This window comes from Phascolarctos cinereus, unplaced genomic scaffold (assembly GCF_003287225.1).
Source record: "Phascolarctos cinereus isolate Bilbo 61053 unplaced genomic scaffold, phaCin_HiC Scaffold_2;HRSCAF=192, whole genome shotgun sequence".
Lineage (NCBI taxonomy): Eukaryota > Metazoa > Chordata > Mammalia > Diprotodontia > Phascolarctidae > Phascolarctos > Phascolarctos cinereus.
In genome coordinates this window covers 201806654-201950832 of record NW_027555625.1, presented here as the reverse complement: position 1 = coordinate 201950832, position 144179 = coordinate 201806654, and the positions used below count along the sequence as shown (strand labels likewise).

Below are 144179 nucleotides of genomic sequence, written 5' to 3'. Positions count from 1 at the left end.
TAGTGGCCTTTTGTCAGTCCTCATCCTTCTTGACTTTGTGATCCCCCTCCTCTCCTGGATACCCTCTTCTCTCTAGGTTTTCATGATACTACCCTCTCTTGGTTCTCCTCCTATCTGACTGCTCCTTCCCAGCCTCTTCTGCTGGACTTTCATCCAGCAAAACCTCACTTTCTATGATCTCACTTGGTGATTTCATCAGTTCTCATGGATTTAATTATCATCTCTATGCTGATGATTCTCTGATATCCTAACCCAGGGGTGAGGAACCTGCAGCTGCTAGGCCACATGTGGCCTTCTAGGTCCTTGTGTGCGAGGACTGAATCCAAATTGTACAGGGGAAGTTTTTATTAACTTTATTAACTGTAAAGTTTGGATTCAGTCAAAGGACCACACTTGAGGACCTAGAGAGCCACATGTAGCGCCGCCCCCCCCCCAATCTCTCAGTTGATCTCTGGTCTTTTCCCTTCAAATGCCTATTAGACTTTTACCTAACTAGATAATTCAGTCTTAAATTCAACATGTCCAAAACTTAATTCTTTCTCTTCCTCTAGTCTCTCTCCACTTCCAAACTTTCCTTTTACTGTCAAAGGCACTACTTTACACCCAGTTACCCAGGTTCACAACCTTGGTGTCCTTGTCTCCTCACTGTCTTGAGCTGTCCTTCCCCTTCCCACCCCACCCCCCACCCCCAGGTCAATCTGTTGCCAAGTCTTATCAATTTTACCTTTGTCATATATATCCCCTTCTTTCCTCTGACCCTGCCACTACCCTGGTACAGGACCTTTTCCCCTTCCCCCTGGACTATTACAATAGCCTGCTTATTGATCTGTGTGCTACAAGTCTCTTTCCACTCCAGGCCACCCCCTACTCAGCTGTCAAATGACTTCCTAAAGCACAAATCTGACCATGTCACCTTGTATTCGACAAACTCCAGTGGCTCCCTATTACTTCTAATATCAAACATAAAATAGAGAATTGAAAACCCTTTATAACATACTCTACCTCCCTCCTCTCCAGTCTTCATTTTACCCTCCACACCCCACCAAGACCTCTTTGATACAGTCACACCGACCTTCTTGCTCCTCCTCAAATAAAGCATTGCATCTTAACTCTGGGCATTTTCCCTGGCTGTCCCTCCTACCTAGAATTCTCTCTCTCCTCATCTTCTCCTCCTAGCTTCTCTGGTTCCTTCAATTGCTAGCTAAAATCCTATCTTCTAAAAGAAGCCTTTCCCAATCCCTCCTAATTCTAGTACTTTCCCTCTGTTGATTATTTCTCATTTATCCTATATACAGATTGTATGTTATTATTTCCATGCAGCTTTCCCCGTTAGACAGTGAGCTCCCTGTGAACAGGGACTGTCTTTTACCTCTCTTTTTATCTCCACTGCCCAGCATAGTTCCTGGCACGTAGTGGGCACTTAATAAATATTTATTTATTGCCTAACTGGCTTCCTTTGTCCAGTGTAAACAGCGGTGAAATATAACAGAAAGAGTCTTGGACTTATTTGGTGGCCACAACTCACCATGGTTTGAATTTTGGCTCTTGTATACTGCCTGTGTGACCTTGGGGAAATCACTTAACCTGGGCCTCAGTTTTCTCATCAATAAAATGGATTAAATGATCTTTGAGGTGCCTTACAGAGATGAGTTCTGGGTTTTGGTGGTGCTTTTGCATCCTTTTTTTATGCACAAATTACCCTTAGTTCAACTATGGAGACTTGGACAGTCATGGAGATCATAAGACAAACTTCAAATCTCAAACCTGAAAAAATGACTGGGAACAAAGAAATCCTTTTTAAACCATGACAAGGCAACCATTTTCTTAAGAATAGACCAATGCAGAACAGTCACAAATGCCTAGTAAAAATAAACCTGACATGGGAGAAATTTTAACTTAACAAAGTTGTTGGAAAGGATGCCTCATTCACAGTGATAGTCCCACACCTGGAATTTCAGTGTGTTGGAATTGTAGTTGGAAGCCATTCAAATTCCTAAGCTTTACTGGGTTCCCACCCCCTCACTTACTAAGTGCCTGGAATTGTATCTGTAGCTAGGCAGCACCACCCAGATTTGCAAGATGTGGGCCCCTGCCCTTCAAAGGGCCCATTGTCTTCTTGTCCTGAGTGGTTCTCTAAAGGTATGTTTTCAGGGGCTGAAAATCTGCTATCTCCAATCTTCCCTTATGGGCATGTGATGTCTTGACTGAAAGCTTACTCACTGGACCTGCAGTCCTAGGACTATAGATCTTATTCAAACAAAGTCTTTTTTTTTGTTTTGTTTTGTTTTGGGCAATTGGGGTTAAGTGACTTGCCCAGGGTCACATAGCTAGTAAATGTCAAATGTTTGGTCTGAGGCCGGATTTGAACTCAGGTCCTCCTGACTTTAGGGCCGGTGTTCTATCCACTGCGCCATCTAGCTACCCCTTGATGATAGATCTTAAAAGCAACTTCAGAGGCCATCTGAGTCTGCCCTTCATTTTACAGAGGAGGAAACTGAGGCTTGTAGATGTTAAATGATTCTCCTGAGGCCACCCAGGTGGTAATTGTCAAAGGTAGGATTTGAACCCAGATCCCCTGACTCCAGAGTCAACATTGTTTCCTCATACTGATACTTCTGAGGAATTCTGTCACTTAAACTCTCTGGGCCTCAGTTTTCTCATCTTGAAAATGGGGGTGATTGTAATACCTACATCACTGGGATCTTCTGAGAATGAAATGAGTTAATGGACTTGAAAAGGGCTTGAAAGTTGGAAAGCATTATCAAGTTATTAAATACTTAAATACTGCAATGAATCTGTGACCTCATCTATGCAGATACACTCCCTGCAGTGATGTAGATTGCAATGCAGAGATGCCTGCTCATCCTGTGCTAGTCTTATTTATGACCTATAGAAGATCCCCATCAGGGATCCAGCCAAAGTTGTGCTGCCTTATTTCCCCACCTTCCCTTTTCTATTTCTTGCTCAGTATTACCAATCAAACCAGTACTAACCAATGTTCCTGGAAAGGACCTGCCAATTGAAAGCCCTATGGATCAACTTCCCTTCCATGTGATTCTGCAGACACTCCCTTCCTGAGTCACCATTCCCATATCGATGTTATTTCTCTCTTCTCTGTTACAGTGTAATCTCCTGTAGGGCAAGAATTAATTGGATTTTTTATATTTTTATCCTCAGAACTCAGCACTGTGCCTGGAATACAGTCTGTGTTTAGTCAATGCTTTTTTGTTCATTCATGCATTCTTGACATTACAAGAACACTAGTGGAGTACCCAGGCTATCTAGTGGTTATCCTTAGATCTTGTCACACGATCAGCCCATTTTCAGTGTTCACACATTTCTTTGATGACATCTTTTATTCTGTTTTTCCTTCATCATTTCCCCATATAAATTATCGTTATTGTTATTAGAGAGGTGTATACTATTCGTCTTGGTAGGAAGGGTCCTCAAAAGGGATCTCAGGAGTACAAGCTCTGGGAGATCCTGGAGAACTGGCCCCGGGGTCAGGAGGACCTGAGTTCAAATCTGGCCTCAGACACATGATACTCCCTAGCTGTGTGACTCTGGGCAAGTCACTTAACCCCATTGCTAGCCAAAAAAAAAAAAAAAAAGAAACACGTTCAGGCACATGTTTAGTGACTAGCTGTGTGTCTATCTATTAGCCAGGGACTACACTGAGTAAGTATAGAGACATCAAAAACTGGCCACCAGATGGTTGGTTTTTGTTTGTTTGTTTTCATGGCCACTCTGTCTCATCTCACAAAGACTGAGTAATCTAATGCTGCATTACGAGTGTTCAGTGCCCTCTCCCCAGACTCTTGGCTTCACCAGGGCCTAGGACTGTGGTCCAAAAGCTATCCCGGATGCAAAGCCTAGTAAAAAGCAAGGCCAAGGTTAATTGGTAAACGCACGTCTGCTGTTCTCTAGGACAGTGTTACTATCTACCAATCACCTGATGTAGGAATTTAAGATTGTAGGAGCTTGTTCAAGGAATTCCCTAATTAATTAGATGAGGTTACGGGGATGTTTTATGAATCTATTGCAGGAGGGGCCTAGCTGAGGCCAGTTCCCTGGCTGTTGTTTAGTTGTGGCAGTCGTGTTCTGACTCTTCATGACCCTATTTGGGGTTTTCTTGGAAAAGATACTGGAGTAGTTTGCCATTTCCTTCTCCAGATCATTTTATAGATGAGGAAACTGAAGCAAATTGGGTGAAGTGACTTGCCTAGGGTCACACAGCTAGTAAGTATCTGAAGCCAGTTTTGAACTCATGAAGGTGAGTCTTCCTGACTTTAGACCAGGTGCTCTGTCTACCGCACAACCTGTTCCAAGGGCAATATCCTTACCACTACCCCATGTTACTTCACATAGCTATAATATTACTTGAAAAATATTATGGGCAGACATGGGCTTCAGGGTTTAATAGAGGAGGTGACAGAAATTTTTGTCAGCCAGAAGTACCTGGTCTTTGAATGACTCTCACTTGCAATGAGCCTGAAGTCTATGGCCTGTGGTCCTATAGCTTCATTCTTGCCTTATTTCTCCTGGACAAGGCCTCCCAAGAGAAGCCACAGCACTTGTGAGAGAAGGAGCTGGCAGCATTTTGCCAGTGAGGACTGCTCCCATACCTCTGGCCCAACCTTGACCAGCTTGGTCCACCAACCAGCCTCCACCTCTTTGCTGTCATCTTCAACTTCTCACATGCCTTGCATATGCAATCAGTTGCCAAACCTTGTTATTTCTAGCTCTCTACTATCTTTCACAGTGTCTACCTCTTCCCACTTACACAACTAACCACCAAGATTGAAGACCTCATTAGTTCTTGCCTTCACTGTTACAGTAGTCTCCTAATTGGTCTCCTTGCCTCAAGCCCCTCTCTACTCCAATCCATTTTCCACATAGCTATGAAAGTGATTTTCCTAAATGTAGGTCTCACCATGTCACTCTACTATCCAATTTACTCTAATATCTCTTATTATTCAGTTGTGTCCAACTCCTTGTTACCCCGTTTGAGGTTTTCTTGGCAAAGAGTGGTTTGCCATTTCCATCTCCAGCTCACTTTACAGATGAGGAAACTGAGGCAAATAGAGTTAAGTGACCTGCCACGGGTCACACAGCTAGTAAGTGTCTGAGGCCAGATTTGAACTCAAGAAGATGAGTTTTCCTGATTCCAGGCCTGGTGCTCTCTCCACTGTGCCACCTAGCTACTTCTAGGATCAAGCAAAAACTCTAGTTTTTCACAACCTGACTCAGCCTACCTTTCCAGTCTTATCACACACTACTCCCCTTCATGCACAGTCAAATTAGCCTTCATAACGCTCTTCATCATGCTTCATCTTCCATCTCTGTGTCGTTGCACCAGCTATCCCTTGCCTCGTTCTTCACCTCTACCTCTTAGGACTGCTAATTTCTTTCAAGGGTCAGCTCAATCACCCCTTTCTAAATGAAACCTTTCCCATTTCCCAGGCTATTAGCCTTTTCCCTCAGATTATAATTGATAACAATAGCTAACATTTATATGCCAGTCACTGTACTAAATGTTTTGCAATTAATATCTCACAACAACCCTAGGAAGTAAGTGCTATTATTATCTCAATTTTATAGATGAGGAAACCGAGGCAGACCTAGGTTAAATAATTTGCCCAGGGTCACACATCTAATAGGTGTCTGAAGCCAAATTTGAACTCAGGTCTTCCTGACTCCAGACCCAGCATTCTATCTATTGACACCTAGATTACCTTATATTTGTTTATTAGCTATGGGTAATTATTAGATATTAGTTGTAGGCAGCTACCACCTACTCCCAGGGTTGTTGTAAGGATCATATGAGATAGTATTTGTAAAAATTGCTTAGTCCAATGCCTGGCACGTAGTAGGTGCTTAATAAATGCCAGTTTCCTTCCATCTTATGTACTCTCTCTCCCTGTTGGGTTGTAAGTTCCTTCAGGTTAGGGACTATTTCACCTTTGCATTTGTGTCTCCAGCACCTAAGTACCTGGCACCTAATAGACTGATGAGAACTTAATAAGTATTTGTGGATTGATTGTCTTTTACCCACTTGCCCAGCAGTGGGACATCCGGATCGAAAGGTTTGACCAGTTTAGTGATTTTTCTCATAGAATTCCAAATTGTTTTTCAGAATGGTTGAGTTGATTCACCAGTCCGTCACATTGTGCTATGTTAGGGTGCCTCTCTTTCTGTCATCCCTCCAACTCTGACTATTTCTTTCTTTCGTTGTCTTTCCAATTTGCTGAGTGTAAGGTGAAAGTTATAAGACTTATTTTAGTTTGGATTTCTCCTATTATTAGTGATTTGGAGCAGTCTTTGAAATGGTTGTTGATAGTTCATAATTCTTTTGTAAAATGGACAGGTTCCTTTTCTATTTAATCTGTTATCTATTTTCCATTTCTTCCTTTATCATATATATTTTGTGTTAATAATTCAATTTAACAAACATTTAATTAGTGTAGGGAGGAGGGCAAGTCACTTAACGTCCTTGGGGCTCGTTTTTGTCTTCCATGAAGTGAATGTGTTAAGACTGAATAATCTCTAAGGTCCTTGGGGTTCTAAATCCAAGTATAACCCAGTAGAATGCAAGCTCTCTGGGGGCAACATTACATAATGTTTGACACACAGTAGCTACTAATAAGGACTTCTTTATTGGTTGTTGATTAACCATGTGACCATGGTCCAATTATTTCATTTCTCTGAGCCTTACAGGGCTGTTGTGAAAATAGCACTTTGGGAACCTCAAATAACTATGCAACTCAAAAAGACAAGTTCAGGGGACCCCTTAACAGCTCTTAGCACTACCAATAATAGCAGCAGCAGCAGCACCTAGCATCTATATAGTGTTTTAAGGTTTTCAAAGTGCATTGTAAATATTTTTTTAAATAATTTATTTATTTTTGGTTTTCAACATTCACTTCCATAAGATTTTGAGTTTTAAGTTTTCTCTCCCTCCCTCTCCTCCCATGCATTGTAAATATTAATCCAAACATTTGGAAGTTGTTTGGTTATTATTAAATTTACATTATACATTTTTATGTTTGGAAATTATTATTATCATTATTGTTATTAAGAACATTTTGAAGAAAATGGGTACAGTGGTGAAACCTGAGTCAGCAACTGTGTCAGTAAAGATGAGACATGTTGATTGGACACCACAGGATTCACTCTCTTCAGCTCTCTGAATGGCCTCAGGACTGAGGCTGAGAAAGGACTGCTTGCCATTCTGGTAATCTCTCCTTCCTTGGCCTTTATGACAGTTTTCTCTCTGTTCTCCCTCTACCTCCTCTAGACATTCTTCACCTTTTCAATGACCTTCTTAAATTGTGATGCCCAAACTCCAGTTAAGATCTGACAAAGTCAGAGAGATTCTGATATTCTGTAATTGCTGGTTTGGGAGCCTGAGGGTATGGAAGGTGTCCAGGATAAAGGAGGAAGTGAGAGAAATCTTGAGGAAAAAAAAATTAAGTCAATTTCCATCTTGGGAAAATCACTGCATATTTTTGATATTACACAATTTCACCTGCATTGTTGCTGTCATTGAAACTTTCTCCCAGAATCCCTAGTTCACAGTGTGGAATACTGTTTAGGGAATACTACTCCTTGAAATGAAAGAATTGTCTTAGCTCTAAAAGGCTAAAGAGGGTGGAAGACTGCTGGCCCAAATGGAGAAGGATCCAGGATCATGATGCTAAAAATTAAACTCCCATTCCTGTAGAACTCCCACATTCACAAAGCACTTTCCCCATAACAACTCCATGATACAGTTAGCTAATTATTATCTCTGTTTTACAGATACAGAAACAGAGGAACATTTCCCAAACTGGGTCTAGACCAGTCTACATGCCTATAACGTTAGAAGAGTGAGATGCCCTGCCTATACTTACACCCTGGTTCTGCACATTCCCTTCAACTGGCCACACAGTGTCCCTGAACACAGAGGTTTTTGGAGCGTGCCTCTTCCTGTGCCATATGTATTCTTATGTATGCCTTGCTCCACTGATGGTGTGTATTCTCAGGGGTAACCTTTGGGTATACTTCTGGGAAAGTGTACCCCAAGTGAGGGCAGGAGGAAGTTCTCCTTTCCTTGTATTATTTGATTAAATGTCTTTTCTTTTGGACTAATATATCCTCTATCTCATAAAAGCAAACATGTTAGCATTTACTAGTGAGTCTTGAGGCTGAGTGTTGACCCACAGTGTGCCTCAAACCTGAGGTAGCTTTTCTGGAGGCTCACATATGAAAGGGGGGGATCCCAATGGCTACAACAAGAAGGTGGAGAGCTGAAGTAACCATCTGGGACAGAAGCTGTGGGGATTTAATGGTAGAAGCAGTTCCCTCCCTCCTAGAAATACTTCTTCAACAAGACATTTTTTAGATGTTGTTACTAATCATTGATTTTTAGAAAGTTAGAGCTGGGAAAGACCTTAGAAATTATATGGGCCAACTCACTGCATTTGGCAGATGAGGAAACTGAGGCCTAAAGTGTGGGAGTGACTTTTCTAGAATCACACATTAACACACAGTGGGAAGGCTAGGATTCAGACTCAGATCTCCTGACATCTGGACCAGCACTCTTTACTTTTTGTTAATTGATTGATGTAAGTGCAAAGAGTACTGAGCTTAGGGTCAGAAGATCTGAATTTGAGTCTTGTTCTGATATTGATTAGCTGTAAGACTTTGAAAGAGTTCCTCCCCTCTTTGAGCCTCAATTTTCCCATCTGTAAAATGAGAATAATAATACCTTTATTGCCTACTTCCAGTGGCCATAGTGAGAATCAAAGTCATGAGTATGTGAAGTGCTTTATAATCATTAGGATCTGAAAGAAGTCAGCCTGAATCTAAAGAAAATTTAGTAGCAGGGAAAAGAATTTTACTGAAATGCGAAGCTCTACTTCCACTTCAGTCATCCCTTGATGCCTCATGGTGGCACGGAGGTGACCTTGAGTTTTCAGATGTAATGCCAGTGGAGCACAAGGGCTGGCAGGGCCTGTCAAGCTGAATCACCTTTGAGTAAAAGCCCAGAGGTGATTTGTGATTCTGACCTAGCTAAGTAGGGAGAGGCTCAGCATTGTTGGGTTGGCCACTGGAGATGAATGCTTTGTAGCACAGCAACTCACAAAGACTGTGAAGTAAGGCCTGGAAGAGGTTATTACCTGAGGGAGTCCCCACACTGGTGGAATCATAGTCCCCAGTGAGCATTTTGTGTAAATTTGTATGTAGGGATTGTTTTTACCAGTGCCTGACAGTAGTCAGCAAGAGTGAGCAGATGTCATCTAATCCAGCACTGATTCCCCACATGCCATGACTACCATCTAACAGTAGAGGGTGCTCTGGGGTAACAAGTGAGCTCTCTTTGGCTCTCAGGAAGCTGACTGTCTCTTCCCCTTTAGTCACCTTCAATACTTTCCTTCTGTGTCATTTCTTCCATTCCTCCTATTACAGTAAATCTTAGAATACAAAGTTGGCAAATGAAGCTAGGAGAGAATGTCAACACACTGGCGTATGTCTGTTACAGACAGAATGTGATTTCTGGCTTTGTTATAAACCCGGAGGGACAAAATGTTCAATATGCATGTGTTAGCACGGGACGTGAACAATCCCATTAATAATGAGTTTCCTACAGAGAAAGAAAGAAAGAAATACCCAGATTATTCCAAGGTTCCTGCTGTTACCTAGTCTGAGGCATTCTCACAAGGGGACAATGCTGATCACTGAGCAAAAAGAGAGCTTCCATGTCTGTTTTGGCTTTCAAGGCCACTACTACACCACAGGTAGCAGTCTGTGGCCTCTTAGTTTAACTTTTAAGGAAAATACTTATGATTGTTGACACCATAGCCTGGGATCTTAACAATGAATGACATTCACAACCGTTTCATGTTTTTAGTGGAAGGAAAACAGGATGACTCGTCAGAGGGCCGGGTTTGAATCATAGGTTAGTTTCTTGTTACCCCAAGACTTTGGACCAGTCACTTAACTTCTCCTGCATTTAGCTTCTTCATTTGTAAAATAAGGAGTATAGAGTGCTTCCAGAATGAACAGAAGATTTAGAGCCTAGTTCTTAACCTAGGGTTTATGAACATGTATTTTTTTCTTTTTAATAATATTTTATTTTTTCCCCCAATTACATGTCTGTTTTTTGTTTGTTTGTTTGGCTAGGCAGTGGGGTTAAGTGACTTGCCCAAGTCACACAGCTAGTAAGTGTTATATGTCTGAGGCTGGCTTTGAACTCAGGTCCTCCTGAATCCAGGGCCAGTGCTCTATCCACTGCATCACCTAGCTGTCACCTAGCTGCCCCCCCCATTACATGTCAAGACAATTTTTAGCATTCAGTTTTACAAGATTTTGACTTCCAAATTTTTCTCCCTCGCTCTCTCCCTTCCCCTCTTCTGAAAATGGCAGGCAATTTGATATAGGTTATACATGTGTTATCACAGTTATGGTTATTATATATTTCCCTCCATCCTATTTTTCCTCCTGTTTGTTCTCTCCTTTCACCCTTTCCTTCCTCAACAGTGTTTTGCTTCTGTCTACCATCTCCCCCATCTCCCCTGGTCCGCCCCCCATTCACTCTCCCCCCTTTACTTAATCTCCTCCTCTCCTACTTCCCTGTTGGATAAGATAGATTTCTATATTCAACTGATTGTGTATATTATTCCCTCTTTGAGCCAATACTGATGAGAGTAAGGTTCAAGCAATACCCATCCCCCATCCTCCCATCTTCCCCTCCACTATAATACGTGTTTCAAATCTCTTCATGTGAAATAATTTACCTCATTCTACAGCTCCCTTCCTTCTGCACCCAGGGGTATTCCTCTTTCTCATCACTTAATTATTTTTTTATGTCATTCCTTCAAATTCACCTTATACCTGTACTGTCTGTCTGTGTATATTCCTTCTAGCTGTACAATTAGTGGTACATTTTTTAAGAATTACAAGCATCTTCCCATGTAGGAATGTAAACAGTTCAGCTCCATTGAATCCCTTATGTTTTCTTTCCTTTTTTTAACTTTTTAGGCTTCTCTTGGATCTTGATATTAGAGATCAAATTTTTTGCTCACTTCTGGGCTTCTTATGAAAAGCTTGAAATCCTTCTATTTCATTAATAACTATTTTTCCCCTTGAAGCATTATGTTTTCCAGGTCAATTGTTTTTCCAATGAAGTATTTTACATTTTCTTATGTTTTTTCATTCTTTTAAATTTATTTAATTGATTCTTGATGAGTCATAGAGTCATTAGCTTCCACTTGCCCAATTCTAACTTTAACGTTGTTTTAGCTCAGCTTCTGTACTTCCTTTTCCATTTGGCCAATTGTACTTTTTAGGGTGTTGTTTTCTTCAGTGGGTTTTTGTATCTCCTTTTCCATTTGGCCAATTCTAACCTTTTTTTTTTAATTTTGGTGAGGCAATTGGGGTTAAGTGATTTGCCCAGAGTCACATAGCTAGTGAGTGTTATATGTCTGAGTCCAAATTTGAACTCAGGTCCTCCTGACTCCAGGGCTGGTACTCTATCCATTACACCACCTAGCTGCCCCCCAATTCTACTTTTTAAGCAGTTGTTTTCTTTTTCCAACCTGTTGACTCTTTTTTCATAATTCTCTTACATCACTTTCATTTCTTTTCCAAATTTTTCTTCTACTTCTCTCATATGATTTTTTTAAAAAATTTTTTTAATTTAAATTTTTTTTTTGTGAGGCAATCAGGGTTGCATAGCTAGTAAGTGTCAAGTGTGTGAGGCAAGATTTGAACTCAGGTCCTCCTGACTCCAGGGCCAGTGCTCTGTGCACTGTGCAATCTAGCTACTCTTTCTTATATGATTTTTAAGTTCCTTTTTGAGCTCTTCCAAGAGTTCTTTCTGGTCTTGGGACCACTTCCCATTTTTCTTTGGGGTTTTGCCCATAGGTGTTTTGATATTGATGTCCTTTTCTGAGTTTGTGTCTTGCTCTTCTCTGTCACCATAGTAACTTTCTATGGTCATATTCTTTTCTGGTTGTTTGTTTGGTTTTTTTTGCTCATCCTTTTTTGGCCTTTATCCTTTCTTTTAAATTGGAGCTCTGCTCCCAGGGTGGAAGGGACACTGTCTCAGGCTCTGTGTGCCAGGGGCTGCAGGCCCTGGCTGTTTACCTGGTGCTGCACTGATGTTACCCTAAGGCCTACAGGGGACCTTCATACCTGGTGCTATGCGGGGTGTGGTGGGGAGTGGCTGGTACTCCTGGAGGCCATAGGGGTCAGGCAGCTTACCTAGTGCTGATGTCTGGCATGTGGTGGGATATTTCTGCATTTCACTGGGGCTATGCTGAGGCATGCGCTGGGGCCCAGTGCTGGTGGCTACCTGTTTGCCTAGGGCTGTGCTGAAGCACTTGGAGGTCTGGCCTCTGGAGGATGCCTGTTTGCTCGGGGCTAGACTAAAGTATGAGGTGGTTCTCGGAGCTGGAATCTGCTGGTTCCCCTGGCTATGCTGAGGCACGTGAGGGGTCCTGGTGTTGGCTTTTGCCTGTTCCACTGTACTGGGGCTCAGGATCTCATGCTAGTTTGCTGAGGTGAGGTTTCCTGCTGGCTTGCTAGGACACGTTCTGTCCTGAACTGCCCTCCCCTTTTGCCTGAGCGAAACAGACGTTTCTTGCCGATCTTCCAAATTTCTTGGGCTAAAAGATTGTTTCACCCCATTTTTTTGCTGGTTCTGCTGTTCCAGGATTTGTTTTAGGGTGCTATTTTATGGTTGTTTGGAGGTGAATATGGGAGAGTTATGGTGATTTACCGCTTACTCTGCCATCTTGGCTCCCTTTTTAAAAAATATATATTTTGATAACTGTATTTCAATATAATTTCTTTTGTGACTATCTGCATTTTATCTTATGCACTTAAAATATTCTTCTGAGAATGAGTCCATAGGCTTCACAAGAAGATCAAGGTAGTCCATAACTCAAAAAAAGGTTTAAGACTCCTTATTCTGAGGTTGTAAGAAAGCCTATCTGTTCCATATTACCTTTAAAAACAATAGAAACACAAAAAGAAGACAAAGGAGGACTATGAGAAACTGTGGAAGGATAATTTTTTTTTCAGAAGAGGAGCGATTAAGCAAGCAAAATAAGTTCTTACATTATGAAGAAACATTATGGATTAAAATAAACTGAAGCCAAAATATCGGAACTGAAGCAATACATGAATTAACACCAATGGTAGCACTAGAAACAACCCTGGAATTATTAGAGGGTGATTAGAGATTAGTAAACAAATTCTAGCCAAAAAGGGCATTTTGTTAATTGTATTTTTGCAGGTGCAGTGGTAGGTTCGATAGATTATAGAGTCAGAGAACATGAATTTGAGTTCTGTCTCTGCTGTTTATTTCCCGTCTAAGCTCTCGTGGGCTCATTTTCCTCATTTTAAAAATCAGTAAATAAATTAATAAACCTTTATTAAGCCTCTGCCTGGCAGCTGAGCTGGTGTAACAGATGGAACTTTGGGCCTGGAGTCAGGAAGACCTGAGTTCATATTCATCCCCAAACACTTACCAACTGTGTGATCCTGGGCTACTTATTTAACCTCTGTTTGCCTCAGTTTCAGCTGTAAAGTGGGGATAAACAAGGATTGTTTTGAGAATCAAATGAGAATTTTTTTTTTAGTTTTTAGGCAATTGGGGGTAAGTGACTTGCCCAGGGTCACACAGCTAGTAAGTGTCAAGTGTTTGGTCTGAGGCTGGGTTTGAACTCAGGTCTTCCTGACTTTCAGGGCCAATGCTCTATCCACTGCACCACCTAGCTGCCCCTGAGATAATATTTTTTTTTAAAAAAACACTTAGCTCAGCGTCTATGATGATGTAGGTGCTATATACATATTTTATCCTTTCCCCTATGATGTGCCAGGCTCCATGCTAAGTATTGAAGGTACCATCAGAGGCTTGCATTAAATGATTTCTAAGGTCCCTTCCAGTATAAATCCTATGATTTTGTGAATGGAGAGGGGATTTAAAAATTGAGATATTAAAAATAAATACATGTCATGTCAGATAGAGAAGCTCTTCACAGACCATTTATTTAGATCAACCCAGTTTTACAAATTTCCTAGAAAAGACCCACCCTCAGAAAAATCAGCTCCTTTTTGTTGAAAAGAAGCCACAGTGAACAGGCAAGCTAATGTTGTGCCAAACTGCAAACACAGAGGAGTGTTTTCTATAAAGACATCTTCAGAAATGCCCCTGTGGGCCCAAAATAAACAATGAGATTTCACAGGCCTATATGCAGTCTCCAGGAAAAGATAGAATTAAATAAAACCTGGAGAAAGAGAACCACTGGTTGAGAGTGATGTAGTCAGCCAGATCTGCCTCCTGAGTAGACCTTATTCCCTTCAAATATGGTCTATTGCTTGGTGCTAGAAGGAACTCAATGAGGATTATTCCAGCATCATAGATTTATTGCTGGAAAGGACCATACAGTTCAACATGCCCAGCCCCCTCATTTTAGAGTCCCATAGGTACTAAATGATTTGCCAAAGTCATTTACTACTCAGGTAGGAAGTGGCCAAGTTGGAATTCAAACCCACACCCTCTGACTCCAGATCTACTTGTGCTATGCTGCCTTGCCCCCATGTAAGGTGACCCCCAATTAGCATTTCACATTAACATCAGGGATAGCCATCATAGAGGGTGATAAGTCCCTTCTGCCTTCCTTTCTCTCATTACGGTGACTACATGGAGTTATTTTTGTTCAGTTGTGCCCTTCATGACCCCATTTGGGATTTTCTTGGCAAAGATACTGGAGTGGTTTGTGCTTTCTTTCTCCAGCTCATTTTACAGATGAGGAAACTGAGACAAACAGGGTTAAATGGCTTGCCCAGTGTCCCTTGGCTAGTAAATATCTGAGGTCAGATTTGAACTCAAGAAGATGTCGTCCTTACTCTTGGCCCAGCATTCTATCCACTGTGTCACCTGGCTGCCCTAACTGGTTGGAGTACATGGTATTTTTTTCCCCTAAGAGTTTGCATGGGAGAGGTCAGAACTAGTGACCCATAAGGACAGGTCTGGAAAAAAAAAAGAGGCAAAGAGTCTTGGAGATCAGGAGTCTTGGCACTTCAGAAAGGCAGTAACAAGAGGGGACTTGGCTACCCTTGGTGATTTTAAGCCCCCTCCCAGCCTAAATGGACTCTATCCTAGGCTGCTGGGTACTTTAAGAATGAGTAAATTTGCAAATGGTGGAATAACTCCACTGTAACTTCAAAGGTGGTCTCCTGTGAAAGGTCTCAGGCATCTTTCTGTCTAAGGTCCTGGGCTATTCTGCTCTCTCTGGCTAAGCAGAACTCCCATTTCCTTTGAAAACTTGAAGACAGGTATTACTCCCTCCTAAATTTTCTTTTTCTCAGTTCCTCCAACTAATCTTCATACAGCATCTTCAGGTCATGGCTTCAACTAGATGAACTTCCTTCTGTAATTCTGAGCTAAATAACCCATGACTTTGGCTAAGGCAGCTAACCAGTCTGGCCCTATTTTTCCTTCTCTATAAAATAAGTACAATAATACTTACATAACTTATCTTGAAGGATGATTGTTGGGAAACTTATTCCAGCAAGAGAAAGAGTGTTGGGTTTGGAATCAGATCTAAGTTCAAATGGAAGCTCTGCAAGTTCCTACATGTGTGACTTCCTAGGCCTGCTTAGAAACCTTTGAGCTCCTTCCAGTTTGAAGAATATGATCTTATGATTTCCAGGACCTATCAGTCATCAGTATGGGATTTTTTCCACTGACTGCAGTCACAATCCTTCTGTACCTCAGTAGGCTATATTAGGATTATCTGTAAAATGAAGGGGTTAGATTAATAACCTCTAAAGTCCTTTCTCACTCTGAGATTCCATAGTCCTAATGCTATGATTCCATGATTCCAAAATTGTAGAATTGTGCTGTTTTATGATTTTAAGGTCATAGACTCACAAACAGAGACAGAGGCCATTCTGAGCCACAACCTGAGGAATTGGGAAAAGGAACTGATGAGGATAGGAGCTAGATCCCAAAAAAGGAAAAACCCTGGACTTTCCCACATGGCCAAATCTCTGGCTTTAGCCTGAGGCTACCGTCCCATCAACTGGCTATACCCAATCTCCTACCCTTAACCTAGCCTAGACCTCTCTATGTCCCCAGGCCACTTCCCACCCTTAACCCTATCTAGGCTCCATTCTCCCTTGGCCACCCCTGGAGTTCTATTACCTCATAGACTACTTGGCCACTCCTAGATCCCTCCCATAGTTTTTCTGTATATAAGGTCCATTTTGTCTCCATTGAGATGTTGGAATTCTTATAATCTAGCCACTGCTCAGATTCCTGAAATCTAGCCACTGCTCAGATTTTCACAATCTAGCCCACAGATGCTCAGACTCCTTAAGAGTCTATCTAATATGGCGAATCTTCAATAAACCTTGTTTTTGGCTGAAAGGAGGCTTGGGTTGAATTCTTTCACACAGGACCCGCATGTCGTGATTTTGGTATTCCAGGACCCCAAACCTCTAGACCTCATCAGAACCAACACCAAGCTGCTGAGCACAGTACAAAACTAGCTAGCTAAACAGAATGATAGGGAAGACATTTTTTCTCCTACAGTGAGATTTACCAGAGCCCCTAACTGGAGGTAAATACTATTTCTCCCTATTCCCCAGCCCTCTCTCCATCCAAGGAAATGTCAACCTGGAGACTAAGCTAACCAATGTGACAATGGAACAAAAACAGGAGGGAAGAGAACATGAAACAAAGTACAACACATGCAAAAATCGTGTCTGGCTGTACCACCCCAGCTCACAGTGAAGCACAGGTGGGGTGCCATAGTTCTGCTATCCCTGTGATTTGAGGGTGCTGTAGACAAAGTTTCACCATCACATTAGGCTCTCAACAATCCACCCTTTTATTATGGACCGCATCAATAGCCTGTTTGCTCTCTCTTAGAAGTGATGATTTATCTCCCATTTCCATGCCTTTGCATGAAGGAATCCTGGGGGAATGCACTTCCTCATCACTTCCACCTCCAAAAATCCCAAACTTCACTCAGAGTGGCACCTCACGTCTCCCCAGAGCATACTCTGAATTTTCTCTACTCCGCGCAGAAACCCCTTCATCCTGGAAGCTCAAGCCAGACCTGGAATTCACACAGGGGAAGTACCCTCTGTCCCTGTGGCTTCTCTGGATGACTTCTCACAGAACCCATTCCTCTCCAGGCCATACTCCAGATGTAAGTCTCCGTTGTGTTCCTGCGGGAGGTGCCTTCATTCCCTGTTCTCCTCCTTTGACAGCTCCCTTTTATGTGTTGTTTTCCTCTGTTAGAATGTAAGCTCCACAGGCAGATTTCAGAAAAACCTGGAAAGATTACAAAGATGCGGAGTGAAGTGAGCAGAACCAGGTGAACACGTACACAGTAACAGCCACATTGTACAATGATTAACTATGATAGACTTAGCTCTTCTCAGCAATGCAATGATCCAAGGCAATTCTAAGACTCATGATGGAAATGCTAACCACACCCAGAGAAAGAACTATGGAGTCTGAATGCAGAGTAAAGCATATTATTTTCATTTGCTTTTTTGTTTTTTCTTTCTCATGGTTTTCCCTTTTGTTCTGATTCTTTTGTCACAACATAACTAATGTGGAAATATTTTAACATGATTGTACTTGTATAACCTACATCAGATTGCTTGCTGTCTTGGGGAAGGGGGAGGGAAGACAGGGAGGGAGAAAAATTTGGAATTCAAAATTTTACAAAAATAAATTTTGAAAACTATCTTTACATGTAATTGGGGGGAAAAATAAAGGACTACTGAGATTTTTAAAAAAGAATGCAAGCTCCTTGAGGGCAGGGATTGTCTCTTCACTTGTATTTGTAGTCCTAGGGTTTAGCACAGTGCTTGGCACATAGTAAGTGCTTAATAATTGACTTAACCTCTTGGGTATTTCCAGATTCCCTTAGCTGCTAGTTCCTCCTAAAATTACCTTGTATTTATTTTGCATATACTTAATCAGGTACATATTGTCTCCTTCAATAGAATATAAGAAGCTTGCATTTTATTAAGATCATTACTTTCTTGTGAGATTATTTCATCTTCTGTTTTGTTTCCCTAGCTGGCAATGATCTTAATGTAAAAAACAAGACACTAATAAAGTGTAAATTAAAAAATAAGTATAGATTGGGAGAGGTGTGGCTAGACCACTCCTACAGATCTTCTTAGATCCATCTCTTGCTTTATGTTTGAGGACATCTAGTAAGATCACTTACAGGGGTCACATGATATGGGGAACATGCATTGTAAACCCCAAAGTGCTATAGGATCAAATCAAAGGGATTCTGAGTCATGGTATCCCTTAGAGATCTTCTAGTCCAACCCCATCCATTACCAGAAGAGAAACGGAGGCACAAAGTGGCTTGTTCAAGGTAATTTGGTACCAAGTGGCATGCTAGGATGGAAACTATGGCTCTTTCCACTATTCCACATGAGCTCTTATCAGCACGATTCCCCAGTGCCAGGGCTCCCCCTCACCACTGCTTTTTCTCTCCCTTCCCCCGTTTTGACCAACCTCCACCATGCAAATTCTCCCCAGTCACTCAAATTAAAAAAGGGGGGGGGTGAAGTAAGCAAGAGCCCACCATCGGCTCAGAGGGTCAGAGCTGGAAGGAACCTTAGAGTTCACTGCAGCTGCAGTGCTAACACTCGGGAGTGTGAGATCTGGGACAAGGTCCCAAGTCTGGTCCTTCTGGCTCTCTCTTTTGAGAATTCTTTTCTCTCTAGCTGACCTCTGATGAGCATTTGTCTTTCTTCACCATGTCTTCGGTACATCAGGAGCCTCTATGACCTTCCTCAATTTGGAAGCAGATTGCTTATTGCCAAGGGTGTCGGGAGGTTCAAATGAGATAATGGATGTGAAATCTTTTGCAAATCTTAAAGTGCTATGTAAATATTTATTGTTGTTATTATTATTTTTGTGGTGGTGGTGGTGGCTGTCATTAGCCTACCCCAGATCCAGGGTGGCTACATTTCCAGGGGTAACCTCAAAGGGTTGGAAGGTCTTTATCTAAGGCCATCAGTTCTAGCCCCCATTCTGGGTGTGTCTGTGGTACTGGGGGTAAATGCCTGTGTTCCTTAATTCTATTTAACTATTTAATATTAATTACTTTAACAAAAGGATATTTACTTTGAAGATATAGTAAGAATAGTAATACAGGCATTTGCCCCCAATACCACTGGGGCACACTTTTCCCTGTCCCACCCTGGTCTCTGGGGAGAGTATTCAGACTTAACACTATTTCTACAAAGCATTGGTTCTACCAAGTTCATATTCAAATGCAGAATCACCGAGGATGAGTCCTATTTCAGCTGCCCCTGGGCTGAGTCCAAAATGCTCCTAGGGCATTCGTGCTGAGCTGGCTGCAAAATCTGACATGGACTTGGCTCCCAGGGTCCCAGACTAGCAGACTCCCAGACCCATGGATTCTGGTGTCTCATACTCCGGACCTTTTGAAACCGCCAAGATTGCAGCCCCTAGCATCCTTCACCCAAACAAAAAAGAACAAACACTAAGACAGTCAAAGAATTGAAGCCCATCTTCATGGGTCTGTCATCAGCCTCAGAGGGAGGAGGCCCAAGGCCTCACTTCTTATCATATCGTCTCTTACCAGATTCTGTCAACGAAGGAGTCAAACCAATAGAGAGAGGTCCAACCAAGAAGAGTCAGACATGACTGAAATGGCTCAACAACAATAACAATAAAAGAAGTGATAGGGGGCCAACTGAGTTTATTGAGTAGTAGAGTAACATGGTCAGACCTGCCCTATAGGAGGATCACTTTGGCAGCTTAGTGAAAGGTGGAGTGGAGGAAGGGGGAGATTTGTGGGAGGCAGACTAATCAGCAGGCTTTCTCAATAATCCAGGTATGACGTGATGAGGGCCAATATCTAGGTGGTGGCAGTGTCAGAGGAGAAAAGAGGGCACATGTGAGACATGTAAAAATCAACAGGCTTTGGCAACAGATTGGATATGGGGGAAGGTGGAGAGATGGAGGCGTCAGTGATGACAGGTAGGTTTTAAGTCTGATTGGCTGAGATGGTAGTGCCCCTCAACAGTAATAGGTAAGTTAGGAGGAGGGGAGGGTTAAAAAAGGATCACCAATACCCTCTTCCAAATCCTGGTCATAGCTTAGTGGTGACAATGGGTCCTCAAAGGCTAGGCCAGTGGAATACAAGCTCTGGAAGGTCCTACCAAGGTTTTAAGTACCAGTCCAGCAATGGACTGTTTTATGGATCAGCCTTGCTAAGGACAGAAGCATTTATGACTGGGATCCATCCACTGGGTGATGCATTTTTCTGGCCAGAGCAATTTATGAAGACTTTCTGCTAAGATGTGGAGAGCTGCTATTTGCATTGATGGAATATAGAGCTACATTAATGAAAGCGTAGATCTTTTGAAATATTCATTGAGGAATGAATGGATGAATGAATGAGTAGAGTAAATGAATGTTTTCATCTCCTGATCATATGTAGCAGTGTGCTAATAATGGGACCCCAGAATTCATTATATGTGAAATAAAACTGAACGAGGAGAAGACTAGTCCCTCCATCTCTTTTTACCAACATCATTATTTTAAAAAAATTTTTTATTTATTTTAAACCTAAAAACAAAATGAGAAATAAAAAAAACCCATGGCTGTGTACACAGCAGAACATAAGATAGGATTCAATATAAAACAATACATTTCCATTTCAAGAAAGTCTATATAATAAATACTACACATTGTTTTCAAAGCTGCCCAGCTTCTTTTTGCCTCCTTGTAGGTTTTCTTTTGCTCTCTGCTGTGTACTTTTTACTGTTTTTCTTTTCTCCCCCATTATATTTGAATTTGTTTTAAACTTAAGTACAAAATAAGAAAAGAAAAAAAAAACCATTGCCATGTACACAGCAGAACATAAGAGAAGATTCACTATAAAACAATAAATTTCCATTTCAAGAAAACCTATATAATTAATATTACATACTATTTTCAAAGCTGTCTGTCTTTGCTTCCTTGTATGTTTTCTTTTGTCCTCTGCTGTATCCTTCTTTATTTTTTTTCCCCTTCTTCCCCTGTCCCCCCCCCCCGGCTACAATTAAACTTGGATATACACACATACACACATATACATGTATACATACCTATATATAGATATCCATAAATAAACACACATATATATATATACACATACGCTCAAATGCATACACATAAGACCACATTATGCTTATTTCCACTTATCTGTTTCTCTGTAGATGGTTAGCATCTTCCTTTATAAGTCCAAGACTTTCCATATTTTTCTAAATTTTTACTACTTTTTTCCCCTCCTTCCCCCAACCCTTGCCCTAAAGTACACACACACACATATAGACATATACATATACGTAGATATCTATACATATACATAGATATATGTACACGTATACACTTATATGTAAGATCATACTATTCTTATTTCCACTTGTCATCTGTTTCTTTGAAGGTGGATAGCATCTTCTTTCATAAGTCCAAGTCTTTCCATGTTTTTCTAAATCAACCAGCTCATCATTTCCTACACTACAGCAATATTCCAACCCAATCACATCCTATCTGAGAGATTATCTATGAAAGTTCCCCCCACCAATTTTCCGTAATTCCTTCTATTCTTGGCTACATAGGTTTTATTTATACAATTTTAATTTAAAATAATCAAAATTATCCATTTTACACTTCAATAATGCTCTCACCTTATAATATAACTTAAGGTCTAATACTGCTGAATCTGCTTCCTTTATATCTTTTTTTTCCCCCGGCTTCTTTAAAGTTCTTGACCTTTTGTTCTTCCAAATGAATTTTGTTATTTTTTTCTAACTCAATAAAACAATGTTTTAGTAATTTAATTGGGATTGAATTAAATAAATTAGTTGGGTAAAATTGTCATTTTTTTTCATTATGTTGGCTTTACCTACCTATGAAGAATAAATATTACTTCAGTTATTTATATCTGACTTTATTTGTATAGAAAGTGTTTTATGTTTATGTTCATATAGTTCCTGTGTCTGTTTTGGCAGGTATGCTTTCAGTTATTTATATTGTCTAGTTATTTTAGATGGGCTAAAACTGTATTGAATAATATTGCTGAAACAGCATAGTTTCCCTATTTTTCTCTTTTGATTAAATCTATTTTAGCTTTAACCTTGTCTGAGATCATGATTACTACCCCTGCTTTTTTACATAATAAATTCTACTCCTGACATTTATTTTCTGTTTGTGTGTATCTCTCATTTTTATGTTTCCTCAAATCAACATATTGTTGAATTCAAAATTTTGATCTGCTATCAGTTTCCATTTTATGGGTAAATTCATCCATTCACATTCTAAGCTATAATTACTTGTTGTATATTTTCCTCCTTCCTAATTTTCCTTGCTATTCTTGTGACCCTATTCTTATTCCTTCTTACTCCTCTGCTTTACTTTTACCTGCTTTTTACTTGCTTTTTACTCTGCTTTTACCTGCTACTTGCCCTCCTATTCCTTAACCTACCCACCCCTTCAAGAGTCCCTCCCTTTTCTTCTCCCTCTGCCCTATCCCCTTGCCCTCTTATTTCTTTCTGAATTTAGAAGACTTTTATATCCTACTAGATATATAGGTTGTTCCCTGTATAACTCATTCCCAATGAGAGTAAGTTTCCAGCATTACCAGTGCTCTCCCCTACTAGCTTCTTCTGTATCAGTTTTTCCTTTTTTGCCTCATTTGTATAAGATAATTGCTCCTTTTCATTTCTCCTTACATAGTTTTATTTTTTAAGAATCATCCCATCATACTCAGCTCTGCCCAAGTTTTTCTTTCAAACTACCCCAAAATGATGACAAGTCATAAGAGTACTGATAATATTTTCACATATAAGAAGTAAACAATTTGACCTTGTTGAGTTCCTTATAATTGGTCTTTAAAGTTTACCTTATATTTCTCCTGGATGTTATATGTCGAATTTTCCCTGAAGTTCTGCTGTTTTTGTCACAAATACCTGAAAGTCTTTCAGTTCATTACATATCCATTTTTTTTCATTCAGTATTATACTTAACTTTGCTGGATAAGTTATGGTTGGTCATAACCCCAGCTTTTTTTTCTCTATGAAATATAATATTCCAAGACCTACGGTCCTTCAGTGTAGTAGCTTCTAGGTCTTATGTAATCCTTATTGTAGTTCCGTGATATTTAAATTTTTTTCTTATTACTTGCAATATTTTCTCCTTAAGTCTTACCAAATTCTTTTTATGATACAAATATGGTATTAATACCTAAACCAGGAAGAGTCAAAATAGAGAAAGAAAATTATAGAACAATTTCTCTAATGAATATAGATGCAAAAATTTTAAACAAAATACTAGCAAGTAGATTGCAGCAACTTATCACAAGAATACACTATGACCAGGTAGGATTTATACCAGGAATGCAGGGTTGGTTCAATATTAGGAAAACTATCAGCATCATTGAGCATATCAACAACAAAACCAACAGAAACCACATGATCATCTCAATAGATGCAGAAAAAGTTTTTGATAAAATACAACACCCATTCCTATTAAAAACACTAGAAAGCATAGGTATAAATGGAGTCTTCCTTAAAATAATAATAGCATTTATCTAAAACCTTCAGCAAGCATTATATGTAATGGGGACAGGCTAGAAGCATTTCCAATAAGATCGGGGGTGACACAAGGATGTCCATTATCACCACTGTATTCAATATTGTACTGGAAACCTTAGCTTTAGCAATAAGAGAAGAAAAAGAAATTGAAGGCATTAGAATAGGCAAAGAAGAAACAAAGCTATCACTCTTTGCAGATGACATGATGATATACTTAGAGAATCCTAGAGAATCAAGTAAAAAACTACTTGAAATAATAAACAACTTTAGCAAAGTTGCAGGCTATAAAATAAACCCACACAAATCATCAGCATTTCTATATATTACCAACAAAGCCCAACAGCAAGAGACAGAAAGAGAAATCCCATTTAAACTTACTGTAGACATTATAAAATATTTAGGAGTCTACCTCCCAAAACAAACCCAGGAATTCTATGAACACAATTACAAAACACTTTTCACACAAATAAAATCAGATCTAAATAATTGGAAAAACGTCAGTTGCTCATGGGTAGCTAATATAATAAAAATGACAGTCCTACCTAAGCTGATTTACTTATTCAGTGCCATACCAATCAAACTACCAAGAAATTATTTTATAGAGTTAGAAAAAATAATAACAAGATTCATTTGGAAGAACAAAAGGTCCAGAATATCAAAGGAACTAATGAAAAGAAATGCAGGAGAAGGTGGCCTAGCAATTCCAGATCTTAAATTGTATTATAAAGCAGCAGTCATCAAAACTGCTTGGTACTGGCTAAGAAATAGGGAGGTGGATCAGTGGAATGGGTTAAATGTGCAAGACACAGTAGTCAATGACTATAGTAATCTATTATTTGATAAACCCAAAGACCCCAGCTTCTGGGATAAGAACCTACTCTTTGAAAAAAAACTGCTGGGAAAACTGGAAAAGAGTATGGCAGAAACTAGGCATAGACCCAAATCTCACACCATATACCAAAATAAAGTCAAAATGGGTTTATGACTTAGATATAAAGGCTGATACCATAAGTAAACTGGGAGAACAAGGAATACTTTACCTATCAGATCTATGGAGAACAGGAGAATTCATGACCAAACAGGAGACAGAGAACATTATGAAAAGCAAAATGAAAAAAAAATATTTTCTCCTTAACCTGGGAGCTTTGAAACTTAGCTATGATGTTTTTATAAGTTTTCCTTATGGGATTTCTTTCAGGTGGTAATTAGTGAGGTTTTTTTTTTTTGGGGGGGGTTGTTGTTGTTTTTTTCCCTTCTTGTTCTAGAACTTTGGGGCATTTTCCTTGATAATTTCATATAATATTGTATCAAAATTCTTTTTTTTTTAAATCAGAATTTTCAGGTAGTCCAAGTATTCTTATATTATTTCTCCTTGATCTGTTTTCCAGATCAGTTGTTTTTCTGATGAGATGGTTCACTTTCTCTTTTTTTTTATTCTTTTGATTTTGTTTTACTATTTCTTGGTATCTTAGAACATCATTAGCTTCCCCTTGCCCAATTCTAGTTTTTAAGAAATTATTTTCTTCCTTAAGTTTTTGATTCTGTATTTCGAGTTGGTTGACTTTCTTTTCCCAGTTTTCTTGGTTTGCTCTTATTTTTTTTTCCTAACCTTGCTCTCTCTTATTTGATTTTTAGAGTTCTTTTTAAGTTCTCCCAAGAACTCTTTTTGTGTCTGGGACCATTTGACATTTTTCGTTGAAAAAGGAGTGGCTTTTTTAGTGCTATTATCTTCCTGTGAATATGACCCTAGATCTTCTCCATCCCCATAGTAGCTATCTATGGTTAGGTTCTTTCTCCTTTGTTTACTCATTCTTATTTTTATTTTTTATTTATTTTTTATTTTTAGCAGCTATTAGTGTGATCTAGTCTTGAGGTATGGGAAATGATGCCCCAAGCCTCAGGTCATTCTTACTGTTATTTTCTGAGGATTTTCCTGGGGCTCAACCTTCGGCTCTCCTCTCCACTCTTTTTAAAAAAAAATTTTTTATGTTAATGCAATTGGGGTTAAGTGACTTGCCCAGGGTCACACAGCTAGTACACGTCAAGTGTTTGGTCTGAGGCCAGATTTGAACTCAGGTCCTCCTGACTTTAGGGCCAGTACTCCATCCACTGTGCCACCTAGCTGCCCCTCTCCTCTCTGCTCTTAAGCCATGGCTGGGACCCCTAGCCACACTGTCCTGCAAATGATCTTGTTCCCTGTGGCTCTCTGGTGTGTGTAGACTAGTGTCTTCTCTGCCCAGGAACTGAAACCAGGGACTCTGCTCTCCTGCAAGTGCCCGCAGCCAGCAGGGTCCCCTCCCCCCTGCTATTGCACCCACCAGGTGTGTGCTAGCTCCTTGTCCCTCACAATGGTAGCCCAGCGCAGGACAAGTCTGGTCAGCACAGCTGTGTTTGGCCTCCCTCAACAGTGGAAGGTCCTTCAGTCTTCTCCTATTCAAACGTCAGACCCCCACACTCTCTTCGAGACGAACATTTCTAAGGCTGAGCCTGCTTCCCAACCCCAGCTGCCTCCACGGCTTGCTGTTTGTTGATTCCACACAGTCAGCCTAGGGGTGCTTCAACTTCACCCAGGCTGAACCTCTGCCCCTGGAGGTTGGGTCTTTCCTGGGGATCTTCTCAAGTTGTCTTAGGAGAACAACTGCTTTACCTTGACTTTTATTTCCGCTGCTCTTTATTCCCTCCGAGGTGATGTTCTGTCTTTTCTTGTGGAGAACATTTAGAGAGCTGAAAGTTTTCTGACCTACTCCACCATCTTCCCAGAATCTTCTCTACCAACATCATTAGCTGGTATAACTGTCAGTTACCACCAGGCCAGCTAGTGACAACTAAAAATATTTATTATAGGAGCAGCTAGGTGGCACAGTGGATAGAGCATTGACCCTGGACTCAGGAGGACCTGAGTTCAAATGTGACCTCAGACACAAAACACTCACTAGCTATGTGACCTTGGACAAGTCACTTAACCCCATTGCCTAGCCCCCCAAAATATTTATTATACCAATCCAGCTAGATAGATTCTGATTAACAATTGAGGCAGTCACAGGGGACACAAAAATATTGAAAGACACTGGCTGAATCTTTCTGGTATTGCTTCGATGCAAGAAGGAACTATACCATCATCTGATTATGCAAAGTGCCTTCTGTTGCTCTGAAAATGAATAAATAAAAAAGAAGCACTATAGAACCTCTGATGTTTATGCCTTCCTTCCTCTCTACCTCTTAACTGGCCTCTTAGATATGGTCTGCCTCTTCTGATTCCCTATGCTTAATTTAGTGGTCATAAGATTATAGGATTAGTACAGAAGAGGACTTTGGACATTATCTAATCATATATACATATACACACATACATATATACATATATGGATTTTATTGTTATCGAGTTGTGGCATATTCTTCATGACCCCATTTGGGATTTTTTTGACAAAGATACTACAGTGGTTTACCATTTCCTTTCTGGACCCATTTTACAGATGAGGAAACTGAGGCAAACAGAATTAAATGACCTGTCCATGGTCGCACAGCTAGTAAGTGTCTGAGGCCAGATTTGAGCAATGATTACAGACCTGGCACTCTTTCTGCTGTGACACCTAACAGCCCTAAATAACATGTGCAGAAATGTATATTCAAAATATATGTAAAATACCTATAAGGTAAGGCAATAAGAGAAAGGGACTAGTAGAATGGGATGGTCTTTTAAGGGTCAGTGGTAAGGAGGGAGTACATTCCAGGCACATGGAAAAATATATGCAAAAGTACAGAGACAGGGGTTAGGGGGAAGTGTGGAATGTCATGTGTGAGGGGGACAGTAAGGGGGCCTTTTTGATCATAGATTTCTCTTAGTCCATCTCTCCATCAGGTGACCTCTTGGTGATGGGTGTACAAATATCTTCTGATATTTCAGAATACTGGTCAATAGGTAGCTGAGGGTTCCCACTGAAACCCTAACATGGATGTGGTAAATACTGTGGTGAAATAAATCCCAGAAAAGCCTTATTCTGATATAATTCTTCAGACCGGTGACCCCAGCAGGCCGCAGAGCCCTCTGGCCATAGACGTCCTAGGCCTCAGGAATGCTTCTAGCACATGAATGTGAAGTCCCCGTTCTCACCTTTTTGACCCTGAATGGAATGGATGTCACCCAAGGGACAGCAGCAACGACTCCGACCACCAACCCAACAACAACACCCACAACAACAACAACAACAACAACAACTTTGTTTCTATAGTATTTTAAAATTTGAAGATAAAAAATCGGTCTCATTCATCTTCCAGAAACTCCCCGGAGTGGCATAGCCCACACTGCAGCAGGAAGCAAGGGGGGAAAACCATAGCCTGGCTGGCTTTGGAGTTAGCCCCATCAAGTTAGCCCGGGGACAGGAGGCCACACTCTCTTCCTCCTCAGAAAAAATCTGGTGTTGGAACGGTGAGGATGCTGAGGCGCCAGAGGGGATGGCAGCTTACAAAAGCACTGTTTTGCTAAGGGCCCTTCCGCCAGATCAGGACTTGGCTTGAAAACTAAGCCTGTTAAATTTGCAAAAAGTATTGAACCTGGGCACCAGGGCTTGAGAATGAGAAGAAAAAGCTGCCCTGCCCTGCAGTCAAGGTGTCATTTCAACCCTAGCCAAGGAAAGCATGGAAATTAAAAAGAAAAAAAAGAGAAAAAGCTTTCCAGTTAATTACAATACTATTGTTATTACCAATAAAAATAGCTCCTAGTCTCTATGGTTTCTCTCTCCTAGACTATGATGATAATAATAGCTGTCAGTTCTATTGCACTTAAAAATTTACAAATTATTTTCCTTACCACAATCGTATATAATGATCCAAGGACTGTTATACCTCAACTTTTTTTTTTTAACACCTTGGAGTAGCCCTCAACTCATAGAGTGGGTCCTCCAGACAAGGCTGCCCAGATTCCAGGTACCCTGTGGATCCACATGTACTGAAAACCATAGCTCACAAGCCCTTGCTAACATGTTTATCTTTAATAACCAGAGAACATAATCTGTTCAGAGCAAAGGCACTTAATAAAATAACATTTCAATAAAAATAGCAATTCAGCACTTCCTCTACATACATGGGGCATGCTTTTCCACCAAATACACATACCATCAGTGAGAAGAATGGCACGTAGAGAAGCAACAATGTAAAGATAACTGTGGCCTGAGCACACGCAGGGTACAGGCACAGAAAGGCAATCCAAGCCTCCAGTGCTGCAGGGCCCCTGATGCTTCCTGCTTATTTCTACTCTGCTGGACACCTAGTGACCACCGGGCAGCTGTCCGCTGGTCATGTGGCATTTGCTAAATGCCGCTCCAGCGGATGTAGTGTCTCTGCAGACCAGTCTCAGGCCAAATAGTCTTAATAATAATGAGCATTTATAAAGTGCTTTAAGGTTTGCAGAGAGTTTTACAGATTCTATCTCATTTGATCACCATAACACCCTTGGATGGTAGGGGGCTAGTCTTATTATTATCCCCATTTTACAGATGAGGAAACTGAGGCAGAAGGGAGTTAAGTGCCATGCCCAGGGTCACATGGCTAGTAAGCATCTGAGGCCAGATTTTAATTCATGTCTTCCTGACTCCAGGTTCAAGACTATTTACTGCCCCTCCTAGCATGGGCACGTGGTTGTGGAAATTCGGCCTTTCTTTTGCTTTCAGCCTCAGTTAGATTCTTTGGCTCCCTCTTCTTCATAAGAAGTGTGGACACTGCTGTGCCTTTTAAATCGAGAGCTCTGAGGCTTTCTCTAGCTCTTTCAGAGCCACATGCCTGAACACTGCAATCATCTGACTAAATCTAGTAAGGAAAAATCTGCCTTTCTGTGTTGTTTTTTTTTTCCTTTTCCTCAGATTGCTGCACCTGTCTTTTTTCTATAAGAATCTCATAGTTTTATCTACATTCACTATTTTCATCCATTCTTTGGGTATTGGGTGGAATAAGATAGCTTAGGTTGGAAGGATAAAGCTTATAGTTATATGAATGGGTCAATGAGAGTCAATGCTAATTCTGTTTCTCTGCTCCTCTGCACCCTAGAATCGTGACCCAGAACTGTGTATGGGCCATAGACTTGCCAATCAGCATCAGCTGTACCCAGTTCCAGCAAAGGGTTCCCTACAATCTCTTTCTGACCAGTTCTCTGATCCACTTCCCATCTCTGGGCTGAGAACTCCAGAACCTGCTGGGGCCACCACTGTTGCAACCAAGTCCAAGCCCCCTACCTGCCCCCCCCCTTACCCCCGCTGGTGCTGCTGCCCCATGTGCTCCAGGCCAGCCTCCCACCCTGTGTCACTGATCTCTCCTGCTGACCTCCTAAGTTGTCTTAGTCTGGAAAAACATCTCACCCTGACCTTTTGTAGGCTCTGCCACTTTACAGTTCAATTTGAGGTGTTATTTTAAATTTGTGTGGAAGAGAACATTGAGAGAGATTGTCTGGGTTGCTGCCTGTAATCCACCATCTTGGCTTCTGGTCTCCAGATGAGAGAATATTAGTAAAGCACTTAGCACAGTGCCTGGCACAGAGCATATGCTGAATAAATGCTTCTCCCTTCCTGCCTACTCTATACAGAGAAAAGGTCACGTGTTCCCTCTGATAGAAAAGTTCAACCTCAGTCGGAGCTATTTTAGTATTTGAATGTCAGAGGATTTATAGCATACAAAAATCAGCAGAAGATAATGTTAATGTAGATGAACTCCTGCTGTTGCCTGAAGGTCACTGGCTACTTGGGCCAAAGGAAGAAAAATATGATGGTTACTTTTCTTTTGAGCTGTCAGAAATAGTTTGAGATTATGCTGGGAACTGAGGCTCAGGCAGCCCTTCTACTGTTACAATAGTAATAGTGACAATAAAAACACATACAAGGGAAGCAATGAATAGAGCGTTGGGCTTGGAGTCAATTAGACCTGAGTTCTGATGCAGCCTCAGATACGTAATGTCTGCGTGACCCTGGGCAGGTCACTTAACTTTGTTTACCTCAGTTTTTTCATCTGTAAAATGGGCTGGAGAAGGAAATGGCAAACCACTCCTGTATCTTTGCCAAGAAAACCCCAAATGGGGTCATGGAGAGTTGAACATGCTGAACAACAACAGAACAATAAGAATACTATTTTCATGCATTTCCATAGGCATTTTGTCTTGTGCCTTGCAATAGTTCTGTGATAGTTCTGCAATAGTTCTATTGCAAACATTTATTTTCTTTATCTTGTAAGTGAGGGAACTGAGGTTCAGAGCAGTTAAGTGACATCCATGGTCATGCAGCTAGGAAGTGGCAGAGCTGGGACTAGAACCTGGTCTGCTTTTCCCTCTACAGGGATTTCCAACCTACGGTACCCGTATTCTCAGGGAGTACGAGAAGGTGGTCAAAGGGGTTCAGAAATATTTGGTAAACTATTACATTATCATATTGAAATATATCCAAAACAATAGTGTTAGTGGGAAAAATAATGTATTAATTATTGAGAGAACAATGAGGAAGTAGATGAAATGGAAAAAAGAGGAAATGTTATAGAACATTTGCATAATTTAAAAAAGACAGTTAAAAGAACAATTCCTAATGAACAAAACCAAATCAATGACATTTAAATATGCAACTCTTTTCATATTCAACTAAAAAGAATATCAGAAACAACAACCTAGTGAAAAATGAGCCCATTGATCTCTGCAATAACCAGAAATTCCTTTTGGGTTTTTTTTTCCTCCTGGTAAACTTTGTTTTTAAGATTCATTAATTTATTTTTAGTTTTCAACATTCACTTCCACAAGATTTTGAGTTCCAGATTTTCTCCCCATCCCATCCCTCCCCCAATTCCAAGACAGCATATTTCTTCCCCTTCTCTTATCCCCTTTCCCTTCCATTTTCCTGTAGGGCAGGATAGATTTCTATACCCCATTGCGTGTATATCTTATTTCCCAGAATAACCAAAAATTCTTTTTTTTTTTAAGGAGGCAATCAGGGTTAAGTGACTTGCCCAGAGTCACACAGCTAGGAAGTATTACGTGTCTGATGCCAGATTTGAACTCAGATCCGCCTGACTGCACCACCTAGCTGCCCCTAATAACCAAAAATTCTAAATGGATTTCTGATCAATGGGGCTATAAAACTTTTGGTGTCCCCTTGGAGAAGTCTATTCCATCCTTTCTAAATGTGTTCACACAGCTTTAATTTGGTTTATAACAACTTATCTCTGTGAATCAGGATTCTCAGTTCTCTTTTCAATTAAACTGAGAGTGACAGGGGGGCATCTCTCCCAAAAACTGTGCTGAGAATAAAACTGCTGGTTGACAAGAAACAGAATCAAGGAGCTCACTAATTAATTTGCCTGTATTCTAGTAAACATTTTACAAACTCTGTGATACTAAAAATGTGGTGGATCAAACGAAGTTTTCCTTATGAAAATTAGTCTGTTTTGTTTCTTCTGTGCGTGTGAATTTTTTGTTGTTCAGTTGTGTCTGGCCCTTGGCAGATCCAATATCTTAGCAAAGATCCTGGAGTGTTTTGCCATTTTCTTCTCCAGAAGAGGAAACCGAAGCAAACAGGGTTGGTTAAGTGACTTACCTAGGATCACACAGCTCCTAATGTCTGAGGCCAGATTTGGACTCACGTCTTCTTGACTCTAGGCCTGGCACACCATCCACTGTACCACCTATCTGCCCCCTTCATATAAATGGTGAACTCTAAAACTTATTTCCTTTCCTAGCCAAGGGATCCATGGAAGGAAAAAGTTTGGGAACTCTTGTTCTACACTAGGCTGTTTTCCCCACCTGGGATCCTTGTGTAAGACTCTTAGAATGAAAAAGTCAACATATCTTTCATATGCAAGCAGCCAGGGGCACTGGGAGATGTTCTTTTTAGTAGACTTTGGCAGCTGAAAGGTGCCAAATTCAGGATTAGCTGTGGATGTCATCTGCAGTACAAATTCCATATATGCTTCACTAGACATATATTTATATTAAATAAGTCTTTTACAAATCTCACAACCTCAATGGACAATTGTGTCTTCATAAATGCACAGTTTCAAACAAATAAATGTTGCCCTGTTGTTTCATTAATGATATAATAATACAGTATAACTAAATCCCACCTTAAGGCCACAAAGTCCTTGCTTACCTGATCACCCATTTATAACATTATTTCCAGGAACTGCTTATCCTGTGTAATGTTGTTTCCCTTAATGTGGTATTTTCCTAGAATTCTTTAACAATGCTATGAAGGGTGTGCTTACATTTAAACTATTCTTCCCTTCATTAACTATGAAAAACAGTATCTACTATGTAGATAATCATTTGATGAATAAATGAGGATCAATAAAATAATAACTAAAATATTTGTAGTATTTTCCTAGAAGTATCTAACAATGCTATGAAGGGTGTCCTTATATTTAAGCTTTTTGCTCTCCATTAACCATGAAAAAAGTTTATATATATATATGTATATATGTATGTATGTGTATATATATGTGTATATATATGTATATATATATATATATATATATATATACACTACACTACAGATAACCATTTATTGAATAACTGAGGACCAATAAAATTATAACTCACATAGGTATAGCACTTTAAGGTTTAAAAAACACTTTTAACTATATATATTTGTATAGCAGCTATGCAAATTAATTTGAATCCACATGCCCAGCTGGAAAGAAATTAGGACTAACCTAAAAGAAATCAGGTAGAGGACAGGCAGGCAAGCCTTTAATAAGAACAGAAAATTACAGCTAATAGCCCAGAAAGGGTATATTTGGTATTCACTTCCCTCAATAACAGTTCTGTCTTACATGACTGGAAGTGAAGCTATAATCTCTTTCTTTGAAAATAGGAGGTTGGATTGAGTAATTTCATAGGTGTGCTTCTGTCAGGGAACTCATAAGTACAACCTTCATGACTCTATTTTCCTAGGTGATCAGGAAGCACAAGTCATCAGCAGAAATCAGGTAAATTGCAAATTCTTCAATCAGCTATCTGAGAAGTACCTTGAAGAGTGATGAGCAGTATTGCAGTGTCCTTAAGTTTTAGAACCGGATGTGGCTTTGATTTGCATTTTAAAAGAGATGCATCTAATGGAAGAGACCTTAGAACATCAAACGTAAAATGTCAGAACTGCAAATGACCTTAGAAAAAATGACGTTGAGCATTAGAGTTGGAAGGGATCTTAAAGACCATTTTGTTCAACTGCCTCATTTTACAGATGAGGAAACTGAGGCCCAGAGAAGGGAACAAAACTGCCCAAGGTGTAGAGAGTGAGTGGCAAAATCAGGATTCAAATCCAGGTTCCATAATATGGCTGAAGCCTTGTCTGGCTCATTGACCTGCTTAAAAAAATAATCTGCTTGGACAGAACTTGCAGCCAAAACTGGGATCTAGTGAACTGCACTCACAACTCCAGTCCACAGTCTCCAGACTTTTCCACCTTCTTACTAAAAGCTTCCATACTGGAGATACCGCTGACATTCATCCTGCTCTTCTGATTGGTGAGTCCTTGGCCAGGGACACCATTTCATTAGATGCTCAGGCCATGCTTGCATCACTCTCGGGTCAATTATTTAATCTTTGCATCTCCTCCAGAGCCTCACCTTCCCCCTTACCATATCCCTCTTTTGTGTTGTCTTACCCTATTTAAGCTCTTCGAGGGTAGCAACTGTCATTAATTACTATAATTTTATCTCTAGCATTTGTGTCTGGTTCATAGTAAGCACTTAGTGAATGGCTCTGTCTCTGTGTCTCTGTCTCTCTCTCTCTTTCCCCCTTCCTATATATCATCTATCCTGATTACCAGTCTGATGCACTAATCATTACACCTCCCTGACTATTTTCATGACATTTTAGAGACCCAACGCTGAATAAGGCCTGTAACTGCTGATTCATTTATTCCAAGCAAAATTTGTTTTTTAAAAAATGCCTCCTGTGTATAGGTCATTAGAGTAGACACTAAGTTTATATATGACAATTTTTCCTCTCATGGAGTTTACAGTTAGTAGGGGATTGAAGACAGAAGTGGAGAAGCCCCACCTCTGACACATACTGGCTGTGTCACCTCACCAGGGTAAGTCACTTAAACCATTCAGGAGCCAAGTGACCACAAATTGCCAAAGAGTTGCTTAATCTGCATTGACAGAGGGAGCTTCCTCCCAATGTAGCTTCTCTACACCAATGAAGTCACAGATCCAGAACGACAACAAAAAAGACTGAAATCTAGACAATATACAACGTTACAACCATAAGCATATTAAAGAAGTGTACAGTAGTGCTAGGGGAGCTCTAAAGGCAGTTTCCTCTCGTGGAGGTGGGTGGAGAATCAGGGATGACAAAAAGAGATGCAAGTGACTTGGGCTTTAAAGGATGGTTAGGAATTTAAAGGGCAAACTGGAAGGGAGGACATTCTTGGAAGTAGACAAGAGATGACAGGGGAAAGGCACAGGGACAGGGAAATCTAAGCCATGTTCTGAAGACAGTTATTTAGTTCAGCTGATTCAGACCAAGAGGTCACAGTAACAGGAAAAATGAAGTACACAAGATTATACCAAAAACAGCAATGAAATGTGCAGCAATCTATGGCAAACAAGAGCCCAGGATCTGTCCAGCCCTGCGTTACCCCATAAGAGTCCTTCTAATGGTGGGAATTTCAGGCACTATAGTAAGGGGAACTTGGAGGTGGGGAAAGTGGGGAGATGGTTAGCTTTCAGATCCCCTGAAGTCACAGGCAGATGCCCACTTCATTTCCTACCATTGTCACACCAGGCCCTTGTCCCAAAGAACTGGGCTCCGAAGGCCTAGAACAACTTGGCTCTGTCAGGGCAGCTCTGCTATCTACCTACCTCGGAGTTAAACAGAAACATGACATGAGAAACGTGGGATACCCAGGCTGGAAATCACAAAGAAAAGGATGAAAGGCCAACCCACCAGAAACATGTGATTCTTGTAAACTTCTGTGATGATAAATCAGTCTGGGCCTGGAGTTGGAAACTGGGGAAAAGGTCAATGGAAACAGCAAACACAGCAGCAGTTAGGGACCCAGTGTGGCCTGTCTCAGCGCAGGCTGGAGTGGGGGCTACCCAGTTTCCTCATTCCAGAGAGTGCTACATTCTATGAGCCTGGGGAGGTATCAGCTGCTCAGAAATGTGCTTATTGAGGCAATCTCTGTGTTCCTTTGAATGGGGGGCCAAACACTTTCTGACCCAGAGAAATGAGTGGGAAGGGGAGGGGGCAGAATCTGGGTGTGGATGCTCTGCTGTCAGAGATTTCTGAGCTGGCTGGGAAAACTCAAGCTGTTGACAGCTATCTTTTGACTTTTTTTTTTTTCCTTCCAAGACCAGATCTGAACACAGGTTTTTCATTTCACATGTGTTTGTGTGTGTGAGTGAGTAAGTGTTGACAAGGCTCCACTGAGGGGTTGTAGCCAATTAGTGATGGCATTGCAGAGGTGCCCAACCCCTGGCAGAGGAGGTGGGAGCTGGGCCCGTGTTGCCAGCCTGCACCAGGAGGCAGATGTGCCCATTCCGTGTTGGGAGAGGTACCCCTTCCATCTCATTGCTCCACTGGAAGTTTGCAGGTCCCTATACAGCACCCTGCAAGGTATTTGGGAGAGGCATCTTTTCATTCTGTCCTCACCTTAAGCAGGGATGGTTTTGCCATATCCATTGTGAAGAGGAGCAAGGGTGGCTGATTCCCTGCTTCCAAACCATATTCCACTCAATTCAATTCAGCAGGCATCAGTTAAGCACCTTTGTTCAGTGCCTCTACTAAAGCCCTAGTGCCAAATGCCTCTTCTTGGTGGGGAAGTGATTCCCATTTATCAGAAGCATTGCCAGGACAGCATAAGATCTGGTAACATCAACCTGGAAAGGCTTTGAATATCAGCCGAGGGATAAACTGTCTCTCTTGTTGGAAGACCAGAGAAGCTATGTTTAGAAAGGCTTCTCACCAGCAGGTTGTCCATTCACTGGGGAAGAAGGGGAGGGAAGGGTGAATTTTTTTCAACCGACAACCCACAGAATTGTACATCAGGCATGTCAATAATTGTTTGTAAAAATTTTTATGATTTTAAAAATAATATTTAATGTTACTGTAATTTCTCCTATATAAATGTTCCTTACCTAAAAATAATTATAAGCAAATATTGTTATGTTCATTCAAAATAAAGATATTTATCTTACTAGGTCTAGTATGTGAAAATGCAGAGCAGCCTGGTTCTTTGAGGGATTCTTAAATCCTGTCTGTAAGTTGTAGAAAGGTTTGAATCAGCATCAATAGAGGGAGTATCCATGCTGATAAAATCACAAAATCTTGGAGAATTGGTATGTAAGTATTCAGAGCACCAAGATCAGAACTGGAAGGATATGCTTAGTTTATATAATACGTGGTCTCTGCCATCATGGAAATTGTAGTGTGGTAACCTGGAACGGAGGGTTTCTTCCCCACTTCTTTTAAACTCTAGGGCAAATAATGATGGTGTTTGGGAAACCAAGTATGATCATTAGTTTCCTTCCCTACTAGAACCTTGTCTCTTTCCCATATGGACGCAAACAGCTGGGGAGGAGGCTGCTTTGCTCTCCGTCTCCAGGCAACCAGGGAAAGCCAGCTTGACACAAGCTGAAACACGTGCTTTGCTGAAGATCTTTTTTTGAGACGTGTGCATTCATTCTCCAGGCAGTTTATTCCCTCATAATTTGGAGTGAGGTAAAATCTGTCAAGAGCTATGACACTAAGTGTCCCACATTGATAATAACAGCTAGCATTTATATAATGTGTTAAGGTCTGCAAAGCGCTTTACAAGTATTATTTCATTTAATCACCACAACAACCCCAAAAGGTGAGTGCTGTTATGTTCCTTATTTTACACATGAGGAAATTGAGAGAGACAAATTAAGTTACTTGCCCAGAGTCACACAGCCAGTAAGTGTCTGTGGTAGGATGTGAATTCAGGTGGTCTTCTTAGTCTTCTAAATAAAAGGCTAATTTCTGTGTATTTTCATGCTTTTGTTTAATAATATTTTATTTTTTCCAATTACATGTAAAGATAATTTTTAACATTCATTTAAAAAAATTTTTGAGTTCCAAATTTTCTCCCTCCCTCCCCTTCCCCTCCCTAAGACAGTGAGCAATTTAATGTTGGTTACCCCAAATGGAGAAATTTTTAATACTGTGAATAAGTTCACTTACCTTGGCAGTATACTTTCCGGAGATGTATACATAGATGATGAGGTTGACACATGCATTGCCAGAGCTAGCTCAGTGTTTGGGAAGCTCCAAAGGAAAGTGTGGGAAAGAAGTATGAGGTTGCCTACCAAACTGAAGGTCTACACTGCCATTATGCTGACTTTGTTGTATGCCTTTGAAACTTGGACAGTCTGCCAGCACTATGTCAGGAAACTGCACACTTCCATTTGAATTGTCTTAGGAAGAGTCTGAAAATCATCTGGCAGGCTGAGATAACCAGATACTTGAGGTCCTTTCTTGAGCTAAACTGTCAAGCATTCCAACTTTGCTACAGAGAGTGCAACTCAGATGGGCTGCCCACATTGTTTGAATGCCAAATGTACGTTTGCCTAAAAGACTATTTTACAGAGAACTCATGCAAGGCAGGTACTCACGTGGTGGTCAGAGAAGTGATACAAGGACACTCAAGGTTTCTCTGAAGAACTTTGGAATTGATTGTGAGACATGGTAGACACTGGCAAAGGACTGCCCAGCATGGCGTGCCCACATCAAAGAAGGCACTGTGCTCTATGAGCGAAGCAGAATTGCAGTAGCTTAAAAGAAACTTGAGATGTGCAAATTTAGAGACATCTGCATTCCAGATATTCATACGAACTATTTGTGCCTGAGCTGTGGTAGAGCCTTCTGAGCTCATATTGGTCTGATCAGCCACAGTCAGACGCACTGTAACTTAACTGTAACATACTGATGTCATTTTGGTCATCTTCAATAACGAAGGGCAACAAGTAACCAAGAAATTTGACATAGGTTATATATGTGTGATCATGTAAAACATATTTCCATGTTAGTCATGTTGTGAGAGAAGAAACAGATCAAGAGGGAAACACATACACACACACACACAAGTGACAATAGTATGCTTCAATCTGCATTCAGAATACATCAGTTCTTTCTCTGGATGCAAATACTATTTTCTCTCATGAGTCCTTTGGAATTGTCTTGGATTTTCATATTGCTGAGAAGAGCTAAGTCGTTCATATAGTTAATCATCTCACAATGTTGCTATTGCTGTGTACAGTGTTATCCTGGCTCTGCTCATTTCGCTTTCCATCAGTTCATGTAAGTCTTCCTCAACTCAGGTGTTCTTGACTCCAGGTCCATGGCTCTATTCACTATATAACTTAGCTTCCTTTTAAGAAAAGCTAGAGGCTAGAGGAAGGAGTCCAGTTACCCAAATTCAAACCTTGTCTCTTTTCTCCACCCTTTATATTCAATCAATTGCCAAATCCTGCCAAATCTTCCTCCACAACAGCTTTTATATGTCTCCTTCTTGCCATTCTCTCTGCCACTACGCATAGTTCAGGTCCTCATCAGTTTTTGCTGAGATTACTGCTATGGACTCCTAAATCTCCAGGCCATCCTTCACACGGATGCTAAAATCATCTTCCCAAGAGATGGATCTGAGTGTATTACTCCCCTAATCGATAGCCTTCAGTGGCATTTAGACACCTCAGACTAAACATTCAAAACCTTCCACAATTGAGCTATAGTTTCCCTTTCCAGGCTGATTTCACATTCACTCTGCCAAACTGAACTTCGAGCTGTTTCCTGACTTGATCATGTCATCTTTCATCAAATTACATTCCCACGAATCATCCCTCATGTAGATTTCTCTTCTCCCTCTGTAGCTCTCAGAATCTTTATCTTCCCTGAGGGCTTACTTAGATCGAGTTCCAGTTTCTGCATGAAGCGTTCCCTTATCCTGCTGCTTCCATCCCCAACACCTATCCGGTTAGTAGGGTACTTTTCCTCATCAACTTATTGTATTATACTTATGTGTACATGTGTTACGTTCTCCTAAATTCAGAGTTCTTACCCTTTTTGTCTCCTGGATCCCTTTGGCAGTCTGGCAAAGCCTCTGGACCCCCTCTTGGGACAATTTTTTAAAAATTTATAAAATATATAGGATTGTAAAGGAAACCAATTATATTGAAACACGGTTCATCAAAATGCTTTTGTAAACAATTTCATGGATCCCAATTTAAGAATCCTCGCCCTAGAAGAATATAAACTCTTTAGGGATAGAAACTGTTTTGTATAGCATAGTGCCTTGCACATAGTAGGTGTTTGATGAATTGAATCGACACTTCAGAGGCAGCTGGGGTTTAGTAGTCAGAGCATTGACTACTAAATCAGAATCAGAAGACCAGGGTTCAAATTCCAGTTCTGCCATTGCTAGGTGGCAGAGTGGAATTAGAGTCAAAAAGCCTTGAGTTCAAATTTGGCCTCAGAAACTTACTAATGATCCTGGGAAAGTCACTTAACTTCTCTGTGCCTTAGTTTCCTCATCTATAAAACTGAGTGTAATAATAGCACCTACTTGCTAGGGTTACCGTGAGGATAAAATGATATAGTATTTGTAAAGCACTTGGCAAACCTTAGAGGATTATATACATGCTAGCTATTACTAATATTAATATTTGGTTGTGTGATGGTAGGCAAGGCACTTGGCCTGCTGATCTGCAGTTTCCCAATCTGTAAAAAGTATTGTTCTCCCTTACCTCACAAGGTCATTATAAGGGAAATGCTTTGTAAATCTGAAAGTCTTATAAAAATTTATCATCATGATCACCATCATCAATCATATGAGGACAAAGGTTGGAAAGTGCTTTGGTAAGCTATACGCACTATGGAGATGTGAGTCATTGGGTTTGGGGTGCTTTGGTCTGGATCTGTAATTTTATCAGTGTAGGGAACAGATAAGTTGAGGAGACCTGGAAGGAATTTATGTGCTAGGTGATTAAATAGACACATATATACTACACTAAGTTGTATATATGTGTGCATGTGTGTGTGTACATATACACACATATATACATGTATATTATACTAGGTGTTCCTTACATATACCCATATACACATATACACCCATGTGCCTATATATTCCATGTGTATACATACATACATGTATATATGCATGCATATACTCTGTATATATATGTGACATACTTAGCTGTGATTTATTATAAGTAAATATGTGAACATCACATATTTACATATATACACATATATTTGTATGCACATATGTATACATCTGTATTGTGCACACACATGTAAATTCTTTATTAATACCAGCCAGAAGAGGGAATAGTGACACTTTCCTCTTACCTCTTCCTCTCTCTTCTTGGCAATAATAGGGCAGACCTCAGGACTATTTGAGAACTATAAGAAGAAATACACCCTAGGGATGAGCCCCCAGCCCAAGCTCCAGTGCTTTCAGCATAAGAAACTTCCTGAGAGAAAGGAAGATGATTGTTAATATGCCACTTTTCCTCAGATAAAATGACCCCAAATGATGCTTCTCATACTACCTTACACTTAGCCTTCTCAGGGACTAGGAAACCTTTGAGAGCTGGGATCTCTTTGTGGAAGGGAATGGGAAAGGCATAGACCAATGAGTGAAGATGGGAGAAACTAGAATCCAGCTCTGCTGCTTTCTGTTTGCCTTTGGTTAAATCACTTGATCTCTCTGGACCTCAGTTTCCTCATCTGTAGAATGAAGGGGTTAGACTAGAGGATCTGTAAGGTCCCTTTCCTTTTTTTTTTAATTTTATTTTTTAATTTATTTTTTTTAAATTTTTTTTCCATATGCTTTTGAGTTGAAAATTTTTTCTCCTTTTCTCTCCCCCCCCCCAACCTCCCCAAGACGGCGCACAATCTGACATAGGCTTTACATTTACATACCCATTAAACATATTTTCACATTAGTGAAGTTGTAAATAAAAATTAAAACCAATAGGAGGAACCATCAGAAAGATGAAACAAAATTCAACTTAAGGTAAAAATAAGTGAAAGCGATTCGACTTCCATAGTTCTTTCTTTGGATGTGGACAGCATTTTCCATCCCGAGGCCTCTGGAGATGTCTTAGATCCTCGTAATGCTGAGAAGGGTTCAGTTTAACATTCTTAGTCATTGCATAATGTGGCTGCTATTGTATACAAAGTCCTCTGGGTTCTGCTTACTTCACTCAGCATCAGACCATATATGTAAGGTCCCTTTCCACTCTGATGTTCTGGCATTCTATGCTTCTTCTCCAGCCGAAGTTTTCTCTCAGTCTGTTGGTGTGTGGCTTCTTCTCCACATTCCATAGAGTTGTACGCTATTGAGAATACTTCCTGAGAAACAGAAGAAGGCAAAACATTGGCAAATCTGCTTTTTCCAAGCCCCAAAAGGGGAGGGTAGAGCTATGGTGGAAATCATTACATTGAAAATAATCAAGACAAGAACTCAAACCAATCCATGAGCTATAATCTCTGGGGCAGTAGGGGTCCTACATCCCACAGAACCATCATCATCACAGGTCACATTGTTATTGCACTGTAAGGTTCCCAAAGTACTTCAGTCATAACAAAGCTGTGAGGTAAGTGGTGTAAATGTGATTATGTTCTTTAGACAGGCAAGGAAACTGAAACCCTGACTCATCTACTGTCACACAACTAGCAGATACTGGAGCCAGGTCTTGAAACCAGGCCTCCTAACTTCAGGTCCAATGCTATTTTACATTTCTGGTAATCACATGAGAAAAAGACTGTACAAACAGAGAGGAAGAGTCTCATTTTCATTTAAACCAGGCAGATGAAATACACACTTACATATGTACAGAGAAACATTAAACTCAGCAAGGAAACAGGAAATAACAAGGAAAGCAGAAGGTCATTTTAAGAGGGAAGATTAAATGAGGGATTCATTGTAAGCAAAACAAATTTCAGTTTTGGACAGTGGATTGTAAAGTGAGAATAAAAAGAAAGAAAAATCAAGTAAAATCATGTGATTGGGATCTGGGCAAGAAGGTTATTGAATACTGTCTTGCTACCTTTTTCTTTGTAAAGGTGGATAGTTAGAGTTAAATATCACATGATTATTGAATGAGACTAGAAAGAAATGCATGTATTCTAAATCGTGTATGACAACTTTACAAAAATTGACCATGTATTAGTATATAAAAGACTCACAAACAAATCCAGAAAAAAGAAATAATAATATCCTTAACTGACTATGATGCAATAAAATTATATCCAACAAAGCCTTTGAAGAATGAATTAAAAATTAATTGGAGACAATTTAATTCTGAAGAATTGATAGGGTCAAAGGATAAATAAAAACAATAGACAATTTTATAAAAGAAAATAACAATCATACAACATATTAAAACTTTTGAGATAAACCTATGGCAGTCCTTAGGGAAAATTCTAATAATAAAATCTTTAATCAATAATAGAGAGAAAGAACAGATGAATTAATTGGGTATATTCAACTAAAAACAAACCTAGAAAAAGCAACACATCAAAAAGCCAAGCAAAACACTAAAAAAAGTCAAAGAAGGGCTTAACCAACTTGAAAGACATAATATCATTGAACTGATAAAGAAAACTAGGAACTATTTTTAAAAAACTAATAAAATACAGAAACAATTAAGCAAATTGATTTTAAAAACAGAAAGAAAAACCAAACTGCCAGAATAAAAACAAAAATGAGAATTTACAAGTGAAGGTAAAATAAAGGAAATTATCAGAAATTATTTTGTCCTGTTATATTGTCAGCAAAATGGATAACTTAGATGAATACCTTAAAAAAATTATCTAGATTAAGAGAACAAGAAGCAGAGAATTTAAGTAATAAGTAAACCAATTTCAGAAAAAAGAATTGAACAAACCATAAATGAACTCTGAAAGAAAATGCCACAAGACTAGACATTTTCACAAGTGAATTCTAACAAACATTCATAGAACAAAAATACTAAACACCTTACTTACTGATCATAAATATTATGTCTAATGAAAGGTTCTTAAAGAAAGCGTTAAAAAGTAATTGGAGGCTAAATAACAATTTTAAAGAACTGGTGGTTCATAGAACAAATTAAAGAAACAATAGAACGTTTTATCAAAGAAAATGAAAATAATGAGACAACATACCAAAATTATGGCATGCAGCTAAGGCAGTTCTGAGGGAAAATTTTTATTTCTACATTTTTTTCATTAACAAAAGAGAGAAAGAAGTCAATGAATTAGACATACAATTTAAAAAAGAAAAAAATTTAAAAACTCATCAAACAAGTAGAAATTATGAAAATTAAAGGAAAGATTGATAAATTGAAAGTAAGAAGTTGAATTGATAATTAAAATAGAAAAAATAGAAATAGAAAAAATAGCTAATCTGATTTTTTTAAAGAGAGAGAAAAATCAAACTGTTCATATCAAAAATTTGAAAAGAGAACCTAAAATAATTGAAGGGGAAATAATTGAAAAATATTGGAAACTATTTTGCCCAGTTATATGCTAACAAAATTAACATACATAAATAAAATAAAATAAAAATGCATAAAGACTTACAAAAACATAAAGAACCCAGATTAATAAAAGAAGAAATACATTACATATATTTAAATAACCCAGAAGAACTCCCAAAGAAAAATATTCCAAGATCAGATAGATTCACAAGTGAATTCTCTCACACATTTAAAGAATGATTAATTCTAATACCACATAAACTGTTTGCAATAAGAAAAGAAGGTGCCCTTTCTATCTTTCTACCATAAAAATGTGGTCTTGATACCTAAACCAAGGAGAGACAAAGCCAAGAAAGAAAGCTATAGACCACTCTCCCAAATGACCATGAACACAGAAGTTTTAAATAAAATATTATCAAGTGGGTTGCAACAGTATATTAAAAAACTAAGTTCAGTTTATACCAAGAAATCAAAGTTGGTTCAATATATTGAAGACTATAAATATAATATATCATGTTAACAATATAAATTATAAAACCATATGATTATATCAATAAATACTGAAAAGGATTTGGACAAAATCCAATACTCATTTCTAAAAAAGAAATTCTAGAAATAATAGGGATAAATGAATCTTTTTAAAAAAAATACAGCAAATAATATCTATCTTAAATCCAAGAGCAAACATTATATGTAATGGAGAAAAGTTAGAGTCTTTTCCAATAAGATGAGGGATAAATCAAGGATTCCTACTATTCAAAGTTTTGCCAGAAAATTTTAGTGATATCTAGAAGACAAGAAATTGAAGGAATAAGCATAGGCAAAGAGAAAATAAAAATTTCAAATTTTTCAGATGGTATGATGGTGTATTTCTAGAACCCTGGGAGTCAACTAAAAATTATTTAAAATAATAACTTTAGCAGAGTTGCAGGATATTGGATAAATAATCATAAATCATCACCATTCTCATATATAACTAACAAAACCCAGCAAGAAGAGCTAGAAAAGGAAATTTAGTTCAAAATAATTATAGAAGCTATGAAATATTTGGGAGAGTATCTACCAAGATTTACTGAGGCATTATATAAATCTAATTATACAACACTTTGTGGGGGGAATATGGAGAAACAGTAATTGTTTGTGGGTAGGTTAAACCAACAGAATAAAAATGGCAATACCCCCTAAATTAATTTATCTATTCAGTGCTATACTAACCTCTCCAAAGAATTTTCTTGAGTTAGAAAAATAACAAAATTCATCTGGAGGAACAAAAGATAAGAAATTTCTAGGGTAATAATGAAGAAAAAAAGTGGTAAGAAAGGGGTCTATCTGGACCAGATCTTGAACTGTACTACTAAGCCATAATGATCAAAACAATGTTACTAGTTAAAAAAAAAAAGTAAACTAATGGAATAGATTTGGAATGTAAAATACAGAAGCAAATAAACGTAAGTAGCATAGTGTTTGATAAAACCAAAGACTACAATTACTGAGTAATGGACTCACTATCTGACAAAAACTGCTAGGAAAACTAGACAACAAACTGGCAGAAATTAGGTTTAAACCAACACTTCACATCATGTAGAAAGATAAACTCAAAATGGACACATGACCTATAAATAAAAAGTCACATCATAAATAAGTTAGAAAAGCAAGGAAGAAATTACATTTTGGATGTATGGATAGGGGAAAAGTTCATGTTTGAATGTAGAATCATACAAGATAAAAAGGACAATTTTGATTATATAAAATTAAGTTTTTTGTATAAATAAATATGACTTAGGAAAAATTAGAAGGTTAACAGATAACTGAGAAAAAATCTTTTCAACAAGTTTCTTTGATAAAAGTCTCATTTCCAAAATATATAAAGAAGAGATTCAAATTTACAACTGAGAACCATGTCCCAGTATATAAGTGGTAAAAGTATATGAACAGGCAATTTCCAAAGGATGAAATCCTAGCCATCAATAATCATATTTTTAAAATGCTCTAAATTACTAATTATTAGAAAATGCAAGTTAAGGCAACTTTAAGGTTTCATCTCATGCTTGTTAAGACTGCAAAGATGACAAAAGAAAATGATAAATGTTGGAGAGGCTATAGGAAAACAGGTACAGTTGTGCACTCTTGGTCCAGCCATTCTCAAAAAGTGATTTGGTAGTATGCCCAGAAAGTTACCAAACTGTGCATTCTGTTTAACCCAGCTACAATACTACTTGGCCTATACCCCAAAAGAAATTAAAGAAAGAGTAAAAGGATCTATATGTACAAAAATATTTATAGCAGCTCTTTCTGTGTCAGCCCAAAATGGGAAACTAAGGAGATGTCCTATTTATTATGTATCCTTGTTTTGTATATGTTTGTATATTGTCTCCTGCATTAGATTGTAAGCTCCTTGAGGGCAGGGTCTGTCTTACCTCTCTTTGTATCCCCAGCACTTGGCATAGTGCCTGGCACATAGTAGATACTTCATAAATGTTTATTGATTGATATTTTCCTACTGGTAAATGGCTAAATTTATTTAAGGTATATGATTATAATAGAATATTATTGTGCCACTAGAAATAATGAAATGGACAATGTCAGAGGAAAATGGAAAGATCTTTATGAACTGTTACAGGACAAAGTGACCAGAACAATTTATATAATAATAGCAACATAACAAGAAAAAAACAACTTTGAAAGACGTGAGAATTCTGATAAGCACAGTGATAAACCATGAGAATGAAGATGAAATGCACCACTCACCTGACAGAGGTGGTGATCTTGCAGTGTAGAAGGAGATATATTTTCAGACATAACTAATGTGGGAATTTATTTTTCCAGACTATGTATTGATGGATGTTTTTTTTCAAGTTTCTTTTTTAAGTTTTCTCAGCAGGTAGTGGTGGGGAATAGGGGGAGGAACAATTAATTTAAAAGACTTATTATTTTAAAAATAATAAATTATTTTTAAAAGATTATATGTACACTACAATGAAATTGGAGATATACCACAAATTCAAAGTTGTTACAATTTGAGGAAATTATAAACATAACAGATTGTATAATATAACATAATAGATTATATAACGTTTATGATAACAACAATAAAATCATATGAACATATCAATTGATGCTAAAAAAGCTTATGACAAAATTTAAAAACACTAAAAGGTATAGAAATAAATCCATCTTTCCTTATTATGGTAATTAGTAGGTGGGCCATTTTCTAGAGGTTTGTGAGGCCTCAGCAAATGATCATGTGTGCTCTTCTCCCACCTCAATCCCATCAGCTGCATTCAAATGTTGTCAGGTTACAGTGATTACTAAGGAAAGCTTGAAAATGGAAAAGAAGTCACAAAAAAGTGATGTGGGGCAGGGCAGTGTGATATAGAGGAGGATTGGATTTTAAGTTCAGAGAACATGGTTTTGTAACCTACTTATGCAACTTATTACCTGTGTAACCTTGGGGGCATATATCTTCCCCTCTGAGGCTCCCCCCCCACAGGGCCTCAGTTTCCTCCTCTGTAAAATGAAATTGATGTCTAAGGGCCCACCCAGCTCTAAATTCTAAGAATGAATGTCTGTGGTAAAGTGGGGGTAGAGAGGAAGAGATAAGGGAAATCCCTCCCGTTTGCCATCAATATTAATGAGGGTTATAAAACTGTATCAGCTACTTCCATGTGTGATTAACCTCATTAGGCTGATCTTTAGGAAGCAGGCACAATAAGTTACTTGGATTATATTGAAAGTCTTTCTAACTTGATAAGATCTGTTAGAGCTTATGTTCTTCAGTGATAAAAACAGATTCTATCTAAAATAAAAGGCCAATATTGTAAATAAAGGGATATTACATTATGTGTCATGGAGAAATGCTAAAAGCCTTTCCAATAAGAAGAGTAAAGCAAGGATGTCCATTAGCACTAATATTATTTAACATAGTGCTAGAAGATGGGCAGCTAGGTGGTACATGGGCAGCAAGGTGGCAAAGTGGATGGAGTGTTGGGCTTGGGGTCAGAAGACTCATCTTCCTGAGTTCAAATCCAGCCTCAGACACTTCTGAGCTGTGTGACCCTGGGCAAGACACTTAACCCTGTTTGCCTCAGTTTCTTCATCTATAAAACAAGCTGGATAAGGAAAAGGCAAACCACTTCAGTATCTTTGCCAAGAAAACCCCAGATGGGGTCAAGAAGAGTCAGACATGACTGAATAACAACAACAAAAAATTCCTTGAAATAATAACTTTAGCAGAGTTGCAGGATATTGGATAAATACTCATAAATCATCACCATTCCTATATATAACTAACAAAACTCAGCAAGAACTAGAAAAAGAAATTTAGTTCAAAATAATTATAGAAGCTACAAAATATTTGGGAGAGTATCTACCAAGGTTTATTGAGGGATTATATAAATCTAACTATACAAAACTTTGTGGAGGGTATATGGAGAAACAGTAATGTATCTATTCAGTGCTATACTAAACTCTCCAAAGAATTTTCTTGAGTTAGAAAAATAATAACACAATTCATCTGTAGGAACAAAAGATAAGAAATTTCTAGGGTAATAATGAAGAAAAAAAGTGGGAAGAAAGGGCTCTATCTGTACCAGATCTTGAACCGTACTACTGAACTACAATGATCAAAACAATTTGTTACTAGTAAAAAAAAAAGACCAATGGAATAGATCTGGAATGTAAAATACAGAAGCAAATAAACATAAGTAGCATAGTGTTTGATGAAACCAAAGACTACCATTGGCATTAAAATAAGAAAAAGCAGTTGAGGGAATAAACATAGGCAAACAAGAAACAAAACCACCCCAGTTCCCCAAGAACCATCATCAGCTCTTCTTTCGATGTGCCTCCTTTGGGTTAGAGCATTGCACAGCTCCAGCTTTCACAGGTTGCATTCTCTCAGGAGCCTCTCTATTCCTGGCTACAGGAAAAAAAGAAGACATGGAAATACCGAGAAAAGGATCTAGCATCCCTGCTCCTGGAAGCATGGACAGAGGAATAGAATGGCAGGCTGGGAGTCTTTCTCCAGGTAAGACTAACTCAGGTGTCCAGACATAGTATCTTACCTTGCCTTCCAACCTCTAGCAAGGCTGCAATCCCCTTCTCAAGCTCAAAGTGGTTGTAAACCCTGTTAGATATGAAATCTTGTCACACACTCCTCCCTCCATTCAATACACTCCCGTGGTTCCCTATCACTTCCAGGACCAAACATAAATTCCTCTGTCTTAGTAGATTGGTGGAGTAGAAGTTGTAGCAGATCTGCTGGCTTGGCAGCAATACTGTAAAAACAAACACTGAAAGACTTAGAAACTTTGATCGATGTAATGAGCAAGCGCAACTCTGAAGGACTCGAGATGGGGAAGAAGGAATGGTCATTTAGAACCGCACAGAGAAAATAAAGTCATGTTAGGCTTCCTGTGTTTCTCCTACGCAGAGTCAAAACAGCCAAGATGGTGGTGGCTGGAGGAAGAAAGGGCCCCCTGTTTATGAAACTCACCTGAGGCTCTTAGGTATCTATTCTTTAAAACAAATATATGTTTAACAGGAACAGTATTTGGGAAAGGCATGAGGGGAAGGGTAAGAAGGGAAGGATTTCTCAGAATACAACATAGAGGGAACTTGGGGGGACACACCAGAATTAACTCACCCTTGAAATAACCATACCAACACCTGGGAATAACTCAGAAATTTGGGTTGATAACAGTTTTTCTTTTCTTTTTTCTTTTGAACACCAAAAGAGAGCTCTCTTTTCATGTGATTTTAGATCTGAGTGAGCAACAGTGACTACATCAGGTTCAGGAGTAGATAACAGGGTGGATTCATTCAAATTTTTCTGGAGCCTTTATCTCAATATGCAAAAGTGTATGTGTGTGTGTGTGTGTGTGTGTGTGTGTGTGTAGAAAATGGCTTTGTACATTTTCCATTAATTAAATAACTTCTTGCCTTATCCTTCATAATCTGTTGACTAAAATTACTTCCATGTCAGATAAGTGTAAACTTATGTCAGCATTCTTTTAAAAAAGATTTCTGGCTTTGCCTTTTCGAACTGCAGGGCCAAGAGAGACAGTTGCCTTTTTCATTCCTCCATTATTTGGAATGAGTTAATTTCCAAATGCTTAGTTTCTTAGGCTTCTCTCTCCTTAATAGGTTATCACTCTTGTTCCTCTGCTCTCCCATATTTGATAATACCTCAGGCTGATTTGTAGATGGAGCTGATTTTATTTGGATTTAAAGTCCCCGTCTTGTAGCTCCTTCCCAGATGAAGATTGAGCCTTATCATTAAATTTTAAGGGAAGACTCTTTTTTCTTTTGGTCTATACTAATAGGAAAGATAACATGTATCATTTTCTTTTCTACTTTCCCCTTCAAGGCACCTTGTACATCTCTGTTTTATAGGATTCCCTTGATGATAAATTCCTGGAAACATAAAAAATGCTTTCGTTTTTAAGAAAGGAAAGCACTATAGTAATTCCTGAGCCATAAGCATGAGCATGAGTGGAAGATTCAAGCAAATCCTATCCTAGAATTCACCAGTTTGGTAAAATACTTTTGAATTTGACTTTGGAGATTTCTGAAGGAGGAAGATCATCTTGCACTACAGAGGAAGTGCTGGTAGGGTGGAGTCTGATTTCTAGACCTCCGGATCTCCCACATCTGTCCCTCCAGCTCGTTAGCCACAACACAGTATGATTCTTGGAACTAATCTGCTTATTGCTTCTAGCCCACCTTGCTTCCTGCTCCGTTAAAGGAGGAAGAGACAGAAGGAGAAATAGAGATCTGACCTTGTTAACCAAAGTGGTCAGTGCTTGTTTATACTATTTAACTCCTGATTGTGTCCTTTCTCACCCTCCTCTTTCTCCCCTCCCCCATTGTAATATATGCCCTTTGATTATAAGCAAAGTAGATTCAGATCCAAATCCTTTTCTGGTATGGTCAATGATGGCAGTAAGTAGAGATTCCAGAAGAGGGGTTTTTTTTAAGTTTTTATTGGTGTCTATTTTTTTACATCACATAGTTTCCCTTAGTATCTCTCACCCCTTCCTTTGAAAGTGCCACCCTATACATATAACAAATAGCATTTTTAAAGAAAAAAAAGGAAAAAGGGAGGAAAAAATCAGCATAACTGATTAATATATTGAAAAAGTCTGAAAATATGCCCAACGTGCAACAGTTGGGGACCTCTCACCTGTGCAAAGAGGTAAGTTGGTAGTATTTTCTCATAACGTCTTCTTTTGAACCACTTGTTCTTTACAATTTTGCAACATTCACTTTTTATTTTTTCTGTTTGGTCATTCTTTTCATTTACATTGTTATAATCATTGTGTATTGTTACCTTGGCTCTGCTTCCTTCATTCTGCATCAGTTCATATACATCTTTCTATGCTTCTCTGTATTTATCATATTCACAATTTCTTACAGCACAGTAATGTTCCATTATATTCATGTATCACAATTTATTTATCCATTCCCAAATGATAGACATATTTTTTATTTCCAATTCTTTGTTATCACAAAAATGTTGCCATAAATATTTTGGTATATATCTTACCAATGCCCTCCTTGGGGTATAAGCTCACTAATCGAATATATGAGTAAAGGGGCATGTACATTTTAGTTACTTTATTTGTGAAATTCCACATTAGTTTCCAAAATAGTTGCACCAATTCACAGCCCCATCAAAAATGCATCAATGTACCTATCGTATCACAACCCCTCCAACATTGACTATTGCCATCTTTTTTCATCTTTGGCAATTTGCAAGCTGTAAGGTGAAACCTTAGAGCTGGTTGTTTTGATTTGCATTTCTATTATTATTAGTGATTAGAAGCATTTTTTTAAAAATGCGGTTGTTAATACTATGCCATTCATCTTTTGAGAACTGTTTGTTCATATACTTTGACCATTTATGTATTGGGGAATGGCTATTAGTTTATATGCACATATACACACATATTTATCTCCATGTAAATATGTATCCATGTATACATATATGCTAATTTTAATATTTCTCAGATGCTAAAACCTTATCAGAGAAAATTGATACCAATATTCTTTTCCCATTCAACCACTTCTCTTCTTATCCTGGGTGCATTAATTTTGTCTGTGTCTTTGTCTTTCAGGTTTCATGTATTCAAAGTTATCTGTTTCATCTTTTGTAATTGGCTCTGTCCCTTTTGTTGGTTAAAAATATATCTACTAGGGGCAGCTCAGTGGCGCAGTAGATAGAGCTCCAACCCTGGAGTCAGGAGGGCTTCAGTTCAAATTCAGCCTCAGACACTTGACACTTACTAGCTGTGTGACCCTGGGCAAGTCACTTAACCCCAACTGCCTCACCAAAAAGCAAAGCAAAAAAATTATATATATATATATATATATATATATATATATATATTTATTATTTATACACACACGCACACACACATATGTATGTGTGCCTGTGTGTGTATATATTACCCATAGCTGTGAGAGGTATATGATCTGCTTCTCTTCTAATTTTTTATAGTATGAGCTTTAATGTTAAGGTCACATATCCATGTAGCATATGGTAGAAGGTGTTGGTCTAAGCCTAATTTCTGCCAGACTACTTTCCAGTTATCCCATTAGTTCTTATCAAATAGGAAGTTATTTCCTAAATAATTTTTCCCCAGTTCATTGAATACTGGGTTATTGAATTCTTTGTTTTCAATTTTCCCTTGTCTAGTCTGTTCCAATGATCTATTTTAAAAAAAAAAACTGGTACTACATGGTTTTGATAACTGCTATTTTATAATGAAGTTTGAAGTATGAAAGTGCTACTGTCCCCTTTGTCCCTATATTTTATAATCATTTCCCTTGATATTCTAGATCTTTTGCTTTTCCAAATGAATTTTATCATTTTACCAACTTCTATAAAGCCTAAATTAACTTTGGTAAAATATTGTCATTTTTATTGTATTGACATGACCTAACCATGAGCACTAGATAGCCTTCAAGCTATTTAAGTTGTTCTGTCTTTCTTTAAGTAGCAATTTGTAATTAAATCTATCCAAGTCTTTTGTGTGCATTGGTAGATTGACCCCTAGATATGTTATGTTTTGTAGTTACTTGAATGATATCCCTTTTCTACTATTGCCTCTTAGATTTTGTTATTTATCATATAGAAATGTAGCTGATTTTTGAGAGTTTATTTTGTTACCTGTAATTTTGTTGAAGCTATTGCCTCAATAACTATTTTTATTGATTCCTAGGATTTTCTAAGTATATCATCATATCATCAGCAAATAAAGATAAGCTTTATCTCTATTTTCCCTATGCTTATACCTTTAATTCCTTTCTCTTATCTTATTGCTGTTGCTAGCATTTATAAAATATCAAATAATATGGGGATAATGGACATTTGTGCTTACTCTTGTATTTATTGGGAAACCACCTTCTAGTGTATCCCCATGTGATATTTGCTTTTGGTTTTTTACTTATTTATTTTTGGTGAGGCAATCAAGGTTGAGTAACTTGCCCAGGGTCACACAGCTAGTAAGTGTCAAGTGTCCGAGGCCGGATTGGAACTCAGGTCCTCCTGACTCCAAGGCTGGAGCTCTACCTACTGCGCCACCTAGCTGCCCCTTGCTTTTGGTTTTAAAAATGTTTTATGATATTAAAAGAAAGGTTCATTTATGCGTATACTTTGTAGGGTTTTTTTTAGCACAAATGAATGTTGTACTTTGTCAAAAGTTATTTTTGTATCTACTGAGATAATCAAATGATTTTGTTTTTAATGTGATTATTTGATTGTTTTCCTAATATTGAATCATCTTTACATCACTGGTATAAATCCATCTTGGAAATTAATAATTTCAAGGAGAAATCACCGTACTTTTTACTAGGATTTTACTTAAAATTTTTGAATCAATATTCAAGGTCTATGCTTCTTCCAGGATCTCTCCTTCCCTTGTTTAGAGTAATGGTGGGCTACATTTTTCTTTTAAGAGGATTCTGGTGCTTTCTTTCTCAATTTTTGAGAATAATTTTGTGCAGTATGGGTACTAATTGTTCTTTAGAAGTTTAATAGAATTCTTCTGTGAATCCATCAGGACTAAGTTTTTTTATTTTTTTCTCATTGGTAGATCCTTTTCTGAGACTGGGTTATTTAAGACCTCTATTTGATCTTTTGTCAGTTTGGAAATTTAAAATTTTGAAGGTATTCTTTTATTTCTGCATTCACAGTTTTGCTAGCATGTAATTATATAATAAGTTGTTATTCTTTTTATTTCTTCTGATTTTATTGTGATTTTCCTTGCTCATTTGCTATTTTTAAAATTCGTTTTCTGTTTTCTTCTTTTAAATCAGACTGGCTAAAGATTTATCAATTAGTCTTTTCAAAGAATATACTTTTAGTTTTATTTATTATTTCTATTTTTGTTTCTAGTTTATTTCTCTAATTGTTTAATATCTCTTCTTTTTTATTTTAGGTTTGCTTATTTGTTGGCTTTCTAATTTTTAAATAGCATATTTAGTTAATTAATCCTCTCTTTTTCTATTTTGTTCATGTATATTTGTGGAATATGATTCTTCCCCGTTGAGGATTGCTTTAGGGGAATCCCAGAAATTTAGGTATTTTGCTTCATCATTATAATTTTCTTTTATGTATTTATTCTTTTCTGATTTCTTCTTTGGCTCAGTCATTATTTAGGATTTCATTGTTAAGCCCTTATTTTGGCCCATGTCTTTTATTTATGGTCCCTAAATTGATTACTATTCTTATTTTATTATGGTCTATATAGGGTGTATTTACTATTTCTACTTTTTTTTTTTGGCCAGGCAGTTGGGGTTAAGTGACTTGCCCAGGGTCAGACAGCTAGTAAGTGTTATGTGTCTGAGGCCGGATTTGAACTAAGGTCCTCCTGACTCCAGGGCCAGTGCTCTATCCACTCTGCCACCTATCTGCCCCCATTTCTACTTTTTACATTTCTTTGCAATATGTCTGTGCCCTAATAATGTAGGGCAAATTTTTATAAAAGTTCCATGTAATGCTGAGAAATATGTATATTTTTTAGGAGTCCTCTTAGAAGATACCGTAAATTTTTTGGCTCTAGTTTCTTTAGAAGTTTACTCATTTCAGGGGCAGCTAGGTGGTGCAGTAGACAGAGCACTGGCCCTGGACCCAGGAAACCTGAGTTCAAATTCAGCCTCAGACCAGACATTTGACACTTACTAGCTGTGTGACCCTGGGTAAGTCATTTAACCCCTATTGCCTTAAAAAAAAAAGAAATTTGTTCATTTCTATAGTTTCCCATTTGTTTATCTATTCTATCAGATTTATCCAAAATTCAGAAAGGGACATTGAAATCTCCTGTCACAATTGTGTTGTGTGTGTATGTATAGATATGTATGTGTATGTATATATATATATATATATATATATATATATATATATATATATTTCTTTTTGGTGAAGCAATCCAGGTTAAGTGAATTGCCTAGGGTTATACAGCTAGTAAGTGTTATGTGTGTCTCAGGCCAGATTTGAACTCAGGTCCTCCTGACTCCAGGGCTGGTGCTCTATCCACTGTGCAACCTAGCTGCCCCTATCTATATATTTTTTGCAGCTCAGTTAATGTTTCCTTTTTGAATTTAGATGTTAAGGCACTTAGAGCCTATGAGTTGAATATTGATACTGGTTCATTGTCTAGCCTTCCTTTCAGCATAATGTAGTTTCCTTGTTTATCCCTTTTAATTTTTTTTCTTAATGTTTGTGTTTGCTTTGTCAGATAGCACAATTACAATTTCTGGGATTTTGGATTTACTTGGTGCAGTCAATTTTTTCCAGAATCTAGTGTTTATGTACATACACGTATATGAAATAATCTATATTGTTATATGTAACTCTTACAATAAACAATATATAATAAAACTATATTTATCTATTTATTATTTTTTGGGCTAGGCAATGGGTTAAGTGACTTGCCCAGGGTCACACAGCTAGTAAGCGTTATGTGTCTATGGTCAGATTTGAACTCAGGCCCTCCTGACTCCAGGGCCAGTGCTCTATCCACTGTGCCACCTAGCTGCCCCATATCTTTGCTTTTTAAAACGTGTTTCTTGTAAGCAACAGATTGTGAAGTTTCATGTTCTTATCCAATATGGCACTTTTTCATTTTACTGGATTGTTTAATCAATTCATCTTTAAAGTTATGAGTTAGATTTATATTTTCCTCCATTTGTCTCTAATAATTTTTCCCCAAATTATGATTTTTTCCCCTCTTCTACTGTAAACACTATGCACTATGTCTATTTAATTTGTTTAGCTTATTCTATTTTAAAAGTGGTTCTCTTTCAGGAAGAGGCTTTGATCCCTTTAGAGAGTAGGGAGAAATATCTCTGCTTCAATACTGGCTGGGAGAAAGAATGTACATTCTCACAAGCAAGGGAGGCATACTGTGTTTATATCCTTAGGCACACACAAGTTTTCAATAAACAGAGAACCTGTAAGTAGAGAGCCATACTTTTACATATATAGCCCTGGATATCAGATAAGCTTTGGAGGAAGATAGGAGTCAAGTCTGGGCCATACTTTCTTCCAGTTGGTGGCAAAATTTGTCATCAAAAATGTTACATTTAATCAGTATGTGTCTTGGAGTTTGAAGAACAGGAGCTTTTTATTTTTGTTTTGTTTGTTTTTTTTCCCTATAGACTGACTGTATTCTTTCAATTAGTGCTTTGTTTTCTATATTCAGAAATTCTGGGCAGTTTTAGCGCTTTATTTCTTGCATTATAGTCTTTAGGTATGGTGTTCAGGTTTTTGGTTTTTAAAAAAATTTTCATGTTCTTCTAGATCAATGTGCTTTGCTTGATAAAAATCATGTTTTAATGTTATTGTTTTTTTGCTTCTCTTCTAGGTTGTCTCTCATTTCAATATATTTGTATTCCCAGTCTTTTCTTTCTGATTCCTTGGAGAGACTTGCTACCCTGGGATTCAAGTTTTTCTATTCTAATTGTTTCTGCTTAAAAAAAGGCCATAAATCTCTCCATTTGTCCACGTCTAAATTCTCTCTTAAAGCTCTAATTTATTTCATGAACCATTCTGGAATATCCTGCTATATTGCCCATGCTCTTTTTAGAACCTATAAGGTACTGTGTTTCAATTAGGGTTTTAAAATTTACTTTGGCAATATATATTTAGAGATATTTTCAATCTTTCTCCTATCACTCTCTTTTTTTCTAAATATATTTAATATTTTATTTTTCCCCAACTATATGTAAAATTTAACATATGTTTTAAAAAATTTGAGTTCCAGATTCTCTCCTCCCTCCCTCCCCTTCCCCCCCTTCTTGAGAAGGCAAACAATTTGCCTCAATCTCTGCCTTAAGTAAATGTAGAGGAGGAAAGGAGGAGTGGCCCTAATTGGTCCTTCTGGACCTGTGCAATTCTGATTGCTGGCACCCTATTCCTGGATCATTCAGTGATTTAGTAATTTGGCTCAGTAGGGCTACCCCAGGCTAAGTGTGGTCCTGCCCTCCTATGCCTCCTCCTCCTCCTTAGTAAGTGGCTGGGCAGAATCGAGGTTCATTGACAGGACAGTGTGTGCTGGCAGACTGCAGCAGGAGCTCATTGTAAGGGTGGTGAAAGAAGAGTTTGCCTAACACTTATGATCTATAAGTGACACGATCTGTTTCTGCTCCATTACTTTCTTCTCCTCTGCTTGTCACATCTCTGATCACAGATTTTTACTTTCTTCCTTTCAACCTCTCATTCCCCATTTCAACTTTGAAATGTTTTGCATGTTTTTACCACTCCTCTCATTCCCTCCCTCAAATCTCTCTCTCCTTTGACCCTCTTCCTACCTACTTCCCTATTGTTTAATGTATTTCTACGTGTCACTGTGTGTGAGTGTGTTCAACCTTCCTTTGTCTAGTTCAGAGAAAAGTGAGGTTCAAAGGATGCTTGTTCCTTCCCACCTCTTCTTCCACATTTACTCATCTAATGCACCTCAATTATATGAGATATTGAGTTTCCTCCACAGTGCTGTTCCCTTTCCCTGATCTCCTTCTCCTAATATCAAAACAGACCAAAACCTGTTCTGAAGAAGGCAATGCTAGCCTTATTAATTTTTTCTCTTATTTTTCTTGTATTTCCATTTCAAGGGGTGTATTCAGTGCTGGCCTTATCAACAGGAATGCTTGAAAATCATCTCTTGCATTAAAGATCCACCTTTTTCCCATGTAGAAATATATTCAGTTTTGCCAGATAGGTTATTCTTGATTGTAAGCCTTAATCTTTTGCTTTTTGGCATATATTTCAAGTTCTATTCTTTTTTTATAGTGGCAACTGCCAAGTCTTCTATAGTCCTTATTTTTATTTTTATCTTTGACCTGGAAACTCTGAATTTTGGCTATGATTATTCCTAGTTTTCATTTTGGGGGTTTCTTTTAGAAGGAAATCTGATGTATAGCTTTACAAAAACATCAGCCTACCTGGCCCAACCTCTTTAGAGAGTTCCTTCATTTCTTGCATCAGACTGGACAAAGAGTATATAAGGAATTGTGACCAAAAAATGACACAATTAGTAAAGTTTTTTACATCTGGAAAAATGAAACTGGACACCCAAAGCAACTATGGTAACATCTTGAATTTTCACCAATTGCTACTTTTCAATTTCCCCTTTCTGTGGTCCCACTCCCATGAGCCCTATTCATATCCTGTTGTTATTTTATCATTCCATCCTTAAGAAATATCACACTACCATGTCACTCTACCAAATGTGTCCTTGCTAGGTGCCCACATGTCGAGACAGCAGCCAAGCCATTGAAAGCCTTGGACTATAAGAAGGGAATCTTGCACATCAGCAATACTTTGCCATTTGTTGGTCTGGCCAAGACCCTCATCCAAAAGCATTTTGGCTATATGAAGCCAAAAGGCAGCAGGGATATTTTTAGCCCTGAGTGACTGAAGAATTGGAGCCAGGCTAGAAGATGTCCTAGGTGACCTCGGCAAACAATTTCAATTCTCTTTCCTGCATTTACTCTGTAAAATGAGGGGGTTGGAATTGGATAATTTTTAAGGTCCTTACAGCCTTAGAAATTATGCTATAAACTATGTTCTATAGGTAAAGGTTCCTTTTAAGTAAAAGATATTAAAAAGAGAGATGGGTAGACTAGGAATCTATATATACCAGAGGCAATATAGACAACAGTTTACTTAATTGAACAAACATTTGTTGAATACTCACTATGTGGCAAATATCAATTTATTTGCATAATCTCAGAGCAGCTTTTGGTTTCAACAAAATTGTAAGCTCAAGCACAATTCTGAGCTAGAATTCCTTTTCACCTAAGCTATAAAAAAGAAAAGAAAGGGAAGGAGATTAGAAATTTAGATCTGAAGGGTATTTAATGGCCACATTTTGTTAATATTTCAGCCAAAAGTATAATTGATTTCTGTCCCAATTTTGTGACATTTATGTATGTATGGGGAAGGGGAGAGGAAGCAAGCATTTAGTAAATCTCTACCTATGGGCCAGTCATCATGCTAAGTGCTTTATGGATAATCTCATTTGATTCTCACAATAACCCTATTAAGTAGTTGCCATTAAGATCCCCATTATACATTGAAGAAACTGAGGCAGACAGAGTTTAAATGATTTACCTAGGGATACACAGTTAGTAAGTGTCTGAGGCTAGATTTGAACTCATATTTTCCTGACCCCAGGCCCAGTACTCTATCCATTGCACCTATCTAGCTCTGACAAGAAAGTAGGAATTAGGAAGACAACATCCTTTTCTGGCTCATGCCAAGACAAAGTCAAATTAGGAGACCACATAAGAGAAAGTGATATTAAGAAATAGACATATAAAATTTAATCCCTTTGGCTTAAAATACATCTTCAATGATACAATTAAAAACAGCACACAAGGCAAAAATCAGTTTCATAAAACAAAATATAAAACATTGTTATATGACCCGTGTCCCATAGTATCTTATATTAGAAAACAAATCATCAAATTAGTCCACATACTTCATTAAAATATTTGAAACACAAAAATATTATCAATCCTACTTGTACAAAGGGCCTATGCTATATCCCTGAACCGAAGAAATACCCATGATTGTATTCATGTTATAAATTTACACTTTTCAGTAGTTGGATATATTTATATGTATACAAAATTTCCCCTGCTATAGTAACTTAGTCATAAATTCATGAACGTTTCCCAAAATTGTAATAGAAAAGAATCAAAGCCTGAGGCTTCTAAACAGTTTAAAGTAAAACGTCTCTCATCTTCAAGGCAGTAGATTAAGAGGCACTCCAGTTTGAGTTTAAAAAGTTTTATCATTTAGTGCATATTAACTATAGCCTATTCATTCATTTTTTGGTTCACTTAATAGAGGTATGTTTGTCTGCCACAAACACAACATATTTGAGTATAGGAGTGTTTTGTTTTTAAATTTCACTTATTAATGTAGTGCAGATACCTGGACATAGCCACTTCATGTAGAATACTAGAAGGTATTACTATGCTATGGAATAAATATACGTGTTTGGGAAAACATTATCAAAAGAACATTTCAATGCTGTATTTGATCATTTTGGTATATAAGCCATCAAAAATAATTTTACCTTGGTTTATGGAATTTCTTTGAGATAGCTTTCATTGCATTTCATCATTATATGTACATGGATACCATATTTATATATTATATATTTATGTGACATATATATACACACATTTACAGAACCTTCAAAAATATATTGCACTTATATACAATACAGCTTTATCTAAAATGATTTTTATAGTATAACCTATTTCAGTTCTTCATAAGGCCATTATCATATGTCCAAGAAAGTTACAAAGAAGGATTTCAGTATCATACCTATTTAGTAAACACTTACAGAGGGTAAGAGGTTATAGAATAATGGTCTTCCAGTCTAACTCTCACAAGCATGATACAATCTCACCAGACATTCAAGACAGTTGAGAGTAAGAAAAGCTTAAACTCAAAACTATTGCTCTTTGTTTAAATTTCCTTAAGTAAGTAGGTGGAACAGATAAGAAACTGTTAAATGGCAGTCTACTGGTTCACTAAGTGTCTCATAGTATCTTATATTAGTACTAAATTTAGATGTGGTATGGTCCAATGGGAAGGGCAGTAGACTTAAAGTACAGGTTTAGATGTTGGTTTTCCCACCTACTGCATGATTTGGGGTAAATGACTTTCTCTGAATTTTAGTTTTCTTGTCTATAAAACTGGGATAATAGTACTTGCTGTTATCTGCCTCACAGAGTTATCAGGAGGCCCAAATGGAACAATGTGTATAAAGTACTTTGTAGCTATCACACTCTCTATAAATGTAAACTATTAGAAATTTCACATATTGATTCTATGTCATCTGAAGACCAATGCAAAATATATCAATGTTATCATTTTCAATCCAAATGCTCTTCTGTCCCCTTCAAGAACTCAAATGAATCACTTCCAATGATGTCCCTCTTTGGGAAGTGGCTCATTGTTGTACCTGCAGTTTGACAAAAAGGTCCATTTAACACCTTCATTTAGCCCATGCAGAGTTCTGGTTTGGTTGCCTTTAGATCTCGGTAAGAGTAAGTTTGTATGATCCCCCTGCCTCTTCAATCTGCAGCTGGAAGGTGTCTTCATTAGAATAGTGCTTCACTATGTTATCATCCATGTTCACCAGGATTCTAAATGTGGAGGAAAGGTCAAGGTTATTTACTACTGCATTAGACACTTAATTTTAAGAACCAACAGAATAAGATGTTATAATTTAGATTACATGAAATTGAAAAGCTTTTGCATGAACAAAATGAATGCAAGTAGGATATGAAAGTAATTGCCTGGAGGAAAAAAAATCTTTGTATCAAAAATCTCTGATAAGAACCTGATATAAAGATATATGACAACTAATAGAAAATTATAAGACTTAAAAGACATTCCCAAGTGGATAAGTGTTGAAATAATTTGAACAAAATATTTCACAAGAACTACAAATTATTAACCACCATATGAAAGGATTCTCTAAGTCATTAAGAAATATGCAAATCAAAACATCTTTAAGGTTACACCTCACAACCAGCAAATTGGCAAAGATGGAAAAAAGATAAAATAGCCAATGTTGGACAGGTTGTGGAAAGACAGCAATACAAATGAACTCTTGGTGGAACTGTAAATTAGTCCAACTATTCTGGAAAGTAATTTGGAATCATGTGAAGAAAATGACTAAAATGTCTACACCCTTTGATCCACAGATACCACATATTATAGAGCTAGACATATACTCAGAGGACAAAAAGAAAGGCCCCATATACACCAAAATATTTATAGCAGCACTTTTAGTAGTAGCCAAGAATTAGGAACAAAGTAGATACCCATTGACTGGGGAATGACTGTACAGGTTGAAGTACATGAATGTAATGGAATATTACTGTGCTACAAGAAATGATGAATATAGGAAGACATATGAACTCATTCAAAGCGAAGCAGACAGAATCAGGAAACAATATACATGACTACAACAATGTAAATAAAAAGAATAAGAACAACAAAACAAATGGAACTGAATGATATGAAATTATAATGACAACGCTCGGCGTCACAGAAGAGAGATGAAAAGGCTCCTACCCACCTTCTCTGGGGAGGTCAAGGTCTATGGATATGGAACACTGTATATGATGACAGACATTTTCTATGTGTTGGTTAGTTTTGCTGAACTGATTTTTTCCCCCTCTTTTCAACTCTTTGTTATAAGAGATGGCTCTTTGCAAGGGGAAGGAAAAAGGGGCACATTGGGAAATATAGGTGATATAAAAGAAAATATCAAAATTTTGTTACTAAAACACTCCTGTTACTCTGGAGTTAGAAAATGTTTAATAAGAATAGCTTTCTCTTCTCCAGATCTATAGCAGCTAGACATTCTTAACAATCATCCCTAGAAGTGTATTAAGTTGCACTTATCAAAGTTTTTAGAGCTAGAAGTAACCTTAAAGATCATCTAGTCTAACTTCTTTATTTCCAAGATGAAGCTTAGAAAGAGGATATAATGTACTTAAGGTCAAAGAACCGGGACCTTTGACCTAGGTCTTCAGATTTAAAATTGAATGTTCTAAAATCTAATTTGAACCTTTTCATTAGAAGCATTTAGAAAAATATAATTATTGTTTGTTCTTTAAAACTGAAGTACACTGTATATTTTAGAGGTGATTTAGTATATACATGCCAAAAACATAGTTGCATAAAATCCTGAAATATTATAGAACCAAAGGGTAATAAGTTCTAGGCAATTCACATTGAGATAAACTAAAAATAATACCTAGATTCCTGACACTTTAAAATATAATCAAGCATTGGAATTTAGTTTGCCTTAAATAAAGTGTGGAAATGGCTAATAATAACAAATTAAAATTTATCTTATTTTTGTCTTATCCATTACTTTAAAAAATCATCGATGCCTTTGTCTTCAGCATTGTAGTTATTTGCCAATATGTACCCTTCAACCCCTTTTAACAAAGAAATAAGTTATGCAAAACCAACTGATAAAATAAACATGTCTGACAGAGTGTATAACATTTTGTTCCAATAGTCAACCACTAGGTAGTCACTTATGTAGAAGAAGGGAGTATTTTTCATTGATCATTGAAATTGATCTAGATTCAGCAGCTTAGTATTGTCTTAATTTATATTATTTTAGTCATTGTGTAGTCTGTTCTGTTGATTCTACTTACTTTGTTCTGTATCAGTTCAAACAATTTGATTCATTGTCTCTCAGAATTTCTCTTATTTATTTTTCTTCTGAGAGCACAACAGAATTCTGTTACACTCACCAGTTTGTTCAGCCATTCTTCAGTTAATAAGCATGTTTCCCCCCACCATTTTTTTTGCTACCCAAAAGAATGCTATGAACATTTTGGCATATAAGGAGTCTTTTATCTTCTCTTTTACCATCTTTGCTGGTAAAATAAATCCAAATAGTCAGATTGTTGGATCAAAGGGCATGACATGAACACTTTAGTGACTTTCCTAGAAGTCCAAAATGCTTTTCAGAATGGTTGGACCAATTCATACTTCTACCCACAGTATACAGTAGGACAGTTGCCTCAACACGATCATCTTTGTTAACCTGATGAATGTGAGGTGAATCCCAGAGTCGTTTTAATTTGCATTCCTTTTATTACTAGTAATCTGAAACACTTTTTCAAATATTTGTTTATAACTTACATTTCTTCTTTCGAAAAACTCTGTATCCTTAGGCCCACTCATTTATTAGGGAATGGCGCTTGCTTTTGTATATGTCAATCCCCTATATCCAGACTTAGAATAGTGGTGTTTGATGTAAGTTTTTTTTTCCCATATTAGACAGTATCTCCCCTTACTCTAGTGATATCGATTCACGTAAAAACTTTTTAATTTTACATAATGAAAACTGTTCATTTTATCTTTTATAATCATTACATTTATTAAAAAATTCTCCTCCTCACCACAGATCTAAGTGTAGCTCCTTATGTTCTCCTCTAATTTTTAAAACTAATGTGACTGTTTATATTTAGGTCACATACCATTTGGAGTTTGTGGTATGTAATATAAAGTGCTTGTCTAAACTTATTTTCTGCTTTCCAGTTACCCCAGTAGTTATTGTGGATTAGGGAGTCTCACACCGAGTGGTTTCTGTTATTGGATTTGTCCTACCCTGGGCTACTGTTTTTGACTGTTTCCAGGTCATGTTTATCTAGGCTGTTCCACTGCTCTACTTTTCTATTTTTTAACCAGAATCAAATAGTTTTGATTACTAGTCGTTTCCTACTACTTTTTATTATTTCCTTTTTGTTCTTCCAAATGAATTTTGGTTTTTTTGTGTCTAGTTCTAGAAAGTAATTTCCTGGTAGTTTGATTATTCTAGCACTAGGTCTATAAATTAATTTAGGTAATAACATCATTTTTATTATATCAGTGTGGCCCAACTATGAACACCGAATCTCTCTTCATTTATTTAAGTCTTCTTTAATTCCTAAAAAAGATTTTGTAGTTGTAGTTATATAAACTTTGAGTGTGTTCTTAGCAGGTTCCACTTGATTACTGTATGTATTTTGTAGTTATCATGAATGAAATTTCTATGTTTTTATTGTGACTTTTGGTTAGTACTGTATAGAAATCTGATTTCTCTGTATTTGCAATCCTGCTACTTTGCTGAAGCTATTAACCATTTTTATTCATTTCTATGTTATCTGTGATTTTCTAAATCGACTATCATGTCACCTACAAACAGGTCTAGCTTTGTATCTTCTTTGCTGAAGTTTGTGCCTTTACTTTCTCTCCCATGTTATCTCTAGCATTTCTAGAACTATAACAAATATTGAGAAGAGTACTACATTACTCTTATACTTATTAGGAAGGCTTCCAGTGTTTTTGTACTGCAAAAACAGTTCTTGACTTGTCCACTCTTTAGTCATATTAAAGAAGGGCCTTCCCCTGTATGATTCTGCTTTTTATGATTTTTAACACTGTCATTAATTATCATTACAGCTGACATTTACATAACAGGCTTACTATTTAAGGTTTGGAAATAGCTTTACATGCATTATTTCACTTGAATAAAAATCAATGCTGCATGTAATTTTTTTCTACATGTCATGGTATAGTGTTTATATATATATATATATATATATATATATATATACATATATGTGTGTATATATATATATATGTGGGGTTTTTTTGGTTAGGAAATGGGGTTAAGTGACTTGCTCAGGGTCACACAGCTAGTAAGTGTTATGTGTCTGAGACCAGACTTGAACTCAGGTCCTGCTGACTCCAGGGCTGGTGCTGTATCCACTGCGCCACTTAGCTGCCCCCTATAGTTAATATTTCTAAAAAACCTTTAAGTAAAGTTGCCTTAGTAGCCACATGGAAATATTTTTATTTAATTCCTTATAAAAATATAGGCAAAAGCAGTCATGTTTCCTTATTGTATAAAACTAATGTTGTTAAAGAGCCTGGTTAATACTCACCCTTTTTTACATTTCTTGAAGATTTTTCCAATTTTATCATAAGGGACATCATATTTATCTGATATCTAAGACAGAAGAAAACACTGTCAGTTACAGAGCACTATTGTTTTATATAATTTTATGTCATTAGTGTATAAAATACTCTATATACACACTATCTCATTTGGTCTTCCGAACAATCCTGTGCTATGGATACAATTTTCTCCTTTTTACAAATGACAAAACAGAAAATCAGAGAGGTGAAGGGATTTACCCACAGACATAATGCTAGTAAGTATCTGGTGAGGTGACAGCCTAGGAGAGGACTCTCTCCCAGGAGAGGAGGAATCAAGGTTTTGGAGGTCATGGACAAAGAACAGGGTTTGGGGTTGCAAGGCAAAGAGAAAGGGGGGAAACGAGAACATTTTGATCATGTGAGGGAATTTCAAGGAAATGGCATTTACAAAGTATGTATACAAATACATGAACCTCTTCTGATTGTAAAGAAAAAATACTCAAGGAGTGCCTACTATGTAACAAGGTCCTTTCATAGCTGTCATGGAAAATATGAAGTATGAGACATGGTGCCTGTCCTTAACGAAGACACGATCTAATTGGAGAAGGAATGAAACCAGAGAGCTATGTTCCTTTCCTAAGCTACATGGGTCAGACAGTCATTGATTTTATTTAAAGTTGGAACTAAGAAAATGTCCTTTGTCTATGTAAGTATTGGATATTCTTATCTTTGCTAAACAACCTTCCTATGTATTTAAGAAAAACCAGTCAACAAACACTTATTACACACTTACGTACCAAGCACTGTGCTAGGCATTGAAGAGACAAAGACAAAAATGAAATAGTCCCTGTCCTCAAGCAGTTAACCTTCTATGGGCTGTGAGGGGGAAGAGAAGATACCTACTCAGTGCAAAATATATACAAAACAAATACAAAGTATTTTCAGGATGAGGAAGCACTAGCAGTTGGGCATTGGGGCCAATCCAGAAATCATGTCATCCCTTTTTCCCCAGTAAATTTCAGTGGCTTCAGATCACCTCCTGATCTAATGCATAATGCTCTGTTTGGCATTCAAAGCCCTTCAGAACCTAGCTCCCTTCTACCTGTCCAGTATTCTTACACCTTCCTCCCTAACACATACTCTTTGATCCGTTGAGGCTGGCCTTCTTGCTGTTCCATAAACAAGACGCTCCATCTCTCAGCTCCAGACATTTTTCTCTGGCTGTCCCCATGCCCAGAAGCTCTTCTCCCTCTTCTCTGCCTACTAGATTCCCAGCTTCCTTCAAATCATAACTAAAATACTGTCTTCTATAAGGAAGGCTTTCCCAATCCCACTTAAATCCTTCTCTTAACTATTTCCCATTTACCTTATATATAGCTTGTTGGTACACATTTGTTTGCTTGTCTCTCCCATTAGACTGTAAGCTCCTAGAGGGCAGGGACTGTCTTTGGTATTCCTAGCACTTAGCACAGTGCCAGGTACATAGTAAGTTTTTAATAAATGTTTACTGGCTACCAAGAAAGACCTTATCTAGCAGATGTCAATTGATCTGAGATATCGAGGAAGCTAGGGATTCTAAGGCAGAAGTAGAAAAGGGGAGTGTACTGCAGGCATGAAGAACAGCCTATGACAAAGGCATAGGGATAGGAGGTGGAGCACCATTTATAGGGAACACCAAAGAGACCAATTTGGCTGGATTAGAGAGAGCATAAAAGGAAGTAATATTCAGTAAGGCTGGAAAGTTAGGCTGGGGCAAGATTGCAAAAGCTTTAAATGACAGACAGAGGCAAGAGGAACGTGTAGTTGATCCTGGAAGCATCAGAGCTTTTTCAGCAAGGCAGTGTCATGTCGATCTTGTGCTTTAGGAGTATCACTTGACAGCTGGGTGGAAGAGGGATTGGAGAGATGACAAACATGGAGTAAGAAGACCAATTAATAGCTAGTATTTATATTGTACTTACTATGTGCCAGGCATTGTGCTATGTGCACTACAAATATTATCTCATATGATCCTTACAACAGCTCAGGGAGGTAGGTCCTATTGTTATCCCCATTTTATAATTGAGGAAACTGAGGCATTCAGAGGTTCAGTGGCTTCCCTAGGGTCACACAGCTAGGAAGTATCTGTGGCCAGATCTGAACTCAGATCTTCTGACTCTGGGCAGCTAGGTGCACACTGGGCCTGGAGTCAGCCTCAGACACATACTAGCTGTGCAACCCTTGGCAAGTTACTTAACCCCGTTTCCTCAATTTCCTCATCTGTAAAATGAACTGGAGAAGAAAATGGCAAACCACTCTGGTATCTCTTCCAAGAAAACCCCAGATGGGGTCATGAAGAGTCAGAAATAACTGAAAAACAACTAAACAACAGGTTCTGACTCCAGGCTCAGGGATCTATCTACTGTGCCACCTAACCACCTAAATTAAGAAGCTGTTATAATCACCTAGACAGAAAGTGATAAAGGCCTGAGCGAGGGTGGTAGCTACGTGGGTGTAAAGAAAGAGGATGACAGATAAAAGAAATAGCATGAAGCGACAGTCAACAAGCCTTGGCAACTAGTTATGAGCCAGGGCCAAAAAGGTCACTCCTCGCTATCAACTAGAACTGTTTTCCACATTCTTTCCCTGAAGTTCAGAAGCAGGGTTGTTCAGATGCAAACTCAAGAATTTAACTGCCAGACCCACCGATGCAGCTTTTCCATAGTTTCTGTAAATGCTTTAATGGTCTTGAAAGTCTATGGCCACACTAAGCTACAACCACGAATGCTTAGCATTCAGTCTGCACTCGCTCCCACTGAGTGGATATGGTGAGATTACAAGAGGGCAAACTTAATGTTTTACTTTTAGGGCTGAGGGCTTTGCTTTGTGTTTAAAAGAGTTTACTGCAAAGTCAAAGACAACTCTATTAGGATCCTTGGATACCTTAGTTCAAATATTTCATCTGTGACTCCGCCCAAAACCAGTTCCAAGATGTCTATCCCCACACCACTGGTGAGAAATGGGACGTGAACACATGGATGGATGGACAAGCACATACAATTCCTCATTTATTCTTTTAATATAACAAAAACATAGATTTTCCAAAAATCAAGTATGACCTCAATGCTGAAATGGTACAGGGCAAAGAGCTCTGGCTCTGGAGCCAGAAGTCCTGGGTTCAAATCTCTTTCACCTCCACCCTCCTTCACCCTTGGACAAGTCACCTACCCTCTCTCAGCCTCACCTATAAAGGGAGGGGGTTAGAATGAACTCCAAGGTCCCTTCCAATTCCAGATTTATGATACTATTTTTTTCTAGTTGTCTAATAATGAATAATACTATATTTATAAAATGCACACTTCTGGGGGAGCTTAAGAAACTGTAATGACTTTATTGTGACTGGGAGAGGATTGAGTTTCAAAGAAAGTAGTTCTCAACCTTTTTCGTCTTATCTCCCCTTCCTACTGATATAGGGCATTCTCAGACTCTGTCCTATGTTAACTCTTAGGGCTGAGAGGGGCCATAGAGGCCATCTGCTGCAACCCCCTCCTCTAACTTCTAGGTTATAGATGAGCCCCATTACTAACAATTCAGTGTGTGTGTGTGTGTGTGTGTGTGTGTGTGTGTGTGTGCTGCTTAACTATTTCCATTAACTGCTATAATCTGGGCTTGATGAAAAGCTAGTAACAAATGCTGATCTCCTGAAGCTTACCACAGTATAAGAAATAGGTGAGCAATCATCAGGTTAGTTTTTCCTTATGCTATAAATATGACACAAATAGAAAACTATCATAAGAAGACAAAGTATGACCAGTTGAGTCCTTGGGCTTCTCTAGTAGCAGCAGAAAATTTTATGAGAGATTACTATTGTCCCTACAGGACTAGCTTTTTGTTGCTAAGTCATTTCAGTATGTCCAATTCTTCATGACCCCATTTGGGTTTTCTTGGCAACGATATTGGAGTGGTTTGCTGTTTCTTTCTCCAGCTCATTTTACAGATGAAGAAAACCGAAGCAAACAAGGTTAAGTGACTTGCCCAGGATCACATACCTAGTGAATGTCTGAGGCCAGATTTAGGGATTAGCTTAACACTTCTAAACTTTTTTTCAAATATGTTATATAATCTTGCATAAATTCACTGATTCCCTAACTAAAATTTAAGTGATAGACTCTAGGGACACTATTTTCATGTATTCATGTATTCAAATTCTTGGGTAAAATAACTTGTTGGTTTTATGTTGTCTTTTTAATTCAACCAAGTACATAAATTCAAGGAATTTTATAGTACATCATATAACACAAACCAATATAGCACAGTATTAATAATCCAAATAAAAATACAAGTTCAATCATGTTTTTTTAAAATTCTGTTGAATGTGAACTCAAAAGGCCAACTTATATAGATAGCTACTTAAAGAATTATTGCTATAAAATTAAGAATTTTATTAAGAAATTAAGAATTTCAGATAGTTAATTAAGAAATAATTAAGAAATTCAGATAGTTTCTCAGAATCTTTTGTAAGCTAACACGGGTACAACTAGGGGAAAAAACATAAAAGGAAGTTTGTTTTTAGAAATACTTTCTATTTAATAGTCTATACATATTTGTCACAGGGGAGCGCTTCTACTTGAAGGTGGGTGGGTAGGTTAGTGAGAAGTGACAGACAAGAAGAGAGTATCAATAAAACATTTTTTAATGCCAAGAAGAAAATAAAAAGTATGCAAAAGGACACAAACGAAAAGAGCAATTTTGTTACTATCTTCTTAAAGTGTTTATATATTTATAAAGACTGACTTGGGGTCTGTAAGCCCAAAGCCACCTGTGGATACCCTCCCCCCACCCCATACACTATGTGATAGCAGTTCAAAATTTTCTATACAATCCTCTTTCGTGTTATTTCTATATTGAAATGTTTGTGTTTCTCGATTATTGTTAAGCCCACAATAAAAAAGAAAATTTTTAAAGGAGTTGTTATGTACAGCATTACTTACGGCTTCCATTAGGCCCTTCAAAGATGGAGTCTTGAGCATCAGTGCATCAAAAACTTCCTCTGACTCCTTTCGAACATAGAGCAGTACTAAAAGACAACATGGAGAGAAAAGATGAATTTCACTGATGTCACCCCCCCCAAAAACATATGGATAAAAGTAAAAAATGTTTATGGGCTAAAACTAAAAGAAAACATAAATTCACTACTATAGCCAAATTACATTAACTCACACAAAATATGCCTTGTTGAAGTTTTTTTTTTGTATTTTTTTAAAGGCAATTGGGGTTAAGTGACTTGCCCAGGGTCACGCAGCTAGTAAGTGTCAAGTGTTTGGTCTGAGGCCAGATTTGAACTCGGGTCCTCCTGACTTCAGGGCCAGTGCTCTATCCACTGAGCCATCTAGCTGCCACTCAAAATATGCCTTAATTACTCAATTTTCAACTTCTTTTTATTTTAACTTTCTAAACACTTGAGGAAAAAAATCTCCAACCATGGAACAGATATAGAATCCCCTTGTTTCTAGATCTTAATTATGGCAAATCAATCACTTGTTCAACAAACATTTATTATGTATACCAGGTGCTGTGCTAGGCACTGAGGCTACAAAGACAAAAGTAAATTGGTCGTCATCCTTAAGGAACATATATTCTATAGGGAGAGAAAATATGTACACATAAGTATATGCAAAGAAATAAAAGGTAACTTTGGGAGACAGACACTAGCAGCTGCAGGGAGTGAGAGATTTCAGGATTCATACTGGAAGGTGTGCTTGAGTTTTGAAGGAAATAGAGATTCTAAGATGCAGAGGTCAAGGAGGAGCGCATTCTGGGGATGGGGGACAGCTTTGCAAAGGCACAGCGATGAGATTTAGTAGATTTAAATCTCGCTGGGAACCCATCAGTGTGAGTCTTTTTGGAAAAGGGAAGAAATAAAAGCCTGGCAATCAAACAGATAAAAATTTCAAATCCATAAGTGGTTGCTTATAGCCTTTAAGCTAAAGGATTGTAAGGGCTGCTTATAGCTACTTTCTCCATATGCTTGACTGAATATGAATTTAGATTAAGTCTTTCATCATTTGTTATAGAGTAGAGGAGGGAAGTACAAACTGATTAATGATATAAATTTGAAATCCTCCTCCCTTAAGACTCAACTCAAGTACCAAATCCTCTATGTAGCCTTTCCTTAAATGTTCCTTTGTCTTGATTTCTCATTTGCTCCCATCCCATCTATTTGTCATCAGTGGATCTTCAAATCACATGCCATTTGTAAAAAAAACACTTTGCAAAGCTTAAGGTACCATATAAATTCAAGCTATCATCCTTATCAGAGAATGACAAAGGTACTCTATAATGTTAACATATAAATTAGTTGGCCAAATCTCTCTTCCGACATAAAATACCCACCACACATGTCTAGTAAAAACAAACCTCTCTTAGGTTCCTCTAGCCTGGTCAGTTTAGCGGGGAGGTGTAGTAGTGAAGTCCTCTTCAGTTCCATATGGTCCCCTTTTCATGGTGGACCTGAAATTAACCCAAACTATACTGTTAGTGCCTTTATCAATAAAACAAATGGCAATAACAATAATTTACTGAATCCTTCGCATGTGCAAAGCATATAAAAAGTAGCAAGAAATTTGGTTCCTACATTCAAGGAACTTAACATTTAATCAGGAAAACAAGATTTACATACATAAAAAGATAACCAATATAAGAGAATAAATAATTAGTGCCAAATGAGTTGCATAGATAAATATCAACACAATTTTAGAAATTTAGATCTAGAAGAGATTGTGAAGCCTTTTATAGCTCTAACTCACATGAAGCTAGTCTAACCCTTCATTTTACAGATGAGAAAACTGATGCCAGAGAACCCAAACTCACCCAACTGTTTAGTGGCAGTGCTGGGGCTAGATCCCAAATATCCTGACAATAAGTCTAATACTCTTTATTACCACAAAACACTGACTCCCTTAAAAGGGAGAGATCACTTTTGTGTGGAGTGATCGGTGGAGATTTCTTAGAGATGGTAGGATTTCAGTTGTATCTTGAAGGATGGACATTTGCCTATGAGGAAAGACATTCTAGAAAGGGGAAAGGGCACAAAGAAGGGCTAATGTGCCAGGTGCTTTGGCAGAAGTGAGTAGCTCAGCATTACTGGAGCAGAGGGTTCAGAAAGGACTAGCAACAGGTCCTCGGGGCTGCGCGGTACAATAGAAAGAGCACTGCATTTGGAGTCAGAGGACCTGGATTGAGATACTGGCCCTACCATGTACTATCTCCTGTGTGACCTTGGACAGGTCACTTAACTTCTCAGGGGCTCAATTTCTTCAACCATAAAATGAGAGCATTAGACTGGATGACCTCCTCCATGATGTCTTCCATCTCTAAATCTATGATTCTATGAGTTTATGGCTAGAAATATAGGTAGAGGCCAGATTATAAGGTGCTTTGAGTCGCAGATTAAGAAATTTGGCCTTTATCCTCTTAATGGAGATCCACTGAAGGTTTTCTAAAAAGAGTAGGCAACAGAGAATCCCAGGCAACGAGACCAATTGGGATGCTGCTGGGTGAAGTGCTAAGGCCTAAACTAAGATGGTAGCAAAAGGAAAGGAAGGTAGGGGAGGGACATTGTGAAGGCAGAATTGCTAAGATATGATGAGTGATTAGGTATAGGTAGTGAGAGGGAAAGAGTCAACGAGGACAAAGTTCTGCGTTTGGGAAACAGACAATAGTTCTGCCACTTAAAAACCACTTGACTTTGGGTAAGAGAGTGTAGGTCTAGATGAAAAGCACTTCCCTTATCACCACAGAGAGGCACGTGACTACAACAGCAAAGCGCATATGCCATCAGGGCAGTTGTTTTGGCAGTCAGTTGTGCTTTGGTGTTTTTCTTTCTTTTTCTTTTTTCTTTTCTTTTTTTTTTTTTTGTGAGGCAATTGGGGTTAAGTGATTTGCCCTGAGTCACATAGCTAGTAAGTGTTATGTGCCTGAGGCCAGACTTGAACTCAGGTCCTCCTGACTCTAGGGTTGGTGCTCTATCCACTGTGCCACCTAGCTGCCCTAAGGTTTTTTTCTGCCTTAAAAGGGAGAGTTGAACGCAAGGGTTAAGGGTAGTAACCAGGAAATGATGGCACTGTAAAAAGTGAAAGGCATCAATAAAACTTTTTAAGAAGAAAAGAAAAAGGCAATGGATCTACAATCACAAAAAAAAAGGGTTCAAATTATGGTTCTGCAAATTTATTGCCTGTGAGACCACAGACAAGTTGTTTCATCTCTCTGAAACTCAGTTCCATCATATGTAAAATGAGGTAGTTGGACTAGATTACAGCTAAGGTCCCTTCTAGCATTAAACCTAGGATGCACTGAAGTCATGTAACCACTCCGGATCTCAGTCTCCTTACCAATAAAGTGAGGGGATTACTCTAAATTATTTCTATCTCTTTCAGCTCTAACATTCTATGAGTCTCTGATGTCATTAAGAGAAAGAGGACAATCAGGGGCTGGTTTGGGGTAGAAGATAAAGATTCATTTTAAGCAAGTGTTTGAAGTGACAGCAAGACATCCAATTCTAAATTCTTTATGGGAAAGGATCACATTTTATGTATTTTTGTATTCCCCATAGTACTGAGAAGAGTGCTTGTCATATAGTAAGCATGCTAAAAATAGAATTACCAATTTTGAGTAAGATGGTACACCGGCTATCATCTGTCACAACCCCCTCATTTTACAGATGAGGAAACTAAGGTCCAGCGACAGAACATGATTTGCTCCTAGTCATACAGATTATTTGATGAATGACTGAAAATATGAATCAGGGAGCTGAGAATATGGGACTAGATTTAGAAGACAGATCAGGGCTATCCCTCACACCTGGAATGCTCTTCCTCCTCAAAACTCCTCTCCTGAGCTCCCGGGCTTCCTTTAAATCCCAACTAAACTCCTACCTTCTATAAGAAGCCTGCTCCAACCCTTCATGATTCCAGTGTCTTCCCTCTTTGAATTATTTCCTATTTATAACTTACACTGTATATAGTGTGGGTGTGGGTGTGTGTATATATGTATGTACACACACACACACACATACACTTTCTTGTTGTCTCCTCCATTAGATTGTAAGCTCCTTGAGAGCAAGGACTGTGTTTTGCCTCTTTTTGTATGCCCAACACTTAGCACAACGCTTGGCATGTAGTAGCAGTTTAATAAATGTTGACTGATTAACTGATGGATGGATTTGGGAATAATTAACAGCATTTATTACATGGCTATTATGTACCTGGCACTGTGCTAGGCAGTGTGAATACAAAGACAGAAATGAGAGCGGTCCTTGCCTTCAAGGAGCCTACAGTTTAGTCAAAAAAGACAACACATACATATGTAAAATTGACAGATATAAGGTGATTTGAGGAAGGCAGGGCAGAAGCAGCTGCCAGAGGGAGGAAGGAGAGATTCAGAAATGGCCTTAAGTAGAAGATGGGCCTTGAAGGAAACCAGGGATTCTGAGAGATAGTGGTGAGGAGGGAGGATATTCCAGGCCAGGTGCAGCCGGTGCAAATAAATGGAGACATAAGATGGAGTGCAACATATGCATATCAATAAAAAGGCCAATGTGGCTGAACTACAGTGTGTGTGTGTGTGTGTGTGTGTGTGTGTGTGTGTGTGTGTGTGTGTGTGTGTGTAGGGAAGTAATATATGATAAGGCTGGAAAGATAGGATGGGCCCAGTTTGTACAGGGCTTTAAATGCTAAACAGAGGAGCTAATATTCATCATTCAGGTAACAGAGAATCACTGAAGTCTATTGAGTTGGAAAGTGACACAGTCAGATCTGTACTTTAGGAAAATCAATCTGGCACCTGAGTAAAAGTTGAATTGGAGACAGGAGAAACTTGAAACAGGGATATCAATTGGGAGAATATTGAAATTTCAAGAGAGAGGTGATGACAGCCTGCACCAGAGTGGTGGCTATGTTACCAGAGAGAAGGGGGAAGATTTGAAAGCTGTAAACTGAGTGACTAGAAGGATGACTCAGCCCTGGCAGAAATCGAGGAGCTCAGATGTAGGGTAGATTTGGAGGGGGACAGTTTTAGATATTTAGAGCCTGAGATATCTACTTTGGAATGTCCCATAGACCGTTGCAATGAGAGGCTGGAGCTCAGGAGTTGATAAGGTCATCAAGCAAGAGAATACAGAGAGCAAAGAGAAGAACAGAACCAGTGTACTCACAGTTAGGATTTATGGTGTAGGAGACCAAGAAGGAGCAATGAGAAGGCAGGAGAAGAACAAAGAAAAAGCAATATCATAAAACCCCGAGAGAAGCAAGTACATGGCAGGAGGTGGTCCGATGTAAAGCCACGTGGAGGCCCACAACATTTCCGGATGAGGCCTGAACTAGACTAAATATTTAACAAAACAAAAATACGACAAAACCTAGACAATGTTACATTTTAAAAGTAAGTGACTGGTGGCAAAGAATTGGAAATTGAGAGGATGCCCATCAATTGGGGAATGGCTGAGCAAGTTGTGGTATATGAATGTAATGGAATACTATTGTGCTATAAGAAATGATGAACAGGCTGACTTCAGAAAAACCTGGGAAGACTTATATGGTCTGATGCTGAGTGAAGTGAGCAGAACCCAGAGGACTTTGTATACAATAGCAGCCAATTTATGCAATGACTAAGAATGTTAAACTGAACCCTTCTCAGCAATACGAGGATCTAAGACATCTCCAGAGGCCTCGGGATGGAAAATGCTGTCCACATCCAAAGAAAGAACTATGCAAGTCGAATCACTCTCACTTATTTTTACCTTAAGTTGAATTTTGTTTCATCTTTCTGATGGTTCCTCCTATTGGTTTTAATTTTTACTTACAACTTCACTAATATGAAAATATGTTTAATGGGTATGTAAATGTAAAGCCTATGTCAGATTGTGCGCCGTCTTGGGGAGGGTGGGGGGTGGAGAAAAAGGGAGAAAAAATTTTAAACTCAAAAGCATATGGAAAAAAAATAATAAAAATAAAAAAATTTTAAAAAAGTAAGTGACTATGCAGCCTGCAGAGATACTGATGTACACATTGGTGGCTCCTACTTCTCTTTGAGTTGGACATCAATGGTCTATCATGTCCGACACTACAGATAGGCCAAAAAAAGATGAAAATGGAGAAAATACTATAAGATTTGGCAATTAACCAATCATCAGTGACTTTGGAAAGGGCTGTTTCAGCTGAGTGATAAGGTTGGAAGCTGGAATGTAGAATATTTAGAAAAATTGAGAGAAAGTGAAGGCAATGAGTGTAGATAATTATTTTAAGGAGTTTTGCCAGAAACTAAAGGAACAACTTGGGATGACAGTTGTAGGGATGGTAGAATATAATGAAGGTTTTAGGGATGGAGGAGACTCAAATGTGCTTACAGGCACCACAGGAAGAATGAGTAGGTAGGGAGAGATAGAGAGATGGAGGTGATAGTTGAACTTATAAGAGATGAGCTCTTTGAAGGGACCAATCATAAAATGTTAGAGTTCAAAACGACCTTAGACCATGGACCATCTGGTCCAACTCTTTTCTGTTATGTATGAGCAAACAGGCTCAGAAAGATGAAATGACTTTTCCAAAGTCACACAGCTAATTAGCATCATAGTTGGAAATCAAACCCACATTTTATGACTTCTAATTTAGTGTCCTTTCAACTATATCATACTGCCTTCCTAATGTAGAAAGAAGAGTAGGGAGCCAAAAATTGATGATTAGGGAACATCTACATTAATGGAGTATGGAGAGGAAGAGGTACTAGTAAAGGAAACAAGGTTTGAGGTGGAAGAGGAAAACCTGAATAGTGTGCATTTCAGAAGCCAAGAAAGGGATCTGAAGAAGAGGGAAGTCAACAACTTTGAATGTTGCAAAGATGTTAAGGAGAATCAGGACTAAGAGAGAACCATACTATTTTACAAATAAAAAGCTATTTGGTTTCTGTAGAGTAGATTGGAAGAGAGATTGAAGGGTATTAATGAGAGGGGTAATGAAGAACAAAAGTTATAGATAATAGACTACTCATTGGATAAAAAAGCTTGGCAATGATGGGAAAGAGGGGAAAAAGCACAATAGAGATACAGAATACCCATTCTACTGTACTCCACCCCCAATACCACATTTTCTCTGCCAAAAAATAATAGATTTTAAAAGTATAGAGAAAATCTAATGTTCTAGTACATTTGTGTAATTGATGTTATTCCAGAAGCCCTGTTATTAAAAGCAGTAATGAAAACTTCATACTCTTCACAATAATTTTAAAGATTACTAAAAACTTTTTGTGCATTTGTATAACAGTCTGTGCTATATACTTTTATTTCCCCCAGAATGATTTAAATGTTGTAATTGTGTGTATCATGTGTTTGTAAACAGTGTTGTTCAAAAGGGCATTATAACTGAGCTCACTGAGTTAGGTGGCAGGGGGCAGATGCACTGGAAAAAGTTAAGCCCCAGGTTCAGAGGTAGAAGTTGGTGTGGGGAGGAGAAGGGAAAAACCAGGAGCAAGGGAACAATTCCCAACTATTTGAGACTACTGGCTCCAAAGAACCAGAAATTATCGATTGTCTAGCAATAAGTGGTGATGTCAGAAGTTTCTGGTTTCTCAGTTTTGCTTACAGATTAGTTATTTCAGGAATGGAGAGTACTTGAGACACCTGTGGTGTGAAATTCTGGTTAAAAATTTTATAACTACTTTCTATCACATCTGGGAAAAACCAAAAGCAGCCTGAGACCTGAAGCTTATATGCTGATGATTAGACGGTTAGTAATAAGAAACTTCTGCCCTACTAAAAGAGAAAGGCTATCATCTTGGACATCTATATTGCTCTGAATTTTGCTGAGGCAATTGGGATTAAGTGACTTGTCCAGAGTCTGTGTTTAAGTGTTATGTGTCTGAGGATGGATTTGAACTAGGGTCCTCTTGACTCCAGAGCCAATGCTCTAGCCACTGTGCCATCTAGCTGCCCCTATTGCTCTGAATTCTAAAGGTGATCTGAACTCAAAAAAGTAGGATAAAGCTGGCCCAGGAAGTAGAAAGAGCATTGAATTTGGAGTCAAAAGATTTGAGTAAATCACTTCTCCTTTCTAGGACTCAATTTCCTCATCTATAAAATGAGGAGATTGGACTAAATAATTTCAATGATACTTTCTAGCTCTAAAGCATATAATCTTAATACTACTGAAAAACAAAGCTTACCCTTCACCTTCCAGCTCCTCTGAGGCAATAGGAAGAACCTTTAGAGAAAATAAAATAGGTTGTCTTAAGATACACTCAAAATATGCATTTTAAATGGTGTTTTATTAAGTCAAAAGGTAAATAGCTTTGGATTTCTGACCAAATGGAACCAAAATTCATTCAGTCAACTCTCCCAAAACCATGTGCTTGTGGACCTATTCTCCATTGGCATTCTTTTCCATCCATTTAAATAGAAGCCCAATGTGATGATACATGATCTTTTAAAATAAGCCAGATACAAAACAAGAATCCAAATTTACACATTAAAGAAACAAAATTAAGTGAAATACATTCTGGTTTTCTAAGACGTATTCATATCTTTGAGGATGTCATATTATTTCCACTTAATATTCTGAAGGGCTAACTCTTAAAAGGTAGTCAAATTCTTTTTAGCTTGAGCTTCTACTTAATATGAATGTACTGGACTAGAAAAGTGCCTACCTATAATAACACTGGAAGCACAAAACCCCCAAATCAAACAACATCCTCAGACCCCCAGAAGATTTGTCACCTACGTGAGCCCCACGTTGAAGATTGGCAAAGTGCACATCAGGGATAAAGAGAACAGGCTGAGTGTCAAGATCAATAAAGGGCTTGAAAACTGTGATGTCCATTCTTTTGTGGGATGGAAGCAGAGGCACTTTAACATCAAGACCTGAAAGAGAATAGGTGGAGGAAACAAATTTAAGCATAAAAATTGGTACCAGGATGTACACTGCACAATATTCCATATCACTTACAAGAAAAATGAGGTATAGCTTATAGTACTTTTCATATTTAACTTGTGGCATAAGTTTCAATTTTAAGGATAAAGACAAATTGGTTTTGTATATAAGGGAATGTGCTGTATTCAAAGTCTAACCAAAAGTGTAACTTCTATCAAAGAGAAAAAATAATAGTAGAAACAACAAAAGAGAACACAGACCAAGCATACTTAGTTGTAGTCTGAAAGGTATCAGTTAAAGATTGTTATAAATATCTGAAAATACGACAGAAAAAGCCTTTAACCTTAGCTGTCCTACTATTAGTGTATGGCTCTTCACCTTCAAAATGCACCAAACACAAAAGAGAGCAAACAGGTTTTTCTTCCTACTTCAAAAATGTTAAATATAGACTAACCATCCCTATGACCCTGGCAGTATACACAGCTGTCCTCCAAAGTGGTGTCAGGAACCTTCACTAAGGAGTCGCAATAAGAAAATCTTGACTAATGTGTTTGTTGATTCAGGCAGCCTACTCAAAATAAAAATGCTTAAAAACACACATACTGACATGGAAAACAGCAACTAGAAAGCAGCAATGGTTCTTTCTCCTTCCCATAGGTAGATAAAAAGTTGTAAGAAAATGAAAACTAGTTGTATAAAACAAACAGAAGAGAAAGCATGATGTACTATATCACTCTCCACAGAGGCTCTTCCAAACCTTTGCATCCCTCTTCAAACCTCTCCTGGCTCCCCTCCCCTCATTCTCTCAGTTGAGAACCTTGCTTCATATTTTACTGAAAAACTGAGGACATTCACCTAAAGCTCCCTCTTCTCTCTTCCGCATCTCATGTCACTCAGATGTCTTCTGTCACTATCTCCTTCACATCTCATACAAAAAAAGGTCATCCTACTTCTGGCACAAGAGATCCATTCCATCCCATCTCCTCCAACAGACTGCCCCCTCTGTCATCCTCTCTCTCATCAATTTCTCCCTGTCTACTGGCTCCTTCCCTATTGCCCACTAACTTATCATGTCTCCTCCATTCTCATAAAAACCTTCACCTTGATAACTTCCATTCCTGTTATGGAACACCAATATCTTCTGCCTTTTGTAGCTAAACAACCTCAGAAAGCCCTCTACTTCTCTCTTCTCACTCTCTTCACACTCTCCTACAGTCTGGCTTCTGATGCCATCACTTAGCTAAAACTTTTCTCTCCAAAGTTACCAAAGATCTCTTAAATGCCAAATCCAATAGGGTTTTCTCAATCCTCATTCTTCTTGATCTCTATTCAGCCTTTAACACTATGGATCACACTCTTTTCCTTGATATTCTCTTATCTCTGAGTTTTCAGAACACCACTCTCCGCTGGTCCTCCTACCTATCCTTCATCATCCTTTTGCTGGATCTTCATTCAGTTCACACCTGCTAACCGTGGCTGTTCCACAGAGCTCTGTCCTGGGCCCTCTTCTCTTCTCCTACTACATTGCTTCACTTGGTGATCTCATCAGCTCCCATGGATTCAATTATCATCTCTATTCTGATCATTCTCAAACCTAATTATTCCCCCCCAACCTCTTTGCTGATCTCCAGTCTCACATCTCCAACTGCTTATTGGACATCTTACTCTGGATGTCCTGTAGACACCTTAAGTTCAACATGTACAAAACTGAACTCATTATCTTTTCCCCCCAAACCTTCCCCTCTTCCAAACTTCCCTATTACTACTGAAGGCACCATCTTCCTCCCAGTCCCCCTAAGTCATAACTTAGGTGTCATCCTCAACTCCTTGTTCAACCTCTATATCCGCTCTATTGCCAAAGCCTGTTGATTTCACCTTTGCAACATCTCTCAAATATGTCCCCTTCTCTCCTCTGATACTGCCACAATCCTAGTATAGAATCTCATCTCCTCAACCCTGTTCTACTGCAATAGCCTACTGTTTTGCTCTGCTTGCCACAAGTCTCTCCCTACTCAAGTCCATCCTCCATTCAACTACTAAAGTGACTTTTGTAAAGTGCAGGTACAAGCATGTCACACATGCATACACACACACACACACACACACACACACACAAACACACACCCCTCCAGTGGCTCCCTATCACCTCCAGGATAAAATATAAAATCTTTTTTTTGGGCCTTTTATAACCTAGCCCCCACTACCTTTCTAGTCTTCTTACACCTAATGCCAGCCCCATCCCACCATGTACTATTTGATCCAGTGACACGACCTCACTGATGTTTTCCAAACAAGACACTTCATCTCTCAGCTCCAGACATTTTCTCTGGTTATCCTCCATGCCTAGAATGTTTTCCTCCTCATCTCTGCCTCCTGGGCTCCTTCAAGTCCCAGTTAAATTCCATCTTCTGTAGGAAGCCTTTCCCAACCCTTCTTTCTTCCAGTGCCTTCCCTGTGTTGATTATTTCCTATTTATCTTCTATATAACTTGTTCATACATACCCGTTGTCATGTTGTCTCCCCCATCAGATCGTGAGCTCTTCAAGGGCAGAGACTCCCTTTTGCCTTTAACTTTGTATCTCTAATACTTAACTTAAAATAGTGCCTAATTCATAGTAGACACTTAAGAAATGCTTATTTACTGATTGACTAGTAGAAAGAACATTGGACTTGGAGTCAGGATACCTAAGCTTGATCCTTGATGCTATCTTTGAGACTGGGCAAGTCACCTAAGCTCTTTGGGCTTCAATTGTTTCATTTTGGAGCACATGCATCATATCTACTAAAAGCACTGTTGTGAGAAAAGTGTTTTGTGAAAGATTAAAATGCTACATAAAGGTGAGCTAATAGTATTGTTATTATCATTATTATTACTCATTAAATGCCCAAGCAGAACAACTGTGGAACCTACAGGTGTCAGCACATTAAAATTTCCATTAAGAGTTAAGAAATTTTCAAAAGTTGTTAGTTTAAAAAAATAATGAAAATATGTCCATATACTGGAAAAGACTATACATACGCATACATATATGTATGTATGTATGTATCTTTTCTGTGGTTCCCAGTCAAATTGCTGATCTTTGTGCCTCAGTTTCCTTATCTGGAAAAAGAAGCATTTTACAACATCACTCTTGTTTCTCAACCAGTAAAACCCCCCACAATTGTGTTGTCATTTGTTTTTTAGGGGCTGATAACTGTAGTCACAGTTCTGCAAGGGAAATGAAGTCTTAAATTCTTGGAAACGTTTCTACTTACAGGCATTCAACTGGGAGCTGGGGTCAGTACACTTGCCTTTTCTTTTGCTTTGTTTTCTCTCTTCATCCCTGATCTTCCGTTCAGCACCCTATCAGAGAAGATAAAAGATCTTGTTGTCTGTCTAGTCCTCTCAAAAAAAGTCTGACTTTATTCTTTTAAATTTTATTGATTTATTTTGATTTATCAACGATCACTTCCATATGCTTTTGAGTTGAAAATTTTTCTCCCCCTTCCTCCCCAAGATGGTGCACAATCTTATATGCTATACATTTACATTCCTATTAAACATATTTTCACATTAGTGAAGTTTTAAGTAAAAATTAAAACCAATAGGAGGAACCATCAGAAAGAGGAAACAAAACTCAACAGAAGAGAAAAAAAATGATAGCGATTCAACTTCCATAGTTCTTTCTTTGGATGTGGACAGCATTTTCCATCATGAGGCCTCTGGAGAGGTCTTAGATCCTTGTAATGCTGAGAAGGGTTCAGTTTAACAATATTAGTCATCGCACAACATGGCTGTTACTGTGTACAAAGTCCTCTTGGTTCTGCTCACTTCACACAGCATCAGACCACACAAGTCTTTCCAGGTTTTTCTGAAGTCAGCCTGTTCATCATTTCTTTTAGCACAATAGTATTCCATTACATTCATATACCACAACTTACTCAGCCATTCCCCAATTGATGGGCATCTTCTCATTTTCCAATTCTTTGCCACCACAAAAAGAGCTGCTATGAATATTTTTGTACATGTGTGTCCTTTTTCCATTTGTATGACTCTGGGGTATAGCCCTAGAAGTGCTATTGCTGGATCAAAGGGTATGCACATCTTTATAGCCCTTTGGGCATAGTTCCAAATTGTTCTCCAAAATGGTTGGATCATTTCACAACTCCACCAACAATGTATTAGTGTTCCAATTTTCCCACATCTTCTCCAACATTTATCATTTTCCTGTTTTGTCATGTTGGCCTATCTGATAGGTGTGTGATGTGGTACCTCAGAGTTGTTTTGATTTGCATTTCTCTAATCAATAAAGATTTAGAGCATTTTTTCATATGACTATAGATGGCTTTAATTTCTTCAATCTGAGACTGACTTTATTTTTAAGCAAGGAAAATACAATCACCTCTTTGGAGATGTGTCACCATTTAGAATAGTAAAGTTAAGTTGTACGTTCTACAGAATGCCTATAAATGTACAGATTCTGATTATTAAATGTGGAAAGGACCTTAGGAGACTATCTAGTCCAACATTTTCATTTTACAGAAGAGGAAAAGGAAGTAGCAGAAAGAGTAACTTGTCCAAGGCAACACAATAAGTTAGTATCAGAGCTACTAGCTTAGTGGGCAACTATACTACATATACTGACTATATAAGAGGCAAATAGATAGTATGTATGTATTTATGGATGGATGGATGGATGGATCCATCTATCTATCTATACACACATATATACAATCCTCTTCCCCTCCAAAAATTTTTCTTTATAATAAATCCAGTCTAAAATTAATATGTTCTTCATGATATTTAAGAAATATTATGCTTGACTCTTTGGAATTTAAATAACTTTATTTTTAATTTTAATTTTTGTTTTTTTACATTACCAGAAATCCCATATAACAAACACTATTTTTAAAAGAAAAAGAAGAGACATAAAAATTAAATCAATCAATATATTGAAAAGATCTGAAAACATAAGCAATTTAAAGGGAATCAAGTTTCCTTTTTCAAAAAGCATACTGCGAATTTTAAATTGATATCTTCTTTTTGTCTAGATAAATATTTCTGAAGTAATAACTTCACTAAAAACTATCAAACTGACCTGACAATTGCTCTCAACTTAAAAAAAAAAAGTGGCCTGTGGTTTCCTTATTTGGCCAATTGTTGCCACATTAGTAAATTTGTTAAATGTTTTAGAGTGGATTAAGAATAGTGAAAATTCAAATGTAGGCAAATATGTATTTGATATTTGGAGTTCTAGGACAAACATCTTATGTAATGGAATAAAGGTAAAGACTTTCTAGAAATATGATAAAATAGAAAGAAACCACTAGAACAGCTTTCTCAAAATAAAAGGTCTTTTAGGGTATGAGTGTAATGAGCTATTAATGAACTGAATAGTCATTTTCCAGGCTCAGATTGGTCAAGTGAAACCAAAGTCTCCTTCCCCCTGTAATGCGAGGTGTGGGTGAGCAGCCAACAACATACTCAGGGGAATGGGCTGCCTCAAGAGGTAATGTGTTCCCCACCACTGGAGTTCTTATCAGGGATACTTTAAGACAGGATTCCTGCTTAGATATGAGTTGTACTAGATGACCTTTGAATCGCTTTTGGCACAGAGATTTTGTGATAGGACCACAGACTTAGAGCTGGAAAGGTCCTTAGATGTTATCTTGTTCAAACTCTTCATTTCATAGTTTAGAAAACAAAAGACTAGAGAACACAAGTGATTTGACCAAGGTCACACAATTAGTAGGAGACTAAGCCAAGACCTGATTAATTATACACTCTAAACAAAGCAGCTCACTGTAGGAAATTTTCATACACACATTTAATCATCATACTGTCCAGAGAGATGGACAATGTCTGAAACCAGTTTTAGGTTACCAAATTCGAATGGGGATGGGAGTGCTACAAGGACTTCACAAGCAAAAAGGATATTTTGGTAGAAATCAAATTCATGAATGGCCAAAGTAGTGGGTAGAAAAAACTTCAAAAATCTAACCAACTACAACATTGGAAGTTAAGAAAAAGAAACATATCTTTAGGTAATTACATCAATTCTTTATCTAAAATGGCATGGCTCAAGAAATTAATTTGAAGATCTTCTTGAACGGCTGCAACTGAATTTTACATTAATTCAATTCAATTTTTGACTCCAGGGAAAGCTCTGTGGTAAATGGACTTCATTAAAGTTTTTCTCCCTTATGGAGGGCCAGAAAAACATAAATTCATCAGGGAGAGCTCCTGCCAAATCTCCACTTGTTAGAGGTCCAAATTTTCTTCAATTTTCTCTGAAACACTCATTTCTTCTGCTGCAAGAACAGACTTATAATCATGATGCTCCATCCAAGAAAAGTACTACATAGCTAAAAGGAATATTTTCAAAGAAGCAGTTTCTCTACTAAGATAAAACTCCCATTTGACTTGCTAATCATTAACAAAGTAGTCTATATTTTAAAATGTATAGACATTTTTATCCTAGGAGAAAAATGACTCTATAGGATGAAAGAGACTTTCTTCTTTGCCATTGAACACAGAGTCAGAAGGCACAAAACGTGTATTGAGTCAGCATGAACATGGAGAAGTGGGATAATAATCAAGAAGAGATGAACTAATTCTCAAAAAGAGACAGAATCAAGGAGGCATTAGGTTGTTTCATAGAAGAAAGGAGGTATAATAGAATTAACCTATAATAAAAGTAAGCAACTTTAATTATCGATGTTTACTGAGTGTCCAGAAAATGTAATGAATATTTGTTGAGTGTCTATCAGATATGAGTTACATAGGAGCTAAAACCAGAGCAAAAAGAAATCAGAAAGATACTTGCAAGACCATAGAGAATATTTTCAAATTCTGCATGTGGTAACATTAGGGAAAAGGTTTCCATAGCATGGAAAATGCAATATTTTTTTTTCATTAAGAATTTCACCTCAGTGACCTAAGATTACAAAACTCAGCATGAAAGCTTCTAAGAATGCAATTTCATCTTTTATGTTCCCAAATAACCTGTAATTTCAGGGATCATATTACTTTTCTTGTATAACATAAAATAGGGTAAAAGGGGATTATGAGTCTCATCCTTTCCCTCCCTTTTCCATCCTCCCCTCTCCCCCAACTGTCCAGGGTATTTCTCCTAATAGAAATGGGACTAGATTTCCATGACAGATGTAGGAAAGAAGAAAAAAATGTGTTTTTAAAAAAAAATACTTTGTACTCTTTTGGGGGAAATGGGATACCAAAAAACTAAATCAAGCTTTAATTTAAATCTTTTAAATTGGTATTTATAACAGGAAACCCCAGGGATACTGTCCATAAGGCACCACTAGAAGCAAACCACACATTTTCCTACATATAAAATTGTCTACAGTTTTCTATAACTACAATAATTCATTCTTAGCTAAACACCTGTAATGCTTTTCATGATTTTGGAGATTATCGAGTTCTCATTACATGTGATTAAAATAGACAAATAAGTTGGAAAGCAATAAGGCTGCAATAAAATCATGTCAGTGGTCCCAAACCCATTCTACCATGGATGGTAAGGACACTTTTTTTGTATTCCAGAATCATTAACCTTGTATCCCCATAATGACATACACAATGAATAAAAATGCTTTCTAAATCTTATGACTACCACTCATTTAGGAGTCATCTTAGACAAATAATGAAACTTAAATGTTCTTGGTCTGTTCATTTCAATCTCTCATTGGAGCAGTATTTAGCACCTACCATGTACAGAACACTGTGCTGGGTGCTGGAGCTATAAAGACAAAAGAGTAACTGTTCTTTCTGCCAAGAACCTTTTGGTCAAATGGAGAGGACAACGTATACATATAAGACTATACAGGGTAGGGACAAAATGAGTCAAAGGAACTTTTGGGAGGCGGGGCATGAGCGGGGGGGTTGGAGGGGATCACCAGAAGGTAGCAGAAGAGGGGAGTCTTGAAGGGAAATATTTCAGGAGCTGAAGGAGAAGGGAGGGTCTAAGAGAAACAGAGGACATCCCATGCAAAGGCCCAGAGAAAGGAGACGGAGCATGGTGTGTGTGGATCAGCAAAGAGGCCAGAATTATGCACCAAGGAGTGCATGAATGAGAGCAGTGTGTAAGGAGACCAGACAGGTGGGAGAGAACCAGGGTTTGAGGAGCTGTAAATGCCAGAGTGGGTAAGGCCCCTGGAGTTTACTGAATAGAGTGAGACTAGTACTTTAGAAAATGGGCTTTGGCAAAGGTGAGGAAATTGGATTGGCCTGGGGAGGTGAATGAAACATAGTCCCTGCCTTCAAATTTATCCTTCACTAAATAAATGAATGAATGAATGAACGAATAAATGGGGCAGCTGGGTGGCTCAGTGGATAGAGTGATGGGTCTGAAGTCAGGAAGACCTGAGTTCAAATCTTGCCTCAGACACTTACTAGCTGTGTGACCTGGGCAAGTCACTTAAATTCTATTTGCCTTAATCCACTGGAGAAGAAAATGGCAAAACACTCCTGTGTCTTTGTATGGTCCATGGGCTCATGAAGAGTCGAATATGCCTGAACAACCAAACACAACCCAAATAAACAGAATCAAGCACATAGCTACAATACATATGATTATGGAATGTACTCATATGATTGATATGCTACATCATATAATTGTGAGAAATAGCATGACACTGGGGAGAGAAAGCTGCCCTCACGGTCAGGTAGAACTGGGGTCAAAGTCCCACGCTTGACACTTAGGGTGATATGGTCCTGGCCACAGCCCTTGGCTTCTTGGTATCTGAAGTAACTCTAAGACTGCAAGCTAGGGAGAAGGTACGAATCTGCGTCAGCAGAGAAAAGTTCATTACTATGAGTTCCCCATCCTAATGAATTTATAGATCCATCGCAAAATAAAATTATATAATCACGTTATAGATAAGTTACAAAACAAAATGAGAAGGAAGTTGATGCATTCCCCTGACAAGGATTTTGAGCATCTTTTTCCATGGCTCGTGATAGCTTGGATTTCTGACAGAAATGTAAGCTTTCACATATCCATTAGCATGTAAGCTGTCTATGGGCTGGGACTTGTTCACTCATGCCTTTGTCCGTCCCTCGTACTTAGCACAATGCCTAACATTTAGAAAGCTCCTAACAAATACTTGTTGGCTGACTGATCAATCTTTTACCTTCTGCAAATCTTATATAAGGAGATTTTGTCAAAATGGAACTGTCAGAATACCTTGTGATTTGAGAACTTGGGGAAAGCAAGTTTAGGAGCATTTTGCCATTTGATCATAACTCTCGAATTATTCTTGATCATTATTTTGTAGTCTTTGAAGCAAACTGATGCTAATTTAAAAATCAAACAGCAAATACTTGTTGAGAACCTAGAACGTGCTCGATGCGAGGCACTGTATATTTTCCAACTTTCTAGATGGGAAATTGTGCTCCTCTATCAGCAGCTAATTTTATTATGACACTACATACACCCTATTTTATCCCTCGAGCCAGCTAAAATATCTTGCTCAATGAAATGTTATGCTGCTTCATATATCATTATAGCATCCAGTATAATCATTTACATACAATAGACATGTAAATATTTCTAAATTACTGCAATTTCTCTACTTTGTTTTAATGGTAAAAAGTGTCTAGGGAAGGGGATGGGAAAGGGAAGGTTTTTGGAGTAGAAAAAAAATTTTGATTTATTGAAGTAAAAAATAGCAGTTATCTGCCTAAGGGTCCTCAGTGCATTCTTTTAAATATTGTTAATTTGGTTCTCAGATCTCTTTTTAATATTGCAAAATCCAACATACAAGTGAAAAGGACTTTGGACTGGCAGCCTGGTTTCCAAAGGAAGCTCAAGAGGTACTCTGAAATACTCCCACACCTGATCTTACCTTATCACAGAAGACTTTAATCTGGCAATAAGCCCTGTGAACAGGTTTGTTGCTTCGGTTATTGTAGCTGTACGTGTCAATCTGAATGTTAAGGGGCAGCCCCTTCACACCCTTCTGAGAGGAAAAATCTGTGCTTAAGCAGTTCACAGAGATGAACACCTACAAAAAGAAGGAAAAGTTCCACAACAAGTCATATACAAAATCACACAGTCCCAATTAGAACAGCTTACTGAAATACTATGCTTAAGTCAAGCCACAACAGAACTAATTTCACTGACGTACCTAGGAAAGTTAATTGTAAATTGAAGAACTGTGCCTAATTAGCTTTTCACAAAGCATCTTTAAAAATAGGGGGGAGGTAGGGGCAGCTAGGTGGCACAGTGAATAGAGCTCTGGCCTTGGAGTCAGAAGGACCTGAGTTCAAATCCAGCCTCAGACACTTAACACTTACTAGCTGTGTGACCTTGGGCAAGTCACTTAACCCCGATTGCCTCACCAAAAAAGCAAAAAAAAAAATATAAATATATATGGGGGAGGGAATTTTTTAAAATTAGCATTAATATATTCATTTGTCAAAGGAATGATAGAAGAGAAAAGAAAAAATTCCAAGTGGTTCTGCATACCATTACTTTTATCCTTCAGGCCATATAGTAATGTTGATTAGGTGAGTTGGATTAAACTTCTTTCATCACCTGGTGAGTCTTCAATAGAATAATCTTTAAAAGTACACCCAACTGAAGGCACATGTGAGTTCCAATAGCAATTTAAACAGTCATCTCTTTGGCATCCTTCACTAGCTTCCCTATGCCTAATTTTCTCTTTTTAAATAAATTGCAAATTTTTTCAATAGCACTTTCCACCTTCTTCCCAACTAGCAAAAAGCCCACAAGACTGATGTTTTCATGTTGCTCCTAGGGTAAACAAGAAATGGGGTCATAAGTGTCGGTGGGAACTAGGTGTAATAAGTATTATCAATGAGTCTGCTTGTCAGTAAAGGCAGGTAGGTGATGCAGTGGATAGAGTTCCAGGCCTGGTGTCAGGAAGACTCATCTTCTGAGTTCAGACCTGGCCTCAGACACGTACTCGTTGTGTGACCCTGGGCAAGTCACTTAACCCTGTTTGCCTCAGTTTCCTCATCTGTAAAATGATCTAGAGAAGGAAATAGCAAGCCACTCCAGTATCTTTGCCAAGAAAACCCCAAATGGCATTTCCAAGAGTTGGACACGACTGAAACAACTGAACAACAACAACAACAGTACTTGCCATTTCTTTTGTTTTCACTTTAGCAGAAATAGGTACCAAAGAATTCTCAAAATAGGTAAAATCCACTGTACAGTTAAATCCATTATCTTGTTGCTAAAACACATCTATAAAGACCCGCACTCCTTAGATATTTATGGGTTGGTCATAAAAATGTATCCAAATTTTTAAAAATTCATTTGTATTCTATGCATTTACCACTTTGGGGGTGATGAATAGCAGAGGAGCAGGACAATGAATTCTAGAAAGCTTCTGGTCTAGTCTACAGCATCAAATATCACTTTCTTTCCTTTGTTCTTAATTTATGTCACTTGAATTTTTTTAAAGGGTACCCCTTTGTCACAGTATTTTGGTATTTGTGAATTATATCTACATTCACCTTTCTCATACTACTTGTGGGCTTTTATCGTGTCCCACTTTGCTTTTGCCTTTCTAGACAAGATTGAAAAATCTTCTCTCCTTCTTCCTTCCCCTTGAAAAAAATCTTTTTCTGGACCTTCTCTAATTCCAAGACATCCTTGAAATACAGCAAATCATTTTTAAGGGTGGGATAATATTTTACAGATTTGTTATCACTTTTTATTATTTTTTATTTTATTATATATTTTATTGTTAATACCCTTTTTATTATTAAGTAATTTATTTTTAGTTTTCAACAATCACTTCCATAAGCTTTTGAGTTTTAAATTTTTCTCCCCCTCCCTCCTCGCGTCCCTCCCCAAGATGACATGCAATCTGATATAGGTTCTACATATACATTCCTATCAAACATATCAATACCCTTTTGATGATAGCAAATGCCAGCCAGAAGTTGGGCCAAACACAGTTCAAGTCCTTAAGGAACAATCTATCATGATTCTCAGGTCCTTTTCTTGAGTCATGACTCAAAGCCCCCCCCCCCTTTTTTTTTAATATTTAGAGGCTGAATTTTTTTGTCCTTGGCAAAAAATAAAAAATTTTTTAAAATCCCATCTAACCAATATTCTCTTCACTGATACTATAGGGCTAGGAATAATGAACACAAGTATCTCAGAAGAATTAAAAATACAATAAACCAAAATGCAACAGAAACATGCATATTAGATATAAGTAAGCTGTAGGATCTTTCCAATAATAACTTCTTCATAGGAACTGGCATGAAAGATGTTATTGAGAACATACAAGACCAGTTAAAGCCTGAAAATACAACATATGTACCTCCCGATTTTCACACTGGTGCTCTAAACACACCAAACTATGTAGTTGTAACTGCTTCTCATTCTTTTTTGCTTTCAGCCCCAAATCCAGTCAAGAAGGTCTTGCCCCAATTTCTTCAATTATCATTTCATAGATAAGTGTCCCCCTAGGCCCACATGTCTCCATTGTGCCTGATATTACAAATGAGATAGTTCTATTATTGTTAGCTGACTGCTAGAAGATTAGGAAACATTCCAATTCCATATCCTCATCTCCCAAAGGGTAGCTCTGAAAGTGGAGGTTAACAGATAAAACCTTGCTCTACACTAATTACCATCCAGACATCCCCTAAAATAGGAGCGTATCCCTAAAACATGTACAGAGATTTCCTGTACAAATGGGGAAAGCTGAGAAGTCATCTGTGGAAACTGCCACATCACCTCCTGCCTCAATCTGGTTGCAGAGTAGAAGGGCCACAGCCCTCTTCACTCCTGTCTCCAGACAGCATTAAAGTTCATTTTCACATGAAAGTCTTGTCCATCAGTTTTCTCCTTTTCCCTCTGGTAGTAGAGAAACTGAGTTACCACATGAGCCCTCATTTTGAAAGGCACTTACTGCTAAATATAGGAATTGAAATGTGTAGGAGAAATTTGTCAAATATCCTTCTCTGAAAACTTCTCAAACTCACAGAGGAAGCCCTCATTCAAACTGCTACAATGGGTGGCCCTAATACTTTAAGTAAGTGGGATCTGCCACTGTCAGCTGACTTAGACTCATGATAGAGATGGGGTGTCATCATGCTGCTTGCTGCATTTTCATGTGGTGTGTAAGCAAACTCACAATTAAACAATCTTTGTGCAGAAATGAAAAGTAAAAAAAATTGTTATATTTTAGCACATATATGGTGTATATCATACATTCTGATAAGCATAAGCTGGTTTTTTTAAACTACAATTTTTAAAAATGAAAATAATACTAGAATGGTTATAGAGATGATGTTCTTAAAGGTAGGATAAATATATGTGCAGAATATATGCAAGAGAAAAATATTTCAAAGAATGCTTTTAATAAGCAAAAACAATTTTTCTCACATCTGTGACACCAAAAGAATTACTTACATCATATAACATTGTCTATAGAATTAACTATAGAAGGCCTCATTCAATAGGAAAAATATTGGCGCTACCTGCAGCTGCTGATATGAGCAAAATGACACTCAGTGAAATGTGGGCAAAGCAGCTTCAAATGACTGCCCTGGCAGATAACACAGTGGGAAAGGAGGATTGTCCATGTGTCTGAAAACTTTTTTGATCAATTACCTGAGAAGCTGAAATCTTCCCATTTCGCAATGAAAAAGTGATTACAGCAACAGCTGTGGTTAGAGATGCTAATTTGATTACATATGTACAACATGTTGAGACTGTTATGTTAGAGAAGGTGTTATTTTGCAAGCCTATTTCTTACAAGGCCAAATGAGGAGAAATTTTCAAAATGACCAATGGATTTTTTAATGAATGTGACATAAAAGAGTTATATTGGAATGACACTAATAGAGCTCAATTCATCTCAGGACAAATTACAGGCCTATAAGTGCTAGTTAAAACTATGGTTTCTCACAAAATATGGATAAACTGCATTTTTCACAATCACTTGTATTAAGAATATGAATGAGGAGCTATAAATTTTTCAACTTCAAGAGTAATCAACTTTTTTTTTTCTTTTTGGTTAGGTAATGGGGTTAAGTGACTTGCCCAGGGTCACACAGCTAGTAAGTGTTATGTGTCTGAGACCGGATTTGAACTCAGGTCCTCCTGAATCCAGGGCCGGTGCTCTATCCACTGTGCCACCTAGCTGCCCCAAGAGTAATCAACTTCTTAAAAGGCATTCCATTAAAAGGAAGACCTGTGCAAAATTGTGTATAGGAATTGCTGTTGTTCACTTGTTTTCAGTCTTGTCCAACTCTTTGCAAACCCATTTGGGATTTTCTTGGCAAAGATTTGCCACATCCTTCTCCAATTCACTTTCCAGATGAGGAAGTGAGGCAAACAGGGTTAAGGGACTTGCCCAGGGTCACACAACTATTAAGTGTCTGAGGCTACATTGGAACTCAGGAAGTGATGATATAGGAATAGAACATAGGAAACACCTATTATTTCAAAACATGTTGGCTTTCTTCTGCTAAAGTACTCTGAAGAATCTGTGAGCTAAAAGAAGAAATTTCTAAATTTCTTAGTCATAAAAATGAAGCAAATTCATTTTATAATAAAAGTTTTCTCTTCTGAAACTTGTATATTTGTTGGACATTTTGGAAGGGGAAATTGACTCCTCCAAATAGACCCATATAAATTAAATATATAAATAAAATAAATCCTCTACATAAATCAAAGTCACGCTCTGGTCAAGAAAGGTAAAGTGATTGAATTTATGAAAATGTTAAAGCTATGATTAATACATTTATAAAATATATTTGTTTCCCAACTTTAAAAAATAGCCATCCTAAAAATTAAACTGAAGAAAGTAAAGACCTGTTTATTAATCACTTGCCTACAGGGAGTTGATACCCAATAGAAGGAAATAATAAGAGAACACCTAGCTGCCCTTGATTTATTCAAGTTACCTGACTCATATGAACTATATACTCAGATCTGAAAGAGCTGTCAGACATGACTGCTGAACTACTATCAGTTATATCTGAAAGAGCATGGAAAATGGAAGGGGTAACACAGATCGGAGAAGGGCAAATGTCCTGATTTTTAAAAAGAGCAAAGAGTCTGTAATTGGCTAAGAGCTTTACTTTGATTCTTGGGGCAAATCCTAGAAAAGTCCGTTAAATAGTTGGTGAACATCTATAAAGGGAAGCAATGATTACAAACAACAGTTAAGCTTTATCAGGAAAGACTAACTTCATTTCCTTTTTCCACAAGATTTCTAAACTAGTACTGGGGAGCATGCTGTAGATATAGTTTATGTAGATTTTAAGGAAGTTTTTGACAAATTATAACATTCTTGAGAAGATGGAGAAATATAGGTTAGACAATAATATGATCAGATGAATTCAGAACTGGTTTGCTGGCTGGACTCAAAGTTTATGATTCAATATCAAAGTGGCGAGAAGTCCCCAGTGGAATACCCCAGGCTCTAGGCTTGGTTCTGCACTATAATGACTTGAGTAAAGGCATCAGTGGTATGCTGATCAAATTTGCAAATGACACAAAGCTGGGAGAAACAGCTATTATACTTGAAGAAAGATTTGGGATGCCCCAAAATCCTTAAAGGATACAGAACAGCTGAATTTAATAAGATGAAATTCAAAAAGGATAAATGTAAAGTGCTGCACTTAGATATAAAAAATATTACTTCATATGTACAAGATGGGGAAGGCACAACTACATATAGTAGTTGTTCTGAAAAGGATCTGGGTGTTTCAGTGGACTATGAGTACAATATGAACCAGCAGTGGCAACCAAAAAAAAGCTAATACAATCTTGAAATACATTGAGGCATAGTTTCCAGGAACAGGGAAGCAATAGTCCCTTTTCGCTGCCCTCATCAGACCTCTGAAAGTCCTGGGTTAAGTTCTGTGCAAAGGACAAGCTACAGTGTCCAGAAGAGGGCAACCAAAGTGCTAAGAGGCCTTGAGTACGTGACACATGAAGACTGGTTGAAGAATTGCGCATCGTTCAACCCGAGGAAAAAACAATCATGGAAGACTTGATAGCTGTGTTCAAATATTTGAAGGATTTTCCCCCCTAAGAAAAGGGGATTAGACTTGTTCTGTTTGGCCCCAAAGGGAAAAACCAAAAACAGTGGCCAGACTCAAAGTTTACGGCTAACACAATGGAAAACAGAATCTTGTAGAGAACTGTGCTGAATTTAAGAAGATGAAATTCAATAAGGATAAATGTAAAGGTGCAAAGTTTCAGAAGTTGAAAAGGCAAATTTTGGGTTGATGTCATGAAAAATTCCTAAAAATTCAAGCTGTCCAAAAAGTGGAAAGGTTTAGATCAGCCAACTCAACAGACAATGGAATGCTTCCTCCTCTGTAGAAGTCTTCAAGCAGAAACTGAATAACTGCTTGCTTGTCATATTTGTCAGAGGGTATTCCTTTCATGTATTAGTCAGACTATATGGTTCCTGAGGTTTCTTCTCTCAGATTCTGTGACTAGTCTACAGAAGCAATTTTCATTTTATCTGAAAGATTCCAACATTCTAAATATGAATAAACGAGAAACCTCCTTGTCATAAACAAGTATGATATATTTGAATAGACATGATTCACTGAAAAAAGTATTTGCATATGGAAATCTAATTATGTTTTGGCTATTAAACAAAACACAATTTTTTTTACTGTTAGTAACAACTTTGGCCATTAGACAAAGAACTATTTTTTGATTAATTAATAAAGATAATTATGAGTAGAAATTGCAATGATATTTTCCCTGTTTTGAGAAACTTTGTGCCAAAAAATGACCCCATCTACATATTAATAAACATATTTAGGGGTGATATTTAAGCTTATAAATATTAACATAGTTAAATAATTCCATAAATATTTGTTACATTATTTTATTGTATTTTAAGATGTTTGGTATTATAAAATTGTAACAAATTCTTGATTTTATTTGAATAGAATCTGAGCTGAGAAAATTATTTCTACATTCTTTTATAAAAAAATGTAGACATAGACATGAGTTGTTTTTTGGGTTTTTTTTAAGGAGGTATGGGAATATTGTTACATAAAGTTGCAAACTACTGAGTTGGAGGTTGCTTCAACAATGTTCTAATCTTTTTTAGGGATGCTTACCAAAATGAATAAAATAATGGTTAAATAGTACAGTGATGTGTTTGTGTTAGTGGCAAATGATCTAAACAGTCACATTCTAAGTTATTAGGATTCTACTCCCCAAGTGGAATTCCTTCTGTTTCATTAAAAGTAACATAAGATGTCCTATTGCTTGCTACATCTTTACTATGTACACGTATACACGTACATAGTGCATAGTGTATAGGCCAAAAGGAGTAAGGTACAGTTGCATTTAACTTTGTGTAGATTTTTCCTAAACAATGCTCATTATAAGTTGAACCACATTTTAAATGCCCTGGAAGAGTTTAATCTTTAAAGAAACAGTGAGGTGAATATTTTGGAAAGCAAATCATTGCCTAATTTTATCCTTTTTGTGATTTTTGTATTGTTGCCTCTCTACATTTAAATGCATTGCTTCAGAGCACCTCAAACTGAGAATTTTAAGTAGAGCCAGGTTGGTTCAAGTTATCTGCAGCAAGGGAACACCACCTAGTGGACGTTATTGGCATTACAGCTTCCTAAGTGTTTTAAGTTTCAGGGAACCTTAAGGAAGAAAAGATTGTCGAGTTAATAATTTCTTGAGCTCTGAATGTCAGTTGTAAAACAAAATCTTTGGATGACACTGGCAGATATGAGTGCTGGATGTTAAGGGAGGAAACCAGAGAGAGTTAGACAGAAATAGAGGGGAAAAAAGTAGATTGGGTAAAGAGATTTGGAGTCAGAAGACTGGAGTTCAAATCCCCCACCTTTGTTGCTTATTACCTATGTGAATTTGGATAGGTCGCCTCACCTCTCTTGGTCTTTGTTTATCTATAAAAGGATATAATTAGACTAATTGTCTCTAAGGTCACTTCCATCTCTAAATTTATGGACGCCATGAAGAAAGTGTGGAGGGAGAAGAATGGTTTACTTTCCTTATATTGCTTAAAATGCCTCAGTAAAACGGGTCTCTCAACCACATCTGCACTTTTATATTCATAAATTACAGAAATGGAAGGGACCTCAGAGAGAATTTTATTTAACTTCTTCATTTTACAGATAAGCAAATTATAGCCATGATCTAGTCCAGGGGTGGGACCCTGCAGCCTTGAGGCCACGTGTGGCCCTCTAGGTCCTCAAACGCAGCCCTTTGAAAGAATCCAAAAGAACAAATGTTTGGATTTAGTCAAAGGGCCACACTTGAGGACCTAGAGGGCCACATGTGGCCTCAAGGCAGCAGGGTCCCCACCTCTGACCTAGTCTATATCCTGTTTTGAAGTGGAACTACACTGAAAGCATTTTGGGGAGAGGAGTGTGTGTCTCAGAGTTTATACTGTCTAAATCCTACTTTAGGATAAACGTTCCCAACTTATCTCCCACCACTTCACCAACTCCTTTGTGCCAACCAGACCAGCCTAAAAGTTCCTCACACATGTGTCATGCAGTCCTGCCTCTGCTCATACTATTCCCTTTATCTACAATGCCTTCTTTTTCCCCCAACCGTCAATACCCTGATCTAGTACTACTTTCTTAATATATTTCTTAATTACCCCAGACAGTAGTGATCTTAACTTCTATAGCATCTCTTACCTGTATCATTCATCATCACTTCAATCAACTGCCTGGTACTGTTTATTACTCTTGTACATGAATATGTCTTGTAGACTCTAAGCTCTCTAGGATATATAGCAAGAGAGATACAGCATATATCTATAGGGTATAGGCTTTTGTCACCTATAAAGTGAAGGGGTTGGACTATATATGCGTGTGATATAGGATATGGAGATCACACAAATATCACATCTATCCTATAGATCACATATATAAAATCTATATCCTATATAGGATATAGCCCACATGTATATCCTATATAGATCACATGTATAGGATATAGCCTGTGTGTATGTGTATACACACACACACACACACACACACACACACACACACATATATATTTAAATATGATACAGGATATAGAGATCATCTAGTCCAAGCCCTTCATTTTATAGGTGAGAAAAAGACAAACCAACAAAGAGACTGTGTCCAAGACCAAACAAACAGTAGAGCCAGGATTCAAAAGCTTGGGTCTTCTGACTCTGAATCCAATGTTCTTTATAGCATGCTGCTCCTAAGAGGCCTAGGTCTTCTCTTACATTGTATAGTAAGTTTTCTGCAATATCTAGCAGAGTCCCTTGAATATAGTAAGTTCTCAACCAGTGGTACTGGACTAGATCATCTCTAACACTTTCTAGATCTAAAACTCTGCTACTTGTTGACTGATGATTATAATAAGCCACCAAGCTGCCCCCCCCAATTATTTCCTAGTTTCCAGGTGATGGGTAAGTAATTTGCTCAAATAATAGACTACAATTAAACCCTGGTATATAGTAACCTTAAAATTACTTTGGCAAGTTTACATTGAGTTCATTTGCTTCTTATTCTATATAAAAATGTACTGTCTTATATTAAACCCATTATTGATAAAATACAAAATTTAAATTGTTTTTTCCATGTTCATAATATCTGTCCTGAAGCATTCCCTCTCACCAATATCTTTTGTAATCAGCAGGCCCACATCTGCAAACCAGAGGTAAGGATGCAGGCTATAGTTGAAGACCAGAGTTAGAAAAAGGGGGTGGGGAGAAAGCAGGGAAGGAAAACTTGATTTGTGTAGACTACTTATTTACATTATATAATACGCATGCATTAAAAGACTATCCAGTTTGTAGGAAGAAACAACTGAACTACCCTCTGTCCATAAAGACTGTGTAGTTCACTTCCCAAACAGAACAGATTTTGCCTGGGAAAGTAAATCTTAATCTCATCAGTTCCAGAATTTTGTGGCAATCCAACATAAAGTATAGTCCTGACTCTTCACATTTTAGAGCTTCTGTTCAAAAAAGAAACAAGCTTTGGTCAAATCTTAGGATACGAATAAACAGAGACTTCAGAAAAACCTTATTCTCACCATTATTCGTAATTATTTGTGATCCATCTAGTTCCAGCTTTTTTGCTACCATAACTTACGTCAATTTATTTCCCAAACTGGCACATTTCTAATCACTTCACATGAAGACTATGGTAACAACCCCAATTCCTCAGCATTAAATGTGTCATTTTGTTATTAGCAGACTTTTGCTTACCATAGGTCATGATGCTGTGAAAACACTGAAACAACAGCCCAAGTGTTTGCAGAAGGAGGGACAGGACAGAGAGAAGGCTCTGAATGAGGGAAAAGGAGAAAGAAAGGCCTTTCTGGGCCTGTGCCAGAAGCATTAATGGACTCCCTGGACTTCCTCACAACTGCCTCGAGCCACTTCCTTGTGGAAGGCAGGGGCAGCCAGAAAAGCCATGGAAAGTAGTACTGGCAACAGGATGGAGAGGAAGGCAATTTGCTCATGCCCTATTTACAGGCTGGCACTGCCAATGAGGTGGTTTGCCATGCCACACAAGTGCTGGAAACTGATGGTCCCTGTTGTACTACTTCTTGGTATTTAATGGCATACATCTCACTTCATGCAATAAACATAAAATGATTTTGTAAAAATATTTTAATTGCAACACGAGAGTTTATAATTTAAGGAATATTTTGGCAAATCCTTTTGTAAAACTAAGTCACACTACAGCCTTAAACATACAGAATACATAGAATCCTATTGTGCTAATTGTTGACTCTGAAAAAGAATATAATTAGGTAAAACCAAATGTCATCTTAAAGGCTCTCCAGCCTGGTGCCTCCCTTATATTTGCTTAAATAACAGACACGAAAGACATAACTCTGGCAATCCTCTGATTAAATTTTTGTGGCTTACTTAGCCATACAAAAAGAGAAGATGTATGCTCAGAAGATGTATCTACTGCGCCACCTTAATGCCCCCAATTTAGCATATGCTCAGCACTATCACTGAGGATGTCTCATAGATTACAAATAGAAGAGGGATTAACTCTAGACGATGAGGTCCTTTAGATATTCCTATTGAGGATGACACTTTAATAATTTACATCAATCTCCACAACACTTCAAAGCTTCCTAAACAAGATTCATAATCATTCAAGAGAATTTGGCCTAAATATCTAGAAAAGAAAACCTAAGTGAATGAAGAATACCTATTGTCCAGATGGTAACATATAGTTAAATTAATTTCTTAGAGTTGGTAAATCCATACACCTACCTTGGGCAGAAAATGCAAACAGACAATAACCTGGGCACAGAATAGAAGCCAAAGAAGCTAACCAGAATGGATTATCTTTGGAAAATCATGCAATGTTTTCAAAACACTACACTTCTCCCTAAAACAAAGGCCCATTTTTTCATTATCAGTATTCTTCTAGGGATTCTGTATATCTATGAATCATAGAATCAAAATCTCCCAGGACAAAGTTACGTGAGTTAAAAGGATAATAAAGAGGCATAAGATGTGTGTAAAGAATTGTAGGTCAAGCAACTTATTACTGTGAAGAAATGCACAGAAGAGCATGGAGGAGGTCATGAGACAGTCAACTATATGACCAGTAAAAGATGTGAGCAGGTAACGTAGCATGGGAAAGCACAGAGCCATTTAAGTACCAAAGTTCTCTAAGATCCCTTCCAACTGAGGGTCTATGGGGAAAATAGGCTCATTGATGCACTGTTAGTGGAGCTGTGAATTAGTTCAGCTATTCTAGAAAGCAATTAGAAATTATGCCCTCCACCCCTCACCCCAGATTACTAATTAAACTATAGTTACTCTTCCTCCCATTTGTACTCTGCATTGAAACATCCTCGAAGATTTTGATCCAGCTATGTTACTACCCATTTCCTGATAGAGAGGTGACAGACTAAATATTTAAAATGAGACACATTTGGGCACGGTAAATATGGGAATGTTTTGCTTGATTTGGGCAGGTTTTTACACACACATATATATATACATATATGTATATATATGTATATATATATATGTATATATATATATATATGTATATATATATATATATATATATATGTATATATATATATATATATATATATATATATACACACACACACACACACATGTATTTTGGCAAGGCAATTGGGGTTAAGTGACTTGCCCAGGGTCACACAGCTAGTGAGTATCACGTGTCTGAGGCCACATTTGAACTCAGGTCCTCCTGACTCCAAGGCTGGAGCTCTATCTACTGCGCCACCTTGCTGCCCCCAATTTAGCATATTTTTATAAAGATTTTGGATTTCTTTTTTTTTTTGTAGTACAGAAAGGAGGTGGAAAGGAGAGAAAAGTGCTTGATAATTAAAAAACTAAAATCCCTTCCAACTCTAAAATTCTTTAATTCTGTTAGGCTTGTTTAAAGCTGGGTACCCATAAATATAGTGCCTTTTTGTAAAAAGCTCAAGCATTATTTTTTTTTGCTATTGTGTACAATACATTAGCAGACAAATTAAATTCAAAGACAATAAGCAAAGAAGGCTTATTTTATGTAAAGATTGGTCAGCTGGAAAAACAAGCAACCTTTTCATAATATTCAGAGTTAATAGCAAAAATCACTGAACAATTTTAAGGTAAATCTTAATATTTCAAACAGAATTTCCATTAAGAATGAAAAACATTCTTAGATGAAGGTAAGGGACTTTTTAATATATCTTCCAATCTCGCCTCTCCATACTGAACTCAGCACTTCACCTCCTGCCTCCCTATCTTCTGAACAAGCTTCATTCCCTCTCCTCACCTCTGCATCTTAGAATGCCTAGCTTCAAGGCTCAGTGCATGAACCGTATCAGTACTTTCTTTTTTTTTTTAAATTTGCTTTTTTTAATTTATTTGTTTTTTTTTATTAGTACTTTCTTAATTAGTTCTGGGGGTCTGCAAGCCCTCAGTTCTTTCAAGGTGGCATGATTCAGCTCTATGCAGCATAATCTATTAAATCTATTAGTTGTAGAGACCACTAGGATCAGCACTGCATGTGAATCCATTGGTTAGTCAGGATTTTGTATTTAGGAAGGTGGCATCCTTCCAGCAAAAGCACCAAGGGGAAGAGAAGGTATGAAAGGGATCATAAATATAATCTTAGATTCATTAGAGGAGAAATAGGAATTAGTCTTCTTTTAACTTCTCTCAGTAAACAGTCACTTAATATACTTTGAAGTAGTATGCCACATCCCAAACAGGACAGAATCTTAGGCAAAATCAGTCAGTGTGCACAAGCTATAAAATGGAGACATTCAATCCATTTCTCATATTTTAGAGAAATAGTTTCTATAGATATAAATATAAACAAACAAAAATACCACCGACCCTTCTTACAAAGTATTAAAATGGAGGAATGATAGGATTTCAAAAGGAAGATGAATTTCCCTCTCTCTACTCGTTTCCCCCCTTCTCCCACAATAAAAAAATTCCTATTTTTTTAGTCTGAGAATTAACTCCGTGACAATTGGCCCAATGTAAAGAAATGTTCCATACACAACATATATACAGGAATAGTACAATGAGCTGATTCTCAGACTCTTCTCTGTAGAGTTTTTCTTTATTCTCTAAGTAGGTTTCAGTCTTACATCTGTTGGGTTTCTGGCCTCTGTTCTAACTTGAAGTGTTTTAACTTAAGGGTACTAGTCTTTTCTTGACTTGCTGGGCTATCTAGATTTCCCCAGTTTTCTTGGTCCAGGCAAAAATTAAAAAAATTTTAAAAAACACAAAATAAGCCCCTTCTTCCCTTAATTCCACCATTGTTAATCATTTGTAAATAACACTACAGATGACCAAGAAGGAACAGATGACAGCCAAAACTAGAGTTGGCAGCCCACCAGATTTGTGGTTTGGCCTATTAGGGAGTAAAGAAACTCTACAGGAAAAGGGTCTAGGGCTTAACTAGGAGTGCTGTCTCCTTTACCAATTGGGGTAGTTTTTTTTTTATACCTCCTTGCCTAATATCCTATAAAAATGAAAAAGAACTATTTAAGAGTGTTAAATGTTTCTTTTCTTCCAATTTTAAGATTTCTTTACCGCATTCAATGGCAACCTTGATTCAAGTCATAAAGTACCAAGACTTAAAATCACATAAGATGAGCAAGTAACTCATTTGGTTTCCACCCCTAAAATTACTAGAAGAAGAAAAAAAAAACCACAAAAAATAGCTGCTAAACAGGCCAAAGATGCTCTACTGGATTCCTCTTCAAACATCCAACCCACTTTTCTAAGTCTAGTTCCTCATTCTTGGCCATGAATTAATGTACTCACTATTTCTCTGAAGATTTAATTCTATTTCTCAAGTCTCAGTTTGAAAAAGAGAAGACATTTAAAAAGGCATATAAATGTGGCTTACTTTCTCATAGGATTAACTTTTATGAAATTTATGATACCAAGTGCTTGCTAACCCAGAAACCAACAAGAAATAAGATCTTGAACTAATGTATAATGATTGTTCCAGGAAGCATTACAAAAGCCACACAATAGCTCTTACAATTAATTGTATTCTCCAATGATATTTCTCAAAAAAAAAAATAGGGAAAGGGAGAAGGAAGAATTATATCTAAAACACACATCAGAGCTATAATCTTATTTCCTTGAAAATAAAGTAAAAGTTTCTACGTATAAGTCTTGTGTACTCAATTCAATCTTTTAAAGCATTATCTTTAGTTCCATGATAGCACATGGGACTTCTTCAGTCTGGTTCTAAGCACAGCAAATGTGTGAACTTACACAAGTTAGTTATTTTCTGTGCCTTAATTTACCCACAGAGGAAATTACAGAAATACTTTCCACCCACCTAATTCACAGAGAGAAAGCATGCAACACTTTCAATTCTTCAGAAGAAAGGTACTATGTAAACATCACATAGTATTATTAGGAGTTGAGTCAGAAGCCTAAATTATTAAGCTTCCTGATGAGCACACTATAATCAGTGTTTTCATTAGTTCCTGAAAATATTCTATGCTTTTCAGACTAAATACAACTTTAAAAAGACAACCTTTTTTAATCCACTAACATTCTGTGCAAAACCCAATCTAACACATCCCTATTTCAATAGGTTCTTGATGCCTTCTATTGGAAAAATATAGGTCAGCTGTGTATTAGATAACTGCAACTGACTAATAGGTATTCACATGATTGATTGGATAAGAAATTTTAAAATTAAATCCATATAAAGAAAAATTAACAACAAAATAAATATTCTACATGTGAGAACAAATGAGAACTCATATACTTTTATTTAATAAGGACATAAAGCTAAGGAAAGAGCTCAGGATTGGGAATCATAGGGCCTAGACTTGAATGATAAGTCTGCTATTTAGTACCTGTGTGACCTTAGGTAAGTCATTTGCCCCTTCTGTGCTTCAGTTTTCTCATCTATAAAATGACGGGGTTGGGCAGATGACTTCTGAGGTCCCTTCCAGCTCTAAATAGTTGATCTTTTGACTATCATCTTAATACCTGGAGGAGAGAAATAGTTGCTATGATGATTGAATAAAATAATATATGTAACATTATATAGTTTCAGGGTTCAGTTGTGTCTGAGTCTTCATGAACCCATTTGGGATTTTCTTGGCAAAGACAGTGGAGTGGTTTGTCATTTTCTTCTCCAGCTCATTTTACAGATGAGGAACTGAGGCAAACAGGATTAAATGACTTGCCCATGGTCACACAGCTAATAGATGTCTGGGGAAAGATTTAAACTCAGGAAGATGAATCTTCGTAGGCCCAGAGCTCTATCCATTGTGCCACCTTGCTGCCCCAACATTATATAACTGTGAGCTATATTATTAAAGAGATCAGGAAAAAAACAAACTTATAAACCTTCAGCTACTAATAATGGTAAAAAGGAAAAATATTAATAAAATAACATTCAGATCACATAAAAACTTTATTTTAGAAATGGTTTCAGCTTCTACTCAAACTTTAACAAAGTGAAACACATAAACCCATCAACCAACAGTCAAAGCAAAAAAAAAAAAAAAAGAAAATTAGAATCTAGAAACTGGGAATTTAAAAATTCCTCAATTTACAGATGAGGCAGCTGAGGCCAAGCAATAAAAACTGCCCATGGATTCACAGTGGCGGGAACATTCTTTTTAGTTCTGGTGAAGATGAACAGAGAAATGATCAAAAAGCAGGCATAAGAATTAAATTAAGAAAATGATTAATCCCCAAACAGTGATCAGTTCCTGAATTCATGCATGTGCTCTTACCATAATTTCTACAACAATAAATTCTTCAATAGGTCAGTAACTAACAAAGTTCAAATTCTTTTACTAGACATTCAAAGTTCTCCAGAATCTGATCCCAACCTTTCTCCAACTTTATCTTTCGTTTTCTCTCCAATTCACCTCCCCACACAGTGCTTAGCATAGCATTGGCAACATAGCAGAGGTTTAATAAATCTTTATTGAGTTGAATTGAGCTGAATATCCCATACTCCTGACAAACTGAACTATTCACTATTTACCAGATACAACTTGCTCTCTCCTGCCTTTGTAGATCTGCCCCTACTACTCCACTTGCTGGAAACCCACCATTTTTATCTCCAACTATCCTTCAAATCTCCCCTTAAATACCGTAACCTCTATGAAGCTTTCCTCAATCACCCTAGCTGGAGGAATCAATATCCTTCTGCTTGGAACTCCTCTGGCTCAATGACTGTACACCTCTTAAGATCCTCACCACACTCTGCCTTGTCAACTATGGGTATGTATATGTTTTTCTCATTTATTATCCTCTTTGAGGGCATGATCCTTGAGACGGTGTACTCTTGAGAGTCTAGCAAATAGAGAGATAGTAGCAGCTAACACTGAAGGTTTGCAAAACACTTTGCATACGTTATTAGATCAATCCTTTGAGGTAGAGGCTACAGGGATTATTATCCTCATTTTACAGATGAGTAATCCAAGGTTCAGTTAAGCGACTTGCCCATGGTCCTACAGTTAGTAAGTGCTAAAAGTGAGTCCCCTTACTCCAGGGAGTCCATTATTCATTTCTACAACCCCATCCTGCCATTTTAATAGCCACATTAAGCAGACACAAAATAGTTGTTGAATGAATGATTTGTGTACACTCAGTTGGCTTGGAAGAGATTCTGAAACCTTTTGAAAAACTTCAGTGTAACGTCTGAGACAGTTGTGGCAGGGGCCAGGGCTAACATTGGCCTCTTAGGCTCCTCATGTTATAGCAGAAGTATCAATGTATACAAATAATCACATTTCATGGAATGTGACTTGACTTACTCATGCTATGGCCAAATCTAGGATGGAAATCTCTACAGTCATTTAATGGTTTTTTGATAAGAATAGTTGTAATTTATTATAGCATTTTCATTATAAAAGGCAGCATAATATAATAAATATGGACTGTTCTTAGAATCAGTAGTCTCTGGGGTTCAAGCTCTGGTTCTGATACTGTGTAACCTTAGTTTCCTCACCTCAAAAGGGAATGTTAGTACTTGTCTAAGCCCCCTCACAAGGTTGTTGAGGCAAGTACCTTGAAAACCCTGAAGCACTATGTAAATAAGAATTATTATTTCACATACATTATATTGGAGTTCTAGCCATATGACATTAGGCAAGCAAGGCCTTAGTTTCCTTATCTGTAAAAAGTGAGTAATAATATTTGTAATGTCTACCTGTGAAGATCATAATAAAATGTATGTCAAGCACTTTGCAAACATTAAAGTGCTATGTGAATGCAAGTTATTATGTCATTCACATTTTCTTTCCTTTCAAGTTTATTTTTATTTTTCAAGAAATAAGTATTTTTATTAATCTGTTCCTCCCATCACCCTACCTCTAAATTAAACAACTTAGAAGGGAAAACAAAGCCCTCAAAACATAGCTGTATAGTTTAGCAAAGCATATTTCTGCATTAACTGTATCCCAAAATCTACGTCTTTCTAAATTTTAAGCCTATCCCCTCTCTGTCAGGAGGTGAGTGGCATATTTCATCTTCATTCTTTTGGACTCATGGTTTACCTTTGGATGGATCAGATTCTGAAGTCTTTCAAAGTGTTTTTTCTCTATAATGTTATCACTGTATAAACCGTTCTCCTACTTCTACTCTCTTTGCTCTGCATCAGTTCACAGAGGTCCTCTAAAGCTCCCTCCAAAATTGTTCATTTCATCATATCTCATGGCACAATAATATTCTATTACACTCATATACCACAATTTCTTTATTCATTTCCCCAACAGAGACACCTCTTTATTCTCTCATTTTTGGCTAACATAAAAAGAACTGCTATAGATATTTTTGAAATATAGAGCTGTTTCCTCTTCCTTTTGCGGTATACGCCTAGTAGTGGTATAGCTGGGTCATAGGGTATGCAGAGTTTCTGAGCATAGTTCACATTGCTTTCCAGAATGTCTGGACCAATTTACAATTCTACACTGTGCATTAGTGTACTTATTTGCCCACCACCCCTCCAAATTTTGTCCTTTTCCTCTTTCGTCATCATTACTACCTCAATTACTTTCCAAGATGCAACAGAGTTGCTTATTCTTCATTTATCCGAAAAGGTAGGTGTATAGTCAATCATCTTTTCCACGCTATGAATTTGGAAAGATAGTCCCTCGCTTGTAGCCTCAGCTGTTTTTTACATGTATGGTACTGCCTCTTAGAGTCATAGTCTCCTAATTTTTTTTTTTTGGTGAGGCAATTGGGGGGTTAAGTGACTTGCCCACGGTCACACAGTTAGTAAGTATCAAGTATCTGGCCTGAGATTGGATTTGAACTCAGGTCCTCCTGATTCTAGGGCTGGTGCTCTATCCGCTGCGCCACCTAGCTGCCCCCCATAGTCTCCTATTTTTGCTGAAGACAAGTCACCTTATTTCTGAAAGCTCCAATTTTGTTTGTCTGTATGCTACTATTTTTTTCTCTGCAATTCACAATTCCTGAGTTTCAGTATATCAGTATTTCTTCTGACCAACCTCCTTATATAACTGTCCCATTTCACCTCACTCTTTTAGAATACACAAAATACACAAAAAAGAAAAATCTAAACAAAAGCATTTCTGCCAGGAATAGAACTGTCAGAATAACCACATACTATGACTTCATTTCTAATCAACATATCAAATCATTTAACTTCATGAAATAAAGCTGTTTGACTGCATACACTATATTGTCAGGAAAGTCAATTCTGTAATATGGCTTCAACCAGTTTTGTTACTCTGAAGAAATCAATTTGCATAAGTAATGGACAACATTTACAAGAAAACCCCATAGGAGAGCAGGATGCTTTGTTTCTAACTCCTCAGATTGCATATACTCCATCATCTTACAAATGGTAGCCTACAGAGCTGGGTACTATAAATGCTTACCTATGATACATAATATGCATAATGTGTGGGACATTTTTGGGGTATAGTTTGAAAGGAAACCTCAGTACAACCACATAACAAAAAACTGGTGATTTCATTGGTGTGATTTCAACTCCCCTGGCGCAAAGCACAACCTGTCTATAACTCAGAGGCTCTGAAAGTTGACTGAAGCTCAGAAAGACTACGTGACTTGCTCATTGTTTGTACAGTTAATAAGCATTCGAGGCCAGATTTCAACTCAGACTTTCCTGACTTCAAGTTCAGCTCTCTGTCCACTATTTGTTGTTGTTGCTGCTCAGTTGTTTCAGTTACATCTGATCCTTTGTGACCCCATTTAGGGTTTTCTTGGCAAAGATATTAGAATGGTTTGCTATTTTCTTCTTCAGCTCATTTTACAGATGAGGAAACTGAGGCAAACAGGATTAAATGACTTGCCCAGGTCACACAGCTAGTATGTGTCTGAGGCCAGATTTTAACTCATGAAGAAGAATCTAACTCCAGGCTCAGTGGATAGAGTACTGAGTTCAAATCCTGCTTACGACACTTCAGAGCTGTGTGATTCTGGGTAAGCAAGGACACAAAACATTTTGAGAAGTAATAAAATAAATTAGCTTGAAGTGATCAAGAAAGATGCTTTGGGAAAGTGGTAGCTATTGACATTCTTACAAAAAGGTGCTATGATGAAATTTTAAAATGAAATTACTCTTTCTGTCTACCCTAAAAAAGTATTTTACCTTTGAATTCATATTATTTTTTACTGTTTATGTATGTTTGACATTCTTTACCTTACCATTATATCTTTTACTACATCAGTACTGTCTATGTTGTTACCTGGTGAGCAACTAGATTGCAGGCCCATATATCCAAATTGCCTGTGTAACACCATGTAAAAATGGTTAAATTTAATAAATACTTTTGAAAATCGTGACAACTATTGTTATGAATCCCACTAAAAATTAAGACTGTTGTCGAGCTCTAAAAACTAAATGCCTGATCTTCAGTGGAGACCAATTAGGAAAATGGAGCCAATAATCACAACTTACAAGAAAGTACTTAGCTCATTTCTCAGTTCATAAAATTCTTTTACGTGGATACAAAAAATGTTGTGTCCATTTTACTGATGTGAGAAGCAGCACAGATAAAACAGATGCCCTGATCAAAGACATACAGGTAGTTAGAAGTAAGGATTAGAACTCTGGTCATCTGATACCTAATCCATTGCTCTTGCCAATAAATCATGCTGCTATCATAAATAACATAAAGAAGGGCAAGTTCGTAATGGAAAATCATTGCTCAAGAGAGTAGGAAAAGTTATTTTAAAAGTAACCTCATTTAGTTGTGAGCCAAAAGGAGTTTTTTCCCATCACTGGGCAATACCTCTAACAAACTAAAGACCTGCAAAGTACAAAATAAGATAGCTGCTCATTTCTGGACCAATATCAACTTGCTTCTACAGTTACTTGATACCAGGGTTATACTTTAGTTTACCCGGTCACGTGATAGTCATCCAATCAGTGATTTAATAGATGCTCTTATAGTCATCTTGTACACAGTCGCAGCAACTTCTAAGAGTCCTTACTTTAACCCTTGGTAGTGAAAGTCAACCTAGCCAAAAACATATGTACTACAATGAGACAGATAAACTAAAATGCAGATTTCAGAAGGATGAGGGGCATCATTCTTTCTCTTCCATCTTCCTGCCATACTGTCCCACCACTAATGCCCCAGTCATCCAACGTTGTTTCACCTACCACCTTACTAACAAGCCTTTTTTCAGAGCTAGTTCTGGGGCAGGGTGGGTCTGCAAGCCCTCAGTTCTTCCAAGGTGGCATGATACAAAGAGAGTCGGACTTCAGTGACTCTGGAGGAGAGAGTGAGGCTGACAACTTTGTGCAGTTCTGCCTCACTTTTAAATCCAATTCAAGCACAAGTGAAGACATCATCCTCATGATGTCATTGGTTCTTTTTGAGAAAGGATAAACAACAATAACTACCATGCCACAATGCTTGTATCCTCTTCTTTTCCTTTCTACTTTTTGATACAAGAACAGTACACAAATGAACAATACCACTGAAACCATCACTTCTGGAAAGGGCATATCAATTGATTGCCCTGTTGCAATCAGAATATCTGATGGATCCTCCCTTTATTTGTTGGCTTCCCCTTTTAAACTGTAAGCTCCTTGAGGGCAAAGATTGTTCTTTTGTATTTGTATCCCCAGTACTAGCACATAGGAAGCATTTAATTTTTATTCATTCACTTATTTTGCTAAAAAACTTCCTAACCAGTTATTCTCAGGTAGGTATTTCTTGACTATAAACTCTATACTTAGTTCATTCCCAACTTCTAGAATCTTAGAAGGAAGGCCCTACATAGATTATTTTAGTTTAAAATCTTTCCAGTGTGTTATACAATTGCTTAGAGAAGATATAGCTAAGATTTTGAAAACCTCATTTATACCACAGAAGCCAATATAGCAGGAAAGTTTAGTTTAATTCATGGAATAAGGGTCCACCTTTCAACTTGATTCAGAATTTTTTCATCATTGCAATCATAGTTCTGTAAGTTACAAATGTTTCCAGGCTATAACAATGTAATCTTTATGATACTGACTTTGGGGGCTAAAATCCCATCAGTTATTAATAATGACCTATGTAAACATATGCATATCTAATTAATGATTGGATATTGAGAGTAATGATTATTGATCAAGAACAAGAAAATTCTCTGATGTCTGAATTGAGAACTCAGAGGTGAGATCCAGCTCTATCTTTGTTTCATTAAGCAGCCCTAAATAAATGACTCTTTGCCTCAGTTTTCCTAAAGTTAAATTATTACACTGCCACTAACATCACTATTGGATAACATGAATACAAACTACAAAGTGCTGTGACCATTGAGGGACTGCTCTTCAAATGATCATAAAGAAATGAGGGTGAAAGAAGATGGGAGGAGGGAAAGAAGGAAGACTGACTTGAAGACTCTTCGCCTCTTAGTAGGGCGTCTCCCTGAAGAATGACAAGTATCTAGTCATCACCCTGGATGTTGCCATAGTGCTCTCTTCCCACACTTCCCACACGTCATCTTTAATTTCTCTATAGATTGAAGAGAGCCAGGGGAAAAGTCACAGACTAAAACAGACAAAAAAAAACAAATTAAGGAGTGCCTTTATGCTGTCACTCTGTCAGATCCTACAAATTGGAAGTGACCTGGTAAACTTCGATCACATGGGAATTATAGAGTCCTGGCACCTATGTGTCCCAAATAAGTAGACTATGTTTGCTCTGAAATCTGCAGAACTAGATGCAGGTGTGACCCAAGGCAAACACAGACCACATTCCATCCCCACCACCGAATATGAAATAAGGAAAGGTAAGTTTGTAGGTTAGTAGGGGGAAGAAATTAACAGGTATGTCAATACCTTGCTAAGAAAGACATCTTGAAGTAGGGCTTTTCCCTTCAATTAAAAAAAATTAAAACTAAAAAATCCTGAGGGTGAATTACATATATAAATTTAATAAAATTGAGAGTTCAGTACTTTGTGCTCAGAGACTTAAGTGTTTTGGTTGCACAGAAACTGTCTTTCTTGCTGCTGTTCCCCTTACTCTGGGAAAATTCAGCAAAAACATCCACTGGAATTACTAATGTTCCAGGCCACATTCAACTCTCCATGATTCAGTTTTTAGGTGACAAAAGTGGATGAAATGATGGATTAAGAAAACCACATTGGACAGAATTTCCTGGAAGGACTTGGGGAAAGGAAGGTAATACACTTTCAAAGAAGAATGCTCCATAGAGTACTGAGCTTGTCGCTTGAATGTAAAGAGGGGTAGTAGAGGTGATGAAAAGAAGAGAAACCAATTCAAGAGGTGGCCAACAAGTTGTACTTAAACCAAAACAGCTGTTGCTAATCAGTTTCACGAGGTACAAGTGTCATGACCAAAACGAAGCCTTTTTTTTTTCAGCCTGACAAATTTCATGGCTGTCCAATCAAAGACCTTAAAACATCTGGCCTTTACCCTAAGGCATATGCTATCAAGGCAAGCTATTGCTAGTTGGAAATTATAAAGTTCTAGCCTCTCAGCCAGCAATAATATGTAGACTCCAAGTCCTCTACAGTAGGAAAGATCTTTCGGCTTAGACCTGCACAGAATTCACCCTTCCAAATGAAAATTGAGAATAGTTTTGTCAGAGAAAACTACACAAACACATACAGAATATTTTGTTTAAAAAAAAAAACACAACTCTGCGAAGTAGCTTTGTACCATATCAATGAATGAATAAATAGACATTGTCCACAAATTTTTAACCAAGAAAAGTCCCTGCTCTCTCCAAATCTGATCCTCCAGTTGCAAAAATTATTCAGCTTCCACAGGAAAATTCTATTGTTGGGATGCTTAATCTGAACCATCATCTTTTCTCTAGTTTCTAAAACATGGTTTTTTCCACTCTACTTTTTTTCCTTTAAACGGCATTTATAAAAAACCAGTCATCTCAATTGAGTAGTTTCCATACTTCAAGCTTGAGCTCCAATTAGGGCACTGGGATAGGAAAGTTTGAATCTAGTTGTAATTCTGCAAAATCTAGTCAAATCTGTTCTCTACAATCTAAAAGTCTCCCATGTGCTAATTTTCCCTCGATCATCTGCCAAACACTCAAGTTTTCAAAGTTACTTCCTCCTGGTATTCTTCCTAAGTCACAAACTGTATTTAGGCCAGGGAGCATATACATTATCTGTAGTTCTACAATTTAACCTCCTGCCTTCATTTTATTGCAAATGCAAGTAGATGTTTGACTCACCTCTCTTCCCTCCCTCTCATTCACACTGGGAAATTTAAAGTTGTGAAACAAACCAAACCTGCCCCTGCTTAATGCAACCAAACATGGCAACACCTTATTTTAATGGAACACTTGATTGATGCTTCACTAGAATGGAATTCCTGTAAATGCAAGCAATAGGCTCAAGCCAAACAAATTAAAAATTGCTCTCACAGTGAATTCCAAATATTGTGCTTAGACACAACAAACTTATTAAAATTATAAACCTGCATCACACAAGCACACACACAAGTCTTAAGTTCAAATTACCAGAATGGTCCCACCCCTCTTTAGAAAATGAACTTTGCAAGCCACAATAATCCCTCACCGGGAACTCCATATGCTTTTGCTGAGACAAGGAGACAAAGGGGAAAAGATACCAATACTCCATCCAAACACCAGGATCCCTCCCGTTAAAGCTCCCTGGTACTCTAGTCTGGCTCCAAAACTTTACTTTAATCCCCTCTCTTTTGTAACATGAGCTTTTCCGGGACACACAAAACATTTGGCTCTGATGGACAGCTTTTTAGAGTACCTGGGAGTTCCTTCTTATAGTCAGTAGATTACGATTAAAAGTAAAAACACAAGGTGTTTTTCTTTGACAAATTTTTCCCTGGGGAACAGGATGCTAGGATCTCATTCTGTTGACTCCCACTTTCCCCTTCCCTAGAAACTATTCTATACAGGTATTTACAGAAGGAAAAAAAAATTAAAAGGAACTGAACCATGGAAAAAAAAAATGTTTGTTGAAATTGGTCATGTCACCTGAGAGATAAAATCATACCATCTAGAAAGTGTTGCGGTTCCATCTGTCTGTGAGTAATATGATCATTGAGTATTTTCTCCTGAAGTTTTGATGGATACCTGGGAACGAGTAACCAGGTTCCCATCAGAAGAGTGAAGTAGAACTAACCAAATCTCAATGTTGTTTTAAAGTCTTAGAAATCTCAGCACAGAAAAAGAAATTAGATTTAAGGCTAAGATGTCCAGCCTTCCTGGAATCCTCTTTTGGATGCATGCTTAGGTAGCCATTAAATGCCCTTCAAATGCTCAGCTTTTTCCTTGTCAACATTAGAAAAGACCCAAATCCAATAACGAATCTAGTGATTTAACTTAAAAAAAAAAAGCCAACCATAGGTTTTTGCCACCTCTGGGTCTATTACACCCTGAAAAGTTTTGCTCTGCTTGAAGATTGCTAAAAGACACAAACAACTACATTTCCAAGATGCTTTTTGTCTTTGAACTCTGATTTCCTGTGAGCCCATTTAGTTGTTTTGTTTTTCAATATAGCAAAATAGGACTCCTTTCTTGTCAAGTATTTCCTTGGGTTATCTGACTATATTGAATAAATTGCTTAATACTTGAATTATTTTATCACTAGATACCACTGCTTTCATTTTCTTTTTTGTGTGTGTGTGAGGCAATCGGGATTAAGTGACTTGCCCAGGGTCACACAGCTAGTAAGTGTTAAGTGTCTGAGGCTGGATTTGAACTCAGGTCCTCCTGACTCCAAGGCCAGAGCTCTATTCACTGCACCACCTAGCTGCCCCTTTTCATTTTCCAACTCAACAGTTTTTACCGCTTCTGGATTCACACAGCTAATAAGCAACATAAAAGGTTTGCCTAGTAGAAGTTATATACTCCTGTCTGAGTTTGTGGACCTATCAAGAATCCAACTAGTAAAGCATCATATGATTTGTTTACTTCCACAAACTATTTCCCATTTCTAAAGCTATCATCCCAAGGATAGGACAGCAAACACAAAGGCATTAAGAAGGTTGACCCCCTTTCTGTTAGTACTGACAAACTAGCTTGAGTTTTAAGTTTCTTAGATCTTAAGGTTCTGAGGCCTTATTTTATATGCCTATAAGACTCCAGAATTAGTCACCTGGTTTGGGAAATATTGTAGACTGACTGAAGCTAGTAATATCTACATTTTAAATAGATTGCATCTGAGATATTCAATTCTAAGTCAATTTTTGGAACTATTTTTTCCCATAGAAACAATGATATTTATGGCAGTTAGCTTCTCAGACTAGCCCACAAGGCCCTGTATAATCCAAAATGTAGCTAAATTATAGCGGTGGTTGTACTGAGTTCTGGATCCTGGAAATGGGGTCAGAAAGTGCAGAAGGAGAAGGAAGAAGAGAGTTTCCTTCTCTTTTTCTGGATATAGGGCAGATTCAAGAAAAAAAAAACCTCAAATTTGTTTTTGGCACTCTCAAAGCTTCCTTTGTACACATGTCACTCCCCAAACTCTTAGCTTTCCACACTGCTCGAAGTCTCCACTGTAGAACTCCATCCAGGCCTGCCCATCCCCCAAAATTTTATGTGCTTTATAATTACATATATCACCTCCCTACCAATTAAAATTCCCATTCTCTCAGAGTAGATAATCTCAGAATAATTCATTCATTTTAGGAAGTAGAAGTGTTACAGAAGAACATGGGTTCAAGAACTAGTTTCAACAGTTACTAGCTTAAATGACAAAGGAAAAGTCATTTAAAAGCTTCAAGACTCAGTTTCCTTATCTCTAAACAAACCAAGGCTGATGGTATTCAACAATAATAGGAGCTGATATTTATACAGTGCTTTAAGGTTTACAATGCACTCTACACATATAATCATGTAACATTCACAATGACATGAAATCAGTATTACAGGTATTCTCATCCCTATTTTGACCTACTTGCTTTTGTTGTAAAGAAAGACATTTATAAAGCCTAAAGTGCTTTAAAAAAACTTACATTTACTAATATTACCAAAAAGTAATATCTGAACTAATGCAAATCCTAGAGATATTTAAGCTTTTAAAAAGAGGATATTTACAAACTCAAATGAATTTCAAGTCAGTATAATTTGAGACAATGCAAGAAAGTTAGATAAAGAGATTCAGTCCATGTAGGGGAAGACGATTTTGAGGAGGAGGGTGACACCAGGTAAATAGATCTGTCTTGCCTAGGAGTTTGCCTCTAGGTTCAGTTCATCAAAGCTCTTCCTGCTGTTTCCAGGTTCTTTCTTTAACTTTGGAAGGGCACTAATGCTCTAAAAACTTCTAGTTGTTTTTTTTCACATTGTTTCCCAAGGAAGAGGTAGTTGAAAATGAGAGCAGGGACATTTTATATACATGTAAGACTGGATTTTAAGTCAGGAACCACATTCATTGATGACTCCCTCCCCACCCTCCACATGAAGATTCACATTAGCCAGGGGAAATGGGATTTGATCTCATCTGACCCTGAAATACAACCATTTCCAGAGTGGGAGGCAGAAATTAAAATGTGGCTTAATGAGTTAGCATTTGGCCAAGAGCCTAATTTTACTCATCCTCTTAGTGCCAAACCCCCAAAACAACAAAGCAACAGCTATGAGAGCTTTAGATCTCTGGAGAAAATTGCTAGTCTACTTACCTCCAGCAGCAGGATAAGTCTCTTACATCCTCTAAGGTAAAGGAGCTGGGATGGGGCCAATGAACACAGCCAAGGTGTGTTCTAGACTTCTAGGTGATATACTGGAAGTCTCTTAACTACCAGTTATCTATCCTGACACTACTGAAATTGTGAACCACCTAGTTTTCACAAAATGAATATGATAAGGTTGTTTAAAGAAATCTGAACAAGAAGGATAAGGAACTTAATGCATGGAGGGGGTACTTGGGGGAAAAATTACTACAGGATCAAGCATGTAGAATTTGTGGTCTCCACCTGCCTAGGGGCATTAATTACTTCAAGAATAAAAAGAGAAATCAACTTGGCTGAAGAAAGCTAAAAGTCTAGATGCTTAATTTCAACACATTTAAGGCTGATATATGAGATCTGTTTCAAAAGGTGGCAGCCTAATTAGATGATGGCACAATACGCAGAAGACATAAGAACCAAATCAGCTTTAGGGGTCTGGAAAGAGAAATGAACTTCATTTACCCACAACATTTTCTGATGCTATTAGAGTCACGCAGACCACTCCATTCCCCACCCCCCCACCTCATACAATGTTCTTCTCTAACACTAATATGCTATAGACCTTCAAAATGAAACTCATGATAATCATTCTTTCTTTCTGCTATCTTGGCTTTCATTTCTTCCGCCCTCAAGAGTGACACACCAAACAACCACTCTGTCCACAGATCTAGGCACTTTGACAAGTGCTCATCCGTCCTGAGAAAATCTCACTGAAAGCAGCTAGTTGGTCGGTGTGGCACTTTGTTCTAGAAGCACATGAGGACATTCAGAGGACCAGTGAACAAAGGGGGAATCCATCTAAGGTCACAGATAAGTCAATGGCAGTCAGGGAACGGAAGTCGGGACTCAATGTCCTCCTACCCAGAATCTTTGGGAAGAGTTCCTTAATTAGCCCTAATGGTGAGAAGAAAATATGCCTACAATTTACTTTGGGAACAGAAGCTTCCTGAGGCATAGGTCAATTTTTTTGTTATCAGCAATGCTGAGGCCAGAAAACTCAGTGCCATTAAATATTATTTAACTGTTAAAATAAGAGAAAGAATAATTATACAAAGTGAAACTTTCCTTTTCTTCCTAACATCCTTACTACACCTATCTCATGGTCCTTGCTAAATTACAAAGATAAACAAGATAAGCAGTCATGAGTCACAGAAAACAATACAGCTCCTCATGAATAAAAGAGTAAATTTTAAAGTATCAAACAGGGGCAAATAAGGAGGGATAAAAGTCACCATTTCTTGCTTTCCTTTACTACCTTTCCTAAATAATCTACTTACAAACAATATGAAACATTCAGTGGCTTTCTATTTTCCTTTGGGTAAAATACAAACTCCTTTTTTTGGCATATGGAGACCTTAAGAGTCTGGCCCCAACCCATCTTTGCAGATTGATCTCAAGTTACTCTTCCTTCCACCATACACCCCCAACGTTCCAGCCAAAACGGCCTTCTTGCCAGTCCCCACAAATCGCATTCCATCTCCTGTCTCTGGGCCTCTGCAAGGTTGTCCCATCCCACAAAACAAGGATCAACTGCCACTTTCTACAAAAGGCCTTTGATGATTAATCAGCAGTTGTTAACATTACTCTTTTACCTTCACTTTCATTCTGTATCTATTTTGTCATGGTGCTGTTCCCCCAGTGAAACTTAAGCCTCTTTAAGGCAAGGACTATTGGACTATTTCATTTGTGTCTCTGTTTCCTCTGACATTAGGCTAGTGCTTGCACATAGCTGGCGTGGGAGAAATTCTTGTTGATTTGAATATTCACATTCCCTGTTGGATTGGAGTGGGCACACTTATCAAAATGAGACTAACATGAAAGCACTAAACTTTTGACGAAATATCTGCTGATATCACACACACATACACTACTAAGAGAGCCAGAAAATGAAGTGTGACTTATACCAGTGTCACAAAGCCCCATAAGATGGGTGGGCTGCCCAGTATTCCAGAACCTGCAGCCTCAGAGCCATACTTGTGCCTTGGAGAAACCTGTGGCAAAAGGCAAAGGAGCAGCTCTGACAGGCCCCTCTTAATATAAATTTAGTCATGTTGCCCCAACAGAAGAACTTCTCAGAGATTAGTTATGCTTCTGCTGGCCAAACCACAAGCTCTATAGAGCAGGAACTCTGGCTTGTCCACCTCTCTGTGCCTCTCTTTGTACTTGGCCTTTCACGTTCTGAGTATTCAGTTATCCAGTCTCTGCCGCTCCTATTCACATGCCACTGAAGAGAGCCGGAGGGAGCTACAGCACTGAGCTGAGTGGGTCCACTACAAATGTATGTTATCTAACTTCAATCAGGCCCTCCTTAGAGCAAAACAATCCTTTTACTCCTCCCTCATTTCCTATTCCACTCCCCACACTAGGGATGTTCCAAGTCTTCTCTCCTAAAACCTTCCACATCTCTTCTCCTCACCCTCTTTCAAACTGAGGGACTTGCTTTGTACTTTAATGACAAAATAGAGGCCACTTGCCATGACATGAACTCCCTCTTTTCTTCATCTCAAAACCCCATGTCATACCCCAATATCTCCTCTTGTACTCTAAATTCTGATAATGAAGTGGCTTCACCAATGCTAATTGCTCTAAATGCACTCTCTCCTCCCTGTCTCCTTCAGCAGATTGCCCCGAAATCATGACTTCTCTCTTTTTAATCTTCATTCTCTTTCCAGAGCCTACTTTTTCACCTACTGTTTCCTTTCATGCTGCCTAGCAACATGCCCAAATCTCCCCGCTCCTTTAAAAAAAAAAACCCTGCCGTCCCTTCAAACTATCATTACATACCTTTCTTCCCTTTCTCAGGCAAACTCCTAAAAAAAAGCTGTCTACAGTCATTGCCTCCACTTTCTTGCCTCTCACTCCTCAACCCTTTGCTGGGTGACTTATCACTTAGTTGAAACTGCTCTCTGCAAAGTAATTAAGGATTTCTTAACTGCCAAATTTAATGGCCTTTCCTCAGTCTTTTTCCTTCTTGACCTCTCTGCAACTGACCACTCACCTCTGGGACAATCTCTCTCATCTGGGTCTTCATATAATACCCCCTAATTTTGAGTCTACCTCAAACTAGCTCTGTCCTGGGTCTTCTCTTCTCTCTCCCTGTAATCTCTGACTTAATCTTGTCAGTTTACATGAGTTTAATTATCATCTATATACAGATGACTCCCAAATTTATATATCCAACCTCAACATCTCTCCTGAGTACTTGTCCCACATTACAAACTACTTATTAGACGTTTCGAACAGGAAGTCCCACAGGCAACTAAAATTCAATATGTCCAGAACAGAACTCATTACCTTTCCTCCTAAATCGACACCTTTTCTGTACTTCTCTATTTCTATCAAGGGCACCATAATCCTTCTAGTTTCCCAGGCTTCCAACCTCAGGGTTATCCTTGATTCCTCACTCTCTGTCATCTAACAGAGCCAATCAGCTGCAAAATCCTGCCATTTTTACATCTACCACATCTTTCAGATACATCCCCTTTCTCAATGCTCACACAGAAAGCACCCTTATCAGGCCCTCATCACTTCTCACCTGCTCTGCTGCAAAGATCTCCGTGCCTAAAGCCTATTGCCTCTGTAATCCATTTGCCAAAATGATTTTCCTAAAATTCAGGAATGACCATGTCACTCCCTCAATGACTCTCTATTGATTTTTGGATAAAAAAGAAACTCCTCTTTTGGCTTTTAAAGATCTTCACAACCTGGTGCCAACCTGCCTTTCCATCCTCATTATGCATCACTCTCTTTCCCAGACCTGCCCTTCTTGTTGTTCCTTCCACAGAGCATTCCACCTTCCATCTCCCTCTGCATTGGCCATCCCCCATTCCTGGAATGCATTCCTTCCTTTCCTTGCTTCTGCCTCCTAGAAACTTTCTTTAAGATTCAACTCAAGTACTACCTTCTACATGAAGCCTCCCTTGATCTTTCTGCTAACAGGGTCCACTTTCCTTCCCCAAACTAGCTCATATTAATTTTGTCATTATTCTACAGGTACCAGACATGTAGTCTCCCTCAATGAAAATGGATGTTCTTTGACAGCATGGATTGTCATTTCTGTCTCTGTATCACCATCACCCAGCAAAATGCCTGGCCTAGAATAGGTACTTTATATGTGCTTATGGATTGATTTGATTCAGATATTTCTTAAATGAATTGTTCCCAAACAATGAATACAGTCTTTGTTATTAAAAATCATACATTCTTAACCTTACAAAAATCAAATCTCTGAACATGAAATACTTTTTGGCTGTGAACATGCCATATAAACTCTTCAATTCCTAAGCTAAATGAACTGAAGGGGTAAAAGTCAATATTTCAATGATTTAGGGGGGGGGTGTATTATTAAAAGGAAAAGATTTTAGTGAGTTGTGGGGGACAAATGCCTTGAAAAAGTAAACCTACATTTTCTTTTGGTAAATTTTTTTATTTTCAATTTAACTACAAAATGAGAAAAGAAAAAAAATTGCCATGTACACCACAGACCACAAGAGAGGATTCAATATAAAACAATAAATTTCCATTTCGAGAAAACCTATATAATAAATATGACACATTGTTTTCAAAGCTGCCCAGCTTTTCTTCACTTCTGTTTTCTTTTGTTCTCTGCTCTGCACTTATTACTTTATTTTTTCCTCCCCCCACACTAAAGGTTACAATTAAGTGTGGATATATATTATATATGTGCATATATATAGATATCTATAAACATACACATATGTAAACATATTTACTCATACACATATACCTAAGACTATACTATGCTTATTTCCTCTCATCATCTGTTTCTCTGAAGGTGGATAGCATCTTCCTTCATAAGTCCAAGTCTTTCCATGTTTTTCTAAATCAACCAGCTCATCATTTCCTACACCACAGCAATATTCAAACTTAGTCACATTCTATTTGAGAGATTGTCTACAAAAGCTTTTTTCCACAATTTTCTATATTCCTTATGTTTTTGGCTATACAGGTTTTATTTATACAATGATATTTTAATTTAAAATTGTCAGAATTATCCTTTTTACACTTCAATAATGCTCTTGCCTTATAATATAGTTTAAAGTCTGATATTGCTGAATCTACTTCTGGCCTACACTTTTTCCCTTTCTTTTAAAGTTCCTGACCTTATGTTCTTCCAAATAAACGTTGTTGTTATTTTTTGACTCAATAAAATGATTTTTTAGTAATTTAATTGTGATAACATTGAATAAATAGATTAGTTAGGTAAAATTGTAATTTTTTAAATTATATTTGCTTTACCTACCCATGAAGAATAAATATTATTTCAATTATTTAGATCTGAGTTTATTTGTACGTTTATGTTCATATAGTTCCTGTGTTGAACCTACATTTTCTTAAAAGACATCAGAACTCAGCTTAAGTGTTAGCCAAATGACCACCCACATCAGTGGTAATCATTCAAATACCTTGTAAAAGAACAAGAAAGAAAAATTACTTAGAGCAGGATGAGGGGTTGAACTTGTAGAGAAAATGCAATGAAACAAAATAGTGATCTGTTGTACGTAAAGCCTTTCTCTAAGAAACTTTAGAGTCTTAGGGAAATTATTAATCCTCACAATATCCCTGTCAGTGAAGGAGTTGGCAGGTATTACTAATGCCACTTTATAGATTGAGAGATGGAGTCAGAGGGAAGTTGAGTCACAATCAAGGTGAAATGATGAGTTACTGGTTGAGGATTAAAATTCACAAGCTTCTGACTCTGATTCCAATGATTCCTTAAAACACTACACGGGCATAGGTATGTCAAGATAAATTATCTTTGCTGGAGAAGAGGAAGAAATATCTTTGCTTCGTTTCTTAAAATGTTGGCATGAGCTTTGGGAAAGTTAAAATAGACAAGAGAATCGTTTTGGTTCTTTGGGAAGGAAGGATAAAACCCGATGGTGTAATACTTCTTTTCCTCCCTTCCCCATCCCATCTCATTTTCATCAAATTTCATGACTCACAGTAACAGCCTACCTACCTTCTCATCAAACATGATTCAATCTATTGCTTAGTACAAAAATGAAACGCCAAAGAAAATGTCAGCTGTCAGGGCGCTCTGCTCCTCCCCTTTGTCCTCACAAAACAAAAAGAACAGGAAGCCTTTGGGGCTTTGCTACATACCTTTGCTTCATCGTTAATGTCCCAAGTGAAAGAAATGGCATTATAGGCAATCTCTTCAATGTTACTGATGGTATTGAAGCTTTCTTTATAGTCAGCTATAAGGGAACAGTGAAAAAGATTAAGAGAAATTTGGGAATTCTAATTCAAGTTGGGTAGTATGAAACTTCTGTCAAGATAAGATACAGTTTTTTTGCCTCCCTAAGGAATTTGATGTTAACACATTCTAGGGTTGAAGAGAATGCATTAAAGATGAAAAAAAAGAATCCTAGCCTTTAAGGGCCCATAGAAATCACCGTCCTAGTCCAACAGTCTGTCATTTTACAGAGGACAAAAGTGATACCTGGAGGGGTAAAACAATTTGCCAAAAATCATAAGGAGAGTGGCACAATAAGACTTTGATCCCATATCCCCTTCACTTCTAATCTAGGGCTCTAGAGAAAATAGAGGGGAGAAAATACTGCTGAAAGTAATATCCATGCTATACCCCAAAGGACCATACAAGATATAACTCTTTACAAAGCTACTTCAGAAACGCCTTCAGAATGAATTTTCTTGTAAGTTTGCTGTTAAGAACCAGATGATTAATCTCTAAATTCAGTCCCAGACGTCAAGGGCTGACAATGCAATTCAGCTTGCAACTAAGGAAGGCTAGAATTAAGCCATATTCCTGCTTTGCTTATAAACAATGGTAAATCAATAGCGTTTTCTCCTTTTCTTCCTCCTCTCCAAATGATAGCAATTTGCTTTGGAATAAACAACATCAAAAAAAAAATCCTTGAATGGTGTGGGGAGTGAGACCCCTTTGTGCTTACTGTATAGCTGAAGTCCCCACCTTTAAATGGAACACTGTAGTCATTATGGAGGAAGTGAAAGCGGGGACAAAGACAATTCTGAGAGGCCAAGGACAATGTTTGGAAAAGGCCAGTGACTGGTGAAAAAATAAAATGGTTTTGTCAGGAAGCTGATCACTGCCAAAAAAAGATTGGATTTAGAAAAAATGGGTGCTTGCAATGGCTTATGAGCTGCTTACCTATATCAATGCATCTTTGTTTGGCTGTGTGTTGCCTGGAGTGCCAGTATTTCCAATGCCTTAGCTGATCTTCCCGAGTTTTGTCTTCAGCAAACACCACCATAATCACACTCTGAGAGAAGACAAAAGGTTAAAGAAGTTGAGAAAACAAGAGGGTGAATCTTTTTGAGAAGGTTTACTTGACATTAGACTTTGCATTTGAGGCCTGAGGCTAAAGTTTGGGGCTTGCAGCAAGTTGTGTTTTAGAAAGAGAACACAGAATCTTTGTCCCTCACTTCCTGGAGAAAAAACTGACCAGACACTCACCCGGACTTTGCTGATGGGATGGTGAATTCCTTCACTGCTGCTCACTTCTTTCAAGGTGACAGGGTAAAACTGACCCTTGTTCAGATACGTCATGGTGCTGTCTCCTGGCTTCTGTCGGAGGGATTTGGAGGCTTCTAGAGTATATTCAAAGTTGTTCCTATGTGACAAAAAAGGCATTGAAGACTAAGGTCTTCTGGAAAGCTACCAGCAGGTTTTAGTTTAATTTGGAGAAGTTCCAGTGAATCCACTGATATACTAAATTGCTAAGAAAAATGCAATTGGCTCTACCATCTTAAGAAAGACTCCTTTCTAACAACATTTCCATGAGGAAATAACTTTTCACACAGAAATATCTAACAATAAAAAAACCCCTCAATCCACTTGAGAAATAACATGGAGGAACAAGATCCCTGGATCTGGAGTCAGAAACTTTGGTTTAAGTCACCCACTCTGCCATTTACTATCTGTGTGACTATTGGGCCACATCATTAGTCTCTTTAAAACTTAGTTTTCTCAGCTGTTAAATGGGGATAATATCTACTTCACGAATTATTGTAAGGGATAACATATGTAAAGAACTTGTAAACTTTACTATTTAGATGTCAACCATTATTATAATACTATATAGCATTCTAAATGGTCTCCTGAAATTTCACGGAAGCAAAAATCATGCACATATTAACGAAGGAAGAGAAACATATAAGGCAGATATGCTTCTCATTTCAATATATAACCAGAGGGGCAGAGAAATCCTGTCTTCTAAAAACTTGTTTGTTCTTCAATATTCACTACAGTATTTTAAATAGCTAGCTTCTCAATGCAAGCAACAATTCCAGTTAGGTAAATAGTAAAGACTGTTGCCTTCATTTTATACCTTGCAAATGCTCTGGAAGAGGGTAGGTTAATTTAAAAAATGGATTTCTTTTGTACTTATTTTGCAACAATCCACTTTATTCTGAAATTGTCAAAGAAACAAAGAATTTTATAGCTAGAAGGAAACTTAGCTATAACCCACCTCCTCTCTTTCCATTTCTTCTCCTAGACTCCATGACAGCTAACATTTGTGGAGCACTTTAATGCTTACCAAGTGTTTTATGTATATTACCTCATAGATTACATTACATTAGCTCCCCCCTAAAAAAAATCATAGGGAAGAGAGAGCTAAGATAGGTTTCAACTCAATTATTTAAAGAATTCTTACTTGAAAAACAGTTCAAGCAAAAGGCTTCTGAAAAGATCACAACTAGTGCCAAAATCAGTTGTTGCTATGGAAATCCTAGGAAATAAATAATTAGACTGCTATCCATCCTTCCTAAATAGCTTATTGGCATAATAAAATGAGGAAAAAGTCTTCATCAAACCATGAAGAACAGGTAGAAAAGGACTCACAAGTTGCAAAGAAAAAAAATTACATAAATCATTATTACCCTGAGACACTGTCAAATACATAGTCCTCTGAATTCATGCCAGGCATCCTCAGACTGAGATCCGAAGGAAAGAAAACCTGAAATACAAACAATATAATAAGGCACAATTACTTCACTGGTCACGGGCCTGCAAAAACTCAACATCTGGTACGGCATCAAGAGGATGTGTCTTAAGAATAACCCCATATCCTCCCAATATCCATTTTCATAAACAAGCCGTGTAAATTCAGACTGATTCTGGGCACTCCCACAAAGTATTTGTGATTCATTATTCCCCTTGTCCACTTTCTCCACACATGCAAAATTCTGATTTCAGTTTTAGACTTCACAATCAGAAGCTCAATTTGCCTATTCCTTTAGCAGTCAAATATTCCAGAGCGCCAAGTTCAAAATACAGTGTGAAGTACACATTCTGACTAGATAAATTTGGAGTTTTTCTCAAGAGTTGTTGCTGTTCAGTTTCTAATCTCAAAGCTCTTATCTTCACACTCTCCTGTTTCTTACCTGCTACCAAATTCAGCATTTGCCAAGAGAAAATACTTGTAAGTGATGGAGTTATTTGTCAATTTTACACCATGAATTTAACATCGGGATCCAACTACTTCTTATGGGTTATAGCACATCACTTATTTAGAATTATGGTAACAACCAAGAGGCACAAAGAATGAACAGAAGGAATTGTATAGTTATACAGCGAAAGAATATGTAGTTCTAAAAGGCTTGTAAGTTTTAGAAAAGGACACAGTCTAAATTAAACAGACTACATGAAGACACTTGCTGTCAATGAGATTACAAATGCTTTTTCTCTATCCTTCAGCAAATTATTTAGCTGAAATCATGATCTTTAAAACCAACTGTTGGTAAGATTAGCCATGTGCTTCTGATAATTATTTCTGGTTTTATAGGCTTAGTTTGCTCAATTATACCCACAGGCCTTTTCTCTTAAAAAAAAAATCTTCTATTTCTAATCCATTTCAGACTGAGATTTCAGTCTTATATAACAAGGAAAAAGTAGAACCTGATACTTATGTACAGCCCTATTAGGAAGATTTGTTGTTTCCTGTACCTCTTGCACGCCTTCCTTGAAGGTCTCTGAGAAGGTGGAATCTGGAGTACGCCTCTGAGCATTTGGGGGCTGAGCACCTGAGCTGAACTGGTCAGGGTTAAGGCTGCGGTCGAACACCACTACACGCTCAGTGGGTTCAGGGTGATAAACTGCTGGGGGGATTCCTACAGCAAAGCTGTGTGGCTGAGATTCCGTCTTGATGGAGTGTGTAGGCATTGTCGCTATGGACACAGTGACGGTTGTGTCAGGGGCAGTTAGATGACCTCTCTTATCGATGCCCAGTTGGTTGCCATGGGGTAGGACAATGTTAAATGGCACATTTTTCAGAACTTGCACTCTGTTTTCTCCAGCAGAAATGAGGGGTTGTTCAGTCACATTTGGTATGCTGTTTCTTTAAGAGAAGAGAAGAAAACTATGTTTTGAAGCTCAATTTTGATACCTTTTTTTGACAGTTTTCTTGGCCAAAAGTATTTAAACATATTGTTAGACCATGCACAATTTACTTGGCAGTGGACCAATAAATTAGAAATGGCTCAAAACCCATAATTGGAGGGACGAAATCATTCAAAATAGCTGTAAGTTAAACCCAAGGGTACTAGATGAAAGTTAGAGTACTGCTAAGCAATCCCCTTAAACATTTTATTTTGAATCATCCTGATAAAAGAAAACAATCCTATCTCCCTAGAAGCACATAGCTACAAATGCAGCTAACCTAGGTCGATGTCACATATCCCAACAACCATTACTTTCACCAGCACCCCTGTTGTCCTAACCTTTATTTTAATTAAAAGAAAGCCGATTCCACTTTGAGTCTTTGGACCTAAAAGATTTTGGCTTTGATGACAGTTAAAAAAATGCACTTCTCTTTGTTTCCAATAGGTAAAATTCAATAGCAGACTAAAGCATTGTAGATTTCAAAAAATTCCACAATCCTACAGATTAAAACAATTAGAACTACTTTCAAAAGGGTTCACTGTAGAATCACCTCATCATTTTCTGTGTCAATGAAGCAGTACACCTCTACCGGATAGCCTAAAATATCTGAAAACCCCCAAATTATTTTTATAGAGCTTCAGAATATGCAGTATGTGTTATATAAATAAACTCATATTTAATAGAATTTATAAGTCTCAATCTAGTTCAGCCTTCTCATTTTATAAATGAGAAAAATGAAGTTTAAAAAAATTATTTGCCCAAGGTTACCCAAGGCTAGGATTTGAACCAGGCCCTCTAATACTAAAAACAATGTGTTTTGGATACTATGCTGTGTTCCCAAGGTCACATCAACTAGAAGTGTAGTAGAACACTTAAGATATATATTACTGAAGTCAACTTTAAATGTGCTATGGATAAACCCCATGTGCTGATAAAGCAAGAGTTGTTCAGTTGTTCAATTTTTTCAATCGTTTTTCAGTCATGTCCCAGTCTTTGTGACCCCATTTGAGGTTTTCTTGGCAAAGATACTCCAGCTCATTTTACAGATGAGTAAACTGAGACAGACAGGATTAAGTGACTTGCCCAGGATAACCCAGCTAGTAAGTCTCTGAGGCTGTATTTGAATTCAGGGAGATGAGTCTTCCTGACTCCAGGCAACCCTATCCACTATGTCACCTACCTGCCCATGTGCTAATAAATCAAGAGTTGCTGGTATTTCAAGTTTTTATTTTTTAACTTTTTATTCATTCATTCATTTATTTATTTTAATTTACTCAGCCCTCCTCTAAGATAAATATATATATGTATATAATATACATACACATATATTAAATTATTGAAGTTAATTCTAAAGATATCTTGTTAGAGGAGTAAGATTATCTCATTTTAAAGATGGCAACAGTAACTTTCTCAAAACTAGAAGCATCCTAGTTTAGTGAGGATCAATAACAGAAATTAAGCATTAATTCTCTAACCTATCCATCTCTCCCCCCAGGTACTCATCTATTATCTATATCAAATCCAAAACACTGACCTTTAACAAATTGGAATTTTCACAGAAATGGGGCATCTTTCAACTGTCCTGTCCTATGTTGTCATGAATTTAAACAAGTACCTTTTGTTGTGATCTGGGTCAGGGTGTTCAACATCTGGCTTTGCTGTTGATAATCTTCTCTCTCTGGGAACCTTATGGATTAAGATACACAAAGAATTCAAGTCTTCAATCAATGGTGATTCAGCCAAAGATTTCTTTTTCTCCAGATCTATGATTTCACTGGTATGAAGAACACCAGAGAACCTCCTGCCACCCAAACATATTAGAAATCATCAGTGTTTTATTGTCTTGAGACTTGCTGAGGTGCCGACTTCCACATGGCCACACGACCATATGTGCCAGAGACAGGGCTTGAGCCAGGGTCTTCCTAAGGCCAGTGCTGGCTAAAGCTCTACCCACCAGGCCATCCTGCCTCCCTCATCCAAAGACAAAACATGGATGTGGAAGTACCTGCGATTCCATTATATGGAGAACTCCTAGATGATGAAAGTCTTTCTACCAATTCAGGTAGCACCTTCTCTGGAACTTCTAGTCTTAGAGAGTTTCCTGAGGCAATGAGAGGCTCAATGACTTGCCCAGGGTTACACCTCCAGGATGTGTCAGAGACAGGACCTGAACCTAGATTCTCTGGGTCCTGAGGCTGGATTTCTAACCACTACACTTCTTCCAAAGATATAATAAGAAGAACAACCACAACAACCAGCATTTATACAATGCCTACTATGTGCAAAGCACTTTACAAATATTATCTCATTGGATCCTCACAAAAACCCTGGGAGGCAGGTACTATTATTATCCTCATTTTACAATTGAAGAAACCAAGGCAATCCTGAGGTCAAGTGACTTGCCTAGGGTCACACAGCTAGTGTCTGGCGTCCAATTTGAACTCGTCTTTCTGACTTCCTAGCTGCTTAATATAGCTTAGCTTAAGATACAGCTTATTATTTTCTCCCTTAATTAGGTAATACTTAGCTCAAGACCAAGGAAAAATAGATGGATAGTTTGAGTACACCAGCATGCACAAAATACTAAAAGAACCAAAGAAGGACCTCCAGCATGCTAGGCCCCTTTTATAAAGCATACAGTGCATGCATCTATATTCATAAGATCATGACTCCAAAAAGGTACTGATGTATAAGCACTACTTATTCGGGGCAGCCCAATCAATGATAGAGGCATTTTTTTCCCCTGGTTGTCAAATAAGCTCAGGTCACTAGAACATAGTAAATATTCTTTTTTTTTCCCCATTAGAAGAAAGCTATTTTATCCAGGAAGTTTTACCTTCTGTGCTTAAACGCCATTTAAAAACTTTTACTGACATTGCACAATTACAGAAAATACAATGAAGTTTTATGAAACGAAAACTTTTCTACACACCAAAGATCTGTCAACTTTTTACTTCTTAGTTAATTTTCTCTAGTACCATTCCTCTAAGACCAAGTTAAATATAGGGGCAGGCACATGAGTAGAACTTGTCAGTCATGTAAACAATTTACTTCTTAGACCTAATCCTGGCCTTTAAATGATTAATTTCCTTAAATATCCTTGAGATTCATACAATAACCCAAGACATGGAAAGCTGTATTTCTGCTTTTTTCTTTCTCCATTATAAAGTTTTAAAAGACTTTCATTTGTAAACTATGTGCTAATTCTTAAGTGGGTTCTTCAAATAACTTCAGTAAAGCTCTGAAAGATATTACATAACAATGATTGATGCTTATTTAGATAACTGAGAACAAATAAATTAGGTCATTAAAAGCATCTAGTTCTTCCTATCTCAGAAGCCTATCCAGTAAGCAGTACTAAAGACTTGACCCTTCCCTAGGCTCATAGATTTTTCAAAATATCTACAGGACCTTTTAAATGTGCATGCATACATGCATACATACACACACACACACACACACACACACACACACACACACACACAATTATTGGTTTCTTATCAGTCTTTCTAGCATTAAAGTTTTGAGTTTTTTGTTTTCTTTGAAAATGTTACTTATTAGAAATACACCACAACTCAATTGCCATTTTAACAACTTATGTTTTTCTCACAGACTGGTTTAATAAATTTGGCATCAGAAGGGTACATACAGTTTAACTTCTATGTCAAATGAATACTTCTGGGCTAATCTCCCCAGGCAAAAATTTCTCCAAGAACCATTCCTCAAATGATTTCTTCCCAATTCACAAAAAAACCTTAACCATAACCATAACCTCCAAACCAGAAAACAAGACAGACTCAGCACTTGGTGCTGAATGAATTTTGTTAAACTTCATGTTCAGGTCTCCAACCAAAGAGAAGCTATTCTTCTTCACTTCTCCACCTTTGTATCTCCAAAAGCCTTTCCTAAGTCAAAGTGGGAGAAGGGACTCTTACTCTACCACTGAAAAGAATATGATGCTAGAAGCAGATTTTTCACACTAGGACATTTTGTCCCATGGCTTCTGGCCATTCACTGACAAGATGATAAAACTATATGAAGGATGTGAGGTGGCTCACCACTACATCATGGTGGCAAGAGTGATGGGCCTGGAGACCTAAATTCAAATCTGGCCTTGACACTAACTGTGTGACCCTGGGCAAGTCACTTAACCTCTCTTTGCCTTAAGCCACTGAAGAAGGAAATGGCAAACCACTCCAGTATCTTTGCCAAGAAAAGTCACAGAGTCAGACACAAGTGAACAACAATACATTCCATGGAAGCAATAAAGCAAAGGTACTGTAGGGTAGAGGAAAGAAAATGAATTGAACTCAAGGGATCAGGGTTCTACTAATGGCTGTGCCTCTATAAATAAAAACAATCAACAATTGGCAAGCATTCATTATTCCCCTACTGTGTGACAGGCACTCCGCTGGAATAAAAGGACAAAAACTGGTTCACAGGATCATAAATCTAGGGCTAGAGGGGACCTCAGAGGTTAAAAATATATCCCATCCTCCCATCTTCAAGATGAAGAAACTGAGGCCCAAGGAGTTAAGTAACTTGCCCAAAGTCACACAGGGAGTAAGCATCCAGAGAGATCAGAAAGGAAACAATCCTTGCCCTCAAGAAGCTTATATTCTTTCAATCAATCAAAACCATGTGCTAAAGTACCCACCTCTGTGCTAAGCCCTGGAAATACAAAGAATAAACACCCACTACTACTCTCAAAGAGCTCACACTTTATTAGAGGAACTCATGTAAGAATACAAAGAATTAGAATGCATATAGAATATAAGAATATACAGAATAAATATATGTGGAATAAGTACAAGATGATGACAAGGTGGTTAGAGAGAAAGACATTAGGAGTGAGGGATCCAGAGTCTTCAGATATAACAGTGGTGCCAACCTCAAATAAAAACAGGGGCCACTAAACTGAACAGAAGAATCCCTGCAGGTACATATTGACTTAGAAAACCACATATTCACATCATCTATGTTTTACTGTGTTTTTATTTATTTTTAACTGTTTCCCAATTCCATCTTAATTGGGTTCTGGCCACACTCAGGAGGGTTGTGGGCCGTGTTTTTGACACTTTTGATGTAGATAACAGTTTGGAGCTGCTTTTTGAATGAAATAAGGGATTCCCTGAGGCTGAAGTTAACAGGGAGTGTGCATTCCAAGCATGGTAGACAGCCAGTGCCCAAGCACAATATGAGGAAATGTAGCCATTTTGGCGAGCATGGGAAAGGAAGGAGGATATAACAACGGTGGAAAAGTAAGTTAGGGCCAGGTTGTGAAAGGCTTTAAATGCCAGAGGAGTTTATTTTTATTTACTATTGGAGGCAATAGAGAACCACAGGAGTTTACTGAATAGAAGGACTGACATGGTCAGACCTGTCTTTAGGAATATTGCTTTAGCAGCTATGTGAAGGAGAGAAGAGATTCAAGACAAGGATATCAATTAGCAGGCTACTGCAATAGTCCAGGCAAGAAGTGATGAAGGCTTGAATTAAGATGGTGGCTGGAGGCTGTATGAATGGAGAGGAGAAGATGAAAGAGATGTTGTGAAGACAGAAACTACATTTGGCTGTCGCCTGGATATGTAAGGTAAGCAAGAGAGAGGAGTCAGGGATGACACATAGGTTTCAAACTGGGGTAATTGGAAGGATAGGGGTACCTAGGACAGAAATAGGAAATTTCAGAAGATATGTCTGTTGGAGGGAGAAGTGGTGGAAAGATTGTTTTGGATATGTTATGTTTGACATGCCCATTAAGTAACTGGCGATACAGGACTGGAGCTCAAGGGAGAAACTGGGGCTAGATATAAAGATATGTGAGTCATCAGCATAGAGATGATAATTAAACCCACGTGAGATGATGTAGTCACCAAGTGAGAGCATACAGAGAGAGAGAGAGAGAAAGAGAGAGAGAGAGAGAGAGAGAGAGAGAGAGAGAGAGAGACAGAGAGACAGAGAGAGAGAGAGACAGAGAGAGAGAGAGAAGAGAGACAGAGAGAGAGAGAGAGAGAGAGAGAGAGAGAGAGAGAGAGAGAGAGAGAGAGAGAGAGAGAGAGAGAGAGAGAAGAGGACCCAGATCAAAGCTTTGGGACTTAATATTGAACTAGCAGAAATGAAAAAATATTACCACTGCAAGAAAAATAAGAGTAGATGCTTTCCAGACAGATGAGTAGTAGCATCATCTTCAAATGAAGGACAGCACAGAAGATTAAGGCAGGGAACGTGCCATTAAGCTAAGTCCCATATCCTTCATGTCTCTAAATACAGACAGCATAGTTGATAAGAATTGGGAAGTCCAGAACAACAAAAATGTATTAATTTGACTTTCATATTTAGTTAGTGTAGGATACCAATCTGTGATGGTTTTAGACTAGACCTGTGATTTCATTAGTATTACAAACTCCTTCCATCAATGCTCAACAGCAATTTTCCTGTAATTCAGAGTTGTAGAGGGTTACCTAGGTCACTGAGAGTAACCTCCATGACTTGCCTACAGTCACAAAGCTGTCCTGTGTCAGAGACAGCATTGGAACTCCAGAGTTCCTTTAAACACAGCAGAGGATATTGTAATATCATCAAAAAAAGAAATCACCTTGATTAGGGTAAAGTAAGACAAAGTTGCACCACATGTAAGAATTATAGTCCTCTTTGGACTATACAGTCCACACACCATGCCCAATATACAAGGAATCAGGAGCAATAATTCTTATATGCAGTGTAAATTTTATTTGGTCTTTATATTCCCAGTGCTTAGCAGACTTTCTGGTTTGTTGTTTGTTCAGTCGTGTCCCCATTGGTGACCCCATTTAGGGTTTTCTTGGCAAAGATACTGGAGTTGTTTGCCATTTCCTTCTCTAGCTCATTTGACAGATGAGGAAACTGAGGCAAACAGGGTTAAGTGACTTGCCCAGGGGAACACGGATAGTAAGTATCTGAGGCTAGATTTGAACTCAGGTTTTCCTGGCTCAGGGAGGCAATCTATCCATTGTGCCACAAAGTTCCATTTCCTGATACACAGTACTTAATAAATACTTGTTCAATGGTTGATAAATGTCACCAAGCTAAGACTCCCTTCTGCAGAGTGTATATCAATAGGACCCACCTAGTATCATCTTCTGTAACAGCTTCATCTTTCACTTGTAAAGATAGGTCCTAGGGCAGCTGGGTTACTTCATAAGTTTTTAAAGCAATCCTTTGATTCTCTGATTACAGATTTTCAGCTTTGAACCACATTAACTCAAAGTACTCATTAGGTTATTTATAGTCACTATAGAGCAACTTGCATTACATTCTACTAGCAAATTACTGTTTTATATGCAGTTTAATCGAGTGCATCTTCAGCTGTTAAGCCTTTAACAAGGAGAGAGAGCTACCTTATAATAGTCATAGAGCAGGCCGAGAGCGGCTGCACTGTCTTCATCTCCATTGATACTCATCATCGCTTTGGTGGCTGCAGTAAGAGGGTTTTCCAGGAAAGATTTCCAAGCTTCATCTTCACTGGTGTAAGGTCGGCGCTGTGAATAGAGTGCTTCATTCTGAAGAACCAACACTGGCCTTTTGCTTTAAAAAACAAAAATTAGAAAAATAAAACCACTGGGCATATTAGAAGACATAAAAAGCAACTAAAAATCACTAAGAAAATCTGGAAATTCTTTTGCCCCATAAACCCAGGTGAGTCAATCTAAGGCCAGATATCATCAAACAGAACAGCCCACTTAAATGTAGCTCCAGAGGCCACCCACTAGAAAACAGAGTATTTAGACATCATGGGAACCTGTAGCTAACCTATACTTGGAATCCAACATAAACTGGATAGTTTGCCAAACCATGTAAGAGAATGCCTTGCTATTCAAATACTCTACATAAACAGACATAAGGACGTGGTAGGATAACAACAGGATATTCATTTTCTTTGCGCACTATGTATTCACAACCATATTCTCTTAGGATCTGAGTAGTTCTATCAAAACACGGCTGCAATTTATTTCCTTGCTCTTTCTTGTTGTTTCCATGCCTTCAACAATCTCCTACAATCTACCACCAAAAGGTTATTGGGGTAGAAGTAGAAAGGAAAATAGATACCTCATTTAATCCTTGGGGGTATATGAGAAAGTTATAATATGCTGCTAATTCCCTGAAGATTCAGCATGGAATGTGGCCAAAGGGGACTGTAAATCAGCAAAGCAGTGTAATTTTCTGGCAAGACAGTTCAACTATTTTTCTTAGAGATAAACCTTCAATAACCTATAACAGTACATTCAGAGCCACTGAGTGATTTTTTTTTAACAGAAAAATGTCTTTTTTTAAAGCCTTCCCTCATTTATCACAATGGATAACACCTGTAAAGTTTTAATATTATAGTAATAAGCTACACTAAAGTCTTCTCTCTCTGTGTTTTGACTCTATTGCAGATTAAAATTTATTTTAGCAGATTAAAACAAACACCAGTGATTCCAAAAAATCTGAAATGTAAACATTCTCAACTATTATACAGTTGGCATTATTTAATAATGGAAACAAACTGCAAATATCAAAGAAGTAGAAAACTAAACCCACAGAAGTGTAAAGAGAAGACTCTTGAAAAAGAAAAACATTTAAAAGTGAAAATGCTAAGAACTATACTAAATAATCACTAATCTGGGAACTAGAAAATTTAAGCACTACAGGTGTTTATAAGACTCATTTCTCATTGCAACACTCAAATGAAATGTGTGAATGGCCTAAAGGTAACCTACCTACTTTTAAGAGTGAGTGTAGAAAGATTATCTTTTAAAGCTATCAACAAAGTGTGGGGTTTGGCAGCCACCCAAACCCTTTAAAAAAAAAAGAGCTATAGATTCATTTGGGAAAATGAGACCATCTTTGATGGGTTGGGGGATGGGAGTGGGATTGAGGGGATGAAAGCGGTATGGTGGTGTGAATAAAGAGCAGACTTTGGAGTCAGGAGGAGCTGGGTTCAAATGCTGCCTTCTGAATTGGGATGAAATATAAATCTCAAAAATCACTGTTTTACTTACACCCTGGCATAAAGTAGGAACCGACATTAGGTTGGGAAGGAAGTTTGTACCATTTTAGTGTATTTTCTATTTCTAAATAAACTTTATTTAAACATTGAAAATTTTTTAAAAAACTTTAAAATTGTACAGAGTGGACATTTCCCTGAGCAGTAATAGAGCTGATTACAGCTAATGAACTAAGTCACATACTACTGTGATCATTCTTATATAACTAGGCTATTATTAATAATCAAAATAACTTTCAGAAGTGTTATGACAGCATAGGATTCCTCCATTCCTGAAATGCTAGTTTTTCTACCTTCTCTACTTTCTCTCCCTGTTCTCAATTTTTTTTCCTGAAACAAACCAAAATTTTTTGTAAGTTTCCCATTTATATTTTTCACAAAAATACTTCACATTTAACAATGTGTGCTAAATGCCTCAATGGGTGCCTTGGTAATTAATACTTAGACTATAAATTAGTAAGTACAAACATAAATAGTAAAAGTTTTATTTCATTTACTTGTTAGTTGTATCTATTCAACAAAGACTCTACCAAAACACTGAAATATTTGTTTGCCAGTGTTTGTGACAAATTTGGAGAATCCATTATAACATATTGAACTTAGGATTCCTAGTTTACTGCAGAAAAAGAGGAGACGTTTTCAAACATGCCTGTGCCAAATCTATGTCAAATGCCATTTGTTAAAAAAAAAAAAAGCTATTTGCCTTTTTTAGAGAAATATACTGAGGATTTTTTTTGTTTTTTGTTTTGTTTTGTTTTTTAACCAATAAATTTTTTAAAAATCTCTGGAAATGTAGTACTTTCTAGCTAATTATCCGGATTTAGAAGTTTTATGCTCTTCATAGTGTACATCTGAGTAATCTGTAATTATCACCAATGATGCAAGTAACAAAATAAATCCCACAGCGCTTTGCAAATTTTTTTTAAGCTAATGCAATTGTTTTTTCCTCACAAAACCAGGAATGAGGCCACCAAAACACAAAAAAGTCATCCCTCGTGACATTTATACTCCATAATAGTTCTCTATCACCATTCATTTGCCAAATATATATATTTTAGGCACATCAGATTACCTGTATAAATCCACCTTTCCAGCTGTGGGGTACGTCTCAAAGAAATCCATTAGCTGCTATAGAGCACAAGAGGGAAGAGGAGCACGAGGGGAAAGGATTTTCGTAGTTCCTATCTGCGCATCGATTTAAAATCACCAAAGGTCTGAGTACAACTAATCTCTTTTTCAAATGACACAACACAAGCCATTACGGAACAAAATAAAATAGGTGTGTCTCCTGTAATGATGCTTCTATCTTCCAGCTTCTCTCACCATGCCTTAACCTGAACTCTTAATTTTAAAGGGGAGGTGGGGGTGGCGATGTGGCACGCAGAGAGCAAAGCTGCAGAATTCTATGTAAAGACGGCCAGAAGCCGCAAGTGCCTGTCCCCCCTGTGACTAGAGGCTGGGTTTCTTTCTTTTTCAATTTTTTTTAATGGGGGTGGGGGGAGTGGAGGTGGAAAAAGAAGCTTTGGGACTCAGAGGCTCCTCCGGACACACAGACTGATTGTTCTCCACACTCAGCATTTAAAGGGAGATGAAGGAGGACTAGACTATGAGGAAGGAGAAGCCGGAGGAGGAGGACCAACGCCTTTCAGGTGTCGAGTTTCCCCAAAGCCAAGAATCTCCTCCCGAGTTGTTTCAATTAAACAAAGAATAAGGAAGGGGGGGGGAGTGGAGAATAGAGATTGAGAAGTCAAAAAGGTGAAAAGGCATCCACCACCAAACCCTACACACACATACGCACACCTGGCTTCAGCCACGGAGCCACCAGGCGTGCGCTCCGTCCAAGGCGACTGACCTCCAACCCAACTCACCCGGGATCAAAGGGCCAGGAGAGCACCGGAGCCTGGGAATTGGGAAAGGAGGATGCGGACCGAGGTCGGGGGTGTTGTGCCCTCGGGGCAGATGTCTAGACAAGGCTCTTCCCAGACTGGGGGAAACAAGATCGAAGGGATCATGGGATTTGGGGCTTGAAGGGACTTCAGAGCCCTCTCATCTTAGCAGAAAACTGAAGTTCCAGAGGGAACCGTCCAAGGTCACCCGGGTGGCTGGTGGCCGGACCTGGACCCAAATTCCCTGACCAAGTCCACGACGCTGCGCCACGAAGACCCCCGGACTGTCCTCCACCCCCCCACCCCCACCCCCGATCCAGCGCAGAGAGGAAGCTGCCAGCGGAGAGAGAGGGAGGGGGGGAGGCTCGGCAAGAGTAGCCTCCTCCCTCGGCCGGCCAGAGCCTCAGCCCCCGCATCCCGTCGATTCACCTGCACCGCCCCGGGGCCGCGAGTGGGAGCCAAGCCTGGCTAAGCTGACAGGATAAGGAGGAGGAGGAGGAAGAAAAGAAAAAAGAGGAGGAGGTGAGGCTGCTTCCCGGGCTGGGTCTCCTCACTCTACCTACCTCTCATGGCCAGGGCCACCCCTTCGCCCGACAGGACGGTCGGTCAGTCAACTGATCAGCGCACATTCATTAAGCTCTTACTACGTGCCAGGCGCAATGTTAAGCGCTGAGGATACGAAGAAAGGCCCTCATACGGGGGACATCTTCCCTGGCACAACTGGGGGGAGGGTCCCCCCTCCTGCCCGTCAGGCTCGCTCCCCGGCTGGGGCCTCCCCGGGCCCCGAGCGTGCTCCCCTCGCCCTCACTCACTTGTCGTACTCCTGGGTCATCTCGTTCTCCCGCTCTCTGGGTCTCGCTGTCTCTATGCCGCCACCACCGCCGGCCCGGTCGCAGAACTGGACTTTCGGGTTGGGACAGTGCACCCGATGGGGGGTGGGGGGAAAGAAGAGGAGGCGGCGCGGTTGGCTGTGGCGGGCGGGCGCGCGGCGGCCGCGTTTGGCGAGGTCCGGAGCAGCGGCTCAGACGGGTTAGGTTCGCTTTTCTTGCTCTCTGAGCTGGCCCCGGCGCTGGCCGAGCGCATGGGGGGGGGCCCCCCCATCCCTGGGCACCGGCCTGGCTTTCCATTGGCTGGCGACGCGTGGGCGGGGCTTCTAGGGGCTGGGAAACCTGCTAAGGTTCTTGATTGGGACTCGAGCTTTCACACTGCTGGTGGAAAAGAAGAGTAAAGGTGGGGAAGAGGCCAGGACGCGTCTTTGGGTGTGGAATCTTGGGGTGCTCGTCGTTCGCTTTGGAATCCCGGGGGACGTGCGGCGGGCCAGAGCTGGGCTCGGCACGCACTGAGGGCTCACAGCCTCTGTCCCGATGCTTGTCGGCCAAGTAGCAAAGCACCAGTCTGTGCCCTAGTTCCTCAGTCTCGGAGTTTGTAGGGCGCCCGGATTCCTGGTCCTCCTCTACCTCCTCACGACTCTTAACTTAGATCCTCACCTGTTGTGAGCATTCAGAGTCCCATCCTCCCTTTCTTTACCTGGACACTCCCTTACCGCCCCTGGCTCCATAGCTTTTGCAGCTATGGAAATTGTCGAGGCTGGCACCCTCTGTCCAAACCCCTTAAGGCAAATTGTGACAGAATGTCAGAGTTGGAAGGGGCCTGGAAGGGAAGAACTACTGCAACACTCTTAAGTGTGCAGATTGGGAAACAGGATAAGACAGACTACCGAGACATATCCAAAAAAACATACAACATTTCACTAGCAGAGCTACTATTAAGAATTCCAGGTCTTCTGACTCCTAGTCAGAAGACTATAGGGGCATAAACTTGTTATATTCTAAAATAATAGGAGTATAATTTTAGAGCGGAAAAGGACGGCATCTCGTTCTACCCCATCACTTTAGAGGTCCGGAGAGGGGAAGAGACAATGTTAAAGGTTCCTTTGCATCCCCACATCTTGGAATCAGTCTGAAGAGCTTTTTTTTTTTAAATTAAATCTATGATTTTAAGCTGTCCTGAGAATTTAACGTGTGGAAATGCCTTCCACCTATTATTGCTCATTTGAAACATACTTATAGAAATACTAAACGTTTAGTGGCCCCGACGTCACAGCTAGGGTGTATTAGAGACCGAACTTGAACCCAGATTTTCCCGATTCTAAGTCTTGCCCTCTATCTTTGCTGCCCCGCACAGCCTCTCAATGCCCTCTACCACATCTCTGGCACCCTCCATTTTTTTATTCACACAAGTCACCGCTCTTGTTCAATCCTCTTTGCCTCTCACCTAGTTATTACGATAGCGTCCTAATTGATTCTTTTGGCCTCAAGTCACTCCCTACTCCAATTCTTCCTGAACATAGCTGAGAACGTAATTTTCCTCAAGTGCAGGTCTGACCAAGTCACTCCCTTGCTTAATAAACCCCAATGATTACCCATTACCTTTATGGTCAAACATAAACTCCTCTATTTGGCTTTGGAAAAACCTTCACATCTTGACACCAACCTACATTTTCAATCTTGTTATATATATCCACGCCCCTTACCAGTCTCTGCGTTCCAGCTAAACACCATCTCAGGCCTCAATGTCTCTCAATTATCCAGAATGCACTTATTCCTCACCTCCACCTCTCAGAATCTTTTCTTTCTTTCAAAACTCGAGTGACATCTTATACAGGAAACCTTTCCTGTTTTCCTCAGTTGTTAGCTCCTCCCCTCCCCCAAATTAACTTTTATTTATTGTTTATATCTGGTATACAGAGATATTACATGTTCCCCACCTTCACCCTCAATAGAATATAAGTTCCTTGAGTACAGGGACTGTTGTTTTTGTTTCTGTATCCTCAGCCACCTAGAATAATTCCTGGCACATAGTAGTGTTTAATAAATGCTTGTTGATTGATTGAGAAACTAATAGCTACCTACCTCTCTAAATGATAGTCCCTGCTTCTCCTGGCTCTGCATTTCCCTTCAGCCCCCTCCTTCCAAAGTCTCCAAAGAAACCTGACATCAAACAAGTCGACCACCAGTGTAGTTTACTCTCAAATCACAGACAGATCTGTGATTTTATCTATGTGGACATTCCCTTCAAAATGCAGATCACAACCCATTCATGCCTGCCTGCCTGCCTGCCTTTGTGACTCATCCATGTCTTCCCATGCTGAGGGCCTTTCTCACTTTCTCCTGATACAAGGATACCAATAGAGCATATTGGCTGCCTGTCAGTTAGCTCTGCTCTTGTCACATGACCAGTTCATTTTTTTCAATCATATGTTGCCTTGATAATACCTTTTATTCCAGTTATTCTTATGTTCTTTTTGTTGTATGCTGCAGCCTGCTCATTTACATCTCCATTGTCCTCTGAATGATACTATTTTTAAATTTTTCAGAAACTAGTGTTCTATGACACAGTCATACAACAACACTGGTACTGGATTTAAAAAGAAGAGCCTTTGTTTCAGGGAGAAGTTTAGGGTCATTTCAATGCAATCTAGCTTGCTCTCTTCTTGTTTAATCCTGTACCCAACTCAAGGTCCATTTGCAGCATCTGTCCAAGTATATATACTACATGTCATAGTTTTGTTTTGTTTTTTTTTTTACAATTCTCTCCACTTCCCCAATTCTCCTCCCTCCGGAATTGACTTTGCCTCTCAGTCCTATCCTTCCCAAATCTAGGACTGATGCAGAGGAATCAGCAGTGGTGTAATACAAAGATCCCTGGACATGGAATCTAAGGAACTGAGGGGGTGAATTTGCTCCTAGAACTAACTAGTCACTCACTCACCTCTCTGTGTCTCAATCTGTAAAATGAGGGAGTTAGACTAGATAAAGGGGTCCTTAACCATTTTTGAGTCATGTACCCTTTTGGTAATCCATGCTGATCCTTTTTCTCAGAATAATGTTTTTAAATATATAAAATAAAATGCATAGGATTACAAAGGAAACCAAGTATACAGAAATAGTTATCAAAATATTTTTTAAAAGCAATTCATGAACCCAACATTAAGAATTCACCTAGGCAATCCTTAAGGTCTCTTTTGGCTCTAAAGTCTATGAATCATATATAGAATCACCGTGTGATCTCAAAGCTAGAGGAATGAATGCATGCACGCAGGCATGCATGAAGCATTTATTAAAGGCTTACTATGTTCAAAGTACTTACAAATAGAAAAACACAACAGTCATTGCTCTCAAGGAGATCCCATTTGAATGGGAGAAATAGCATATAGGACAGGTTTCAGCTGCAAATTAGAGGGGAAAATCCCATGGTCCTTAGAGTGCAGTGGCACAGTCTATAGTAATGCCTCATATTCAATGAAATTTCCATTGAAAAAAAATCATGCCATTTTCTGATATTGAACCATTTAACAATGCCAAGGACTTTGGTGGCAAGAACTTTCTGGTCATAGCACCTGCAGGAGCAGTTGCCAGGCTATGTCTCCATAGATGGTGCTTTCCAGGATGATGGCTGCAGACACTGGTCTGGAAGCATTGCTGTCCCCAAGGTGCTTAGGTTCAGAGTCCTGGCCTGTCCTGTCCTGTGAGGGTCTGGGGGGAGATGGTGGCCAAAGTGGTGCTTGGTTGTTTGACTCGCTTGGCACATGCTGCCTATCTCCTGTCTCTCCCTCAGGGTGCCCTGCTGCTTCAGTTAGGTTGGCTTGCCTGCCCTGTGTGTGATGGTTGGTAGTTGGAAGTGACCTCAGAGCTCAGAGCTACTGGTATCAAGCCCATACTGGTATAGAAATCCTGTGTGTAACATTTCCAAAAAGTGGTCATCTAGCTTTCTCTGATGACTCTTAATGAGGAAAAAACTATTAGATCCCATGGCTACTTATTCCCCTTTAAGAAAACTCTTAATAGTTGAGAAACTTAAATTTTTCTTACATTTAGCCAAAATTTGTACCTCTGCAACCTCTACCTACTGCTTCTAGTTCTGCTCTTTGGGAAAAGAACAAAACAAACAGAAAAAGCCTGGCCCTTTCCCAGAGGAGACACCTTCAAATAAGGTCTTGAAGATAGCATCTCTCTCCTAAATCTTCTTTAATAAAAGAGGGCCTATAAAACAGAGGTATCAATCATGCAGCCCTTTTGGGCTCACAACATTCCTGAGTGCCACCTTGAACCAGATTAAAATAATTGGGAAATATTTAATAAGATAAATAAAAATACAACAGAAATTAGATAATGCTAATGTGGTTTTCTCAGTCAATATGAGGCCTGCAGGGATCTTCATGTACAGTTTAGCGGCCTCTTCTCTTTGAGTTTGACACCACTGTTGTGGGTCATCTA

At 38.1% G+C, this 144179-nt stretch overlaps 1 protein-coding gene across 1 annotated transcript; it reads right to left on the bottom strand.

The window, feature by feature from the left end:
- Positions 1–59900: 59900 nt before the first annotated feature.
- GRHL1 (grainyhead like transcription factor 1) lies at positions 59901–139968 on the bottom strand. Its single transcript, XM_078149767.1, is given in 17 exon segments — positions 59901–61770; positions 66088–66152; positions 71053–71138; positions 72479–72515; positions 72517–72571; positions 79274–79311; positions 79828–79967; positions 83233–83320; positions 89824–89982; positions 123729–123823; positions 124759–124870; positions 125065–125221; positions 126492–126568; positions 127558–127948; positions 129608–129678; positions 135369–135555; positions 139716–139968. Coding segments are annotated over 17 exon segments (1893 nt in total). The 5' UTR covers positions 139736–139968; the 3' UTR covers positions 59901–61655.
- Between the last annotated feature and the right edge of the window lie 4211 nt (positions 139969–144179).